This window comes from Anolis sagrei, chromosome X (assembly GCF_037176765.1).
Source record: "Anolis sagrei isolate rAnoSag1 chromosome X, rAnoSag1.mat, whole genome shotgun sequence".
Classification (NCBI taxonomy): Eukaryota; Metazoa; Chordata; class Lepidosauria; order Squamata; family Dactyloidae; genus Anolis; species Anolis sagrei.
In genome coordinates this window covers 52,224,718-52,368,896 of record NC_090034.1, presented here as the reverse complement: position 1 = coordinate 52,368,896, position 144,179 = coordinate 52,224,718, and the positions used below count along the sequence as shown (strand labels likewise).

The 144,179-nt window shown below is 43.7% G+C and overlaps 7 protein-coding genes across 13 annotated transcripts in view; 2 read left to right on the top strand and 5 right to left on the bottom strand.

The window, feature by feature from the left end:
* BSG (basigin (Ok blood group)) overlaps positions 1–4,113 on the bottom strand; it is a 25,058-nt gene extending 20,945 nt beyond the window's left edge. Inside the window, exon 1 of one of the 2 annotated variants that reach the window (XM_060785074.2) lies at positions 3,967–4,113. In XM_060785074.2, the coding sequence (XP_060641057.2) occupies positions 3,967–4,045 (79 nt within the window). In that variant the 5' untranslated portion in view covers positions 4,046–4,113. The remainder of the gene's footprint in view (positions 1–3,966) is intronic. The other variant, XM_060785072.2, reaches the window with a different exon arrangement.
* Positions 4,114–6,858: 2,745 nt separating this feature from the next.
* On the bottom strand, positions 6,859–17,991 carry CDC34 (cell division cycle 34, ubiqiutin conjugating enzyme). Its single transcript, XM_060785075.2, has 5 exons — positions 17,602–17,991; positions 14,330–14,416; positions 13,886–13,983; positions 11,599–11,733; positions 6,859–7,989 (listed from the first exon to the last, which is right to left on the bottom strand). Exons 1-5 carry the CDS (start codon positions 17,776–17,778, stop codon positions 7,779–7,781), a joined length of 708 nt encoding a protein of 235 aa, XP_060641058.1. The 5' UTR covers positions 17,779–17,991; the 3' UTR covers positions 6,859–7,778.
* Positions 17,992–22,962: 4,971 nt separating this feature from the next.
* TPGS1 (tubulin polyglutamylase complex subunit 1) lies at positions 22,963–32,111 on the bottom strand. Its single transcript, XM_060785076.2, has 2 exons — positions 31,714–32,111; positions 22,963–24,422 (listed from the first exon to the last, which is right to left on the bottom strand). The coding sequence occupies exons 1-2, from the start codon at positions 32,094–32,096 to the stop codon at positions 23,891–23,893; spliced, it is 915 nt and encodes a 304-aa protein (XP_060641059.2). The 5' UTR covers positions 32,097–32,111; the 3' UTR covers positions 22,963–23,890.
* Positions 32,112–40,799: 8,688 nt separating this feature from the next.
* On the bottom strand, positions 40,800–60,899 carry SLC25A42 (solute carrier family 25 member 42). 4 transcript variants are annotated; one of them, XM_060785077.2, is made up of 8 exons: positions 60,765–60,899; positions 53,344–53,463; positions 50,060–50,171; positions 47,235–47,260; positions 45,214–45,380; positions 44,737–44,853; positions 43,618–43,769; positions 40,800–43,519 (listed from the first exon to the last, which is right to left on the bottom strand). In XM_060785077.2, exons 2-8 carry the CDS (start codon positions 53,422–53,424, stop codon positions 43,194–43,196), a joined length of 981 nt encoding a protein of 326 aa, XP_060641060.1. In that variant the 5' UTR covers positions 53,425–53,463; positions 60,765–60,899; the 3' UTR covers positions 40,800–43,193. The 4 variants fall into 4 exon arrangements, with proteins under 4 accessions (XP_060641060.1, XP_060641061.1, XP_067329507.1 ...); XM_060785078.2 differs by having other exon boundaries at positions 60,831–60,891; XM_067473406.1 differs by lacking the exon at positions 60,765–60,899 and adding an exon at positions 55,721–55,890.
* A 10,462-nt stretch (positions 60,900–71,361) lies between these two features.
* ARMC6 (armadillo repeat containing 6) lies at positions 71,362–84,206 on the bottom strand. Of its 2 annotated transcripts, none has more exons than XM_060785082.2 (8): positions 84,050–84,206; positions 79,734–79,872; positions 79,518–79,600; positions 77,918–78,491; positions 75,358–75,503; positions 74,027–74,158; positions 73,809–73,946; positions 71,362–72,469 (listed from the first exon to the last, which is right to left on the bottom strand). In XM_060785082.2, exons 1-8 carry the CDS (start codon positions 84,059–84,061, stop codon positions 72,257–72,259), a joined length of 1,437 nt encoding a protein of 478 aa, XP_060641065.2. In that variant the 5' UTR covers positions 84,062–84,206; the 3' UTR covers positions 71,362–72,256. The 2 variants fall into 2 exon arrangements, with proteins under 2 accessions (XP_060641065.2, XP_060641064.2); XM_060785081.2 differs by having other exon boundaries at positions 84,066–84,206.
* A 50-nt stretch (positions 84,207–84,256) lies between these two features.
* On the top strand, positions 84,257–121,757 carry SUGP2 (SURP and G-patch domain containing 2). Its single transcript, XM_067473405.1, has 11 exons — positions 84,257–84,359; positions 91,131–91,258; positions 96,830–98,284; positions 100,993–101,110; positions 105,348–105,787; positions 106,542–106,653; positions 109,418–109,707; positions 113,626–113,690; positions 115,930–116,069; positions 120,505–120,619; positions 121,422–121,757. Exons 2-10 carry the CDS (start codon positions 91,144–91,146, stop codon positions 120,617–120,619), a joined length of 2,850 nt encoding a protein of 949 aa, XP_067329506.1. The 5' UTR covers positions 84,257–84,359; positions 91,131–91,143; the 3' UTR covers positions 121,422–121,757.
* A 22,021-nt stretch (positions 121,758–143,778) lies between these two features.
* Positions 143,779–144,179, top strand: part of HOMER3 (homer scaffold protein 3) — a 25,929-nt gene continuing 25,528 nt past the window's right edge. For both annotated transcript variants that reach the window (XM_060785084.2, XM_060785083.2), the window contains exons 1-2: positions 143,779–143,963; positions 144,146–144,179. The exon at positions 144,146–144,179 is cut by the window's right edge and continues 133 nt beyond it. The gene's annotated coding sequence lies outside the window, so the exon portion shown is untranslated. The remainder of the gene's footprint in view (positions 143,964–144,145) is intronic.

The following is a 144,179-nucleotide window of genomic DNA, read 5'->3' as shown; positions in this document are numbered from 1 at the left end:
CAGAACTAGGATCCCCAAAGGAAGAGCCCAGGCGAATCTGAGTGCCCACTGTCCCCTCATGGCCTCCCTATCGGAGCAAGCCTTGCCTTTCTTTCAAATCACCAAACTGCTATTCATTAGTACACAAAGCAGAGTGCAAGCCAGGAGAGGCTTGCAGCAATCAGAGCCAATCTAGCACGTCCCCCTCTCCCTCTCAGGGTGGCCCACTCACAACAAGGATTACATAAAGGGCATGTGCGTAATGCATCTGTTTCTACACATGCCAAAGTGATGTGCTGCTGCCTCCACCCCCCTCCCCCGCAGCCCACCTATGAAGAGATTTCTGCAACACAAGAATCCTCTGTTTACCACACTGATTATAATAGAGATGATACTGAGGGCTTATCTTCCATTATTAATATTACAAATGCTTTACATGTATTTGTATTTCCATCTCCAAAGGATTGATATTTAGACTGTAGATTCTTCAAAGCAAAGAATACTTCGGGTATCTGCCTGATCCTTATTATCACAATCCAGGCAGTATGAGCATGCTTAGCTATATGGAGCAAAAAAGGCTGAGAGAAGACATGAGAGCCATGTTTAAATATTTGAAAGGATATTACATTAAGGATGGAGTAGGCTTGTTCTTCTGCTGGATACAATGGAGAAATGGCTTCAAACTATAGGAAAAGAGATTCCATCTCAACATTAGGAAGAACATCCTGACAGTAAGAACCGTTTGTGGAATATGCTGCCTGGAAATCCAGTGGAGTCTCCTTCTCTCGAGGTTTTGAAGCAGAGGCTGGATGGCCATCGGCTGGGAGTGCTTTGGTTGTGTGTTTCTGAATGGCAGAAGGGCGGTGGACTGGATGTCTTTGGGGGTCTCTTCCAACTCTAGGGTTATATGATTCTATGACTAAGGCTTGTAAAACAGTGACTCCCCTTAGCTGTATGATCAATCCCTGTCCCATAATGCATTGCAGGGCTGTTTTATCCTGTTGTTCTCCCACTCCTCTCATTATGAAACAGCTCTCTCTTCCTACTGCTCTGCTTAGCCCACATCATATTATAGGGCAGCCTTCTCATCCTCACTCCCTTCATTATTCCAGTTACAAGACCCTACTTACTTTGCCCAAAAAGCACAGCACAGGACAGCGGTGCTCTCATTCCCGCTACCTGTTCCCAGTTCCAAGACTGGAATCTCCCCAGGAAGAGGGATTCCACCTCAACATTAGAAAGAACTTCCTGATGGGAAGAACTGTTCGGCAGTGGAATATGCCTTCTTGGTGTCGGTGGAGTCTACTTCTCTGAAGGCTTTTCAGCAGAAGCTGAATGGTCATCTGTCAGGACTGTTTTGATTCGGTCTTCCTGCATGTAAGGATGGAGTTGGGCTGGATGGCCCTTGGGGTTTCTTCCAAAGTCTATGATTGTGTGGTTTTTTTAAGAAAAAATTCTTCAGCAGAATCTGTGGGTGCAAAGTCCATGGCTATGGAGGGCTGGCTGTATTAAGCATTATGCTATACAGGCAGTCCCCAAGTTATGAACAGGATAGGTTCTGTAGGTTTCTTCTTAAATTGAATTTGTATGCAAGTCTGAAAAGGGACATTTTTAACTATATATATATATATATATCCATATATATCCTTTAGCTCTGGATAGCATAGGGAAGGGTTAACACCCTGTGGGGTTATCTTTCTGTCTGTGCCCTTGTTCAGTAATTTCAGCTCACTTCCCGTCCCTGTGATGATTGGATTTTTGGTAATTTGGCTTGACGTGGAAACAAGGATTGGTGCTAAAGATTCAGTGGAGACCCCTTTTCCCCTTGATAATTCTTTCAGAAGTGGATTTCCCTTCCAAGGGGTAGATTTCTCTCACTTCTTGTTGTCTCACTCTTGTTCTTAACTGTAAGTCGAATGTTTGTAATACAGGGAATGCCTGTATATGTATGTGAATATGGAGGCCCCATCTTCCCTGGTAAAATCTGGGGAAAATCCTTTTATTTAAATGTTGCTAAATGGACGCCCTTCTGTGAATCCTTTCTTCGTAATACGAATCCAGCGAGTTTAATATATATATAAAAATCCGTCTTCCGTTTCACTTCCCAATGACATAAAGACCCTGAGGAAATGTCCCCTCCAAACAGTGAATTTCCTGAATTTCCCCTTAGAAATGAAAACTTCAGAGACTGAAGATCCCCCTCAAATTTCAAATTAGCTCTCAGGATTTTGCCTGTGGATAAGAAATTTCCCCTCAGGATATGTAATCTATTATCAGATAATTATATTTTGCCTTCAGGATAAGAAATTTCCACCTCAGAAAATAGAATTTTCCTCTCAGAATTTTAGATTTACCCTCAGAATATGAAATTTCCCACTCAGGATATGAAATCTCTTCTCAAATAATTATATTTTTCCCCTCAGGATATGAAATTTCCCCCCAGATAATTATAGTTCACTTTCAAAATATGACATTTCCCCTCAAAATAAGACATTTCCTCCTGGAATTTTAAATTTACCTACAGAATTTAAAATTAGCCCTCAGTATATAACATTTCCCCTTCAGGATACAAAATTTCTTCTCAGATAATTATATTTCGCTTACAGAATATGAAATCCCCTCCACCCCTCAGAATACAAAAATTCCTCACAGAATTTTAAAATTTCCCCTCATGGTATAAAATCGATTATCAGATAATTATATTTCACCTTCAGAATATGGAATTTTCCTCTCAGGATATTTAATTTTTTCTCAGAGTATTACCTTCCCCACTCAGAATATGAAATTGCCCCTCGGGATATGAAATTTCCATCTCAGGATATATATTTTTTTCTCAGAATAAGAACTTTCCTCTCAGAATATGAAATTTCCCCCTAAAGATATTATTTTTTTCTCAAAATATTTAATTTCCTCTCAGAATATTACATTCCTGCCACAAAATATTAAATTTCCCCCTAAGGATATTAAATTTCCCTCTCAGAATATTGCCTTCCCCCCTCAAAATATGAAATTTCCTTCTCAGAATAGAATTTTCCCCACAGGATATGAAATCCCTTCTCAGGTGGGGTTATCCTTCTGTCTGTGCCCTTGTTCAGTAGATTTCACCCCACTTCCCGTCCCTGTGATGATTGGATTTTTGATAATTTGGCTTGACGTGGAAACAAGGATTGGTGCTAAAGATTCAGTGGAGACCCCTTTTCCCCCTGATAATTCTTTCAGAAGTGGCTTTCCCTTCCAAGGAGTAGATTCTCTCACTTCTTGTCTCACCCTTGTTCTTAACTGTAAGTCGGATGTTTGTAATACAGGGAACGCCTGTATATGTATGTGAATATGGAGGAAATCTGGGGAAAATCCTTTTATTTAAATGTTGCTATCGGAGCAAAGATCCTTTTATTTGAGGATTTTGAAACCCAATTTAAAGAGGCCTTGCCTTCAGAATATGAAATCTCCACCCCCGGATATGAAATTTCCCTCTCAGAATATAAAATTTCCCTTCAGAATATGAAATTTCCCCCTCAGGATATGACATTTCTTCTCAGGTTACTACATTTTCACTTCAGAATATGAAATTCCCCCTCAGAAAATTATATTCCAACTTCTTAATATGAAATGTTCCTCTCAGAATATAATTTTCCCCCCTCAAGATATGAAATTTCTTCTCAGATAATTATATTTCAACTTCAGAAGATGAAATCCCCTCACAGAATACAAATATTCCTCTCAGAATTTTAAATTCTCCCCTCATAGTACGAAATTTCCCCTCAGACAATTATATTTCACCTTCAGAATATGAAATTTCCCCGCAGGATATGAAATTTTCTCTCCGAAAATTACTCCCCCCCCCCCCTCAGAATATGAAATTTCCCCCTCAGAATATTTAATTTCCCCTCAGAATATGAAATGTCCCCTCGAAGCCTTATATTTCCCTTCAGGAATGGAAGCCCTTCCGCCTCGGCGCCTCCTTCCTTCCCTGCCTGGACCTCTTACCCGCGGCCGAGGCGCCGCTCGCACAGCAGAGCCAGGCGCCCAAGGCCAGCACCAGCCTTCTCGCCACCATCGCCCTCATGGCTCCCGCTGCTTCTGCCGCTCCGTCGCTCTGCTCCTCTCCTCAGGAATGGCGGACGCCTGGTAACCCCCCGGAGGCGGAGAAACCGAGGAAGAGCCAATGGCCGACGGGCGCGAGCCCCGAGAGGCGCCGCTATTGGCTCCACCGCCCGAGAAAGCGGGCCAATCCGATTGCACGCGAGGAAGGACGGTTGAGGACGGCAAGAAGGGGGAGAGGGTGACGTCAAAAACCCCAGCCAATCAGATACTTTAGCCTGCCCGGTGGGAGGCGGGGCTTCAAAGGGCCTTTGATCGACAAGCTAGCCACCTATAGGAAAGATTAAAGGAGGCAGGACGGGCCGGAAACCGAAGTCACTCCCGCAAGGCATCTCAGGCTACTACACCAGGTCACGTACACACACACAAGAGGCGGTCGCTGCCATCTACGTCAAGCACGGGCACTGGCCAATCGTGGCGCCGATTCTCACGACTGGCGTTACCCAAAACCAATGAAACGTGCGAGCTAACTACGAGCCCCACCTACTCATGTAAATAGCACTAGAGGACTCAGATTCTTAAAGAGACCGCAGCCACTTTAGAAGAGGAAAGCAGACTATCATATCATCTCATCTGCAAAAGTTTAAACTCATACATATTGTCAGCTTTAGCTTGCAGCTAAATTATATATTTTATATAGCATTATAATAATTATATATATACAATACATATTATTATTATAATATATATGTCTGTATATACATTTAATATAATATATTTTATATTATATAGCATTATAATAATTATATATATATAATACATATTATTAATATAATATATATGTCTGTAAAATATATAATTTAGCTGCAGGCTAAAGCCAACCCTTAATATTTGTACTCTGTATTAATATTTGTTATAAATTATACAAATTATATGTTTATATACTTTTAAATATCTATTTTTCACAATACAAAGCCTGGCCAAGTCTATTTGCTTGCCATTTCCTTGTGACCGTTAGAAGAATGGGATGGCCCTCCATCAGGGTTGGACCAGATACCCTCTGAGGCCCCCACTGGTTTTTAGGAACTCTTTTACACCTTTGACCTTAATCTGGCCCTGAGCAAATTTATCTCTACTCTGGAAAATTATGAAGAGAGGGAATTGTTACAAGTTGGAACGGGATTATACCTTTGTATCGATACGTCTGTATGAACAGTTTACGCCAACCATAAGGCCACACAGGCTGGGGATGATAGGAGCTGTACTTACTTAGGCGATCCTTCGTTGTCTGGGTATGATGGCCTTCCAGGTGGCCTTTGGGTAAGCTGGCAGATGGATAAAAGACAATGACGACCAGAGTAAGAAAGGACAATGACATTGCTAGATGGATTATGGATTTATGAATTGATGAACGTTGACCACAAGATGATTTTATTGCTCTTGTTGTTTTAATTTGACTGTTTTAATTAGTTATAACTGTCATCGTTATATTGTAAATTGTATATTGTATTTTGTGAATTGTTGAGCATCGAATTGTGCCTTTTGTAAGCCGCCCTGAGTCCCCCCCTAGGGGGTTGAGAAGGGCGGGGTAGAAGCACTCCAAATAAATAAATAAAAAGGTAAGTGTAGTTTCTGGGCATTGGATACATTGGTGATTGTCGAGCCCTATTTTTGACCCGCATGTTCTTCCATAATGAGGGCATCGGTTTCCAGGTGGAAGGCAGTCCTGGTCAAGGTTGGCTTGATATGCCTTCTTCCTCTTGGCACATTTCTTCCTTTCACCCTCCATTTGTGTCTTTTCAAATACCACAGCACTGCTGGTCACAGTTGACCTCCAGTCAGAGCGCTCAAGGGCCAGGGCTTCAGTTTTCAGTGTCAATGCCAGTTTTTAAGGTTAGCTTTAATCCCACCTTTCAATCTCTTTTCCTGTCCAACATCATTCTGTTTTCCATTCTTAAGCTGGGAGTATAGTAACCGCTTTGGGAGACGGTGATCGGACATTCGGATGTGACCAGCAGTGGAGTTGATGGCGTAAGAGCATCGCTTCAATGCTGGTGGTCTTTGCTTCTTCCAGCATGCTGACATTTGTCTGCGTGTCTTCCCAAGAGATTTGCAGGATTTTTCGGAGGCAATGCTGAAGGAATTGTTCCAGTTGAGTGTGACATCTGTAGACAGTCCACGTTTCACAGGCATATAGAGTTGGGAGGACAACAAGTTTTATAAGCAAGCACCTTGGTCTCCCTACGGGTGTCCCAATCCTCAAGCACTCTCTGCTTCCTTCGGAAAAATGCTGCAATCGCAGAGCTCAGGCAGTGTTGTATTTCAGTGTCACTGTTGACTTTTGTGGAGAGGTGGCTGCCAAGGTAGCGGAAATGGTCAACATTTTCTAACATTAAACCATTCAGCTGTATTTCTGGCATTGCAGAGGGATTGGCTGGTGACTACTGGAAAAGCACTTTGGTTTTCTTGATGTTCAATGAGAAGCCAAGCTTCTCGTATGCTTCTGCAAAGGTGTTTAGAATGGCTTGTAGGTCTTCTTCTGAATGTGTACAGACTATGCTATCTATCATCAGCATCCTGGAGTTCTATAACAGATGTTACTGTGAACTTGGTTTTGGCTTTCAGTCTGCTGAGGTTAAATAGCTGTAGTACACCATCGGAGATGAAGATCAAGAACATATCAAACACAAAAAGTACGTTCCATGGACCAGGCTGCTCTCCGCAGCCCAATCTATGTTTTGGGACTTCAAAGCCGTTCAGAAAAGTAACTTTCCCACCACTTTTTGAAGTCAGACTTCACAAGCAAGCTGTTTGCGAGGCTGCCACCCCAAAAGGCACTTTCCTTTCAAAGTCCTTTTTATTAAATAGCTTCAAAACCAAGAGGGAGAAACCAATTAAACCCCAAACTCCCCCGAAACACGGAACAAAACCACAAAAGCAAAATAAACCCCCCAAAACGATTGTTACAAAGAAAAGGCACCCCCCCCCATGTTCGCAAAAAAAATATCTCCATTTCTTGTCATTCTGAAGGGGACGCAAACATTCCCAAAGTGAAAAGACAATGCAGTGGAAAGACGGCCAAGCAGTGCCTCCCAGTGGCTGAGTGAGGAACCGGACTCTGTAATTCCCACATTTCTAAAAAAAGGGAAAACACCAATTAATGGAAGGAGGGGTGCTCTGGTTCTCTTAGTGCCTTTCCATCCGCAAGCTCAGATGCCCCTCATTCAGAATTAAAGTCTTATAGTGTAATAAATGTTTTTTAAAAAATAAATGGAAGCAAAAACGTTCAAAACACCCAGTGCTGCGTCTTGGTGCTTCGTCTCAATGCGACCGAGAATGAAACACCTGGGGAATCAACAATCCCTCTCAAAAATCCCTATGATTAACTCCTCCTCCTCTGCACAAAACACAAAACAAACGCTAAACCAAAAGCCAAATGGTCAATCTATCCCCCTAAAAAAGAAAGAATTCCTCCCTCCCCATCCCAGCCACTTCAAGCAGAAACCAAGTCTCCCTTTTTGAGGTAGAGTTCTCTCTCTCTCTCTCTCTCTCTCTCTCTCTCATTCTCTCTCATTTCAATTCGGGGCAAACAGGGGTTCCAAAGCCTCAGCCGGATCCATCCTGGGTTCAAGTAAAAGAGTCAGATAGTTTATTGCTACTATCAGGAGCAGCAGCAGCAGGAGGAGGAGGCAGCGTTGGAAGGGGGCAAAAGGGAATGGGGGGAAGGAGGAAAGGGGCAAGGAAGGGGGTCCTCCTTGTCAAGACTCCTCATTGCCGGAATCATCCTCGTCGCCATAGCAGCTGTCCACCTCGTCGTCCATCTCGTCGTCCTCATAGTAGTCGTCATAGAAGAGGTCCGAGCCCTCGTCTGGCGCCGGGGTCTTGGTCTTGACGCAGTATTCTGCCAGCGTGGTGGGGACCTTGACGCCATCCCGCTCGGCCTCTGCCTTTGTGCCCAGCACTTGCTTCCTGCCAGGAAAGAATAATAGAACACTAGAGTTGGAAGAGAGCACATGGGTCATCTAGTCCAACCCCCTTCCTCTATGCAGGAAAAGCAGAATCAAAGTACTCCTGACAGATGGTACTTTAAAAAGCTTTCAAGGAAGGAGCTTCCACCAGATGCTGAGGCAGAGAGTTCCACTGCTCAATAGCTCTTACAGTCAGGAAGTTCCGCCTCATGTTCAGGTGGAATCACTTTCCTGTCATTTGAACACATGGCTACATTGAGTCCATTGAAAACAAGCCCGCTCCCTCTTCCTTATGCCATCCTTTCACATATTTATGCATGGCGATCATGTCTCCTCTCAACCTTCTCTTCTGCAGGTTAAACATACCCAGTTCCTCATAGGGGTTCATGGTCTCCAGACCTTCATCATTCTAGTTGTCCTCCTCTGAACATCTTTATCTATTTTTAACTATAGTGTCCAGAATTGGAACAGTATTCCGGGAAAATAGGTCTGACCAAAGCCGAATAGAGAGGCACCATGACTTCCCTCAAACTAGACACTATACCCCTTTGCCTTTCTTAGCTGCTGCATCACACTCTTGGCTCATGTTCAACTTCCTGTCAACAAGGACTCTAAGATCTTTCTCACAGGGACTGTTGTTGAGTCAGGAGTCCCCCATTCTGTGCCTTTGCATTTCATTTTTCTGCTTAAGTGTCGTATCTTATGTTTGTCCTTGTTAAAATTCATATTGTTAATTTTGGCCAATCAGGTCTCTAATTTGTTGAGGTCCTTTTGCATCCTGATCTTGTCCTCTGGAGTATTAGTTCTCCCTCCTAATTTGGTGTAATCTGCAAACTTGAGAAGCATGCCCCCTAAACCTTCATCAAAGTCATTAATAAAGATGTTGAACAGAACCGGGGCCAAGACCAAACCCTGCTAATGGCACTCTACTTGTCACTTCTTTCCAGGATGAAGTGGAATCATTAGTGAGCAGCCTTTGGGTTCAGTCACTTAACGAACTATAGAAAGATGGAAGAAAGAAGGGAAATGGCATTGCAATTGGGATTGACTCTCAAGTTCAAATGACTCCGAATCCAATGTTAATACAAGAGAGTTTCGGCATCCTTCTGGCTTCTCGGGGTCAAATGCAGGAGGGCAAGGGTGGTGGTGGTGTACTCAGTTGACCATCTCCTCTCCCGTACAAAACATACCTCTATCGACCCATGAACGTTCTAGCTATGAATAGTTTTTAAATTGATTTTAACTGTCTTATTTTTAATACTGTTCATGCTTAACTCTATTTGACATGTTTGTACACCATAGGTTTTAAACTGTATTGTGTTGGTTTCATTGTGAGCTGCCTTGAGTCGCCTTTTTATAAATTTCAAATCTGTTTTTTTCATGAGTCCACTGACCATATCAACAATGAAAGACAAAAACAAAGGTACACGGACAAATAGACCTTAATTACTATGCTAAAACTTCAGTAATAGTTAACCAAAATAAATTAAAACACAATAATACTTGATTAATCTATACACAAAATAAAAGTGAAAATATGTATCTGTATCTGGCTGGGGTGTCCACTTACACAGACAAGCTCCCACCTCCTCAAACAGCTACTCAGGAGACACTAATGGCCCTCCCTCCAATGACATTGCAAGTTGTAGTGAGTGCCGTGAACATGTCCTAGAGCCCTGCCAATGTCCTCCACAAATGCCATACTGCCCACCACCCAAGTGAAGGTTTTCATACGGGGACAATTTCCACCTAGATTGTATGTGTTTCCTCCACCACAGACATTCCAGTGTTTGTTCCTCTCTCCACTGGTGTGGAATTTGCATGATCCCGCCCGCTGCCTCTCGCATAACCCTTTCCTATTCTTTCCTATGGCGCACAGCAAACAGAGGAATTGATCAGTAACTGAACATACTGGAGGGGGAACTGGCTCAACATGACAGAGGTTGTAGGTCACTCTACATCAAGACACACCACTGTGACCTCCACTGACAATAGACCTGGACCACATTTGGTATACAGAACCCCCATGAGAAATGCAAAATACTGGAGAAGTTTGGGAGGAATTCATCTTTATTTCTAGGAGTTGTAGGTACTGGGATTTATAGTTCACCTGCAATCTAAGAGCACTCTGAACTCCACCAATGATGGACCTGGAACTAACTTAGGACACAGAACCCTCATGACCAACAAAGAGTCTTTGGGTGGATTTATAGGAGTTGTAGTTCACCTACACCCAGAGAGCACTGTGAACCCAAACAATGATGGATCCAGATGAAACTCAGCACACACACCTGATATGCCCAAATTGGAATACCATTTGATTACTGCAGGGGTTTGGGAGAGACTGGCCTTGAGTTTTGGAAGTTGTAATTCACCTACTAACAGAGAAACGGTGACCCCCACCAATGATGGACCTGACTCAAATTTGGCACAAAGGACCCCCACAACCAACTAAACATATTGGAGAGGGTTGAGAGAAACTGACTTTTAAATCTGGGAGTTATAGTTCACCTACATCCAGGGACACTGTGAGCACCACTGACAACAGACCGGGACCAAACTTGGCACACACAACCGCAATGACCCACTGAACCTATTGTAGGGGTTTGAGGGGACTGGCTCACCATGCTGAGAGTTATAGTTTGCCCTACAGCTAGAGAGCACATGGACTCCACCGATAGTGCATCTAGAGCAAACTTTCTCAACATGACAAACTTTGTATTGATGGAGTTTCAGGGGGTTAACCTGGCATGATGTGAGTTGTAGTTCACCCACAACCTTATGCATTTTGTAAAATAAACAAATTGACTTCTTAATTACCTTGGGTACCAGGCAACGCCGGGTACCCAAGTTAATTAAATAATAATTAAATAAAATTAAATAAAATGGGATCAAATTAGAAGATTTTTAAATAGTAAAAACAGGATACTAAGAAGGAGAAGTCCAGAAAGGCCTTGGGGTCAACTATTATTACACTATGTAACACGATTTTTGTTCCTGAGTTACAAACACCATTTCCTAATTGGTTTGATCATAAAAACATGGGAAAAGTGTATTAAACTGCCCAAACTTTGTTTTTGTGGACATCAATGAATATCTCATCAAGTCTCAACCAATTCAACCTAATTTGTGGCAGCTGCAAAAACGAAGATCAACTACTTTAAAAGGTAGGGCCGCACAATTAAACAGGAAATATCTCAAACCAGGAACAGGCCTCTTCAACCTTTGACTCTCCAGGTATTTGGCCCTCCAACTCCCAGAAGCCCTAGCCTAGCATGCCTTAATGCCTTCAAGGAGAAGATTTCAGCTGTTTTTGTATATTTGTCCCTGCCTTTAATTTCACATGTACAAAATCATAGACCTCAATTAAGACCTCAGCTAGGTCCACTGGGTGACTCTGGACAAGCTGCACTCTCTCAATCCCAATGGAAGGCAAAGGTACGGCTCTACTCAGCCAATCCTGCCTCAATACCCCATGCGAGGGAGGTTATACAATAACCTGGAAATACCTCAAAGGCCTCCAACAGCCCTCCTGAAACTGAGGTCCTCCAGCCGTTTGGGCCTCCAACTCCCAGAATCTGTGACCACTGAACAAGCTGGAAATACCGACCTAATGATGTCCGTGTATTCCTGGTCCTTTCCTTTGCTCTCCTTCCACTTGCGGTACATGACAGAAGCGTCAACGTTTGCTGGGGAAAAGGTGTTAGGCTCGTTGAGGAGCGAGATCACGCTGAGGAGGATGGTCCTGAGAACAAAGGGGTCCAAAGGAGTCATCAGCTGGACTGCCACCATAAGCGCTACAAAGGCTTTAAGGCAGAGCAATTCAACCTGCGGCCTTCAACACCCAGAAGTCCTGACCATTGGACAAGGTGGCAATAGGGGTTGCTGGGAGTTGGAGACACACAGGTTGAAGAGGCCTTGATGTCCTCTTCCCATGTATACATGAGCTCATAAAATCTAAGGCTATTTCAGGCCCAGGAGAGGCCTGAAGCCGATGGTTGAGGTTTTGGAGTTAGGTGACATCTCTATGCAGATGACACACAACTCTACCACTCTTTTCCACCTAAATCCAAGTAAGTTCCCCGGATCCTGGACCAGTGCCTGGCAACTGTAATGGACTGGATGAGGGCTAATAAATTGAAGCTTAATCCAGAAAAGACAGAGGCGGCCCTGGTCAGTCTTGAGGTCGATCGGGATATAGGATGGCAAGCTGTGCTTGATGGAGTTACACTCCCCCTGAGGACACAGGTCCGAAGTCTGGGGCTTCTCCTGGACTCAGCGCTGACGCTTGACGCTCAGATGTCATTGGTGGCCAGAAGGGCCTTTGTACAGTTAAAACTTGTGCGCCAGCTGCGACCATACCTTGAAAAGCCTGTCTTGACCATGGTGGTCCATGCCTTAGTTACATCTAGAATGGATTACTAAAATGCACTCTACATGGGGTTGCCTTTGAAGATGGCACGGAATTTGTAATTGGTACAAAGATCGACAGCCAGGTTACTAACTGGAGCTAGCTATAGGGAGCACACCATACCCCTATTGAAGCAGCTCCACAAGCTGCCAATAAGTGTCCAGGCCCAATGCAAAGTGCAGGTTATCATCTATAAAGCCCTACACATTTCTGGTCCAGCCTATCTTTGTGATTGCATCTCCCGCTATGAACCAGCCCAGGTGCAGAGATCTGCCGCAGAAGCCCTTCTCTCAGTCCCGCCTCTGTCTGAAGCGCGGTTGGTGGGGACGAGAGAGATGGTGGCTGCCCAGCTCTGGAATGCCCCCTCCCCAGGAAACTTAGGCAAGCCCCCACACTGAAGCACTTTCGGAAAGAGCTAAAAACTTGGCTCTTTCTGCAGGCTTTTGATAATGTTTAAGATAGTAGCCAGACTACAATCTTTAGTCAGGGAAGGCTAAATTGAGTGTATGGATCTTTTAATGAACAACTATTGCCTTATTTCATTGATTTTATTGCTCGTTGGTTTTATATGTTTGGTTTTAAAAGTGTTGTTGGTTTTAATGTTGTTATATTGTATGTACAGCATCATGTTGTACTTGTAAGCCGCCCCAAGTCCCTTTGGAAGATGATGGCAGGGTATGGCCTCTGGTTTGCTTCTGGGCAAAAACAAAGTGCTGGTCATTATCTTTAAAGCCCTAAAAAGCTCAGGTCCGGGCTATTTGACCCATCGTATCTCTAACAAACTAGCTTGGGCACTGTGGTCAGCGGAGGAGGCCCTGCTCTCGGTCCCACCCCCAAATCAAGTATGGTTGGCGGGAACACGAGAGAAAGGGCCTTCTCTATGATCACCCCCCACCTCTGGAACTCCTTCCCTAAAGAAAAAAAGATGGCCCCCTCCCCCCTCTCCTTCAGAACCAACTGAAGACTCATTAGCTTCAGAGAGGAGGATTAGATAATGAAAAATCATTTCTGGACCTTCGGTCGCAATTGTTGTATTGGGGCTCCATTAGTGCATGTTGGTCCAGCTGTCATCACTGGCCTCACAATCAACCTACATGATTTTGTGAACTTTGGTTGGTTCTTGTAAATCAATGCAGATGTTTTACTGTTTAGGTTTTATGCCATTATATAGTTTTGATTACGTTTTGTTTAATTTATTGATGTCAGGTTCTAATGTTTTCATATGTGGGGATATTTTGGATTACTCATTAGCACTTGTATGTTTTATTGAGGCATTTAATGTTTGCCTTTTTTGTCTGTTGGAATCCGCCTTGAATCACCCTGGGGAAATAGGGCGGAATATAAATAAAGTTATTATTGTTATTATAAATAAAGAGGATGATGATGATGATGATTGCCCCTTACTCAATGAGTATTTTGTGGGCAAACCCCTTCACTCCCTGCCCGTGAGTCCAGGGAGGAAAAGGAAAGGATAAAGAGGCCTTACCGGACATTTTGGGTGGGATTCCACCTTTCTGAAGGCAGTTCTCCGCTCTGTGGGTCATCCACCGGAGGATGCAGGATGGAGATGCAAACATCTCCTGTCTGAAAGACAAAACAGGAGACATTCTGACACATTGAACAACAGCTGGAAGCTGAACAGACATCTGTCAGGAGGGATTTGAGTGTGTGTTCTCAGAGTGGGCACCCTAGGTACCTATGATTCTGTGGATTGGACAACCTTCCTGTAAAAATAGGATTAGGCCAGTGTCTAATATAAAATGTGGGGGGGGGGGGGAGGCTGTAGAAACGATGGCCTGCATTGGTAATGGTGTATGCTCCATTTGTCCATCTCCCTCCTGAATTGTTTTGCATACAAGGTTATTCCAAGTGGGAAGGTCTGACCAAAGCAGAACAGAGCGGGACTAAGGCTCCCCTCCAACCAGCTTACCTCGTATATGTTCGGATGCCACATTTTGGTCAGGAACCTGAAGGCGGGCGGTGAATATGGATAATCAATGGGGAACCTGAGACGAGCCTGTGAGGGAAGAGCAAGAGGAGAAGATGTGGGATCATGGTCAACAGGGAGCCCCGGAGATCTCTTCCGGTTCCCCTGGACATTTCATGTTTTTTTTTAATGGTGCCTTGTTTGTGGATATGACTCAATGCATTGCTCTGCTTTCATCCATTCTTTCTTTCCCTCCCTTCATCCGTTCTTTCTTACTTTCTTCCCTTTCCGTTTCCTTTCTCTGTCCTCCAGCTTTGAGAGAGCCTGCCCTCAATGGCTCTTTGTGGCCCCTTCATTCCTTCCCCCTCATACATACATTAACTTTCTTTCCCAGTGAGATCACAAAGGGCCACTTCACCTAGTGACAGCCAATACAGGGCCACGATAGAGGCCACTTTGCCAAGCAACAGCCTTTGCGGTAGAGACAGACTGACATATATATATGTGTATGAATCTATATGTGTGTGTGTGTATAGAGAGAGACTGTATACATGTGTGTGTGTGTGTGTGTACATACACACACACATATACATACACACACAGGCAGTCCCATAGTTAGACACATTTGACTTAAAAATTACTCCTAGTGAAGAACAGGGCTGAGGCAACAGGAAGTGAGAGAAATCTACTTACCAGAAGGGAAATTTACTCCTGGAAGAGTTATTATCGGGAGGAAAGGGGTCTCCACTGAAGCTTTATCCTCGATCCTTGTTTCCACAACAAGCCAAATTTCCCAAACTCCCATTCTCACAGGGACAGAAAGTGAGGTGAAATCTTCCGAACAGGGGCACAGAAGGTAACACAAACACCACAGGGGTGTTCACCCTCCTCTATGTGATCCTAAGCTAAATATACATATAGATATGCATATACGTGTGCATATATATATAAATTTGGCTGAAGTTACATTTAGAAAATGTACTTGTTTCGACTTACAAACAAATAGACAGTAACACAAACACCACGGGGGGGTTCATCCTCCTCTATGCGATCCTATACACAGACACACACACACACATATAGATTTATTTATTTATTGCTGGAGTTACACTTAGAAAATGTACTCGTTCCAACTTACAAACAAATTCAACTTAAGGACAAACCTACAGAACGTATCCTGTTTGTAACTTGAGGACTACCTGCAGACAGTATTACTTTGGCAGGACCCACTGTGCTTTCATGTTATTATTGCACACTGGGTGGGAAGATATAAATAGATAATGGTAACAACAACCATAACAATAATGTAACAACAACAATGCCATTTCAGGAGCCTTCCTCTAGGTTAGGAGGTCAGGCCAATGTCTGCCCAAGGCGTGCACTCAGGACCCGCCTTGCAAGTTGGGCTACCAAGGTATATAGGGTCAGGTGAGTCACTGGGACCTGTTTTCCTACCTCCAGAAGTGAAGTTGCGACTGAGAACCTCCCCAGCGGCGTTTTTTTTGCCCCGTCATCAGGTCGTCCAGCCGGTCGGACTTCCTGGCCGCTCAGATCAACCCCAGGGCAAATGGCATCAGTTTGGAAGGGACACCCATCCCACTACTGCAGGCACAGTCAAACTTCAGCCCTCCAGCTGTTAGTAATTGTGGGAGTTGAAGTCTAATACACCTGGAGGGCTGAAGTTGGCCCATGCCTGCTCTAGTGGCTCAAAGCATTCTCTAGTTATACAATGAATATATCACTGAGATTCAACCAATTCAACATACGTTGTGGCAGCCACGGAAACAAAGTTTCTGGAGTAGAACAACTCTTTACAAAGTAAGGACCACACAATTAAACAGGAAATCACACATTCAAACCAGAACAGATCCATACCTGCTCCTGCCCCCTCCCCAAATGTTTTGTTATATAGTATAACAACAGCCAATGTAGCATCTGGACAAACGAACTAGGCCAACAAAGGAGAAATACTTGCCTAACGACCAGCAAATTTGGGACTTACTAATTCACTAGTTATGATAATTAGTATTTGTTTATTGCGGGAAATTGTAGAATGTTATTTGAAGCAGATGTGAGATTATACAACCACATTTAAAGGGAATTGATTAAAAGTCAGCAGGCAGTGAGTAAGAGGTCAGGCGAGAGTCTGTTGTTTTGGTGCTTTGTTTTAATGTTTATGTTTGTTACTCATAATAGGCCCATCGCAATAGGATTGATTAGAATTATAAAGACCCAAAACTCATCATTGGTGTAAACATGCTTTTGTCTTGTCTTTATGAAAATGAGATGGGAGGGGTGGGTTAGGAATTAGTACAGTGGTTCTCAATCTGTGGGTCTTTAGATGTTTTGGTCTTCAACTCCCAGAAATCCTATCAGCTGGTAAACTGGCTGAGATTTTTGGGAGTTGTAGGCCAAAACACTTGGGGACCCACTGAATTAGTATAATATGATTCAAAGCAGAAGTGGGGTTATACAATAGCATCTAAAGGGGACTAGACTAAAAAGAGAGATAAAAATAAACAGTGATGGAGAGGTTTGCCTATGGGACTTGAATTCGAACCATCGACTTTTCGGTCAGCAGTCCTGCCGGCACAAGGGTTTAACCCACTGCGCAACCAGGGGATCCTATATATATATATATATATATATATATATATGAATATAATAAGAATATAAATAAATATATTAAATATATTAAATATATATTTAATAATATTTTAGCTTTGAATATAATAAGAATATAAATTAAATAGAAATAAAGCAAGGTGTGTTTAATTTACCTTAGAATAAAATATATATATACATATATATACATATATATATATATAATTATATATATATAAACGAATATAAATATAATAGAAATATATTAAAGAAAGATGTGTAATTTACCTTTGAATAAATATTCCTATGTAATATAACAATAACAAAAATTCCTATGTAATAGAATAATTAATATTCCTATGCAATATAATAATTTGTTACATATAAATAAAGGTGTGTAATTTTATATATATATATTTATATATAATAAAATATATTCCTATGTAATATAATATTCCTTAATAATATTATACTAATATCCCTATGTAATATAATAATAAACGTTCCTATGTAATATAATAACAATAAATATTCCAGTGTAATATAATATTCCTTAATAATAATAATAATAATAATAATAAATATTCTTATGTAATATAATGGTAATAAATAATATTCCCTGATCATCATCATCATCATCCACTCCAGCCCTGGGTGCGAGGCCTGCTTGCCTTGAAGTAGCCTCCCTGGTAGTGGGTGTTGGGGGGTCCGAAGATGGCCACCTCCCAGTTGTAGAGGTCGCCTTCGTCCACCAGGCTGACGCGGAAGCCCTCCACGGGCTCCTCCTGAAGGCCCTTCAGCTCCAGGAGCAGCGCTTTCGCCGAGCTGGGCACCGCCGGACGTGCCATGCTCCAAAGCAGGCCGCGAACGAAGCCGGGGACTCGCGTGACGGGGGCGGCCCGGCTGCGGAGACGAGAGCGCGGCAGTAGGTGCTGGGGAAGGAACAGCACCGCCGGAGGAGGCTGAGGGGAAGAACAAGGCTGAGAGAGAGCGAGCGAGCAACCAGCCAGCCAGCCAACCAGCCGCCGCCGCGAGCGGGGTTGCCTGGGATGCGTAGTCCCGAGGGCGGGGGAAAGGGGAGGAGCCAGCCGAGGCCTCCGCCAATAGGAGGCGGGACCGTAGGAGGGGGCGGGGACTCTAGAAGGAGCCGAAGACTACACCTCCCAGAAAGAAAGCCTGCGGCAGGAAGCCGGAAGTGGAGGAGGAAAAACAAAGAGGCAGAAGGAAACAAACCCACAGAAGAAGTTTCCTAGGCGTGTGTGCCCGCTTCGTAAAATAGACCAAAATTGTGCCTTTCCAGAATTAGGAATCTCCAATACCAAGTCCCAGAAGCACTTTAATAGAACTAAGATTGCTGCACACTGCACTTACCCTATAATCCTACATACCTCCTGTCACATCAGCACTTTTAATCTTTTCCGAGCCCAATTCAAGGTGCAGGTGCTCACCTACAAAGCCCTAAACGGTTTGGGACCACCCTACCTGCGTGACCACATCTCCATCTACGAACCCACACGCTCGCTCCGATCATCTGGGGAGGCCCTGCTCGTGATCCCACCCACGTCGCAAGCGCGCTTGGTGGGGACACGGGACAGGGCCTTCTCTGTGGCGGCCCCCCGACTTTGGAACGCCCTTCCAAAAGATCTCCGACAGGCCCCTACTCTAGCTGTTTTCAGAAGGAATTTAAAAACTTGGCTGTTCCGTTGTGCCTTCTCAGACTAGGAATCCCCACCCCAAGTCCTAGTAGCACCTTAGCATAACTAATCGTCACTGCACACCGCACTTTTAATCCTACGTACCTCCTGCCATTTCAGCACTTTTAACCCTTGTACCCCATTGCGCCGGCCGAACCAGTTTTAATAATGTCTTGATGTACTGCCATTGTCGTTATTTTTGCTTATTGTTTTGATTTGCTTTGTTATTTTTGTGTTATGTTTTCTATTGTATTGTGTTTTGAGGCTTCGGCCTGTGTAAGCCGCATCGAGTCCTTCGGGAGATGCTAGCGGGGTACAAATAAAGTTAATAATAATAATAATAATAATACCCATTACTCTGGCCCGGCCCAGTTTTATAGTGTCTTGATGTATTGTTTATTGCTTGTTGTTAATATTGCTTTAACTGTTTTTAATTTGCTTTAGGTGTTGTATTGTTGTGTTGTGTTTTGAGGCCTTGGCCTATGTAAGCCGCATCGAGTCCTTCGGGAGATGCTAGCAGGGTACAAATAAAGTTAATAATAGGTTCTTGTGGGGTTTTTTGGGATATATGGCCATGTTCTAGAGGCATTTCTCCTGACGTTTCGCCTGCATCTATGGCAAGCATCCTCAGAGGTAGTGAGGTCTGTTGGAAATAGGACAATGGGTTTATATATCTGTGGAACGGCTGGGGTGGGGCAAGGAGCTCTTCCCTGCTAGAGCTAGGTGTGAATGTTTCAGCTGATCACCTTCATTAGCATTTGAAGGCCTGCCTGAGCCTGGGAAAACCTTTTGTTGAGAGGTGTTAAGATGTGCCTGGTTGTTTCCACCCAGAGGAAAAGTGTTCCTGCCATACATCAAGGGAACCACTGACCGCATAGGGAAGCTGATGAGGAAACACAACATACAAACAATCTACAAACCCACCAAGAAAATCCAACAAATGCTACGTTCAGCAAAGGACAAGAGGGATCCTCTCACCTCTGCAGGAGTCTACCGTATACCATGCAGCTGTGGACAAGTCTACATAGGGACCACCAAACGCAGCAGTATTGCCCAAACACGAATCAAGGAACATGAAAGGCACTGCAGACTACTTCAACCAGAGAAGTCAGCCATAGCAGAGCACCTGATGAACCAGCCTGGACACAGCATATTATTTGAGAACACAGAAATGCTGGACCACACCAACAATGTCTCTGTGTCAGACTACACAGAGAAGCCATTGAAATACACAAGAATGTGGACAATTTCAACAGAAAGGAAGAGACCAGGAAAATGAACAAAATCTGGCTACCAGTATTAAAAAACTCTAAAATTACAACAGCAAAACAGCAGAGAGGAAACAACCAGGCACATCTTAACACCTCTCAACAAAAGGTTTTCCCAGGCTCAGGCAGGCCTTCAAATGCTAATGAAGGTGATCAGCTGAAACATTCACACCTAGCTCTAGCAGGGAAGAGCTCCTTGCCCCACCCCAGCCGTTCCACGATATATAAACCCATTGTCCTATTTCCAACAGACCTCACTACCTCTGAGGATGCTTGCCATAGATGCAGGCGAAACGTCAGGAGAGAATGCCTCTAGAACATGGCCATATAGCCCACAAAAACCCACAAGAACCTAGTGATTCCAGCCATGAAAGCCTTCGACAATACAAAGTTAATAATAATAATAATAATAATAATAATAATAATATTACGAGCCATCCCGTGCCACACGTTGCTGTGGCCCAGTCTGGTGATCTGGAAAATAAAGTAATGAGAATGTGTCGGTTTCTAATTTATTATTTATTTATTTATTATTTGAACTTATATGCCGCCACTCCCCTGGGACTCGGAGCGGCTCACAAGAATGGCTAAAATCTAACAAAATTTAAAAGCAATTTAAAAATAGCAATATCAAACATTAAAAGCCTGTCGAAACAGGTATGTCTTATATGCCCTGCGGAAAGCTGGTAAGTCCCGCAAGGCACGGACTTCAGGTGGCAAAGTATTCCAGAGTGATGGTGCCACTGCTGTGAAGGCTCTGCGTCTGGTTGCTATTAGACGAAAGGTCTTGACACTGGGGACTTCCAATAGATCTTGGTCCTCAGAACGGAGGGATCTCTGGGGTTGGTAGGGGGTGAGGCGGTCCCTCAGATACATCGGCCCCAAACCATGCAAGGCCTTAAAGGTGAGTACCATCACTTTGAAAGTGATCCGGTGCTCAATTGGTAACCAATGCAGCTGTAGTAAGATTGGTGTTATGTGGCATCTCATCGGAATTCCCGCAAGAAGCCGAGCAGCTGCATTTTGTACCAACTTGAGCTTCCGGATCACCGACAGAGGAAGGCCAATGTAGAGGGCGTTACAGTAGTCCAGTCTTGAGATGACCGTGGCCTGGATCACCGTAGCTAGGTCGTCCCTGGACAGGTAGGGGGCCAGCCGTCTAGCCTGCCGCAGATGAAAGAAGGCGGTTCTGCTAACGGCGGATACCTGGGCCTCCATCGTCAGCAGAGGGTCCAAAAGGACTCCTAGAGTCTTTACCAATGATGACGGGCGTAGCGCCCTGCCATCCAGGGTAGGCAACTGGATGTCCCCATTGCCCAGTCAACCCAGCCATAGGATCTCCGTCTTTGCTGGATTCACCCCTAATATATATGTAATGTCTTTATGCTTGTGAGTAAACTACTTCTTGTTGTTTTTTTGTCAGTGTTGATGTGGAGATTGCCTGGTTTGCCTACTCTGGAACATGTAACATATCATTGTCCTTCTTTAAGGGTCCCTTTCAAATCTATGGTATTATGTCTGTCATATACATATATGTGTGTGAATCATGTATATCTATATCTATGGCTGTATAGCTCTCTGTCAGGAGGGCTTTGATTATGTTTTCTTGTCCTGGTGAGGGGAGGTGGACTGGATGGCATTAAGGCAGCATTTCACAACCTGGGAGTTAGCACCCCGGGGGGAGGGGGTTGTGAGGAGGTGTCAGAAGTGTTGCCAAAGACCACCAGAAAATACAGTATTTTCTGTTGGTTGTGGGGGTTCTGTATGGGAGGTTTGGCCCAATTCTATCGTTGGTGGGGTTCGGAATGTTCTTTTATTGTAGGTGAACTATAAATCCCAGCAACTAGAACTCTCAAATGTCAAGGTCTATTTCCCCCAAACTCCAAATATTCATATTTGGGCATATGGAATATTCGTGCCAAGTTTGGTCCAAATCTATCATTGTTTGAGTCCACAGTGCTCTCTGGATGTGGGTGAACTACAACTCCCAAATTCAAGGTCAGTGTCCACCAAACCCTTCTAGTGTTTTCTGTTGGTCATGGGAGTCCTGTATGCCACATTTGGTTCAATTCCATCATTGGTGGAGTTCAGAATGCTCTTTGATTGTAGGTGAACTATAAATCCCAGCAACTACAACTCCCAAATGACAAAATCAATTGTTTGAGTGAAAGACATACATTGGGTTGTTAGGTATATGCTGTCCAAATTTAGTGTTAATTTCTTCCAGTGCTTTTTGAGTTCTGTTAATCCCACAAACAAACATTATTATATAGATTGTGTATGTATATATACACACATATACATACGAGCACACATGTATGCTCTCTGGAGGCAGGTGCTTCGCAAAATAGACCATACATTTTAAATATACTGGTGTATCTATATACACACACACATAGTATATATATATATATATAAACACACACACCTCTACATATGAACACACACACACATATATATATATATATGAATATACACAAGGCAATATATATATATACATACATACATATGTGCATCTATATGATTTATTTTTTGTGTCAGGAGCAACTTGAGAAACTGCAAGTCGCTTCTGGCGTGAGAGAATTGGCCATCTGCAAGGACGCTGACCGGGGACACCCGTTTTTTTTTTATGTTTTACCATCCTGTGGGAGAGTTATTTCATGTCCCTGCATGAGTAGCTGGAGCTGGCAGAGGGAGCTCAACCCACACTCCCCGGATTTGAACTGCTGACCTGTCGGTTAGCAATCCTGCCGGCACAAGGGTTTAATCCATTGTGCCACCGGGCGCTCCATCTATATATGATCATATATGAACATACATACATATATATCCTTGTGTGTGTTCATATATATGTTCATATGATTATATATATACATTTATCTTCATATATATATGAGTAGATACATATGTTCATGTATTTATATACACATGTATGTTCATGTGTGCTTGTGTATATATGTATGTTCATGTACACACACATATATATATATTATGCAAGCCCGCGCACACACACACACACATATATATATATGAGGGAGGAAAGTGAAACAAGGAAGTTTACTAGTCAAAGTTTTGTTAATGGAGATATATCTTTATAAATAGTGAAGGCACATATACACCCACGTACATACACAATACAAAGATATCAAATGCACTCTGCCAAACATTTCATGCATCCAATGAGGGTTTGTGTTGAAAACATGATTGGGTATAGAAACTTCCTATCATTTCCGTGTTATTTCTGCTTCTGGTATCAACATGTCTATTTAAGATGCAATGGCAGGAAGCATCTGTTAACCTGCACTTTCAAGAGATTCCACTGTCTGAAATCCTAAATGAGAGCTATTTGCAATATAATGCTTTTCTTCCAGGTCCTACTCAGCACTGGACAAAATGCCTGCATATTCCTATTAGTTTGCTTCTTAAATGTCCTTAAGGATGTGGCCTCAAAGGGCTGTCGTTGCTTCCGGTGATAGAAAAGAAATCTTGGGATGCACCTGTGCTGTAGAATGAATGCCCTTTAACTGCCTTGGCTCGATGCTATGGAATCATGGCGGCTGTCGTTTGACAAGGTTGTGAGCTTCTCTGCAAAAGGATGCTGATGCCTCACCAAACTACAAATCCCAGGATGGCATAGCGTTAGTCATGGCAATTAAATTAGAAATGAGGTCCCTCAAAGAGGAGCTCCAGAATTTCTTGAAGCAGCTTTCCCTTTTGCTTTGGCTCAGCACTAAGATTGCTGAATGATGCAAATCTAATGCGCACCCCAATTTTGGCAAAGAAACCATGCTTAAGACAACACATACACGTTTGCAGTATAAATCATCCTAATTTAAATCTTGCCATCATTTTTCTGCTCAACACACAGTTTGGCCCAAGCAGGCCACTCGACTCAGTCCGGCTGGAAGAGCTTGAGCGAAGGCACACATTATATAAGCCCATTCGCCCATCCAAATCCTTACCCCCCCCCCCCCCAATGAAATGTCCGAACCAAGTGCTCAATTCACGGCTTTCACTTTGGAGAGGAAGACGGATGCAGCCCTGCGAAGGAACTCCTCCTTCTTCATGGCCATTCCGCCACCTTTCCTCTCCGCCAAAGCTATGTCCATGGCAAGTGCCAAGCGGTCCGGGCCCAGTGTGCAGCCTGCCTCCAAGTATCGGACAGGAAGGGCAGCAGTGCTGGGACGCAAGGCCTCCTCCAAGGCGCCGAGGACAGCCGCACAGACCCGTTTGTCTGCACCGCCAGAGCCACCCAGGGCGTCGTATAAGGTGTCCGCTTTGGCCACGAACTCGAGGAGAACAAGACAGGTGAGGGCCCCGTAGCGGAAGAGGTCGAAGGACACAGCCTCGTGCTCCCGGCACAGGAGCTTCCTCAGCAAGGACTGTGCCACCTCCTCTGGGAGGCCCATCTCGCGGCACAAGCGTCGCAGCAGCTCACTGTACACCTTCCCATTCACACCAGGCTTCTTGCGCTTGCCGGCTGTGCCCAGGCAGTCGTAAGCCATGCCCACATTGTTGTCGAAGGCCGTTCTAAAGAAGAGGAAAAACAGTTAGGAGCCAAGGCACAGGAAGAGAGAAGAGGCTGTCGGGGTCACCGAAGAGACTATGCTTAGACAGAAAAAAAGGAAATGCACAGATACAGGATGGGAAATGCCTGGCTCAACAGCAGAGTTACATGGGAAAAAGACCTTGGAATCTTTGTGGACAACAAATTGAACACGATCCAAGAGTGTGATGCAGCAGCTAAAAAAGCCGATGGGGTTTTGGGCTGCATCCAAAGGGGCATAATGTCCTGATCAAGTGACATCATGGTGCCTCTCTATTCAGGTTTGGTTAGACCTCTTTACCTGAAATAAAACTGTGTCCAATTTGGGGCACCACAGTTTAAAAGAGATACTGACTCTTAAGCTGGAAGGTGCCCAGAGAAAGAGGGTTACTAAAATGATCAAAGGCGTGGAGACCATGAATCCCTATAAGGAGCATCTTAAAGAACTTTTATGTATGTTTAGCCTTCAAAAGAGAAGGTTGAGAGGAGACATGAGAGCCATGTATAAATATCTGAAAGGATGTCATAAAAAAGAGGGAGGAGATTTGTTTTCTGCTGCCCTGGAGTCTAGGACTCAGTGGAGCCATGGGTTCAAATAACAGGAAACGAGATTCCACCTGAACATTAGGAAGAACTTCCTGACTGTAAGAGCTGTTCAATGTAATGGAACTCTCTGCCTCGGAATGTAGTGGAAGCTCCTTCCCCGGAAGCTTTTAAATAGAGCCTGGATGGTCATCTGTCAGGGGGGCTTGGATTGTGCTTTTCCTGCATGACAGGAAAGGGTTATACTGAATGGTCCTGGGGTTCTCTTCTACCTCTATTATTCTATGATTGCCAGGGATGGGAGACTTTAGCTGTGTCCCTCCAACTCCCAGAAGCCCTAGCCAGCTTGTCCAATAGTGAGGAATTATGGGAGATATGAGTCCAAAACACCTGTGTCTCAAAACACACCAGAGGACCAAAAGTTCCCACACAACACCATTTTAAAGATATTATTTTACTCTGTCACACTATCATCCAATGAAATTCTGGGAGGTGTAATCTCTCAAAACTTAAAATACTTAATGACCATCTCTGAATCTCCCACACTTAAAATGGATGCGAGGGTGATGGCCACCTTAGAGTCCTATTTATTATTTATTTATTTATTTGCTTCATTTCTATACCGCGTTTCTCAGCCTTATTAGGCGACTCAATGCGGTTTCCTAGACTTGGAAGAGACCCCAAAGGCCATCCAGTTCAACCCAAGAAGTCACCATCCAATCCCTCCTGAGAGATTGCCAGAATGAGGCCGCACAAATGCATAGCAGTCAGGGGCATTAGTCTTTGTAGCCCAGAAGGAGGCAAGCAGCACAAAGCTAATGACAATTATAATATGCTATTTAATTGCATTGCCTTTTCAGTATGAGGCACTTAGGGTCTCGGAGAAAAAAGCAGGATAATAATAATAATATACTATTCAATTGTATTGTTTTTTTCAGTATGAGGGACTTTGAGTCTCTGGAGAAAAAAAACAGAATAATAATAATAAATCATTTGGTTGTATTGTTTTTTTCAGTATGCGGCACTTTGGATTTTGGAGAAAAAAGCAGGATAACAACAACAACAAACTACTTAATTGGGTTGCTGTGAGTTTTCTGAGCTGTCTGGCCATGTTCCAAAAGTATTATCTCCTGACATTTCGCCCACATCTATGGCAGGCATCCTCAGATGCTGTGAAGTCTGTTGGAAACTAGGCAAGTGAGGTTTATATATCTGTGGAATGTCCAGGGTGGGAGAAAGAACTCTTGTCTGTTGGAGGCAAGTGTAAATGTTGCAATTTGCCACCTTGATTAGCATTTAATGGCCTTGTAACTTCAAATTTATTTTTTTATTATTTTTTTATTTTTTTTAAAAATTTTTTATTATTATTATTGTATAACACATAGAAACATACCATCTTTGAAAATAACATTCAAAATACCAGTTTTTTCCCCAATCCCGCCACCAGCACACCCCCCCCCCCCCCCCCGGGAACAAATAAATACTTTAGCTGTGTTTATTACAATTGTTCAATCATGAGAATAGTTTTGTTCAACGCCGTATATTTATCTTTCCCCTTTATTCTATATATGAGACCCTTCCATTTTGCTTTCCATGTCTTTTTGCTTTGACCCGTTATATAGTAACTTTTCCTTTCGCTAATACAGTATAATCTTGAAGAAGGTAATCTGCTAAATATTTGTACCAGGTTTTTGTATCCCATTTCTTGTGGTCTTTCCAGCCCAGGGCCACTGAGGCTTTAATTCCCTCTATCATATGTTTTATTATTTCCTCACTTTCCTTATATTCCTCTTTATTTTCGAATTTCTGAGTGAAAAATTGGGCCTTATTCCATTCTATCTTGATCCCTAATAGCTCCTCCATTTCTTTCCTGATTATTTCTTGGAACTTTTGGATTTTTTCACATTCCCACCACATATGGGCATATGTTCCTATTTTACCACAGTTGTGCCAACATAATTTTGGGCACGTTTTTGTGATATGCGCCAGTTGCACAGGAGTTCTGTACCATTTTGTCAATATTTTTCGTTGCATTTCTTTAATCTTTAGGTGTTTTATTTTATTGATTGAATTAATCCAATTGTTATTTATTATTTATTTACTGTATTTGTATACCGCCTTTATCAACCTTTCGGCGACTCAAGGCAGTTTCCAACAAAACAGTATACATAGTATCATAAAACAATTTAAAACATTACAATTACATAAACCATAACAACAATAAAAACAACATCACTAGCGTCTCCTTATTGTCAAGCATTATCCAATTCCATCGTCCATTGTCAATTTCCTATGTCATTTATCCATATCCGTTACTCTGTGTTTGTGAACGCTTGCTCAAACAACCACGTTTTGACTTGCTTCCGAAACGTTAAGAGGGAGGGAGCAGATCTAATCGCTCTAGGGAGGGCATTCCATAGCTGAGGGGCCACCGCTGAGAAGGCCCTGTCTCTCATCCCCGCCAGGCGTACCTGTGATGGGGGCAGGGCTGAGAGCAGAGCCTCTCCGGACGATCTCAAGGTTCTAGATGGTTCATAAGGGGAGATACGTTCGGAGAGGTAAGTTGGGCCAGAACCGTTTAGGGCTTTATAGGTTAAAACCAACACTTTGAATTGTGCCCGGTAGCAAACTGGCAGCCAGTGGAGTTGGCGCAACAGGGGGGTTGTATGCTCCCTGAGAGCCGCTCCAGTCAGCAATCTGGCTGCTGTCTGTTGGACCAGTTGAAGCTTCCGGACAGTTTTCAGAGGCAACCCCATGTAGAGAGTGTTGCAGTAGTCTATACGGGATGTAACGAGAGCGTGGACTACCGTGGCCAAGTCAGACTTCCCAAGCCTGGCTGCTTCCTGCCTGGGGGAATCCTTTGTTATTAAATGCTAATCAAGGTGGCCAGTTGCAACATTCACGCTTGCTTCCAACAGACAAGAGTTCCTTCTCCCACCATGGACATTCCACAGATAAATAAACCTCACTTGCCTAGTTTCCAACAGACCTCGCAACTTCTGAGGATCCCTGCCATAGATGTGGGTGAAATGTCAGGAGAAAGCCTGGAAAACTCACAGAAACCTAGTGATTCCGGCCATGAAAGCCTTCAACAACACATTACTACACTTAATTATATTGCTGAAAACAGTATAACGCACTTTGGATCTCTAAAAAAAGCAGGATACTAATAATAATAATAATAATAATAATAATAATAATAAATTGTATTGCTTTTTCAGAACGAGGAACTTCAGGTCTCTGAGAAAAAAGCAAAATAATAATAAAAAATAATAACGAGAATAATAAGAATAATAAGAATATACTATTTAATTGGATTGCTTTTCCAGTATGAGGCGCTTTGGGTCTCTGAGAAAAAAGGCAGGATGGCCCCTAAATCCTCGATTTCCTCTTCAATAATAATATTAATATAATAGTATTATATCAATATATTAATATATATTGTATAATTAGTATTATTATCTGTATATAATATTATTCATAACATTACATATTATTAATATATAATATGAATATCATAATATTAATACAATATGTTGTAAGACACGGACCCACAAGGGCCAGAAAAATAGTACAGGTCAATAACTGGCTTAGAAAATGGTGTCAGGAGGAACTCTTTGGCTTCCTCAACCATGGCCTGCTTTTCCAGGAGGATGGCCTACTGGCAAGGGATGGGGTGCATCTCACACAAGTAGGAAAACACCTTTTTGCTCACAGACTCGCAAACCTCATTAGACGCACTTTAAACTAGGTCCACCGGGGGAGGGGGACAACAGCCTTGCAAACACTACTTTACCCATAATGTCTGGGAATCGCCAGAAGGCTAAACGGAAGGCTGCACAAACACAACGAGGACCAAGTACCGAAAGCACAATAATCCCAATTAAACAGCTCAAGGGAAGATCTCAGAGGCTCACATGTCTTTACACTAATGCACAGAGCATGGGAAATAAACAAGACGAACTCCAACTTTTAGCACAACACCACAAATATGATATCATAGGCATCACTGAAACCTGGTGGGATGACTCCTATCGCTGGAATGTAGACATCGAGGGCTATAACCTCTTTCACAGAAACCAAACAAAGGGGAGAGGAGGCGGAGTAGCCTTACATGTCAAAAACTGTTACACTGCAGAAGAGATGCAAGACAGCAATCCGGGAAACCAGCTTGAAAGCATCTGGATAAGAATCAAGGGAACTGAGACTCAAAAAGATGTCGTTGTAGGCATCTACTACAGACCCCCAAGCCAGGAGGAAGAACTTGATGAAGTCTTCTGCCAACAGTTGACCAAACAGGCACAGAGAAGAGATGTAGTAGTCATGGGCGATTTCAACTATCCCGATATTTGCTGGAAAACAAACTCGGCCAAGAGTACAAGGTCTAACAAATTCCTCGCTTGCCTTGCAGACAATTTCATGGTCCAGAAGGTAGAAGAGGCAACAAGGGGATTGGCTACTCTTGATCTCATCCTAACAAATGCGGAGGACCTGATCGATGCGGTCGAAGTGGTAGGATCCTTAGGGGCAAGTGACCATGTGCTCCTGCAATTTGAGGTACAAAGGAAGGCCGAAACTAAGACAAGTCAAACCCGCATTTTGGACTTTAGGAGAGCTGATTTCCAAAAAATGAAGGAAACGCTGAGCAGCATTCCGTGGACACAGATACTAAAAGACAAGGGAGTTACGGATGGATGGGAATTTCGCAAGAGTGAAATACGCAATTGCAAACCGTGCCAACAAAGAGAAAAAATAGGACAAGTGCAAAGAAGCCAGAATGGATGTCCAAAGAACTTCTAACTGTGCTAAGACACAAAAGAGACATGCACAAGAAGTGGAAAAAGGGAGAAATCACCAAAGAAGAATTCAAACAAATAGCCAACACCTGTAGGGAAAAGGTCCACAAGGCTAAAGCAAAAAACGAGCTCAGACTTGCCAGGGACATTAAAAACAATAAAAAGGGCTTCTATTCTTATGTCAGTAGAAAAAGGAAAAACAAGGAGGCGATAGGGCCTCTTCGAGGAGAAGATGGGGCAATGCTGACAGGGGATAGGGAAAAGGCAGAACTACTTAATGCCTTCTTTGCCTCGGTCTTCTCACAAAAAGAGAGTCTTCAACCTCAGCAAGATGGAGTGGACATGGATTTATCAAAAACAAGTCATGCCAGACTAATCTGATCTCTTTTTTCGATAGAGTTACAAGCTGGGTAGATGCGGGAAATGCCGTGGATGTAGCGTAACTGGATTTCAGTAAGGCCTTCGACAAGGTCCCCCATGACCTTCTGGCAAGGAAACTAGTCCAATGTGGGCTAGGCAAAACTACGGTGAGGTGGATCTGTAATTGGTTAAATGGACGAACCCAGAGGGTGCTCACCAATGCTTCCTCTTAATCTTGGAAAGAAGTAACAAGTGGAGTGCCGCAGGGTTCCATCCTGGGCCCGGTCCTGTTCAACATCTTTATTAATTACTTGGATGAAGGGTTAGAAGGCATGATCATCAGGTTTGCAGACGACACCAAATTGGGAGGGATAGCCAATACTCCAGAGGACAGGAGCAGGATTCAAAATGATCTTGACAGATTAGAGAAATGGGCCAAAACTAACAAAATGAAGTTCAACAGTGACAAATGCAAGATACTCCACTTTGGCAGAAAAAATGAAATGCAAAGATACAGAATGGGGGACAATGCCTGGCTCGAGAGCAGTACGTGTGAAAAAGATCTTGGAGTCCTCGTGGACAACAAGTTAAACATGAGCCAACAATGTGATGTGGCGGCAAAAAAAGCCAATGGGATTTTGGCCTGCATCAAGAGGAGCATAGTGTCTGGATCTAGGGAAGTCATGCTACTCCTCTATTCCGCTTTGGTTAGACCACATCTGGAATATTGTGTCCAATTCTGGGCACCACAATTCAAGAGAGATATTGACAAGCTGGAATGTGTCCAGAGAAGAGCGACTAAAATGATAAAAGGTCTGGAGAACAAGCCCTCTGGAGAACAAGCCCGGCTTAAGGAGCTGGGCATGTTTAGCCTGAAGAAGGGAAGGCTGAGAGGAGATATGATAGCAATGTATAAATATGTGAGAGGAAGCCACAGGGAGGAGGGAGCAAGTTTGTTTTCTGCTTCCTTGGAGACTAGGACACGGAACAATGGCTTCAAACTACAAGAAAGGAGATTCCATCTGAACATTAGGAAGAACTTCCTGACTGTGAGAGCCGTTCAGCAGTGGAACTCTCTGCCCCGGAGTGTGGTGGAGGGTCCTTCTTTGGAAGCTTTTAAGCAGAGGCTGGATGGCCATCTGTCAGGGGTGATTTGAACGCAATATTCCTGCTTCTTGGCAGGGGGTTGGACTAGATGGCCCATGAGGTCTCTTCCAACTCTTTGATTCTATGATTCTATAATATAATGGTACTGTTCCAAATAGTATTATTATATATTATAATTAATATTCATATCAGTATATAATATTAACAATATTGTATGGTATTAACATATAATGTTATCATAATGCTAATGCAGTTATAATATAATGGTACTGTTCTAATTATTATTAATAACAGAAGTCTGTTACTGAAACTTCAAATCAAAAGCTAGGCTTTATAGTGGCCTCTGCCTGAAATAAAGAACTCCATGTCCCAAGCGACCCCGCGCTCCTGAGCCTGAGAACGGGCCAGCGCTTGGCCGCGTGGCATGCCGGGAGCTGCAGTCCGCTGTCTCAAGACAGTGGGCTCTTACCTGTGGGAGTGGTGGGCCAGGCCCAAGGCCCAGGTGGCGCGGTCGAGACGAAGCTGGAGCTGTCGGGGAAGGTCTCCGGCGTCGGCCTCGTCCGCCTCGGCGCTGCTCTGGGCCAGCTTCTCGAAGTAGGCCGCGAGGAAAGGCACCGGCTCCTCCGGCCTTGCTTCGAGCACCTTCAAGAAGGCCGCGCGAACCATGTCAGTGACGCCGGCTTCTAGGAGGAAACAGGCCGCGCTGTGCCCGCCGGGGACCCCATTTGCCGCAACCGCCGGCCGGCTTGGGTCGCCTCCCGCCGCAGCCGGAGACGTACGCCGCTTCTCAGTGGCCGCCATTTTTTCTAAGGGCGCGGCCGCCATCTTTAATCCGGGCCCTTCCGCCGCCATATTGGGTGAGGCTCACGTCGGGCAAATACCGAACTCCGGCAGCGCCATCTTGCTTGCGGGCAGCCATTCAGGAGCCCGCTATGGAAACCTGCAGGGGGCGGGGTTTTTTTCCCCCCCCTAAGGTATTTTTTTCTTCCTCTAGAAATTGGAACTTTCACATGATGTTCAAATGCATACACAATATAATCTTCTCTTCTATATAAATAAAAATGTAATGTGGGATTAACAGAACTCAAAAACCACTGGGGGAATTGACACCAAATTTGGACGGCATACACCCTGGGGAAGGCAATGGCAAACCACTCCAGTATCCTTGCCAAGAAAACTAAATGGACCAGTACAACCAGAGATATGTCGGTATGCCATTGGAAGATGGGACTCCCAGGTCGGAAGATGGCCAAAATGCTACTGGGGAGGAGCAGAGGATAAGTTCAACTAGCCCCAGATGTGATGACGCAGCTAGCTCAAAGCCGAAAGGAAGGCTAGCGGCCGACGGTACTGGAGGCAAACGACGAATCCGATGCTCTAAAGATCAACACACCATAGGAACCTGGAATGTAAGATCTATGAGCCAGGGCAAATTGGATGTTGTTATTGGCGAGATGTCAAGACTAAAGATAGACATTCTGGGGGTCAGCGAACTGAAATGGACTGGAATGGGCCACTTCACATCAGATGACCACCAGATCTACTACTGCGGACAAGAGGAACATCGAAGAAATGGAGTAGCCTTCATAATTAATAAGAAATTCGCTAAAGCGGTGCTTGGATACAACCCAAAAAATGACAGAATGATCTCAATTCGAGTGCAAGGAAAGCCTTTCAACATCACAGTGATCCAAATATACGCCCCAACCACAGCTGCTGAAGAAGCAGAAGTAGATCAGTTCTATGAGGATCTGCAGGACCTACTGGATAATACACCAAAAAGAGACATTATTTTCATTACAGGAGACTGGAATGCCAAGGTGGGAAGTCAAATGACAACTGGGATCACAGGCAAGCATGGTCTGGGAGAACAAAATGAAGCGGGACGCAGGCTGATAGAATTCTGCCAGGAAAACTCGCTGTGTATAACAAATACTCTCTTCCAACAACCTAAAAGACGGCTTTACACATGGACCTCACCAGACGGTCAACACCGAAATCAGATTGACTACATCCTTTGCAGCCAAAGGTGGCGGACATCCATCCAGTCCGTGAAAACAAGACCTGGGGCTGACTGTAGCTCAGATCACGAACTTCTTATTGCCCAATTTAGAATAAAACTAAAGAGATCAGGGAAAATACACAGACCAGTTAGATATGATCTCACTAACATTCCTAGCGAATATACAGTGGAAGTGAAGAACAGATTTGAAGGACTAGATTTAGTAAACAGAGTCCCAGAAGAACTATGGACAGAAGTCCGCGACATTGTTCAGGAGGCGGCAACAAAGTACGTTCCAAAGAAAAAGAAAACCAAGAAGGCAAAATGGTTGTCTGCTGAGACACTGGAAGTAGCCCAAGAAAGGAGGAAAGCAAAAGGAAACAGGGATAAGGGGAGATATGCCCAGTTAAATGCGCAATTCCAGAGGTTAGCCAGAAGAGATAAGGAACTATTTTTAAATAAGCAATGCATGGAAGTGGAAGAAGACAACAGAATAGGAAGGACAAGAGACCTCTTCCAGAAAATTAGAAACATTGGAGGTAAATTTCAGGCAAAAATTGGCATGATAAAAAACAAAGATGGCAGGGACCTAACAGAAGCTGAAGAGATCAAGAGAAGGTGGCGAGACTATACAGAAGATCTGTATAGGAAGGATAATAATATTGAGGATAGTTTTGACGGTGTGGTGAATGAATTAGAACCAGACATCCTGAGGAGTGAGGTTGAATGGGCCTTAAAAAGCATTGCTAACAACAAGGCAGCAGGAGACGACGGGATCCCAGCTGAACTGTTTAAAATCTTAAAAGATGATGCTGTCAAGGTGATGCATGCCATCTGCCAGCAAATATGGAAAACACAAGAATGGCCATCAGACTGGAAAAAATCAACTTATATCCCCATACCAAAAAAGGGAAATGCGAAAGACTGCTCAAACTTCCGTACAGTGGCCCTTATTTCTCATGCCAGTAAGGTAATGCTCAAGATCCTGCAAGGAAGACTCCAGCAATACATGGAGCGAGAGTTGCCAGATGTTCAAGCTGGGTTTAGAAAAGGTAGAGGAACGAGAGACCAGATTGCCAATATCCGCTGGATAATGGAGAAAGGCAGGGAGTTTCAGAAAAACATCTACTTCTGCTTCATTGACTATTCTAAAGCCTTTGACTGTGTGGATCATAATAAATTGTGGCAAGTTCTTAGTGGGATGGGCATCCCAAGCCACCTTGTCTCTCTCCTGAGGAATCTGTACAAGGACCAAGTCGCAACAGTCAGAACTGACCACGGAACAACAGACTGGTTCAAGATTGGGAAAGGCGAACGGCAAGGCAGCATACTCTCACCCAACCTTTTTAACTTGTATGCAGAACACATCATGCGATGTGCGGGGCTGGATGAATGCAAAGTTGGGGTGAAAATTGCTGGAAGAAACATTAACAACCTCAGATATGCAGATGACACCACTCTGATGGCCGAAAGCGAGGAGGAGCTGAGGAGCCTTCTAATCAAGGTGAAAGAAGAAAGCGCAAAAGCCGGGTTGCAGCTAAACGTCAAAAAAACCAAGATTATGGCAACAAGAATGATTGACAACTGGAAAATAGAGGGAGAAACCGTGGAGGCCATGACAGATTTTGTATTTCTAGGTGCAAAGATTACTGCAGATGCAGACTGTGGCCAGGAAATCAGAAGACGCTTACTTCTTGGGAGGAGAGCAATGTCCAGTCTCGATAAAATAGTAAAGAGTAGAGACATCAGACTGGCAACAAAGATCCGCCTAGTCAAAGCCATGGTATTCCCTGTAGTCACCTACGGATGTGAGAGCTGGACCTTAGGGAAGGCTGAGCGAAGGAAGATCGATGCTTTTGAGCTGTGGTGTTGGAGGAAAGTTCTGAGAGTGCCTTGGACTGCGAGAAGATCCAACCAGTCCATCCTCCAGGAAATAAAACCCGACAGCTCACTGGAGGGAAAGATACTAGAGACAAAGTTGAAGTACTTTGGCCACATCATGAGGAGACAGGAAAGCCTAGAGAAGACAATTATGCTGGGGAAAGTGGAAGGCAAAAGGAAGAGGGGCCGACCAAGGGCAAGATGGATGGATGGCATCCTTGAAGTGACTGGACTGACCTTGAGGGAGCTGGGGGTGGTAACGGCCGACAGGGAGCTCTGGCGTGGGCTGGTCCATGAGGTCACGAAGAGTCGGAGACGACTGAACGAATGAACAACAACAACACACCTAACAACCCAATATATGTCCTTCACTCAAAAAATTGAGTTTACATTTGGGAGTTGGAGTTGCTGGGATTTATAGTTCACCTACAATCAAAGAGCATTTTGAACTCCACCAATTATGGAATTGAACCAAATGTGGCACACAGGACTCCCTTGACCAACAGAAAACACTAGAAGGCTTTGGTGGGCATTGACCTTGGGTTTTGGAGTTGTAGTTCACCTACATATAGAGAGCACTGTGGACTCAAACAGTGATGGATCTGGACCACACTTGGCCCGAATACTCAAATGCCCAAATATAAACACAGATGGAGTTTGGGGAAAATAGAATATTGACATTTGGGAGTTGTAATTGCTGGGATTTGTAGTTCACCTACAATCACAGAGCATTCTGAACCCGACCAACGATAGAATTGGGCCAAACCTCCCACACAGAACTCCATGACCACCAGAGTGGGCCACAGCAACACGTGGCAGGGGACGGCTTGTAATATAATAAATTATTTGGGCTATACATTATTATATCCCTATATATATTAGTCCAATAATAATAATATTAATAATAAATCCCTATCTCTCAAAGGGAATTACAAATATCAGAGGAGGCTCCATTCCCCTTTGAGGGATAGGGATTTATTATTATCAATGTTATAATTATTGAACTAATATATTTAGGGATGTAATAATACATAAGTAAAGGTAAAGGTTTCCCCTTGACATTAAGTCTAGTTGAATCCTACTCGGTGCGGTGGTGATCATTTCCACTTCTAAGCTGAAGAGCCGGCGTTGTCTGTAGATCCCTCCAAGGTTGTGTGGACAGCATGGCTATATAGAGTGCTATTACCTTCCTGCTGAAGCGGTACCTATTGCATGTTTTCGAATATGAAGCGGTACTCATATTTGCATGTTTTCGAATATAATTGCATCTCAGTAGCAGTCACACCAGTCAGGGTGATATCTAGCTAGAATTTAGAGGCTCCCACCCAGGAGAGAGGAGCCCTTAGACCCACCAATGAGGATCCGGTACTCTGGTGAGCGAAGACAGAGACAGCCAAAGAGTTTTCCCTGATTTTTCCCAAATAAATCTCACCAAAGTTGAAGAAAAGCCACCGAGTTGTATTTATTTCGTCCAGCTGGTACGGATGTAAAATGCATTGCATGTATGTCGTCAGGAGAGACATACATGCAATGCATTTTAGTACATTTTTATAGAAAAACAGAGTTGTCAAAGTTCAAATTTCCCGCCCCCGCCCCTCAGCCGGCATTTCCCTGATTGGCTGTTGTCCTCAGCTGGAGGGGAGGCGCGACCGGCTTAGCTGCGCCTCAGCCAACCAAAAAACCAGCGCCGCTTCGGGCTCTCAGCCAATGGGAGCGGAGGAGGCGGTCCTTGTGAAGAACAATGAAGTGAATGTCCAGATGATTGAATTAAAATGACGATGTGTCCTAATGGCCAGCGTTAAATCAAAGAATAGATTCCTCAAGCCGGTCAGGTCTCTTGAAAGGTTGAGAAATGCAGATATGGCTGGCACAATCGCCAAGCCCTGGTATTTCCTGGTCGCAGATATTGGATCATCTTGTTATCTTATGGTTTTTCTCGGTCCATGGGGAAATGACAAAAGGGGGAAAAGCTGGGACATCCTGACTTCCCTTGAAAGCAGGTAGATGACTAGTTCACCAGGAAGCTCCCCTCAAGCGGTCCTGCTCTGAGACTTGAGGGGGCCGGGTTATTGTCATGCAATCAGTCTTTGTTTAAAACCTTGAATCAATAGGGATATGCCTTGGGAAATGGGCTACCCAAGGCTGATGTCAAGCTGGAGGTCACGAAAAGGTGGCTTCCCATATTTCATATACAGATATATACACAGGGGTCAGGGGAGATACATAAGGAATAATGAAGCATAAGGGAATTTCATATACACCCATCCCACCCACCAGAGTCCAAAAGAATAAGTTCATAAGCATGATATCATATCATCCCTTAACCATGAAAAAGGGGGTTCATAGGGCTTGGGGGAAAGTTCCATAAAGTTCTCAAAAGTTCTTGAAAATTTGGGAAAGCTGTTCGAAGTTACAAAAATCCAGAAAAGGCAAGTGGGAAAAGGTGTCCCAGTATCCACAGAGTCCTTATGGCCATCCACCAACGCTGAAGATCGAGATCCTTGGAGAGAATACAGATCCCTCCACACCAAGGACCAAGGCGGCCCGCCGACATCTTAGGGATCCCATGGGTTGACTGCGCCAGTTTCCCAGGATCAGCAGGCTCCTTGGACATCCACAAAATGGTGGCATCGAGGCAACGTCTTTGGAAAAATAGCTGGACTCCAGGTTGGGGTTTCAGAGGCAAAAAAAGGTTATTCCCGGGGTGGAAGGGGCAGCGGAGTGAAACCATGATAGCCATTAGTCTTAGAATTCTCCCAGGAGTAGATTGACACCATTTTTGAAGCGATCCGTTGACTTGCGGATACAGGGCCCCAAGGGGTTTCCGTATCCGCGGTTTAAGGGAACGCAATTTCGCCCTCCCCGGGATGCGAAAATCGCATCCCAGGAGGGCCGGCAGCCATCTGCAGCTTGGGAGAAGAAAGGTTTATTGAAAGAGAAGTTTGAGGCAGTAAAGAGACAAAGTAACACTATGGAGAGGGAAACGGTTAAAATTAATTGATACTTTTTATTGGGGGGATTAGTTACAATGTTAGGAAGGGGAAAAGGCAAAGAAATGAGAAGGCTTCTGAGTTGCAGCTGCTGCTGTGCCCACGTGCATGCGGTTGGCCCAGGCGGGGCAATGGAGAACTGAGGAACTCCCTGCTGCGGGTCAGATCAACTTGAAGGCAAGGAGTTCTGTGTTCAGCCTCAAGGGGCTGATGAGTTCACTGATGACTTGGAGTGAGAAGGGATTGTGGGTTTTCCTGGGATTCATAGTGATACAGGCCAAGAGAAGGATACAGGCCAGGAAAATGAAACCACTTCAGATAGTCAAGCAGGCCCTGAGAATATAATTGCCTCTGGTTTTATGAGACAGAATTTATTTCCTGTTTGGTTATCATCTGTTGCTGACCCTTTTGGATTATACACCTTATTTCCTTATACCTGACTTTTCCCATATACCTTTTATGTGTTCTTTTTAAAATAAACCGTTCACTTATACTTTGAACTCTTATGCGGTGCTATGGTGATCAGTTGCTTTAGGTCAAGGATGCAACAATAATATATAGGAATACTAGTTCTATTATTAGAATAGGACTAATACATATAGGGATATAGTAATATATATCCCTGTATAAAATGCATATAGGTAGATACAGAGATATATATCTATCAGATTAATATATATAGGTGTATGTATATGTATGTGTGTGTATCCATTCCTATATAATACTGTATATAGGGTTATTAGTCCTATTATTATAATACGACTAATACATACAGGGATATAATAATACATCCTATGTAATATATAGGAATATTAGTCCTTTTATTATATCAGGACCAATACATATAGGGATATAATAATATATATCCCTATATCTTCTATATAAATAAAAATGTAACGTTCGTTTGTGGGATTAACAGAACTCAAAAACCACTGGACGAATTGACACCAAATCTGGCAGCAAAACACATTCTAATCCGATTCATGTCTTTCAAACAAAAAATGAAAAGGAAATAGCTTAAAACTCCCCAAAAAGAAAAATGCCTTACAGAGCATGCGCAAAAGCTCCTCTCCCCATTGCGCGAAAAGAATGAAGCACCAACTGTTGTGAGGGAAGAGAAGCCTCGCCATGGAGTCCCTTTCCATGCAGGAAAGCAGAGTCCTTTTTCTTTGGGGGAGGGGAGGGATTGAGGAAAGGAGAGAGGAAAGGAAGGAGAAAGCCTGGCCCAACGGAGGGGTGGGGACTTGGCAAGGCAAGCCCTGGCAGCAGCTGGAGCCACCGCAGAGACTCCATGAGGCCCACGTGGCTACCAGGCAACTCTTTCCCCAAGACCAGAGGACTGCAAGGCAAGCCTGACTGCAGGAGCGGCTGCACAGCCCCCCCCCCCCCCCCCCCCCCCCGTTGGGTGAAGGGACGATGCGAACCATGGGAAGGCTAGCAACTCTCCCACTTGGGCTCCACAACCCCTCTTTCACCCCCCCCCCCCAAAATCCTTTAAAAACCCTTACAAACTCTCCCGGAGGAAGGAGGGGAGATAAAGGGAAAGGAGAGAAGAAAGGAAGAAAAGGATAGGTGAAGAGAAGTTTATGAATGGAAGGAAAGGTAGAAGGAAAGAAAGAGGAAGGAAGGAAAAGGAGGCAGGGGTGGGAGAGGAAATGAAGGGAAGAGGCAGGGAAGGAACAAAGAAAGAAAGGAGGAAACTGGTGAATGGAAGAGAAGAATCAGAGAGTCCTAGAGTTGGGAGACACATGGTAGGCCATCCCGGCCAACCCCATTCTGTGAAGAAGCAGGAAAATCACATTCAAAGCACCCCCAACAGATGGCCACCTAGCCTCTGTTTCAAAGAGGCTTTTTTGAGTATTTTGGCCAGCATGAATATAACTGAAAAGCCTTGCAGCTTCAATGGCTGCTTCTCATTAATTTATTTTCCATACCACCTTGCACCTTAACAGCCCCCGGTGGCACAGTGGGTTAAACCCCTGTGCCGGCAGGACTGAAGACCGACAGGTCGCAGGTTCAAATCCGGGGAGAGGCGGATGAGCTCCCTCTATCAGCTCCAGCTCCTCATGCGGGGACATGAGAGAAGCCTCCCACAAGGATGATAAAACACCAAATCATCCAGGCGTCCCCTGGGCAACGTCCTTGCAGACAGCCAATTCTCTCACACCAGAAGCGACTTGCAGTTTCTCAGGTCACTCCTGACACAAAAAAAATACCTTAACAGCCTGGAATCTACTAGCCAGCAGGAAACCTTTGGTGGGAGGAGTTCCCTAGCCCAGATTGCGTCATGTCTGCAAATCCTCTGTTTTCTGAGGGCCACAGCAACACGTGGTGGGGTACAGCTAGTAAAATATATAGAAGTATTATTATTATTAGACTAATATATATTTAGGGAAATTATAATAGATATTATATAGGGATATTAGTCCTATTATTATAACAGGACAAATGCATATAGGGATATCTATATCTTATCTATTTATCTATACACACAATAAAAGTGAAAATCTGTATGTGCCTCCACAAACAGCTATAGCTCCCACTACTCAGGAGACACCAATGGCCCTTCCTCCGATGACATTGTAGATTATAGTGAGTGCGATGAACATGTACAAGAGACCTGCCAATATCCTCCGCAAACACCATATTGCCCACGACCCAAGTGAATGCTGAACCCAGGGCTTGGATAAAGCAAATTTCCTTTTATTATTAAATATACCTCCACTCTTGGCACAGATGTTTACAATTATTAGGGTCGCTATAAACATTAATATAAAACAACAACAACAAAAAGAGGACCGTTTGCTGTTATAAACACGCAAAAACCCACCGGGAAGGGAGAAAGAAAAACTCTGGGAAATATAGTTTTCTGGTGGGATCGGCAATGCAGCATTGGATTCTTTAAAGGTCTAGAAAATTGTCCAATAGTTTCATGTCTGGGAGAAACATAAAAATGTGCAAATCTGAGGTCATCGAGACAAGAAAAGAACTCCCATCATCCCCTATATATTTGTTCATTCAAACTCCCATAATCCCTATATTATTTTAACTTCACCCCCATCATCCCCACATGGTTGATACACTTGAACATTCTCCATATTAGTATTTAATTTGAACTCCCAGAGGATTGTATTAGATAGAGTTGGAAGAGACTTCCAGGGGCCATCTAGTCTGACCTCATTCTACTAGGCAGGAAGACATCATCAAAGCCCTTCCGACAGATGGCCATCCAGTCTGACCTCATTCTACCAGGCAGGAAGACATCATCAAAGCCCTTCCGACAGATGGCCATCCAGTCTGACCTCATTCTACTAGGCAGGAAGACATCACCAAAGCCCTTCCGACAGATGGCCGTCCAGTCTGACCTCATTCTACTAGGCAGGAAGTCATCATCAAAGCCCTTCTGACAGATGGCCATCCAGTCTCTGCTTAACCTATCCCAACATCCTCTGCTGCAATTTAATAATAATAATAATAATCATCATCATCATCATCATCATCATCACGCTGTCCGTTCCAAAGTCCGAGATGCCATATTCCCCCAGATTCCAAAACTTCAGGCCTCGATTCCCATTAAGTCCCGATGATTGAGGATGCTAGGTGCTGGAGTCCAGTTGGGGAAACACAGAGGGGTTGGGGTTTCTGTATAAGGAATTCTGATGGGACTTCAGGAAGGGTTTCTGGTTTCCATACAATTATTTTAGGGTGAAATTTCCAGAACGGTTTCCGGACAGAACTTCTGTATCAATTTCCAGACTGGATTTCCATATGGAATTTTTTAGACAGGACTTCTGAAAAGGGTTTTCGGATGGGACTTCCGTATGAGTTTCCAGAGTTTAGAGATGGGACATTGGCATAGGGTTTCCAAAATGGTTTCCATCTGGGTTTTCCGGATGAGACTTCTGGATGGGACTTTTGAATGGAGCCTCCGGATGGGCTTCTGTACAGGGTTCCCATCACAGTTTCCATCACAGACTTCCAGATGGATTTTCATACATGATTTCTGATTGGACTTCCAGACAAGTGTCCATATGGGGTTTCCGGAAGGACCTCTAGACGTGACTTCCGGATGGGTTTCCATACATGATTTCTGATGGGACTTCCAGATAGGTATACTTATGGCGTTTTTGTAGGACCGCCATACAAGGCTTCCAGATATGTATCCATACAGGACTTCCAGATGGTTTCCATACAGGATTTCCGATAAGACTTCCAGGTAGGTGTCCATACAGAATTTTCAACAGGACTTCCGGATGGGTTTCCATACAGATTTTCTGATGTAACTTCCAGATAGGTGTCCTTATGGGGTCTCCAGAAGGACCTACTGACGAGACTTCCAGATAGGTTTCCATACATGATTTCTGGTGGGTCTTGCAGGTAGGTGTCTTTATGGGATTTTCAGAAGAATCTCCCAATGAGACTTCCGGATGGGTTTCCCATACATGATTTCTAATGGGACTTCCAGATAGGTGTCCATATGGCATTTCCAGAAGGATTGCTGAATGAGACTTGCAGATGGTTTTCCATACAGGACTTCTAGATGGGTTTCCATACATGATTTACAATGGGATTTCCAGACAAGTGTTCATTTGAGGTTTCCAGAAGGAACTCTGGACAAGGCTTCCAGATAGATTTCCAGAAGGACCTCTGGACATGACTTCCGGGTGGCTTTTCATACAGGATTTCCGATGGGACTTCCAGACAAATGTCCATATGGGGTTTCCTCCAGACAAGGCTTTCAGATAGGTTTCCTTGCAGGACTTCCAGATGAGACTTCCAGATAGTTTCCACGCATGATTTCCAATCAGACTTCCAGATAGGTATCCTTATAGGTTTTCCAGAAGGACCTCTGGACAAGGCTTCCAGATAAGTTTCCATACAGGACTTCCAGATAGGCTTCCAGAAGGACCCCCCAATGAGACTTCAGGATTGACTTCCATACAATATTTCTGACGGGACCTCCAGATAGGTGTCCATATGGGGTTTCCAGAAGGACCTCCAGACAAGGCTTCCGGGTTGGGATTCCGTGTGGGGTTTCCGGGCAGTCTGCCCATTGGCCCCATTCCCTTCCGCCGCCTACCTCTCCACGTGGACACTCCGCTCCCACCGCCGGAGCAGGATCTGGGTGAGGTCGAAGGTCATGAAGCTGATGCCCACGGCGATAGGGCCCTTGACCCAGTTCATGCTTAGCCCCTTGTAGAGGCCCCGGACCAGGCCCTCCTCCCGGGCAATGTCCACCATGGTACCCAGGATGGAGCTGTAGGAGAAGCCCATCACGCCGGCCGTCTGCATCCGCCGGCGCACCACATCCAGTGGATAGGAGGCCGACTGGCCAATCAGGCCAGCACAGGCACCAAAGGCTAGGCGCTCCAGGGGGTACGGCTGCGAGCGTCCGCTGTGATCTGGGCATGAGAAAGGCAGAGAGGGACATGGTTGCCTGGCTGTCTGCACCACAATAGTGCTCCAAAACGGTCCACCAAAGCCAGAAACCCCTTCTTACCTGCATGAAACTTCTTGAGGGTCTCGTAGGTGAAGAAGCTCAGCCCGGCGTAAGGGATGACCCCCAGGATGGTGGGGGCAAAGCCCCGGTAGAGGGTCTTCAGGCCCTCCTCCCGTGAGATCCGGATGAAGACATGAACAATGTTGCTGTACCTTGGATAAGACAAATGGAAGGAAATTCATTCACATGTATGGCCATGCACTGCAAAGCATCCACTCACATTTATGGTCATGCAATACAATGCAAAATAAAACATTCACTTATATTTATGGCCAACGAATGCAATGCAATGCAAAGCATCTACTCACCTTTATGGCCAACCAATGCAATCCAGTACAAAGTATCCACTCACATTTATGGCCATGCAATGCAGTGCAAAGCATCTATTCACATTTATAGCCACGCAGTGTGATACAATGCAAAGCAAAGCATCCACTCACATTTATGGCCATACAATGCAATGCAAAGCATCTATTCACATTTATAGCCATGCAGTGTGATACAATGCAAAGCAAAGCATCCACTCACATTGATGGCCATGCAATGCAATGCAAAGCATCCACTCACATTTATAGCCATGCAGTGTGATACAATGCAATGCAAAGCAAAGCATCCACTCACATTTATGAAATGAAACACAATGCAAAACATCCACTCACATTTATGGCCATGCAATGCAATGCAAAGAACCCACTCATATTTATGGCCAACCAATGCAATACATCAACTCATATTTATGGTCAACCAATGTAACACAATCCAAAGCACCCACTCACCTTTATAGCCATGCAATGCAATGCAAACTGCCCACTCACATATATGGCAAAGCAATGCGAAGTATCCACTCACCTTTATGGCCATGCAATGCAATGCAAAGCATAGCATCCACTCACATTTATAGCCATACAGTACAATGCAATGCAATACAATACAAAACATCCACAAACATTTATAGCCATGCAATGTGATGCAATGCAAAGCATCCACTCACTTTGATGGCCAACCAATGCAATGCAATGTAAAGCATCCACTCACCTTTATGGCCAGCCAATAAAATGCAGTGTAAAGCACCCACTCACATTTATGGCCTCATAATGCAATACAAAGCAATCCACTCACATTTCCTTAGGGGTCACCGCCATCCGTGCCCGCACCAGGTCCAAGGGATACGTCAACATGGCTGCCGTGGTCCCCGCCAGTGAACCAGCCACAAAGCGCGGCAGCGGGGTCAGAGCCCTGGATAATAACAACAACACAGTAGACTCTCAGCTAACCTAAAACTCTCAAACAACCAGCACTCAAAAGAATTGACAAAATCATGTCTAGTCTTTTCACTGTTATATTTCAATACAAATACTCTAGATAATCCAATTCCAACTTAAAAGGAATGCACCATCCGATCTCTCCAAATAGATGGCCATCCAGCCTCATAGACATTAGAAGAGTTATGGGCTATAGACCATGGAATCCTAGTTGGGAGGGACCCCAAGGAGTCATCCATTCTGTTAAGTAGTTTAGGAAGACACAATCTGATCCCTCCCGACAGATGGCCACCTAGCCTTGGTACGTAAACAAGACACCCGATCTTTGCCTTACTTTCCCTGGAAGCCATAATAGCTCCCCAAGAGCTGCTTGTATTCCTCGTGGGCACAGAACTGGATGGCGGCATAAGGGATGACCCGCACCATGGTGGCTGAGTTGCCGCGCCAAAGGCTGAAGAAGCCCTCATGGAGGTAGGTGCGGTAGACCAGCCGGTAGGCCTCCTGCAAGAAGCGGGGAACACTTATGAATGATAAGAGTTGAAAAAACCACTAAAGGCCATCCAGTCCACCCCCTCCTGCCACAAAGGAAGACACCATCAAAGCCCACCTGAGAGATGCCCATCCAGACTCTGATCAATGATAATATTACTAACTAGATTGGATACCCGGCGTTGCCCTGGTTATTTGAAAAACTCAATTTTTAATTGTACAAAATGCATAAGGTTGTGGGTAAACTACAACTCATATCCTGCCAGGTTAACCCCCTGAAATCCGTTAGGACTTAAAGTTTGTTATGTTGGGTAAGTTTGCTCTAGATGCATCATAGGTGGGGTTCAGTGTGCTCTCTGGCTGCAGGGTAAACTACAACTCCCACTATGGTGAGTCAGACCCCTCAAATCCCTTCAGTAGGTTGAGTTAGTTCTGGGGTTTCTGTGTGCCAAGTTTGGTCCAGGTCCATCATCGGTGGAGGTCAGTTTCTCTGGTTGTGGGTGAACTACAACTCCCAGAAAGGAAGGTCAGTTCCCTCCAAACCCCTCCAATAATCAATTTTCAGCATATGAGGTATGTGTGCCTAGATTGGTCCAGATGAATTACTGTTTGAGTTCACAGTGCTCTCTGGTTGTAAGTGAACTACAACTCCCTCAAATCAAGGTGAATTTCCCCCAAAGACCTCCAGTATTTTTTGCTGGTTGTGAGGGCTGTGTGTGCCAAGTTTGGTCCAATTCCATCGTTGGTGAAGTTCAGAGTGGTCTTTGATTGCAGGTGAACTAAAAATCCCAGTACCTACAACTCCAGAATGTCCAGGCCAATTCCCCTCAAAACCCACCAGTATTCAAATGTGGGCATGCCAAGTTTGGTCCAGATCCATCATTGTTTGGGTTCATAGTGCACTTTGGATGTAGGTGAACTACAACTCCTATAAATCCCTCCAAAGACCTCCAGTATTTTTGTTGGTCATGGGGGTTCTGGGTGCCAAGTTAGTTTCAGGTCCATCATTAGTGGAGTTCAGAGTGCTCTTAGGTGTTTAAGATCAATACTGGAACTATACATCCCAGTACCTACAACTTCTATAAATCATGGTGAATTATCTCTAGTATGTTCAGTTGCTGATCAGTTCCTCTGTTTTTTGTGTGCCATAGAAAAGAATAGGAAAGGGTTAAGGGAGTAGGCGGGGTCTTGCAAATTCCACTACAAATGGAGAGAGAAAGAACACTGGGATGTCTGTGGTGGAGGAAACACAGAAAATCTAGGATGAAATTGTCCTGCTATGAAAGCTTTCACTTGGGTGGTGGGCAGGATGGTGTTTGTGAAGGACATCAGCAGGGGTCTTGTACATGTTCATGGCACTCTCTGTAACCTGCAGTGTCATTGGAGGGAGGGCCTTTGGTGTCTCCTGAGTTGTGGGGACTATAGTTTGTGGAAGCCACTTGTTTATGTAAGTGGACACTCGAAACACACATACATATTTTCACTTTTATTATCTGTATAGAAGATAGATAGATAATAGATAGATAGATAGATAGGTAGATAGGTAGATTACAGACTTCTAGAGTTGGAAGGGCCCCCAAAGGCCATCCAGTCCACCCCCCTTTGAGAAAGGAAGACACCATCAAAGCCCTCCCCACAGATGGCCATCCAGCTTCTGATTCAAAAACCTCAAAGTAGTCAAGATGTCACTAGAGATCAAAGGGACCCCCCCCCCCCAATGCCACCCCATCCAGTTTTTGTTTTTAAATGCCTGAGGCTGGATGGCCATCTGTCGAGAGGAATTGAATGTTGTTTACCTCCCTGGAAAGAATGGGGTTTTGACTGGATGGTCTTCGAGGTTCCCCAGATAAATGGAGGCAGCCTTACCTTTGCAGAAAAACGGTTCGACGACACTGAAAAGGAAAAGAAGTCGCCATTAGGAAGGCACGGTCAAAACGGAAGCTTCTTAAACACACGTGACAAACCCACCCTCCCCTTTTATTATCTTGTATTTCTTTTACATTGCACTCAAATGAATGGGTTTGATGGGCTTTCACAATGTGTATTTTAATAGCCTTGTATTTAAGTGCGATTTCTATGCTTTAGTTTTCAATTTTCATATGGTTCTGCTTTTTGGAGTTCGACACTTTGAGAGAGAGAAGGAGTAAGATATTATTACTATTATTAACGTAACCTTTGATCTTCTCTGAGTCTCCCTTAGAGAGTAAATCAGGATAATAATAATAATAATAATAATAATAATATATTATTGTTATTATTATTATTATTATTATTATTATTATTATTAACATAACCTTTGAACTGTTGTAACTCTCCTTAAGAGTAAAACAGGTTGTTAATAATAATATGATTATAATATTATTATTATTTAACACAACCTTTGAGTAGCTTTGACTCTCCTTAAGAGAGGAGAGCGGAATTATGATGGTGATGATAAAAATAACAGTATTTTATTTAGAGTATTTATATTCCGTTCTTCTCACCCTGAAGGGGACTGAGAATGGATCACAGAACACAAATGCAGCAAACATTCAGTGCTGTTATACACTGACAAGACAAGACAACTATACATAGATTGAGATATATAGGCTTTCCCATCTTCTGCATTTTGGAGGCTGTGCTTGATTCCAGCCACAGGGGGTGCTATTGCTCCGCTTTCCCTGCTGAAGAGCTTTGTTCATAAACTTCCTCCTTGATAGAATTGCTGGCATTTTTCTGGCATTTCCTTAGGGGTGCCTTAAATACCTCCCCGCTTAAGCGGTGCCTATTTATCTGTTCACATTGCTGTTTTCAAAAGTGCTAGGTAGGCAGAAGCTGGGCTAAAGATCAGGAGCTCACCCCAACCCAGACTTCAAAGTGTTAGCCTTTCAGTTGGCAAGGTTTACTGCAGCTGGCGGTTAACCTGCTGTGTGAAAGCCTGGCCCTAATAGTAATAATTAGATTATTATTATTATTATTATTATTATTATTCACACAATTTTTGAGCAGCTTTGAGACTCATTAAGAGAATAAAACAAGATAATAATGACATGATTATATTATTATTTATTCACATAACCTTTGAGCTGCTTCGAGCCTCTTAAGAGAGAATATGATGATAGTAGTAATGATGATATTATTATTCACACAACTTTTGAGAAGCTTTGAATTGCCTTAAGAGAGTAAAATAGGATTATTATGATTATGAATATGATTATTATTTGTAGTGCCATGGCTCAATGTGATAGAATCCTGGGAGTTGTAGCTTCACGAAAGGCACGCCTCAACTCCATTTGTACCGCCATAGCTCCATTTGATAGAATCCTGGGAGTTGTAGTTTCACTAAAGTCATGCCTTCACTCAATTTGGACAACCATGGCTAAATGCGATAGATTCCTGGGAGTTGTAGTTTCACCAAGGGCACACTATTGAGTCCCCTTCGGGGTGAGAAAAGCGGCATACAAATGTTGCAAATAAATAAATAAATAATGCGATGGAATCCTGGGAGTTGTAGTTTCACCGAGGGAACGCTGTCACTCCATGTGTACTGCTATGACTCAATGCGACGGGATCCTGGGAGTTGTAGTTTCACGAAGGGCACGGCGTTACTCCATTTGTACTGTCATGGCTCAATGCGACAGGATCCTGGGAGTTGTAGTTTCACGAAGGGCATGCTGTCACTCCATGTGTTCCGCCATGGCTTAATACTATGGATTCCTGGGATTTGCAGTTTCACTAAGATCACACCTTCACTCCATGTGACTGCCATGGCGAAATGCGATGGAATATTGGGATTAGTAGTTTCACTAAGGGCATGCCATCACTCCATGTGTACTGTCATAGCTCAATGCGATACATATATTATTCACATAACCTTTGAGATACTTTGAGTAGAACAGGATGATGATGATGATGATTATTATTATTATTCACATAACCTTTGAGCTGCTTTGAGTTAAGAGAGAAAAGCTGGATTATGATGATATTAGCATTATTCACACAACCTTTGAGCAGCTTTTAGTTTCCTTAAGAGAGGAAAGAGGGATACAAGTTGTTGTTGTTGTTGGTATTCATCTGCACCCTATTTCGCCCCACAAAAAGTCAATTTCGGAATGGGTTTTGTGTGTCTGCGAGGAAAGGATTATACGTATATATGGGAATCGTCGGATTAACACTGGATTTTCAGCTCTTCCCGGAAAAGGAAGGAAAGCCCACTTTTCAAAACCGAGAGATTAAATCGCCTTGATTTCCTTTGGGGATTAAAGCAGCAGATGAGATGTTGCGGGGAAAGCAATTCTAAGCAGGATCTTAATGTGTATACTGTATATATTCTTTATATGCTTCATTCAACGAATCCCTTCCAATTCTAGGATTCTATTAGGATTTGAATTGTCTTTAAACGGGACTTAAATGGAAGGTCTTCATGTTTGGAGGCCTTTAAAAAGGGACTGGAAGGGCTTCTTTCAACACAGTTCAAGTTGTGCCTTCCTGCAAGGCAATGGGCCAGACTAGATGGCCTTTGGGGTCCCTCCCATCTATAATTTTGTTTAATACACATTGAACCTGGAAGGGGAATTGTGTCTCCATCTCTGGAAAGGCTGGAGGGACCTCTTTCAGGAAGGCTCAAGTTGTGCCTGCCTGCCTGGCCGAATAGGGGTGGACTACATGACCTCTAGCGGTCCCTTTCCCAACCTAGGATTCGGCAGCCTTACCTTGGAAGATGATTTTCGTCCGGTCCAGGGGGGCCACGGCAGTTTTGGCCACGGCTCCGGCAAGCGCTCCAGACATCAAGGAATGGACCACATTCCTCTGCTCTTGGACGCCCTGCGAGGGAGAAACCCTAGAATTGCCCTGATTGTCCATACAATGCCCCTGTTCAGTACAATAAATATGACATGCATAGATTATTATTATTATTATTATTATTATTATTATTATTATTATTATTTGTATATAGATGGGGAACTCTTTGATTGACAATATGAAAGAGGTAATAATATAATATAACCGTTGAGCTGCTGAACTTGCTGACTGAAAGGTCGGCGGTTCAAATCTGGGGAGTGGTGTGAGCTCCCGCTGTTAGGCCCAGCTTCTGCCAACCTAGCAGTTCAAAAACATGCAAATGTGAATAGATCAATAGGTACTCCCTTGGTGGGAAGGTAACGGCACTCCATGCAGTCATGCTGGCCACATGACCTTGGAGGTGTCCACAGGCAACACTGGCTCTTCAGTTTAAGCATGGAGATGAGCAACATCCCGTAGAGTCGGACACGACTACAGTACATGTCAGGGGAGACCTTTACCTTAATAATATAATAATATGCTTTATTCTGCTCTATCTCCCTGAGGGAACTCAGGGCAGATTAAAGTACACATATACAGCAAACAGTCAATGCGGTTATACAATGAACAAAGGCAGACAGTATATAAACAGAGGTAAAGGCTTCCCATCTTTGTCCATCTCCGGCATCTGGAGGCTGTGCCATGAGGATTGCTGTCGTTCCATCTTCCTTGCCGAGCTTTATTGTCTTTAGATGCTCTCCCAATGGAATCCGCATGGGCATCTTTTATTATCTCCCCGCCAAAGCAGTACCTATTTATCTACTCACATTACTGCTAAGTGAGCAGAAGCTGGGCTGACATTTGGGAGCTCACTGCAGCCTGGGCTTGAACTGCCGACTTTCAAGCAGCAAGATTTTCTGTAATTGGCGGTTTAACCCGCTGTGCTAAAGCCTGGTATTATTATTATTATTATTATTTGTATATAGAATTGAGGGCACTTGAATTGACAATCGTTCAGAGATATTATTATTTGTCTGTAACATGGGGGACACTTGGATTGACAATATGAAAGGGATATTATTATTATTATTATTATTATTATTATTTGTATATAGAATTGGGGCACTTGGATTGACAACAGTTCATGTGAAAGAGATATTATTATTATTATTATTATTATTATTATTTGTTTGTTTATAGCAGGGGAGACACTTGGATTGACAATGTGAAAGGGATATTATTATTATTATTATTTGTATATAGGAGGGAAAACACTTGGATTGACAATGTGAAAGGGATATTATTATTATTATTATTATTATTATTATTTCTATATAGAATTGGGGGCACTTGGATTGACAACAGTTCATGTGAAAGAGATATTATTATTATTATTATTATTATTATTATTATTTGTTTGTTTATAGCAGGGGAGACACTTGGATTGACAATGTGAAAGGGATATTATTATTATTATTATTTGTATATAGGAGGGAAAACACTTGGATTGACAATGTGAAAGGGATATTATTATTATTATTATTATTATTATTTCTATATAGAATTGGGGGCACTTGGATTGACAACAGTTCATGTGAAAGAGATATTATTATTATTATTATTATTATTATTTGTTTGTTTATAGCAGGGGAGACACTTGGATTGACAATGTGAAAGGGATATTATTATTATTATTATTTGTATATAGGAGGGAAAACACTTGGATTGACAATGTGAAAGGGATATTATTATTATTATTATTATTATTATTATTTCTATATAGAATTGGGGGCACTTGGATTGACAACAGTTCATGTGAAAGAGATATTATTATTATTATTATTATTATTATTATTTGTTTGTTTATAGCAGGGGAGACACTTGGATTGACAATGTGAAAGGGATATTATTATTATTATTATTTGTATATAGGAGGGAAAACACTTGGATTGACAATGTGAAAGGGATATTATTATTATTATTATTATTATTATTATTTCTATATAGAATTGGGGGCACTTGGATTGACAACAGTTCATGTGAAAGAGATATTATTATTATTATTATTATTATTATTATTTGTTTGTTTATAGCAGGGGAGACACTTGGATTGACAATGTGAAAGGGATATTATTATTATTATTATTTGTATATAGGAGGGAAAACACTTGGATTGACAATGTGAAAGGGATATTATTATTATTATTATTATTATTATTATTATTTCTATATAGAATTGGGGGCACTTGGATTGACAACAGTTCATGTGAAAGAGATATTATTATTATTATTATTATTATTATTATTTCTATATAGCAGGGGAGACACTTGGATTGACAATATGAAAGGGATATTATTATTATTATTATTATTATTTGTATATAGGAGGGAAAACACTTGGATTGACAATGTGAAAGGGATATTATTATTATTATTATTATTATTTGTATATAGAATTGAGGGCACTTGGATTGACAACAGTTCATGTGAAAGAGATATTATTATTATTATTATTATTATTATTTGTATATAGGAGGGAAAACACTTGGATTGACAATGTGAAAGGGATATTATTATTATTATTATTATTATTTGTATATAGAATTGAGGGCACTTGGATTGACAACAGTTCATGTGAAAGAGATATTATTATTATTATTATTATTATTTATTTCTATATAGCAGGGGAGACACTTGGATTGACAATATGAAAGGGATATTATTATTATTATTTGTATATAGGAGGGAAAACACTTGGATTGACAATGTGAAAGGGATATTATTATTATTATTTGTATATAGGAGGGAAAACACTTAGATTGACAGTGTGAAAGGGATATTATTATTATTATTATCATCATCATCATCATCATCATCATTATTATTTGCATATAGGAGGGGGACACTTGGATTGTCAATGTGAAAGGGATATGATGATGATTACTATTTGTATATAGGATGAGCGGCACTTGGATTGACAATAGTTGTTGTGAAAGGTATATTATTATTATTATTATTATTATTATTATTATTATTATTAGCCAAGACTGTGCTGCAGCGGTGAAAAAGGCCAATACGATTCTAGGCTGCTTCAATGGGAAATCTAAATGGAGGGAAGTTGTAGTCTATTTTGGAATGACCCTGTCCTGCACAAAAGCATTTCAAGGAGGAGATGGTCAAGCTGGGAGAGACGGACGTAGCCAGAGGGGCTCACCTCAGGCAAGGCGTGGAACGTGGCCTCTGCATCCGTCCTCTTCAGACCCACTTGCCCTTCGACCACTCGACCATCACCCATGCCAGGCGGACCGGCGGGCGAGAAGGGGAACCAGGGCACCTGGAAGAGAGGAATAATGGGAGTTATCGTTTCACTAAGGGCATGCCTAGAGTGTAGAACGAATGTAGCTTGACTCTGTTTCTACTACCATGGCTTAACAGTATGGACTCCTGGGAGTTGTAGTTTCACTAAGGGCACACTGTCACTCCATGTCTTCCACCATGGCTTAATACTATAGACACCTGGGAGCTGTAGTTTCACCAAGGGCACGCCTTCATCCCATGTGTACTGCCATGGCTCAATGTGATGGAATCCTGTGAGCTGCAGTTTCACTAAAAGCACACCTTCACACTATTTGCACTGCTTAATGCGAAGGAATCCTTGGAGCTGTAGTTTCACTAAGGGCAAGCTGTCACTCCATGTGTATTGCTACGGCTCAATGCGATGGAATCCTGGAAGTTGTAGTTTCACTAAGGGCACATCTTCACTCCATGTGTTCCACCATGGTCTAATACTATAGACACCTGGGAGCTGGAGTTACACTAAGGGCATGTATTCCATTATGGCCTAATACTATAGACTCCTGGGAGTTGTAGTTTCACTACGGGTACACTGTCACTCCATGTGTTCCGACATGGCCTAATACTGTAGACTCCTGGGAGTTGTAGTTTCACTAAGGACACACCATCACTCCATGTGTTCCACCATGGCCTACTACTGTAGATTCCTGGGAGTTGTAGTTTCACTAAGGGCACACCTTTACTCCATTTGTATTGCCGCAGCTCACTGCGACGTAATCATGTGAGTTGCAGTTTCACTAAGGGCACGCTGCCACTCCATGTGTACTGCCATGGCCTAATGTGATCGAATCCTGGGATTTTTAGTTTCACCAAGGGCCCGCCGTCACTCCATGTATCAATGCAACATAATCCTGGGAGTTGTAGTTTCACTAAGGGAATTTCTACACTGTAGAATGTCTGCAGCTTGACCCCATTTGTACTGCCATGATTTAAGGTCCTCTAATCCTGGAAGTTATAGTTTCACTAAGGGCACACCTACACTGTAAAAAGAACGTTATTTTTCTTTTCCGGCCCGGACTTTTTTTTTATAAGAAAGCCATAAAAGAAGGGAAGGGATTAAGGCCAAAGAGGAGGCAGGCATTCGGCGAAACAAAACTCCTTTTCATTGAGAGAAAACAAGAAAGGATATTTTTTTCTTGCCAGGAAAAGAGCCACCAAAAGAATTAAAAACTGCAAATAAACCCTAAAGCTAAGTTATAATTTGTTGTGACATTGCCATCCGCTCACATTTGTTCCCCATTCATCAAACAGAATGGAAAGGGGGGTCCCACAAAGGACATCAAGACCAACCCCAGACAGGAGGGTACCACTAAGGAACACCCTTTATATGGATTTCTCCTTTTGAGGCTGAGAATGGAAGGAAGCAGAAAGTGAAAGGAAAAAGAGAGAAAGCAATGAAGGAGATGAAAGGGAGGACAGAAGAAAGAGGAGACAGAAGAAGAAAAGAAAATGGGGAAGAAAACAGGAAAAATGTAAGAAAATGGGAGGAAGTGGAAGAAATAGGAAAGAGAAAAAGGAAAGGAAGAAAGTGAAAGGAAAGAAAGATGGATGGAAAGAAAGAAGGACGTGAATGGAAAGGAAAGAGAAAAAAGAAGTGGAAGAAAGAAGAAAGAGAAAAAAGAGAGGAAGGAAGGAAGGGAGGGAGGGAGGAAGGAAGGAAGGAAGGAAGGAAGAAAAGAAAGAAGGAAAGGAATGTAAGAAAGAAAAAGGAAGGAAGGAGACAAATAGAAAGGGGAAGAAAGAGATAAAGAGAAAAAAGAATGGAAGAAAGAAAGGAGAAAGGAAAGAAAGAAGGAAAAAGGGGGAAGAAAGATACAAAGAGAAAAAAGAATGGAAGAAAGAAATAAAAAGAAAGGAAAGAAGGAAGGAAGGAAGGAAGGAAGGAAGGAAGGAAGGAGAAAGGGGAAGAAAAATATAAAGAGAAAAAAATAATAGAAGGAAGAAAGAAAGAAGAAAAGAAGGAAGGAAGAAAAATGAAAGGGGAAGAAAGAGATAAAGAGAAAAAATGTAAGAAAGAAGGAAGGCAGGAAAAGAGAAGAAAAGAAAGAAGAACAAAGAGATAAAGAAGAAAAAGACTGGAAGAAAGAAGAAACGAGAGAAGAAAAGAAATAAGAAGACAGACAGACAGACAGACAGAAAGAAAGAAAGGGAAGAAAGAGATAAAGAGGGAAAAAAGAATGGAAGAAAGAAAGAAAGAAAGAAAGAAGCAAGGAAAGAAAGAAAGACAAACAAGCCACCTTACAAATGTTCTAGGTCAGAGGTATGCCTGGCTTCAGGAATTTCCCCTTTGCAATTCTTGTTCCGAAAACAACCACCAGGAAAGTTGCAGTTTCCAAAGTACGGAGTGACTTCTGGCCCAGATAAGGCCGCTGCCTGCTCTTTTCTGCCAGGCCCAGATAATGGGAGAATGGGTTGGAGGCCAAAAAAACCCTTTGGGAGGAAACCCGACACGGTTGTTGCTAAATTTGAACCGCAAAGTCCACGGGGCAAGGCAGCAGGGAGGGAAAGCAAAACAGGACAAGAAAAAGGGGTGATTTTCCACTGGGCTTCTAACTGGGTTAAATCAACAGTGTAGGCACACCCTATTGGGGAATTCAGTTTGCAGAACGCACCAATGCGAATCAAACTCTTATTGGCCTCTGTTAGGAGGACTTTAGCAGTGTCTTTCAGATTGGGGTTGGATTAGATGACCTTTAGGGCTCTCCTTTCAACTCAATGGTCCAAGGGGCTTCTAGGGAGAAATAAAGTCCAAACTCCACAAATCAAGATCGAGACAGAGGATGCAGATATTGATATATAGTCTATTATAATAGACTATACACAATATGTATTATCTTCTTTCTAAGCTATTTTTCCAATGGAGGTATTAGAATATATTATAATAATTATATTATATACATGATATATTATATCGTATATAATATACATTCTATTATACTATAATATATTATATATTATAATATATTATATATAGTGTAATATATATTATACTATATTATACACGATTATATTATATAAATGTTATATATCATGTATATAATATATATTATATTATACTATACTATATAATAAAATATACATTCTATTATACAATAATATTATATAATATATTTATACTATATTATACATAATATATTACATTATGTACTTAATATATTATATATCATATATAAGATAATAAATTCTACTATATAATATACATGATATATTACATTATATACATGATACATATCATGTGTTGTATGTTATACTATATAAATATATAAAATATTTATATTATACATAATATATTACATCATATACATGATATATGTGTTATATATAATTTATCATAAAAGGTAAAGTAGACATTAAATCTACTCGTGTCCGACTCTGGGGGGGGGGGGGTAGTGCTCATCTCCATTTCTAAGCTGAAGAGCCAGCATTGTCCGTAGATGCCTCCTATGCCATGCGGTCGGCATGACTGCACAGACCAATATTACCTATTGATCTACTCACATTTGCATGTTTTCGAACTGCTAGGTTGGCAGAAGCTGGGGCTAACAACGGGAGTTCACCCCACTCCCTGGATTCGAACCGCCGACCTTTCAGTCAGCAAGTTCAGCAGCTCAGTGGTTTAACCTACTGCACCACCGGGGGCTCCTATAATATATCATACTATATAATATATGTGTGTATGTGTGTGTGTGTGTGTATATATATATATATATATATATATATATATATATATACATATACACACACACACACATATATAATATGGAGCCCCCAGTGGCGCAGTGGGTTAAAGCATTGAGCTGCTGAACTTGTTGACCGAAAGGTCACAGATTCAAATCCAGTGAACAGCGTGAGCTCCCACTGTTAGCCCCAGCTTCTGCCAACTTAGCAGTTCAAAGACATGCAAATGTGAGTAGATTAATAGGCACTGCTCTGGCGGGAAGGTAATGGCGCTCCAAGCACTCATGACAGCCACATGACCTTGGTGGTGGCTACGGACAACACCGGCTCTTCGGCTTAGAAATGGAGATGAACACCAACTCCCAGAGTCAGACACGACTGGACTGAATGTCAGGGGAAAACCTTTACCTTTATATTATACTATACATATTATATTATATATGTGTTATATGTGTTATATATAATATATCATACTATATAATATAATAATAATAATATATGCTATAAAATATGTATATCATACAAAATATATTACATATGTGATATGATTATAATATTGTGTGTGTGTGTTATGAGATCTGCAGGTTATGAGCACTCAACTGTGGAAAGCTGCCTTGGGAGGGCCACACACTCTCAGCCTCAAAGACCAACAAATTCAATAAATCATTTTTTTTTTAATTGTTGCTCTACCTCCAAGGTTAGTTTTTCCTATAGTCTCGGAACCCGATTGGCGAGAGAAAATGACATCAAGAAATTAAATTTTAATTGTGTTTTTCCCAGTCTACCTCACAGGGTTGGTTTTTCCCATGGTACATTCGTAGAAGGGAGAGGAGAAAATAAAGCCATATAATAATAACAACAGCAAAACAACAAAAACACCACCACCACCACCATATTATTATTATTATTATTATTATTATTATTATTATTGTACAATATATATTACATATATTTATATATCCATTTGGAGCACACCTTTACCCCACTGGGGATTACAATGGATCTTTCCCTTATCCTTTTATGAGGGGGACCTTTGACCTTTCCCCATCCAAAAAATACTAGAATCCAAGCTGGTTAACCTTTAGCTTTGTAAAGCTCCAGGTTTTTCGAACTTTGGTCTCTGGAAATATACATTTTGGGGCTAAGAATTAACCCTTTCAATTTAGGAGGTTAACCCTTTCCTGGCAGATATGATGATGATGATGATGATCTTCCAGGAAAGACTTTTGTTATTATTATTATTATTATTATTATTATTACCACCACTAATTTTATTATTTTAAATTATTATATATTATTATTGTTGTTGTTGTTATTGTTATTATTTTTGCCAGAAAATGTTTTTCTTGTTATTACTATTATATTATTTTTATTACTATTATTATATATTATTCTTGTTGTTATTGTTATTGATGTTATTATTATTTTATCCCAGGAAGGCTTTCATTATTATTACTATAGTGATTACTATATATTATTATTGTTTTTATTATTATTTTCTCCCAGGAAAGACGTTTGTTATTATTATTATTATAACTATTATTACTTATTATTATTATTATGGGAGCCCCCGGTGGCGCAGTGGGTTAAACTCCTGTGCCGGCAGGACTGAAGACCGACAGGTCGCAGGTTCAAATCCGGGGAGAGGCGGATGAGCTCCCTCTGTCAGCTCCAGCTCCTCATGCGGGGACATGAGAGAAGCCTCCCACAAGGACGATAAAAACATCAAATCATCCGGGCGTCCTCTGGGCAACGTCCTTGCAGACGGCCAATTCTCTTACACCAGAAGCGACTTGCAGTTTCTCAAGTCGCTCCTGACACGACCAAAAAAAATAATATTATTATTACTATTACTATTATTATTATTATTATTCCCCCTCAATGGACTGTCACCTTGTCGTGGTGAGGGGGCTTGCGTGTTCCAATGAACCTGCGGGCACAACGACTGAAGTCGTGCACTCCCAGGAGTGGCTCCGGGGGAGGTTCCAGACCATTATTTATTTATTTACATTATTTCTATCTCGCCCATATCAGCCCGAAGGTGACTCAGGGCGGCATACACAGTCGGCACAATTCGATGCCATAAAAAATACATACATTGATAAAGCAAAACAAGAGAAACATTATAGTACATTTAAACATAAAGACAGTGCATAATAACAATTTAAAAAACGATGTCCTTTCGTTCAAATCCTCATCCGTTCCATCGTCTTGGCCGTTCCTGGGTCATTTTCCGATTCGGGTTTGTCTATTTATCCCGAGGTTCTGAATGCTTGCTCGAAGAGCCAAGTTTTTACTCTTTTTCGAAAGGTCAGGAGGGAGGGGGCTGATCTAATATCCCTAGGCAGGGAGTTCCACAGGCGAGGGGCCACCACAGAGAAGTACCTGTCTCTCGTCCCTGCCAGATGTCATCAGAAGACATTATCTTCTTCCAGGAAAGGCATTTGTTGTTATTACTATAACATTATTATTATTATTATTATTATTATTATTATTATGCCAAAGGTAAAGTTTTCCCCTCGACATAAAGTCCAGTTGTATCCAACTCTGGGGGCTGGTGCTTATTTCCATGTCTAAGCCGAAGAGCCGGCGTTGTCCGTCCAAGGTCCTCTGGCCAGCATGACTGCATGGAGTGCCGTTACCTTCCCACGAAAGCAGTACCTATTTATCTATTATTATTATTTTCTCCCAGGAAAAGCTTTCATTATTATTATTATTACTACTACTACTACTATTATAATATATTATTATTATTACTATTGTTATTACTGTTATTATTTTCTCCCATGAAAGGCTTTTGTTATTATCACTATCACTAACACACACACACACAATTACTATTATTATTACTATTATATATTATTATTATTTGAAACACAACAAGATGAGTCCACAGCAAACAAAGTCACTATGCTGGCTGTTGTATTGGATCACATGTCAGACACTTCTCAAGTGTCTAAGATTTTGTGATGTGTCGGCGAATAATGCATGCAGATCCCAGTAAGGTGGCCTTTTGGAGCTGACAGATGGTAATTTTGTCAGCGCCGATTGTGTTTAAGTGCAGGCCAAGGTCTTTAGGCACTGCACCCAGTGTGCTGATCACTACTGGGGCCACCTTGACTGGCTTGTGCCAGAGTCTTTGCAGTTCGATCTTTAAATCCTCCTATCGTGTCAGCTTTTCCAGTTGTTTATTATATATTATTATTATGAATTATTATTATTATTATTTTCCCCCAGGAAAGTCTTTCATCATCATTATTATTACGGCATCTTAATTAACACCCCTCTCCCAAATATTTCAGAAATTCCAGATTCTAATCAATGCAAAATTTGGATAATATCTATATAACATTTTATGGGGAGCAGTAACAATATATCTTTAATATCCTCCCCCCAAATAATTCAGGACCCCCTTCAAAAAAGCAAACTTTAAAAACCCACTTCCACTTTATCCCCATTTCAGATCCCTTTAAATCCCTTCTCTTCCCATTAATTCTCCATAGCCCCCCTCCTAATAATCCTGCCCCCAACTTTATTGGGAGACCCATTAAGGGTTTGAATCCCGCTTTAAGTCCCCCTCTATACACATCCTTGCAAACTCACCCCCAATTATTAGGATTGTTTTCTTGGGAGTTGAAGGAGCAGCTCCCTTACTGCGCATGCGCGTACCCCATAGCCCAGCCAAATTCCACCACCGTCGCCTTCGCTTCTCCTTCTGGACTCGTCCTCCTAGGCCACGCCCCCCACGCCCCCGTCTCGGCCAATCAGCGCGGACAGATCCGAAAAGGGAGGAGCGACGAGGAAGGGGAGGGGCCAGAAGGAGACGAGGAAGAAATGAGCAGGGGCGGGCCAGAAGGCGGGCTGTTTTGATTCGACTGGCAGGCGCGGCGACCAATAAGTGTGCGACTTCTTGTCTTCAACTGCCAAACTACAACTCCCAGTCAAAGCGTTGCCAAGCTGCATTCATCCCACCCAGATAAGGCCCAGAACCTTGTAAAACGACAGCTTTTAGGATTCCATCAAAGTGGTGTGAAACTGCATTAATTCTCCAATGTAGATGCACCCAAGAAAAGCCAAAGATGCAAAACTAGCTCCCATGCATAGCATTACAGTGGTATGAAACTGGATTAATTCTTTGGTGTAGATGCACCCAAGGAAAGCCAAAGATGCAAAACTAGCTCCCATGAATCCATAGCAACAAAGTGGTATGAAACTGGGTTAATTAGACGATGTAGATGAACCCAAGGAAAGCCAAATATACAAAACTGTAGCTCCCATGAATCCATAGCATTACAGTGGTATGAAACCGGATTAATTCTTTGGTGTAGATGCACCCAAGGAAAGCCAAAGATGCAAAACTTGCTCCCATGCATAGTATTACAGTGGTATGAAACCGGATTAATTCTTTGGTGTAGATGCACCCAAGGAAAGCCAAAGATGCAAAACTAGCTCCCATGAATCCATAGCAATAAAGTGGTATGAAACTGGGTTAATTAGACGATATAGATGAACCCAAGGAAAGCCAAATATACAAAACTGTAGCTCCCACAAATCCGTAGCATTAAAGTGGTATGAAACCGAATTAATATTACAGTGTAGATACACCCAGAGCAGGCCGGAAGCCTTGAGAAGCTACAATTCCTGGGATTCCATAGCATTCATTTTACATTGGAGGGAAGGCCAGGGACATTGGAGAACCACAACTTAGCCTTGGCGTGCTAAGCAAGGCATTCCCTAGGGAAAGTTGGTTTCTCCAAAGCCGAGATCCGGAACCCCAATTGTGATGTCACTGCAGAACGTTGGTCAGGGTTCCTTCAGTTGGCAAGCCAGTGTCCAGAGAGTGGCTGCCCCATGGCTTGGGCCTTGTTCTGACCCTTGGGGACACCCCACCCCGCAAAAGAAAAGGGGACAAAACCCAAAGAGGAAAGGGACCCCAAAGCAAAAGCAGCCGGCCGGTAGCAAGAAGAAGAAAATAATAATAGAAAAGGAAAACGCTATGGCTGGGAAACTGGTAAGGCCGGCAAAAGACCCCAAAGCATCCACAAAGCTGTCTTGATTCGTATTACTTTGAGCCTGCCTTCAATTGCTTACAATCTGAATATTATGTCTGTTGTTAACCTCATTAACCTGCATACCCTGTATATCTATGGTGTAATAAGGGTCTCTGGACCATAATAAAATGTTGTTGTTGAGTATTAGGTCAATACTACCTTTATGGTATGGCTTTGTATTCATGAGGTCTAGTTCTCGTAGACACCTTAAAACAAACAGAAATGACTTTTATCCAGTGGGTGCCATGTGTATATACATACACACACTTATCTATCATTATTGTTATGGAATATATATAATTAGTATATTTGGGTGCCATCTATACACATAATCATCTATCGATTATTGTTATGGTATTTGTGTGTGCGTTTGTGGGTGCCATATATATACATATATATACACACAATTATTATATACATATATACACACACAATTATCTATCATTATTGTTAAGGTATATATAGATTCATTATGTTTGGGTGCCATATATACACACACACACACACACATGCACATACATACACACGCCAATTTCCTATCGTTGTTTGTATGTGCGTATGTATATAATAATTTTATTTAGATGCCATACACACAATTACCTATTTATCATTATAGTTAGGGAATATATTATATATATAGAAGGAAGGAGAGAATGAAAGAAAAAAAGGGAGGGAAGGAAGGAGAGAAAGAAAGGAGGAGAGAAAGAGGGAGGAAAGGTCGCCCACAGCTAGTATATAAAAGTATATTTGGGTGCCACACACACACACACACATACACACACAATTACCTATTATTATTATTAGGGCTTCTTAACTCCAGGGTTTCTTGGATGAAACTGATTATCTTGATCCCTTGCAGTCTGGCTTTAGGCCCGGTCACGGAACGGAGACAGCTTTGTTTGCCTTGGTGGATGACCTCCACAGATAGCTAGACAGGGCGAGTGTGTCCCTGCTGGTTCTCTTGGATCTCTCGGCAGCATTGGATGCCATCAACCATGGTATCCTTCTGGGTCTGCTCTCTCTGAAATGGGTCTTAGGGCACTGCTCTGCAGTGGCTCCGCTCCTTCCTGGAGGACCATTCCCAGATGGTGGTGCTGGGAGAAACCTGCTCAGATCCCTGGCCATTGACCTGTGGGGTCCCACAAGCTCTTTTCACTCTCCCCCATGCTTTTCAATATCTACATGAAACCGCTGGGTGAGGTCATCCAGAGTTTTGGAGAAGGGTGCCATCTCGACTACTCTTTTTCACCTCACTCCAAGGAAGCTGGGCAGATCCTGGACCAGTGCTTGCCAGCAGTGGTGGACTGGATGAGGGCCAACAAACTAAGCCTTAATCCAGACAAGACAGAGGTCCTCCTGGTCAGTCACAAGGTTGATTGGGGTCTAGAGTGGCAACCTGTGGTTGACGGGGTTACACTCCCCCTGAGGACACAGGTCTGCAGTCCGGGGGTCCTCCTGGTCTTGGGCTGATGCTTGAATCTCAGGTGTTGGCAGTGGCTGGGAGGACCTTCACACAGCTGTAACCGTACCTTGGAAAGCCTGACTTGGCCACAGTGGTCCACGGCATAGTTACATCTAGAATGGACTATTGTAATGCACTCTACATGGGAGATGCCTTTGAAGACAACTCAGAAGCTACAGTTAGTCCAAAGTTCGGCAACTAGATTACTAACTGGGGCTGGCTATAGGGAGCACACCACATCCCTATTAAAGCAGTGCCATGGGCTTCCAATAAGTTTCCACCCCCACTCTCCAAGCCTTTAGAGCCAGTTTAAAAACATGGCTTTTTAGACAGGCCTTTGACCCTGTGTAATTTATGGTCAAATGTGAGGACTTAGCAATGGCCACACTCTGGCACTTTGGTTTGTTAATGGTAGACAGCTGATCTTATTTGCAGGTTTTACTGCGTTGGATGGATTTTCTAATTTTATTAGATGGGGTTTCATGCATGTTAGCAGTCTATAGACTTACGTGTTGTTGTGTATGATTATGTATGGTTTGTTTTATACACAGCACCTTGAAGTGTTTCTGTGAACCGCCCCAAGTCCCTTTGGGGAGTTGGTGGCGGGGTAGAAATTATATATATATATATATATATATATATTATATATAATAATATTTGGGTGCCACACACACACACAATTATCTATCATTATTATTATGGAATATATATATATAATCATTATATTTGGATGCCATGCACAGACACACACACACACAATTATCTACCATTATTGTTATATACAGAATCATTATATTTGGGTGCCATACACACACAAATTAACTATCACACAATTATCTATCACCTACCATTATTGTTATGGAAGATACACACACACACACAAAATTATCTACCATTAGATAATTGGAATACACACACACATACATATACACATTCTCTCTCTCCGTCTCTTGGTAGCCTTTGCCAAACTACAACTCCTATGGAGAGTTTAAGGGGGAATGTGCCTCTCTTTCCTTGTATTCCAGTTCCCCGAAACCTACATTGGCGACTCAGAGGATGTGTCTAAAAAGAGTCCCCCCGGGAGGAAACCCTTGGCTCCCCAAAGAGAGATCAAGTCCGCCAGCCCCCCTCCCAGCTTAGAAGAAAAGCCCAATTTGGAGGAAACCAAAGAGGTACTGGGTTTCAACATTTTGGGGTGGGGGTGGGCGGGGGGACAGAGCAGGAAGTATATTCTATCCTCATCTTCTCCCGAGGCTGAGAGAGTGTGACCTGCCCCAAACAAGGGGTTCAAACCCATTACAGGTGGCTTTGTGAGTCTTTTTCTACCCACAGATGCCCTCTGAAGGCCAAGGCACCGCTTTGAAAGATGTAGAGCAGGTTGAGGAAGAGGCAGCGGGACCCGCACCCAGGTCTTGTCCCCAGGAAGAGCCCGAGTCACCCTCGGAAGGTTTGCTAGAGTTGACAAAACCGGTCAATGGGGAGATTGTGGTGAGTCTATACTACAGATTTAACCCATATTGATACCGCTTTAACTGCAAAAAAGTAACTGGAAATAAGTTCTTGGTTAACAGAGAAATATCCGTTATATCTGGAGAAATATCTAAACCCTGATTTAGGCTGGTTCTAAACTGCAGCAGCTTGGATGTGATGGAATCCCGGGAGCTGTAGTTTTGCAAGGTCTTTTGCTTTGGTACTGCAAAAAGTAACTAATCCCAATCTCTTCTCCCTTCCGGGTGCAAGGAAAAGGAAGACAAAAGTAGCCCTCCCCCAGAGACCCCCAGCAAGACCCCCGAGGCTGCAGTAGGGCTTTGTCCTCCTCCGAGAGAGAACACCGAGGAACGCCTGGAGCCCCGAGAGAGCGAGGTACTACCCCGTTAAGTTACGGGACCCTCTGCCTCAGGAGAATGCTGGCACAGCCTCACTCACCCTTTCGGAATGATGCTCAATCCACTGCAATAGAAAGCCCATACTTTATACATGTATAGTGCAGCTCTGTATGTATGTATACTCAAATATATAGAATCCTAGAGTTGGAAGAGACCCCAAAGGCCATCTTGTCCAACCCTTTCAGTTGGATGGATAGATAGACAGATAAATAAATAGACAGATAGATGATCCTACAGTGGGAAGAGACTACAGAGGCTATCTGGTCCAACCCTTTAAGATGGCTGGCTGGCTGGCTAGACAGACAGACAGACAGACAGATAGCTGGATGGGTGGGTGGGTGGATAGATGGGCGGATAGATGAGTGGATGGATTGATGGATGGGTGGGTGAATGGATAGATGGGTGGGTGGGTGGATAGAGAGAGAGATATAGAGAGATACATGAGTGGGTGGGTGGTTAGATATGTAGGTGGATAGATATATAGAGATATAGAGAGATACATGAGTGGGTGGGTGGGTGGATGGATAGAGAGGTAGATGGGTGAATGGATGGATAGATAGGTGGTTGGTTGGATGGATGGATGGATGGATGGACAGGTGAGGTAGAGAGATAGAGTGATACATACATGAGTGGATGGGTGAATGGATGGATGGATGGATAGATGGATGGATGGATGAATATGTGGGTAGATAGGTGGGTGTGTAGGTTGGGTGTATGGATGCATAGATATGTGGGTGGATGGATAAATATGTGGGTGGATGGATTGATGGATAAATGGATGGATAGAGTGGTAGAGAGATAGAGAGATACATACATTAGTGGATGGATGAATAGTGGGGTTGGATAGGTTCGCTCAGATGTGGTGTCATTCGGAAAAAATCGGATATCTTTGCCTTTCAAAGGGACTTCTGCCACGTTTCCGCAAGGCTGTAGTCCCCTATAGTTCTGACTCACCTTGCGCAATTGATTTCAGGGATGCAGAAGTGAATCAGAACTATGATGAAGCATTTTTAATACAATTAAGCATTCTGGGAGGCGAAATCTAAGCTGCTTGCCTCCCTACCAATCAGGGGTTACGTTTTGGGGAGGGGTTTGCAGCATCCGGCAGCCATTGCTGTATAAACCCAAGCACATGGTTGGAAGGCTCATTGGCAACCAAGGAAAGGGGGGGGGGGGGAGAGATTGGACCGTTGTTGATGCTGCTGCTTGTTGCTATTGGGTGTGGGGTGGAATAAGGGTTTGGAGCCAGAGGAAAGGAGTTTTGGGGCCAGAGAAGAGAGAGAAAGAAGGAAAAGTTTGTTTGGGAGGCAGGGAAAGGGTGAAATTGATAAAGTCTTTTCTGGAAACTTCTTTTTTGCTCACCACTAAAGCTTTGCTATTTTTATTGGGGTTTCTTCCTTTTTCTGGGGTCTATATTTTGAACATATCCTAACAGTCCTGTTCCAAAGAAGATGGAAAAATGTGTTTGGGAGGGAGAGGGTGAAATTAATAAAGTCATTTCTGGAAACTTTTTTTTCTCACATGTCCTAACATGTTGAAATTTGGTATGTTAACATACCATATAGTATATCAAGTTTCATTAAGATTGGTGTAAAAATGAGGGAGGGAGAATGCCCTGGAGTTTCCCCAGTGCCAGTGCTGTTTTCCGCATATTGCGCAATTGCGTCCGCCATTAACGAAGCAATTCGGAAGTTTTGGAAAGTTCTGACTTTTTTTGGAAAAATTCGGAAATGACTTTAGAATCAAACCATCAGTGCCCCCTACATCTGAAACTAGTTTTGAACCATTTTTTTAATCAACCAAGCCTGATGGATAGATATGTGGGTAGGTGGTTGGGTGGGTTGAGTGGATGGATGGGTAGATATGTGAGTGGATGGATAGACAGATAGATGATCCTAAAATGGGGACCCCAAAGGTCATTGGGTCCAACCCTTTAAGATAGATAAATGAATGAATAGATAAATGATCCTAGAGTGGGAAGAGACCCCAGAGGCCGTTCAATCCAACTCTTTTATATGCATGGATGGATAGATAGATAGATAGATAGATGGATGGATGGATAGATGATCCTAGAGTGGGAAGAGACTCCAGAGGCCACCCGGTCCAACACTTTAAGACATATATTGATGGATACAGAGATGTTAGGAGGGCCGGGATGGTGCTTTCCTTCCAGTGCTGGGATGCTAAAGCTTGAGCTCTCTCCTTTGATGTCCCCTTCCAGGTTGCACTGATAAATAGCATTGGCTCGGAGGCCAAGCAGCGCCCCAGCCTTCCAGCCAAGGCCCCAGCACACCCTGAGGGCCCCAGGTGCGAGTCCTGCCCCTCTGCGGGCTTCTTCCCTTGCTACCGGACCTACGGCGAGTTGCCCCGCTGCCCTCCAGAGGCCAAAAGCACCCACCGGGATGCCGGGGTCCAGTGCGATGGCTGCCCGGAGGCGGAGAAGCGTGGCCCCGAAGCCAACAATAACTTCAAGGAGGTAAAGGCTTTGTCTCCGAGGGGCCGACCGCACGGAGGGGCTCGTCCCAGTTCAGGGCGCCCAAGGCCACACGGGGTGGGAGGTCAAGACCCAGTGGGGGTCAAGAGTGACGCTGGCCGCTACACGCCTGGGAGCTCCCCGTCAAGGTCAGGTGTCAAGCTCGGGGTCAGTTCCAGTCAGGGATCAAGCCCAGGATCTGCATTGCTGTTGCCGCCGCCACCGCCACCGCAAAGCCGGAAGTCGCTCCAAAAAACAAAGCATCGGATCTCGCCGACGGATCCAAACTCCACAGAGATGAAGCCATTACTCTCGAACCCGAGTCCGGAGGCAAAAGCGAGACCTCTACCTGTGGAGGTGGCAGCGGGAGAGAGTCGGCAGGTGGGTGGAAATGCAGGATATTCTCTTTATAAGTCTCCTTCCATCTCAAACCAAGGCTGCATGGCCATCTGTCGGGGAGGATCTTTCTGTCTGGCAAAATGGGGTTGGACTGGATGGCATTTGGGGGCCTCTTCTAAGTCGAAGATTGTCTAGCCTAGTTTGTCCATGAACTTTGTAATGTTTCTGAGGCTGGACAGCCCTCTACAATGTAGAAGACTCTCAGCTCATGGACAATACAAGGCCTTAAGCATTTTGTAGGTCCTAATAATAATGTAATATGTGTAATATAGTAGAGCTCTCAGTAAGCCCATGCACAACAATATACTTAAAATTGAAAAACTGAGAGCAAAATAGACAAGGAAAAAACATGGATGTGGCTCACAAATGGAACTTTGAAAAAGGATGGAGGGCCTGATTCTTGCAGCCCAAGAACAAATTATTAGAACCAATGCCATCAAACCCAGAATTGAAAAGCTGATGACAGATTCCAAGTGTAGACTCTTGCAAGGAAGCAGGCGAAATGATGACTCACATCCTCAGCTGCTGCAAGAAGATTGCCCAGATGGACTATAAGCAGAGGCATAATACCATTGCTCAGATGATCCACTGGAACTTGTGCCACAAATACCATCTGCCTGTGACAAAGAACTGGTGGGATCACAAGCAGGAAAAAGTTACAGAAAATGTACACATCAAACTACTCTGGGAGTTCCAAATTCAGACTGACAGAGCTTTGGAGCACAATACTCCTGACCTCACAATCATGAAAAAAAGAAAAGAAACAAGTATGGATTGTCGATGTTGCAATCCCACGCGACAGCAGAACTGACGAGAAGCAGACCTCACAACCTCCGAGGATGCCTGCCACAGATGCAGGCGAAACGTCAGGAGAGAATGCTTCTAGAATATGGCCATACAGCCTGAAAAACCTACAACAACCCAGCAACTGGAAAAGCTTACACAATATGAGGATTTAAAGATCGAACTGCAAAGACTCTGGCACAAGCCAATAAAAGTGGTCCCAGTGGTGATCAGCACATCGGGTGAGGTGCCTAAAGACCTTGGCCTGAACTTAAAAAAACAATCAGCGCTGACAAAATTATCATCAGCTGCAGAAGGCCACCCTACTTGGATCTGCACGCATTATTTGCTGATACATCACACTGTCTTAAGACACTTGGAAAATGTCAGAAGTGTGATCCAATATAAAAGCCAGCAAAGTGATCTTGTTTGCTGTGTATCCAATAATAATAAAATAGTAGTATCTAGAATCTAGAAGATTCTCAGTCCATGGACAACATATGGCCTTAGGCATTTTCTAGGTCCTCCCGCATTGTTGTGGTGGTGATAATAACAATATAGTAATATTTATAATATAGTAGACTCTCAGTTAACCCAAGGGGATTGGTAGATGCTGGATAAATGTCATTTCTGTTTGTGTGAGACCAACTATTAAGAACAGGCTTAACTAACACGATACCCCAAACTAAAGCAAGCCCTGATCTCTGGAGGTTTTTAAGCAGAGACTGGATGGCCCTCTGTCGGGAGGAATCAGATGATGTCATGGTAGGATGGGGTTGGACCGGATGGCCTTTGTATGATTCTATAGATTTATTTCTTCAAGGATCTTATGTCTATGAGACTGGAGGGCCATCTGTCGGGAGGGCTTGGATAGTGTTTTCCTGTCTGAATGCTTTCTCTTCCTCTCACAGGCTAGACCCACAAAGCAGCACAACGCAGCTCCATGGCCGCCAATGGCTCCGAGCAGCAGTGGCTCCTCTCCTCAGGAATCCCGCTCAACCCCATCCCGCCTCAGCTTCCACTCCTTGGTGTCCTGGGTGTGGAGAATCTTCCGGAAGCCGGGCTCTCCGCAGCCGGGCCCCAGCCGCCAAGGGGCCACCACTCCAACGAGGATCCCGCTAGGTTGCCGGATCCGGCTCTGGATGGCCCGGCGCAATGTCCGCGTCCATCCGGCGCCATCACCAATGCCTTGACCCCCCGCCCCTCCACACACAAGGCAAAGAAAAGGGCTGAGGAAGGGACACTCGGGGTATTTTTCACAAACCAATCCTTCCCATTAAAAAAACATCCGCTTCCCTCTTCAACGCCTTCTTCCCTGGAGTTTTTGTCATGGCCATCTATCGGGAGGGCTCTGGTTGTGCCTTCACAGAATGGGGTTGGACTGGATGGCCTTTGGGGTTCACTTCCAAGTCTTGAATTATATGATGCTATAGTCTTATTTCTCCATGGACTTTCTAATATCATTGGGGTTGGACTGCCATCTGTCAAGTGCACTCTGGTTGTGCCTTCTCATATTGCAGTATGGGATTGGACTGGATTGCCTTTGGGGTTCCCTTGCAACTCTCAGATTCTATGATGCTATAGCTCTATTTCTCAATGAATCTGATGTCTATGTCGATGGATGGTCATCTATCGGGAGGCCTTTGATTGTGCATTCCCATATCGCAGAATGGGGTCAGTCTGGATGGCCTTTGGAGTTCCCTTCCAACTCTTGGATATTATTATTATTATTATTATTATTATTATTATTATTTGGCAGAGGGTGGATGGCCATCTGTCAGGAGGGCTTCAATAGTGCCGTTCTGTATGTCAAAATGGGGTAGGACTGGATAGCCCTTATAAAGGTCTCTTCCAACCCTAGGATTCTATTATTATTGTTGTTGTTGTTATTATTATTGAGCTGAGGCTGGATGGCCACCTGCCTGGCAGAACAGGGTTGTACTGGATGGCCTTTGAGGTCTCTTTAGGATTCTACGACTGCTATCTTACTCAATTGTTTGATCAGCCGCAACCCTAAACAACCAGAAAATGTAAAGGCATTGACTCGAGCAAATTGGAAGAGACCTCTAAGGGGTATCTAGTCCAACTCCATTCTTTGGCTTCCTCGCTTGGCGATATGTGCAAGAAAAATAACCCAGACATACACTTTGTTTTAAATAACATTGATAGCACAACAGACAGCCAATAAGGTGAAAAAAAGGATCCAAACACTATTAACAATAGTAACGAAAGCCGGAAAGGGCTCCTGTACTTTTAAGGCCGCACACCCCTTTCAAGATCTCACAATTAAAGGCACAGGAGCCCCTTTTTGCATCATCTCTCAAATAAAGGTACAGAAGCCCCCTTTCACAGAATCTCTCAATTTAAGGTATCGCACAATTAAAGGCACAGGAGCTCCCTTTTTTTTCTTTTTGCAAGATCTCACTATTAAAGGTACAGGAGCCCCTGTTTGCAGGATCTCACAATTAAAGATACAGGAGCTCCTTTTTGCTGGATTTCTTAATTAAAGGTACAGGAGCCTCTTTCTGCAGCTTCTCACAATTAAAGGTACAAGGGCTCTTTTTGCAGCATCTCACAATTAATGGTATAGAGGCTCCTTTTTGCAGGACCTCACAATTAAAGGTACAAGGGGGTCTGTTTTGCTGGATATCACCATTAAAGGTACGGGGGCCCTTTTTGCTGTGTCTCTCAATTAAAGGTACAGGACCCCCTTTTCGCATGATCTCACAATTACAGGTATCTCACAAGTAAAGGTACAGGAACCCCTTTTCACTCTTGCTCGTTCTCTGACAACTTTTTCAAAGGCTTTTGGAACAAACCTTATTTGGGAGCCACTACACACAAAAGAGTGGGGGGGGGGGGACAGTGGATAATAACACCCGGAGTCCAAAGCACAGCGTTTTGGGAGGCCGCGGCAAAGAGTGTTGATGGCAAAGAAAGAAATGGCACCAGTCCGAGGCTGTCTCCAAGCACTGGAGGAGAGATTATTGGGATTCATATTCCCCATGTTTTTTGGGGTACCTGGGTGGACTCTTGGGGTCTCAACGGGCCAGGCTACCCTTCTGCCCGGTCCAGAGCTCGCGCAGCTCCACCTTGCAGCCCAGGTCCCGCAATGCTGCCTTGGCTACGTCGTCGCAGTCCCGGTGGGTGGCCCGGGCCTCCGCGATCAGGCTCTCGGCTCCCAGATCCAGAATGGGCTGCGAAAAGTCCTGGCTGTGAGCCACCAAGTTGCGGATGAGCATGCAGGCCTGCTTCTGCAGAGGGAGAGGAAGGAAGGAAAGAAGGAAGGGTTGTGGTAAGAGCAAGGGCTCCTCTAAGCCTTTCCTATATCCTCCAGGATGAAGGGAATAACAGTAATATATCTCTATCTATCTATCTATCTATCTATCTATACACATAATAAAAGTGAAAATATGTATGTGTGTATGTGGTCGGGGTATTCGCTGCCACAGACCGGCTCCCACGTCCACAGATAGCTATAGCTCCCACTACTGAAAATATTTATGTGTGTATGTGGCTGGGGTTTCCACTTTCACAGACAGGCTCCAACTTCCACAGATAGCTATAGCTCCCACTACTCAGGAAACACCAATGGCCCTCCCTCTAATGACATTGCAGGTTACAGAGAGCACCATAAACATGTAGCCCAAGCCCAGCCAATATCCTTCACAAACTGCCCACCACCCAAGTGAAGGCTTTTCATACAGGGACAACTTCATCCTGGATTTTCTGTCTTTCCTCACCACAAACATCCCAGTGTTTCTGACTCTCTCAATTGGTGTGGAATTTGCATAACCCTGCCCACTGCCTCTCTCTTAACCGTTTCCTATTCTTTTCTATTACACACAGCAAACAGGAATGGATCAGCAAATGAACATACTAGAGAGGTTTGGGGAGAATTCACCCTGATTTATAGCAGTTGTAGTTACTGGGATGTATAGGTCACCTGCAATCTAAGAGCACTCTGAACTCCGCCAACGATGGGCCTGGACCAAACTTGGCACACTCAACCCCCATGACTAACTCAACCAACTGGAGGAGTTTGAGGGGATTAACTCAACACAGTGGGAGTTGAAGTTTACCCTACAGTCAGAAAGCCCAAGGAACACCACCAATGATGCATCTAGAGCAAATCTGCCCAGTTGCAGTTCACCCACAACCTTATGCATTTTGTACAATTTAAAAACTGCATTTTTCAAATAACCCGGGCAACGCTGGGTACCCAAGCTAGTCTGTAATATAGTAGACTCTCAGTTTGCCCATGGACAATATATGGCCTTAGGCATTTTCTAGGTCCTCCAGCATAAAAGTAATAATAATAATAATAATAATAATAATAATAATATAAAAATAGATATAATATAGTAAACCCTCAGTTAGTCCATGCTGAATAAATGCCATTTCTGTTTGCATGAGAGCGACTATTAAGAAGAGGCCAAACTAACATGACGCCCCATACTAAAACAGGCCTTGATCTCTGGAGGCCTTTAAGCAGAGGCTGGATGGCCCTCTGTCGGGAGAGATCAAATGGTGTCATGGCAGGATGGGGTTGGACAGATGACCCTTGGGGTTCCCTCCAACTCTAGGCGATACCTGGACGCCGGCCTCCCGGGGGTGGGCCTTCATGGCCTGGAGTGCCGCCAAGGCCCCGCCGCCTTCCATGATGACCCGGCAGTTCTCTGGCTTGCGCAGGGCCAGCATGCACAGTGCCGCACAGCTCTGTTCGCACACCTAGGAGAAGAAAGGGGCCAGGGTAGTTATAGTGATAGTGGTCCTAATCTGCGTCAGTGTAGATGCACCAGAATACATACCTGGGGGCTTCCAAGATGGCGGCTCATGGCCAGCACAATGAGGTCAGTCCCACCGGCATTGACAATGGCGTCCTTCACGTCATCGTTGCCCGCAATGGCCCGGATGGCGCTCAGTACCTGCTTCACCAGATCCTGAAACCCAAGAATGAAAGGACAGTGGTGGAGGTGTCCTTAAACAAATCTTTCGACAATATGGTATGAACCCCATTATCCGCTAGGAATGTGTTCCCAGACTTATGACGGAAAACAGCCAACCCTATTGAAATGAATGGCTTCAGGAGGAAGTCCTACCATTATCGGGCAGATGTAAGTATCCCAATTAATCATTATAAATATCAACAGTTGGAGCATAGCAGGATGTAATTGCTCATGACATCCTGGAGAATTTTAGAAGTAATGTCACCTATCAATAAAGTGACATGTAAGCAACATTATTATTATTATTAATAATAATAATATTATTATTATTGACATCGATCAATAAAATGACATCTAAGCAACAGTATTATTATTACAATGTTATTATTATTATTATTGACATTGACAATTATCAATAAAGTGACTTTAAGCAACATTACTATTATTACATTTTTATTATTGCTATTATAGACATCAATTTAAAAAGTGACATCTAAGCAATATTGTTATTACTATTATTAACATTAGTGATATTAATCAATAAAGTAATATCTAAGCAACATTATTATTATTACTATTATTAACATTATTGACATTGATCAATAAAGTAACTCTAAGCAGCATTACTATTATTACATTATTATTACTATGATTGACATAGATCAATGAAGTGACATCTGAGCAACATATTACATTAGTATTATTATTATTAACATTATTGACATCAATCAACATAGTGATATCGAAGCAATATTATTATTACATTATTATTATTTCTATCATTGATATTATTGACATTGATCAATAAAGTGACATCAAAGCAAAATTATTATTACTATTATTAACATTATTGACATCGATCAATAAAGTGACATAGAAGCAACGTTACAGTGGAGCAATGCTTCTTTGTGAGTAGCAAGGAATAATAATAACAATATTATTATTATTATTAATAATAATAATAATAATAATACAATTTGACTGCATCTCATGGCAGGGTACAACATCATTAAAACAAGAGATGAAACACAATGAAATTGAGTTTCTGGTTGCTTCAGACTGACTATTAAAAATACTATATCCCATGCTGAACCATCCCATAAACTCTATATTAATTTTTGGAATAGGTCTTATTTGCAGGATAGGTTTTATTTTCAGGGACATAAAAAGGGATTGGACAGAAGGGATCGTACCTGGTGGTCTATGCTATCGGCTAGCAGGGCCACGATGAAGTTCAAGCCTCCCAAGTCCACAATGTCCTGGCAAAACTCATTCCGGACAGAAAGCCGGGCCAAAGTGGCACAGATCTCACTCAGGACATCGCAGTTGTCAGTGAAGGCTGTACGGGGAAGGAATACAATGATTTAATGGGGGGCATTGGTCCAGAAAATAGCCCTACAAACCCCCCCCCCAATATATATGTAATATTATGCTATATTATATTATCCTATCATTCTATTATGCTAATATTATATTATATATAATATGTAGATTTATTGATTTAGTCCTCTGACCATATCAACAGTAGAAGTATACAAACACATAACATGAAGATTATATATAATACTATACAAAACATGACATCTATCTTCACAATAAAAGTGAAAATATATATGTATGTGTCTGGCCGGGGTGCCCACTTTCACAGACAGGCTCCCACTTCCACAAACAGCTTTAACCCACGGTGCTGAACAGCCACCAAAAGCCCTCTTTTCAGTGACATTACAGGTTATAGCGAATGCCATGAACATGTAGCCTAAACCCTGCCAAGGTCCTCCCGAAATACTACAACCCACGACCCAAGGAATGCTTTCATTCGGGGACAATTTCATCATAGATTAAATGTGTTTCCTCCACCACAGGCACCCCAGTGTTTCTTACTCTCTCCATTGGTGTTGAATTTGCATGACCTTGCCCACTGCCTCTCCCTTAACCCTTTCCTACACTTTTCAGCTCTGTCTGCACAACAAACAGAGCAGAACTAATCAGCAACTAAACACACTGGAGGAGTTTGTGGGATTGGCTCCACTTGATGGAAGTTATAGTTCACCCTGAATCAAGTCAGAGCACTATGAACCCCACTGACAATGGGCCTGGACCACATTTGGCACATAGAACCCCCATGAACTAAGAAAAATAGTGGAGAGGTTTGTGGGGGAATTCACCTTGATTTATAGCCATTGTAGGTACTGGGATTTATAGTTCACCTGCAGTCAAAGAGCGCTCTGGACCCCCACCGACGACAACCCTGGATCTAACTTGGCACACAGAGCCCCCATGACCAACAAAAAATACAGGAGGGCTTTGGGGAAAATTCACCTTGATTTATAGGAATCATAGTTCACCTACATCCAAAGAATACTGGGAATGCAAACAACGATGGTTCAGCACCGAATTTGATATGCCAACATTTGAATTCTGGTGGATTTTGGGGGGAATTGTCTTTGACATTTGTTAGTTGTAGGTACTGGGATTTATAGTTCACCTGTCATCAAAGAGACTCCGAATCCCACCGATGATGGACCTGGACCTCACTTGGCACACAGAACCCCCATGATCAGCTGAAGGTACTGGAGGGATTTGAGGGGACTGACCCATCATGTTAGGAGTTGTAATTCATCCCGCAGCTAGAGAGCACATTGAATCCCACCGATGTGGCACCTAGAGCAAACTTGCCCAACACGACTATTGACAAGAGTTTCAGGGGGTCAACCTGGCGCGATGTGAGTTGTGAGTTGTAGTTCACCCACAACATTATGCATTTTGTAAAATAAAAAAATGACTTCTTCTAATTGCCCTGGCAATGCAGGGTACCCAAGCTAGTATTATAATATAATAATATAATAAAATAATAACATATCATATAATACTTAAATTATATAAAATAATATATATATACACACATATATATTATATGATATTATATCATGCTATTTTTATATTATATACTATGCTCTTATTATATCATGTAATTTTATGCTCTTACTATATTATAATATGCTTTTATATTATATTATCCTATTTTATTATATATACATATATAATTCTATTTATATTATTATATTACAATCCAAATAATATAATACAATATGCATTTTATGTGTAGATGATATATAATACAACTAATATATGTATGCTTATAATTAGGCTCATTATATTATAATATGCTAGTTTATATTACTTTATATATTTATTATAATTTTATATCATATATATCATACATATAATACTTTTATATATTATACGATATATTATATCATGCAATACAAATAATATCATATAATACAATATGTATTATATGAAGATTACATATAAGACATGTAATATATATATTATGCTTATAATTATGCTCTTATATGCTATTTTATATCATATTATATTATGCTTTTATATATTATGTTCTTATTACATTATAGTATGCTCTTATTAAATTATATTGTATTATATTGTGCTTGTATCATATATATCACATATATATGTAATGCTATTATGTATTATATGTTAAATTGTAATATCATACAATATAATAACCTAATATCACATAATACAATATGTATTATATGTAGATAATATATAACACATATATGACAATTAGGTTGCATTATATTATGCTATTTTTATATCATATTATGTTCTTTCCATATTATGTTATTACATTGTGCTCTTTATATGTTATATTTTGTTATATTATATCATATGCAATGACTCGATCATGCGCTAGGGATGCCATGAGACGCTTCCCTGTCCACTCACCCTTGGCAGCCTCGATGAGCACACCCAAGCCGTTGTGTTCGACCACAATGCTTTTGGCGTGGTCATGTGCATGGCCGAAGGGCACCCGGATATCGTCGTCGAAGGTCATGACCCGCAGGCCCAGACAGGCCTCACGCACCACCTCGGCCCGCTCCCCATGCCGCTGGATGGCGCTGGTCAGCAGGCCTAGTACCCCTGCCTGCACTAGCTCCTGTCGGTTCCGCTCATGCTTCAGGCAGGCGTGGCGCACGCAGCGCACCGCAGCCAGGGTCAGCTCGGCCTCCTCGGGACCACTCTCCCGCAGCGCTTGCAGAACTAGCTCCCTCCCACAGGCCTCCAGTAGGTCCGGCTGGCCGTCCAGCAGCGCTGCCAGTGCCTGCAAGGCCTTGAGCATTGAGCAATGGCCCTCCACGGCCCGGCGGCAGGCAGCCAGCACCGTAGAGTAGGCGCCCTTCTGGCCTGCCAGGTACCGGACGGCCAGCTCCTTCCGGCACTGCTTTGCGAAGCTGACCAGCAGCTCGTCCACTTGATCGGAGTTGGTGTTGAGGAGGGCCTTCTGGAGGCTGTCCAGGGTCTGGGGAGAACAAGGATGAAGAAGCTTAGAGTTAGAAGGGAGCCTCAAAGGGCATCCAGTCCATCTCCTTCTGCCAGGCAGCAAGACACCATCTGATCCCTTCTGACTGATGCCCATGGAGCCTCATAGGCATTAGTAGGCTAATGAAGAAACAGGGCTAAAGAATCATGGAACCCTAGAACTGGAAGGGAACCTCAAAGGGCATTCAGTTCACCCCCCTTCTGCCAGGCAGCAATACACCATCCAAGCTCTCCCAACAGATGGCCATTCAGCGTCATAGGCATCAGAAGGCTCATGGAGAAATAGAGCTATAGAATCATAAAATTCTAGAGTTGGAAGGGAACCTCAAAGAGCGTCCAGTCCAAAACCCCCACCACATCCCATTCTGCCAGACAGGAAGACACCATTGAAGCCCACCTAGCAGATGGCTGGCGGGGACGAGGGACAGGGCCTTCTCTGTGGTGGCCCCTCGGCTGTGGAACGCCCTTCCCATGGACATTAGATCAGCCCCTTCGTTAATGATGTTTCGAAGAAAACTAAAAACCTGGCTATTTGAACAGGCGTTCGGATAAACAGTGTAATGAATACGATGAATATAGGTAAACGGAATTACGGATGACGAATTGGATCACAATTCTAGTTACGAGACGTTAATGTGTTGTTTATTGATGTGTCATTACTTTGTATATTATGCTGTTAATGGTTTTTTAAATATTGTATGTTGTTAGGATTGACTTTTTGCTCTTGTTGTGAACCACGTTGAGTCGCCTACGGGCTGAGAAACTGCGGTATACAAGCAAAGTAAATAATAAATGGTCACCCAGCCTTTGCTTAAAAACCTAACGTAGCAATTATAATAATCTATTTCTTACTGGCTGGCTAGGCCAGAATGGACTGGGACTTCCCTCGACTAAGACATTAAATTCCTATGGATGCAGCTTAGGATCGCATTGGCTTTTTTTGCTGCCGCATCACACTGTTAGCTCATATTCTGGTCTACAAAGATCTCTATATCCCAATTTTCACCTGTAAAATGGCATGTTTCTGTTCTGGTCCATTCTCAGCAGTGGGATTTGGCGCCACCTTCACTATGTTGCTCAAATCCACACCTGGAAAAGACAACAGAGAGGAATACCTTCAGGTATTGACTTGAAAGCTGCATAATAATATATTCATACTTACGCTAATATTATCAAGATGTCTATTTGGGACTACAAACAGATGGGATTCATTAGGTGATACCTTGAGACTCGAATTGTTGGATGGCGTCGGCCAAAGCCTCCTCTGGATCCATGCCGAACTCCACAATATTCTCCTGCACCACATCGTCAAAGGTTTCTTGGGTAATCCTTTTGGCTGCCATTTTGCTTATTTTCCTAACCTGAAAAAAAGTTAAAAGAGGAAGAAAGGTTAGGGACACGGACCACAGGTGTGTCTTAAAAGGCTCAGTCAAACAAATCCTAGAATCTTAGAGATCACAAGAACCATCTAAGTGAAATTCAAGGCAGGAAGACACAATCGAATCACCCTCAAGAGACGGACACCCAACCTCATAGACATTAGAAGGTTCATAGAGATATAGGGCTATAGAATCCTAGAGTTGGAAGAGACCCCCAAAGGCCACCCAGTCCAACCCTGTTCTGCCAGGTAGGAAGACACAATCCGATCCCTTCCAACAGATGGCCATCGAATCTCATAGACAAAAGCAGGTTGGCGATAGAATCAGAGGCTCCTAGAGTTGGAAGCAACCCCCAAAGGCCATACAGTCCAACTGCTTTTGGCCAGGTAGGAAGACACAATCCAGTCCCTCTCGACAGATGGCCATCCAGCCTCTGCTTAAAGACCTCCAGAGAAGGAAGGAGAATCCAGCATACCCTTGGGCAATGTATATTCCACTACAGTCAAAAGGTATCCTCTAAAGGCTATCTAGTCCAACCCCTTTCTACAAGGTAGGAACAATCTGATTCCTCCTGACAGATAGCCATCTGGCCGCATCCAACTTTTATGGCTGTATAGTAGTATTTCTCCATGAACCTAATATCTATGAGGCTGGGTGGCCATCTGTCAGGAGCTTCAACTGTGCCTACCTGCCGGGCAGAATGGGATTGGACTGGATGGCCATTGGGAGCCTCTTCCAACTCCAGGCTTCTAGACTCAGTTGAAGCTAGCTGGACCACATCCTGATTCAGTTTCCTTACTAAAGAGCCCAAAAACAGCACTGCGGACTTTCCTTTGCAAGAGGCTCTTTCTTGCAATTTTTTTTTAAAATAAAACAAATAAATAAATAAAAATAGACATTTATAGCCGGGAAGGACTGAAATGTGCTGAGCCAGACTTTGGTGGTTTTGGCAGGGCTACAGCTGCATCAAGGTGACACTGTGATCTGTGCCATGTTTGGCCAGAATTCTCTATAAGGCAAATGCGACGGCATCCTGAGAGTTATAGTTTTGCAAGGCTTCATTTCCTCACAGGGATCTGGTGAGGATTTCTAAAAAGTTGGAAAGAAATAGCCAGCTGCAGTAATGGAGAGATGGCATTGGATAAAGTGAAGGATGTGCGACACCTACGCAGGACAACTAGGAGTTAAATATTCTCAAAGGCTTGGTGGAAGAGCCATGTCTTCAAATCCCTATGAAAGGAGGACAGTGTGGGGGCCTGACTAATCTCCCTGGGGAGAGTTTCAAAGCCCTGGGGCCATCACCAAGAAAGCCCTCTCTCTAGTCCCCACCAACCATGCTTGTGACAGTGGCGGGCAGAGAGGAGGGCCTCCCTGGCACATCTTAGAGGCCGCGCAGGTTCATGAGGGAGGATGTGGTCACAAAGATAGCCAGGGCTCGAGCTGTTTAGGGCTTTATAGATGATACCTGGCACTTTGAATTGGGATCGGAAACTTTTCGCCAGCCAATGGAGCTGCTTTAGTAGGGGCATCATGTGCTCCCTATAGCTGGCCTGGTTGCTGATCTTTGGACCAATTGCAGTTTCCAAGCCATCTTCAAAGGCAGCCACATGTAGAATACATTGCTGTAATCCAATCTTGATGTAACTAAGGCATGGACCATCATGGCCAAGTCCGTCTTCTTGAGGTATGATCGCAGCTGGCACACAAGCTTTAACTGTGCAAAGGCCCTCCCAGCTACCGCTGACACCTGAGCTTCAAGCATCAGTACTGAGTCCAAGAAGACCTCCAGACTGCGGACCTGTGTCCTCAGGGGAAGTGTAACCCTGTTGAGCAGGAGAACCTCTGTCTTGTCTGGATTAAGCTTCAGCTTGTTGGCCCTCATCCAGTCCATCACAGCTGCCAGGCACTGATCCAAGATTCGGGGGGATTTCATGGATTTCGGCGGAAAGGAGTAATAGATGTGTACAGATGGCACTGAATTCCAACACTGCAGATGACCTCTCCCAGTTGTCATTTGCACAGAGAAAATTACACAGATAAAAGTAGATATATAGAAAGACTTATACAGACTTGAAGAATAGATAATAGCAAAGTATCCTTTATCTAATTCAGAGTTTTTCAACTTGGGGGTCACGAGGGGATGTCAGAGGGATCGCCAAAGACCACCAGGAAACAGTATTTTCTGTTTTTCATGGGGTCCTGCATGGGAAGTTTGGCCCAATTCTATTGGTGGGGTTCAGAATGCTCTTTGATTGTAGGTAAACTATAAATCCCAGCAACTACAACTCCCTAATGTCAAAGTCTATTTCCCCCAAACTCCATCAGTGTTCACATTTGGGCATATTTAGAATTCATGCCAAGTTTGCTCCAGATCCATCACTGTCTGAGTCAACAGTGCTCTCGGGATGTAGGTGAACTACAATTCCAAAACGCAAGGTCAATGCCCACCAAACCCTTCCAGTATTTTCTGTTGGTCATGGGAGTTCTGTGTGCCAAGTTTGGTTCAATTCCATCATTGGTGGAGTCCGGAATGCTCTTTGATTGTAGGTTAATTATAAATCCTAGCAACTACAACTTCCAGATGACAAAATCTACCCCTCCCCCAACCTCACCAGTATTCAAATTGGGGCGTATCGGGTATTTGTGCCAAATCTGATCCAGTGAATGAAAATACATCCTGCCTTTCAGATATTTACATGACGATTCATAACAGTAGCAAAATTACAGTAATGAAATAGCAACGAAAATAATGTTTTGGTTGGGGGTCACCACAACATGAGGAACTGTATTAAGGGGTAGCGGCATTAGGAAGGTTGAGAAACACTGATCTAGTTGATATATCCATATAGATGAGACTGGCTATTTTTTGGTCTTTTTTCGTATGTAGAATTCTTTGATTTTAATAGCATTAATACACATATATGCATATATATTTGTAATATACCTTCTATTTTTTTTAAAAAAAAGAAATAAAACATATCTGATTCGGAAGAGCTCAGATGAGAAAACGAGCACAAGAGAAAGAAAACATATAATATATATATATATATATATATGCTCTGTGCATAATGAGTACCTTAAAAACAAAAGAACCAATGAACGAAATCACACCAAATTTGGCAACAAAATGTCTCACAACACAAGGAGTGACCATCACTCAAAAAATTATGATTTTGTCATTTGGGAGTTGTAATTGCTGGGATGTATAGTTCATTTCCAATCAAAGAGCATTCTGAACTCCACCAATAATAGAATCGAACCAAACTTGGCACACAGAACTCCCATGACCAACAGAAAATACTGGAAAGGTTTGGTGGGCATTGACCTTGAGTTTGGGAGTTGTAGTTCACCTACATCCAGAGAGCACTGTGGACTCAAACAATGATGGATCTGGACCAAACTTGGAACAGATACCCAATATGCCCAAATATAAACACAGATGGAGTTTGGTGGAAATAGACCTTGACATTTGGGAGTTGTAGTTACTGGGATTTATAGTTCCCCTACAACCGAGCATTCTGAACCCCACCAATGATAGAATTGGGGCGAACTTCCCACACAGAACCCTCATGACCAACAGAAACTGCTGTGTTTTCTGGTGGTCTTTGGCGACCCTTCTGACACCTCCCTGGTGACACCCCCCCTTCCCAGGTTGAGAAATGCTGCCTTAAGGCCATCCAGTCCAACTCCCTTCACCAGGGCAAGAAAACATAATCAAAGCCCTCCTGACAAAGGGCCATCCAGCCATTCACACACACACACATATATGTATATGACAGATGCAGTATTATAGATTTGAAAGGGACCCCTAAAGAAGGACAGTGATATGTTGCATGTTCCAGAGTAGGCAAATCAGACAATCTCCACATCAACACTGACAAAGAAACAGCAAGAAATACTGTTTACTCACAAGAAGAAAGAAATTACATATATTAGAAACCAACACTTTCTCATTATTTTATTTTCCAGATTACCAGACTGGGCCACAGCAATGCCTGGCAGGGGACAGCTAGTATAATATAACAATATAATATAATAATATAATATTAATATAATAATATACTAAATATAATAATATAGCTCTATATTTAAGCAAAGCAATACATCTGAGATACCCACTGCTTAGCTTCTATCTGCTAAAAGGGAAACAGCAGCTCACAATTAACACCATGTACCTGGGATGTCCCTCGGCGTGCACCGTAGGGTCTCGGAGGTCGAAACGATGCGCCTTTGCTACATCCCTCTTCGCTTTGGTCTCACGCAGCCGCCGTAGGCCCGACGCCACGTGACGTCAGCGCGGCCGGCTTCTCCAACCGCACCTCCGGCCGAGCGCCACAAAGGGGTCTGAATTGCGCATGCGTGGAGGGAGGAGGCTCGCAAGAGAGAGAGGCCTTGCCTGGGTGCATGCGCGTTGGCGTTTTTTAATGGCGGCGTCCTTTCTGAGGGGGCTCTGAGTGCGAGTTGGCTTGGTAGGTTCTGGCTGTGAAACAAAACCAAGGCTTGTATTTCTTATTCTTTATGTTTAATACATTAGATATAGATATAGATCATTGTGTGCTACACGTATGTGCATTAATAATACTCATACTAATAATTAGATATTATACTCATACTAATGATACATTAGATATTATATGAGATATATGTGTGTAGTATATAATGTGTGACGATCAAATATATATATATATACTCTGAAAAATAGGTTTGTGTATATAATATAGATATGTCTGTATATAGTGCTTATATATACATATAATATATACTGTAATGCATATATATATATGTCTATAGAATATATGCTGTATGCAATATATATATATATATGCAATTTTTTTGTTGTGTCAGGAGCGACTTGAGAAACTGCAAGTCACTTCTGGTGTGAGAGAATTGGCCATCTGCAAGGATATTGCCCAGGGGATGCCCGGATGATTTGATGTTTTTATCATCCTTGTGGGAGGCTTCTCTCATGTACTCGCATGAGGAGCTGGAGCTGATAGAGGGAGCTCATCCGCTTCTCCCCGGATTCGAACCTGCAACCTGTCGGTCTTCAGTCCTGCCGGCACAGGGGTTTAACCCACTGAGCCACCGGACACTCCTTATATGTATATGCATATAATACTTACATATACTTATATATGGGAGCCCCTGGTGGCGCAGTGGGTTAAACTGCTGAGCTGCTAAACTTGTTGACCGAAAGCTCGCAGGTTCGAATTCGGGGAACAGCATAAGCTTCCACTGTCAGCCCCAGCTTCTGCCAACCTAGCAATTCGAAAACATGCAAATGTGAGTAGATCAATAGGTACCATTCCGGCAGGAAGGTAACGGCGCTCCATGCAGTCATGCTGGCCACATGACCTTGGAGGTGTCTACAGACAACGCCGGCTCTTCGGCTTAGAAATGGAGATGAACACCACACCCCAGAGTCAGACATGACTGGACTTAATGTCAGGGGAAAACCTATACCTTTACCTATACTTATATATATTATATATATCTGCATAGAATATATTTACTGTATATGTGTGTGTGTAATATGTACTGTATTATATATATGATTGCGTATCTAATATATACTGTTTCATATATGTGTGTGTGCCTGCATATAGTATTCATATTTATATGGTATTATGTTTACATATGTGTCTATATACATATATCTATGCATATAATACCACATATATTACTGTATATAATATATACCGTATGATATATGTGTCTGGATATAGTACTTATGATATATGTGTATATGTATATAATATATGCTGTATATTTCTGTATATAAATATATATTGTATAATAATAATAATAATAAACTTTATTTATTTTACATAAAGGGAATGGTAGTTTCTAGCCTTATCTGCCAGCCTTCCTTGTGCCTTGCCAGGCTACAAATCCCATCATTCCAAATCTTTAGAGTCATAGAGTTGTAAGAGACCTTGTGGGCCATCTTGTCCAACCCCCTGCCAGGAAGGAAAAGCACAATAAAAGCCCTCCCGACAGATGGCCATCCAGCCTCTGTTTAAAAGCCTCCAAAGAAAGAGTCTCCCCAGGACTCTCCAGGCAGAGAGATGCACTGCTGAACAGCTTTCCTTACAGACAGGAAGTTCTTCCTCATGTTCAGGTGGAATCTCTTTGTCATTTGCACCCATAGTCTCCAAACTAGCCGAAAACAAGACTCCTCACTCTTCCTTAGGACATCCTTAAGACATTCAAAACAGAACCAAACTTTGCAGAGCTTTTGAAATGTTTCACGCTTTTGGGACATGTATCATTTGGCAACACAATCATTCAGTCTTATTAGCAAACTAGAGCTTAAACCAACCCTTTGTAAGAGACACCTACGTAAATGTATGGGACACAAGATAAGCTCATTTTTAAATGTATACAGTTTGTAAGATAACATGCATTTCCAAGCTTTTGATCCTTTAGGAGTAACAAGATGTAGTTAGTTAGTTGATCCCTCATAATCCGAGGATGATGGACCTCCAAGGTCAGTGTTCTGTCAGTGGGTCTGCAGGTGACTGTGGAGCCCTATTCTTGACCTGCATGTCCTCCCGCACTGAGGGCATCGGTTTCCAGGTGGAAGATGGTCCCGGTCGGGGTTAGCTTAATGCGCCTTCCTCTTGGCACGTTTCTCTCTTTCGCCCTCCATTCATGCCTCTTCAAATTCTGCAGCACAGCTAGTCAAGCTGACCTCCAGTTAGAGTGCTCAAGGGCCAGGGCTTCCCAGTTCTCAGTGTCTATGCCAGAGTTTTTAAGGTTGGCTTTGAGCCCATCTTTAAATCTCTTTTCCTGTTCACCAACATTTTCTGTTCTTGAGTTTGGAGTAGAGCAACTGCTTTGGGAGATGGTGGTAGGGCATCCGGACAATGTGGCCAGTCCAGCGGATTGATGACGGAGGACCATCGCTTCAATGCTGTCTTCCCTGTCTTCCCAAGAGATTTGCAGGATTTTTCAGAGGCAGCGCTGATGGAACCGTTCCAGGAGTTGCATGTGACGTCTGTAGACAGTCCACGTCTCGCAAGTGTATAGCAGGGTTGGGAGGACAATAACTTTATAAACAAGCACCTTGGTATCCCTATGGATGCCCCGGTCCTCAAACACTCTCTGCTTCATTCGGAAAAATGCTGCACTCGCAGAGCTCAGGCACTGTTGAATTTCAGTGTCAGTGTTGACTTTTGTGGAGAGGTGGCTGCCAAGGGAGAATAAATGGTCAACATTTTCTAATGTTACACCATTGAGCTGTATTTCTGGCATTGGGGAGGGATTGGCTGGTGACTGCTGGAAGAGCACTTTGGTTTTCTCGATGTTTAATGACAGGCCGAGCTGCTTGTATGCTTCTGTGAAGGTGTTTAGAGTGGCTTGTAGGTCTTTTTCTGAATGCGCACAGGCGATGTTGTCATCAGCATACTGGAGTTCTATAACGGATGTTGTTGTAACCTTGGTTTTGGCTTTCAGTCTGCTGAGGTTAAATAGCTTGCCATCTGTCCAATAGATGATTTCCACTCCGGTGGGAAGCTTCCCATCAACAAGGTGAAGTATCATAGCGATGAAGATGGAAAATAAAGTTGGGGCAATAACACATCCCTGTTTGACACCTGATTCCACCTTAATTGGGTCACTTTGGGAGCCACTGCTGTCCAAGACTGTTGCCATCATGTCATCATAGAGGAGCCGCAGGATGTTCACAAATTTGTTAGGGCACCCGATTTTTTGGAGGATGGTCCAGAGAGCGCTGCAATTCACTGTGTTGAATGCCTTTGCAAGGTCAATGAATGCCATGTACAGAGGTTGATTTTGTTCCCTGCATTTTTCTTGGAGCTGTCGTGCTGTGAAGATCATGTCCACGGTTCCTCTGGAGGGGCGGAAGCCGTTCTGGGATTCTGGGAGGGTGTCTTCTGAGAGGGGCAGAAGGCAGTTTGCAAGGATTCTTGTGAGGATTTTCCCAGCGGAGGTTAGAAGGGAGATACCTCGATAGTTTCTGCAGTCTGTTCTTTCTCCTTTTTTGAAGAGGGTGATGATGGTGGCATCCTTGAAATCTGCTGGGATTTTCTTGGTCACCCACACTTTTTCAATGAGCTGGTGGAGTTGTTGTGTCAGCTCAGGTCCTCCCTCTTTAAAGATTTCAGCAGAGATCCCACCAGGTCCGCTGGCTTTTTTTTTTGTTGTTGTTGTTGGCTGATGGCATTGCTAACTTTTTCCAAACTAGGCAGTGCTGCAAGCTCATCCCTGGTTTGTTGTTGTGTAATTTGTGAGAGAACCTCTTCAGCCACATTGGAGCTGCGATTCAGGAGGCGTTGGTAGTGTTCTTTCCAACATAGTGCAATTGATTTTTTGTCCTTCAGAAGTTTGGTTCCATCTGATGAGCGTAGAGGGCATATGCCATGGTTTCTTGGTCCATAGATGACCTTTGTGGCTTTGAAAAATCCCTGAGCATCATTGGTATCTGCCAGATGTTGGATTTCTTCAGCCTTCTTTGTCCACCAGATGTTCTTGAGTTCTCTTGTCCTTTGGACCTCAGCTTCTGCACTGGCATAGATCTTTTTCTTAGCAGCACAGTTGACGTCTCTCTGTCATGTTTGGAAGGATTTCCTTTTCTTGTCAATTAGCTGTTGGATCTCGTTGTCATTTTCGTCAAACCAATCTTGATGTTTCTTGGTTTGATATCCAATAGCTTTTTCGCAGGCTGTGATGACGGAGGTCTTCAGTTTGTTCCAATGTTCCTCAACATTTTCAGGGTGTTCTGTGGGTAGATGGTCCTTGAGTGCTGTCTGAAGATGGGCTCGTTTGGAGGGCTCCTGAAGGGCTTGGGTGTTCATTTTGTGCCGTGTCTTTCTTCTTTGGAGTCTGCGCTTGGGGGCGATCTTGATAGCCATCATGGATCGGATTAGTCTGTGGTCTGTCCAGCAGTCATCAGCACCTGTCATGGCTCTTGTGAGAAGCACGTCACGGCGGTCTCTGGCACATGTAATTACGTAGTCTAAGAGGTGCCAATGCTTTGACCAGGGGTGCTTCCATGATGTCTTGAACTTGTTTTTCTGGTGGAAGAGCGTATTGGTGATGACAAGGTTGTGTTCTGCACATTTGGTGAGAAGCAGGATGCCATTCGAGTAGCTGTTTCCAACCCCGTCTTTTCCTATGGTCCCTGGCCACAGGTCGAAGTCTCGCCCAACTCTTGCATTAAAGTCCCCCAGGAGAACGATTTTGTCCTCCTTAGGTATCTCCGATAGGACGGTGTCCACCTGACAGTAAAATTTTTCCTTGATGTCTTCATCAGCCTCTAGTGTTTGTGCATAGGCATTTATGATGGTTGCCTGTAGGTTTTTGGCAAGTTCCATTTGGAGGGTTGAGAGTCATTCATTAATGTCAGTGGGTTCTTCGGTCAGATGTTTTACCAGATCATTTCTGATAGCAAAGCCAACTCCGTGCATTCTTTGGTCTTCTTCAGGCAGTCCCTTCCAGAAGAAGGTGTAGCCCCCTTTTTCTTCCTTCAGCTGTCCCTCTCCTGCTCTCCGGGTCTCCTGAAGGGCTGCTATGTCGATGTTAAAGCGTCCCAGCTCCCTTGCAATGATAGCACTTCTGCATTTGGGGCGTTCACTGTCAGTGTTGTCTATCAGTGTCAGTACGTTACATGTTCCGAAGTTCATTTTTCGTTTTTGGCCACAGGGTGGTGACCCCACTCGACATGGCAGTCCAATCAGGGATAAGAGAAGCAGACTATGTTTAGGGCACCTTTTCTAGCCCCTTCCCCGTGTGGGGTGAGCAGAGTGGATCCTCAAAAGGGCTGCTCAGTCATGCATACAGCTGCCAAACTACTCAACTGCCTCAGACCTTGAGGTAGAACGACTGAGTCCGTACCCACCGCCCATGTGCCAGTCTGTGACTAGGGGCTTCCAGATTTCACAGTCCTGCCCCCATCACCACTCGCTGATCGCCATGGGACTTTGGTTGGCTTGTTTTTATTTTCCTTGGAAGACGCCTGTGTGTGAATTTTTGTAATGTGTGGAGGTCAGTGTACAACTGATCAACACACAGTCTTCACAGAGTGAGGTTTCACGGTTGGCATAGTTTAACAAGACGGCCGTGGCTTCTCAATCTGTTGCAGCCTTCTTCCGCTTTCACAGCCATTGTAACATGTACCATGTTATCCTCTGCCTGCTCCACCGTTGAGGTCTTTGGGTCTTCAGACTGTGCTTGGTCTGGAACCTCCCCCGCGGCCACTCCTGGGAGTGCATGACTCCAGTCGTTGTGCCCGCAGGTTCATTGGAACACTCAAACCCCCTCACCACAAGGTGACAGTCCATCAAGGAGGAACAAGATGTAAATATGTCTAAGAATATTTATTAAAGAGTATAAGAATACTTTACCAAGACTTCATTAGCTATATAGAATCTTCCTTAGTTGAATAATAATCATATTATCATGAGTTTTGGATTGCATTCTGTGTGAATCTTCGTACCCTGTGTTTCGTTTTTTTTTTTAAAAGTGTAATTGTGTGTTTTGATATATGTATTTTATGTTGATGTGTTTTGATTTTGTCATACCCTGCCTTGAGCCGTTAGGAAAGAAGGGTAGCAAATAAAATGTATTATTATTATTATATGAAGTTGATTGGATGAACACAGTTTTAGAATACCCTATTTACTCAAATCTAATGCTCACCTTTTTGGACTAAATGGACGCCAAAATTAGGGTGCGTATTAGATTTGCATAATACGATAATCTTCATGCTGAGCCAAAGCAAAAGGGGGAGCTGCTTCAGGAGCTCCTCTTAGAGGGACCTAATCTATAATTTAATTGACATGGTTCAATGCTATAGGATGTTGGGATTTGTAGTTTGGTGAGGCATCAAGAAATGGCTCAAGACTTTGTCAAACCATAGCTCCCTTAACTCTATAGTATTGAATTAAAGCAATGAAAATGGATTCATTCTTTCATTGGTGCATAGATGAAAATAGAGGTGTGCATTAGACAGTGCCTTGGACTCGAGTCAAAACAGTATTTGGTGGGGTTTTAGATAGAAATGCTCGTATTTTGTCATTAGGCATCTTTGAGTGTTCTTGTTTCAGTTGTTTATGTCACATAGACTCAGAGGTTTCTCACTATGTTCACGCGTCGCATCTACATGCTGCGACCGGCCAGCCAATGTGTCGCGACACGCAGTCTGGAAAGCTCTGCGCTAGAAGAGGGCCATGCGGAGACTTTCCTTCCCTTTACTGTTGCCTTTCCTTGCTTCCCAGTTGCAGTGCCACGATGGCGTCTCGGCGGATGACACGGGAGCAGTTCGATGCCCTGGCGCAGACCAAGGCCAAGCCATACCACTTTGATCAGAGCAACCCCATCGATGTGGCGCTCCATCAGCTCAGAGGTAGTTACAGACTGCAGTCTGTGTAGATGGGGCCCGGATGAGGCCTGAGCAGCATACAATGGGGCTATGGTTTCCCTCAACTTGCTTCTGTTAATGCAGGTGAAGATATAGGAGTGCATGTCCCATCAGCCTGAGTTAGTGGTGGTATGATGGGTTTTGCACTTCGACAAATTGTACTCTGGAGGAATATTCTGGACATAAGCCGCTGTCCTGTAGTGCACTGTATTACACTCTTGAATGAATGCAGTTTGACACCACTTTTAATTGCCATGACTCAGTGCATTATGGGACTTTACAAGGTCTTTAGCTGCCTCTGCGAAATGGTATCAGTGTTCAGCAGGATTGTTAATTGCCTTGAGTCCCAACGGAAAAAAAGCTGGGGTATAAATAAATTCAATAATAATAATTCAAAGAATGGTCGACCTTAAAAAATATGAAAATGTTGCCATTTGAGGGATTTGATTTAAGAATGAGATGGCTTTCTTACCTTTGGTACGAGAAAAAGAAGGTGGGAAAGAATTTTGGAAACCACTTTATTAGATTGGCCCTCATTCTTCTTCTTCTTAGGCAATCCTTCGCAACCCGAGGATGATGGTCCTCCGAGTGTAGTGTCTCCGTGGTGGGTCCCTAGGGGGCTGTGGAGCCCTATTCTTGATCCGCATGTTCTCCCACAGTGAGGACATCTGTTTCCAGGTGGAATGTGGTCCCGGCCAGGGTTGGCTTGATGCGCCTTCCTCTTTGCACGTTTCTCTCTTTTGCCTCCATTCATGCCTCTTCGAATTCTGTAGCACTGCTGGTCAAAGATGAACTCCAGTTAGAGTGTTCAGCGGCCAGGGCTTCCCAGTTCTCGGTGTCTATGCCACAGTTTTCAAATTTGGATTTAAGACCATCTTTAAATCTCTTTTCCTGTCCACCAACATTACGTTTCCCATTCTTGAGATTGGAGTATAGTAACTGCTTTGCGAGATGGTCATCAAGCATTCGGACAACATGGCCAGTCCAGTGGTGTTGATGGCGTAGGAGCATCACTTCAATGCTGATGATCTTTGCTTCTTCCAGCACACTGACATTTGTTTGCCTGTCTTCCCAAGAGATTTGCAGGATTTTTTGGAGGCAACGCTGATGGAATCATTCCAGGAATTGAGGGTGACATCTGTAGATAGTCCATGTTTTGCAGGCATATAACAGGATTGGGAGGACAATACCTTTATAAACAAGCATCTTGGTCTCCCTACGGATGTCCCAATCCTCAAACACTCTCAGCTTCATTCGGAAAAATGCTGCACTTGCAGAGCTCAGACAGTGTTGTATTTTAGTGGCCCTCATAAAAATATGGGAAACATACAAAAGCAGGTTATATACAAAGACTCCTTTATGGATTTCTCCCCTAGAAGCAGGACATAGAGGGGAAACGAGACAAGGTAAGTGGCTGGCTTATAGTGATAAACTAAGAAAACTCAGGATTGAAATAGCATTCTAAAAACATAAGAAGTTAATCAAACGGACTAAAACATGTCTTGGTTCCAATATAGACAAGTGAGAGAATATTACAACAGAAATAAGATAATAGGATTTTCAGAGAAAGCTACCTTTTGAGATAGTATAATGAAAACACATAAGAAGTTAATCACAAGAATTTACAAAAAATTACTAGAATGATCAACTGAAACAGAACAAGTTAAAGCTTATATGATTAAATTGGCTGCAAATATAGGGCACATAGTTAAAATGGAAGAATGGGAAACAATATGGAATCAAAAACTAAAATTCACTTACTCCTATGATTTAAAATTGGTATAAAATGATGTACCAGTGGTACATAACACCACAGAAATTAGTGAAATGTTGACCAAATATTCAAAGCAAATGCTGGAAATGCAAAGAACATGAAAGAACCATTTTCCAAATGTGGTGGTCTTGTAGAACATCTAAACATTATTGGAAACAAATTCAAGAAAAAAAATCAGAAGATGCTACATATAAAAATGCAGTTAAAACCCAGAATGCTTCTTACTGGGAATCTTAAGATATAGAAATGGAGAAAAATATAGATAGACTATTTAACTATCTGGTGATGGTGGCCAGAATAACTTAGGCTTGATACTGGAGAACAAAGGAAATTCCTACTAAAGAACAATGGTTATCCAAGATAATTGACATAATGAACATGAACCCATCTGCTAAATAAAAATACAGAGGGATATTAAAAAACAGCGTATTGGACTTCAATAAGAGAATTTATGATACAAGAAAAAACAAAAGTGAAAATGGAACAATTGATGATAATAAGAAAAAATGGTTGCATATTGGTAATAAGCAAAGAGGGGATAGTAATAAAATAAATAAGAAAAGAAAATACAAACCACAGTGGAGAAGATTGGGAGTTTCTTTATTTTTCTTTTTTCTTTCTTTCACCGTTTTTCTTGCTACCCTCCCTATTCTCTCCCCCAGATCCCTAATAACTTAAGGTTTAATTTTTCTTTTTGTTTTGTATCTTTCACTCGCGGTAGTATTCCCACATTCTATTCCCACCTTCCCTGATGTAAATACGCAGTTAATAAAAAAAAATAATTCACCAAATTACAACTCTCAAGATTCTGTATCATTGAGACATGGCACTTGGACCTAATAATAGTAATAATAATAATAATAATAATAATAATAGTTATTTGCATTCCGCTCTATCTCCCGGAAGGGACTTAGGGCGGATTCCTGTCAAAAAAAGGCAAACATTCAATGTCTGAGTACGACGACCAATATACACATAACAAAATAATAACCTAACATATAAAACAAATTATGGCTTAGCATCTAAATTAAAATACAAAACAGAATCTGTCACATAAATTATATCAACATAAAAACAGAAAGTCAAACAGAAGCAGCGATTTCTCCACGCCAAGTGCATTCAATTGGATATGTGGACTGATTATTTCCAGTGATGTTAATTGGACAAGCAGGGAAGAAACAGAGCCCGGATACAAATAACAATTTTTAGTCAGAGGTATAGTGTCAGTATCGTTATCTAGTCTTCCTCCTCTTCTTCATAGGCCAATGAACAGAAGTATGTTTTCAGTTGTTTTTTGAAAGTGGGGAGGGGGGCATCTTTATTTCCTTAGAGGGGGAGTTTCAGAGGAGGGGGGTCACAGAGAAGGCCCTCTTTCTTTTTCCCACCAGCCATACTTGAGATGGGGGTGGGACCAAGAGCAAGGCCTCGTCTGATGACCACAGTGTCCGAGTTGGTCTATAAAGGGAGATGCAGTTAGTCAAATAGCCTGGACCCGAGTCGTTTAGGGCTTCATAGGTAATGACCAACACTTTGTACTGGGTGAGGCAGCATAACTTCCTTTTTAAAAATGCACGCCGTTCAGTCGGTTTGAAGACGTAGCGGAGCGCTAGTGGTCTTGTTCGAGAGGCGGGAGTATAAAGTTTTGTCCTGACACAGTTCACTCGCCATCATTGGAACAGTGAGGAGTGTGCTTTTTCTGTTGAGGCCTACTTTTCGAGTGGATTTGGAGTGGCCAGCCCGCTCTCCAGATTTGGCCCCTTGTGATTTTTTTCTGTGGGGTTTTTTGAAATCCTGTATTTATGTGAACCATCCAAGGACCCTACAAGATTTGAAGACCAACATCCAGGAAGAAATTGCCAACATAACACTTGCTATGCTGGCAAGAGTCATGACAAACGCCAGAAATCAGTTTACTCAGTGTATAGAGAACGGAGAATGGGGGACGTCACCTACCTAATTTGATCTTCAAAACTATGTAAAAGAAAAATTATTTTTCTGATTCATACAATGGGTTTTATTAAGTTTTGAAAAAAGGAAATTATGCAGCCTCACCCTGTATTTAGTTCAGAAGTGGCCTGGCAGCCAGTGGAGCTGCCGTAACATGGGAGGTGTCCCCTCCCTGTTCAACACTCCAGCTAGTAACCTGGCTGCTGACCTTTGGACCAGTTGAAGCTTCTGAGCTATCTTCAAAGGCAGCCCCACATAGAGAGCATTATTTATTTATTTATAACATTTATATTTTGCCCTTCTCACCCCAAAGGGGACTCAAGGCGGAGCACAGCATATATACGGCAAACATTCAATTCTGGGGCAAGAATTCGTTATTGGCATACATAAACATTAAAAACATTTATCTCAGCATACACTGTTTAAAACCATCTTGATCATCCGCATTTCAGTAGTCCAAGCAGGATGTGACTTGGGTGTGGACTACCATGGCCAGATCTGGCATGTCAAGGTATGGGTGCAGCTGGCACAAATTTTAATTGTGTGAAGGCACTCTTAGCCACCGCCGATACCTGGGGTTCCAGGGACACTGATGAGTCCAGAATCACCCCCAGACAGCGGACCTGTGTCTTCAGGGGAAATGTGACCCCGTGCAGCTTAGGCTGTAATCCTGTATTTCTGATCCACCTTCCAACTGACCCGGAGTCCTTCTGTCTTGTCTGGATTTAGTTTCAGCTTCTTAGGCCTCATCCAGTCCATCACTGATGGCAGGCACCGGTTTAGGACCAGGACAGCATCCTTGGGATTTGGTAGAAAGGAGTAATAGATTTGACACCGAACTCCAAAACTCCGGATGATCTCCCCCAGCGGTTTCATGTAAATTTTAAACAGCATAGTGGACAGAATTGAACCCTGAGGGACCCAGCAGGCCACTGGTCAGGGATTTGAACAGGAGTTCCTAAGCTCCACCTTTCGGGTCCGACCCAAGAAGGACCGGAGCCTCTAAAAGAATGCCCCCAAGCACTATCCCAGAGAGACGTCCCAGAATGATACCATGGTTGATGGTATCAAAAGCCGCTGAGAGGTCCAGGAGAACTAGTAGGGACACACTCCCCCATCTAGCTCTCTTTGTAGACCATCCATCAAGGCAACCAATGCTATCTCTGTCCCATAGCCAGGCCTAAAACCAGACTGAGATGGATCCAGATAATCAGTTTCATCAAAGAGCCTTTGGAGTTGTGAGACCACCACCTTCTCTAGAATCTTGCCCAGAAAAGTGAGATTTGATAATGGCCTATAGTTATTAAGTTGAGTGGGATCCAGTGCCAGTTATCCCACTAGAGCCTAAAGAGTAGATAAAGAGTGAAGAAGTCTACGTTTGTAGTTTAGGATGGGGTCTTTAAAATCCTTAGCTAGAGAGGTCCTGGGCCTTCTGGACTACAAACCCCAGAATTTTTCATAACAAAGTGATATGCACACTCTTTATCTACTCTTTACGTATCACTCTTTAAGGTGATAAGGTGCTTTGAAAGTGGTGTCCAACTGCATTAATGCTACTGTTTAGATGTGAGTTAGGATTTGCAGAAGTCTGTAATGAGTTGCTACCTGACCATTGGGGTAGTTCCTCTTGTGTTTGGGGGAGGTCGGGAAGTGGTGGAAAGGAAGCTCTGTATGTTATTGAGAGCTCAGTGGAGGAAAGGCAAGCTATACATGGAACTCATAAATGAAATAAATGTTTACAGGAAACAAGATGCAGAATACTTTTGGGGCAGATGAGGCAGACTGGGCTTTAGACTGAAATTTCCAATTAAATGTTTGTTACCTTTTTTCTGCAGTTCAGTCGCGTCCTGTCCCTCGAACCCAGTACAACGACGAGGAAGGGGATTTCTGTGGCGATGGGAAGTTTGGGTCCAGTGATTGGCGTGAGGAGCTGAGAGATGACTACTCTCTGCCTGCCTACAGATCAGGCAGCCAGGTTGCTGAAGAGGACGACTATTATGACAAAAGTAGCCCCCTACAAGCATCTCGCACCCGAGACTACATCCAGCCACCTTCCCGTGAGCGGGAATATGGTCATTCCTCATCTGCAGAAAGGGATTACACTGGCCTGTCGTCCCGAAACCGGAACTACGGTCTCCTGGCCTCCCACGAACAGGACTACAGCCATGGTGTCTTGGCTAGAGAACCGTCCAAGCGGCAAAATGCCAGCTACAGCTCTGCGGAGCTTTTGGGAGACTTTCGGGGCTCCCTGGGGGCTTTGGAAGAGGCTGCTCATGGATCCGATTACGACCTAGACTATGGCATTGAGAGAGGACTTGGCCTCTCTCTGCCCATTGGGAGGGGAAGGGGAACACAACGGAAGCGTGGCATGGCACCTCGAGCAGAGCTTGGCATACCTGCCCAAAAATGGGGGACTAAAAATGTAGCCCTGATGGACAATCCCCTGGCAGAATCCCTAAAGCGCCCCCTGCAGCAAACTGTGCTTTCCCAGCGTCCACGGCTGTTCTTGACTCCCCTAGAGAAAGAGTTCAGATTGAAGCCTGTGGACCCCACAGATATTTTCTCCACCTTCGGGATCGAAATCATCAAGTGGGCCGGGTTTGACGACGTTCGGCAGGACTCAGAGTATTCGGAGCTCTTCCGAATGCTCTTCACGGTGGAGACAGAGACCTGCGCCAAGATGCTGGCTTCCTTCAAGTGCTCGTTGAAGTCCGAGCACCAGCGCTTCTGCCTCTCCAGTGTGAAGACCCTGCAGCACCTGGCGCTGAGGGCACCCAAAGTGGACAGCCAGTTCTTGAGCCTCCTCCTGGAGAAAAAGGTGATGGTGGAGAAGAACGACTTCTTCGAGGTCATCGGGCCCTTTGACCGCTACGTCATGCGGCTCCAGAACTACCTGCTGAAAAGCGCCACTCCGCTGCTCATGGCCTGCAACTCCTATGAGCTCAGCATGAAGACCAGCAGTGTCAGCAAGCCGGCCCAGATATCAGTTGCTTTGGAGACCACTGTCTCCCTCTGCCGTAAGGCTCTGGCCCTCCTTGGGATGACCTTTGCCCTGGCGACAGCCTTCCGGCAGGAGAAAATCCTAGAGGCTCTCAGCATCCAGGAGGCGGCACCGCCAGCCACCTCGTTCCCTAATTTTGACACCTCTGCTTTGTTTGGGAAAGAGTACATTGAGCACCTGAAGGGCTGGCTGGAGAAGAGCGGCTGCCAGATGCGCTTAAAGCTGCCTGCCACTGATGTGCCACAGGAGAGCGCAGGGAATGTGTCGGAAACCCAGCCCAAGATTAAGAGTAAGGAGGGTGTTTTTCATGTTAGTTCCCATGGACCATGATTCTCCATCACATCCTCTTTCAATTTCATCCTCACAGCAGTCCTATAAGATCAGTTACACCTTATATAATAGTAATAGTAATAGTAATTATTTATTTGTATTCTGCCCTATCTCTCCGGGGGGATTCCAGCACATACAGACACAAAGGCAAACATTCAATGCCTAGAAACAACGACACATAGATACACAGATAAAAGTAAAGGCTCGGGGATGGTGCTCATTTCCATTTGTAAGCCGAAGAGCTGCCGTTGTCTTTAGAAACCTCCAAGGTCATGTGGCCAGCATGACTGCATGGAGCACGTTACCTTCCTGCAGAAGCAGAACCTATTGATCCACACACACTTGCATCTTTTCGCACTGCTAGGTTGGCAGAAGCTGGGCCTAGCAGCGGGAGCCCATCCTGCTCCCTGGATTCGAACTGCCAACCTTTCAGTCAGAAAGTTCAGCAGCTCAGTGGTTTAACCCGCTGCGCCACCAGGGGGCCCTTCTTATATACCTATTTCTGTTTATATCCCACTAGTGTACCTGGCATTGCTCAGGGGTCAGTGAGGCTGCTTCCACCCCTTCTTTCATGCCTTCTTTCTCTTCTCTTCATACCTTTTCTTTCCTTCCTTCCCACCTTTTTCTTTCATGCTTCTAATTTTTTTCCTTTCCTTCCTTTCATCCCCTTATACCTTTTCCCCTTCCTTCCTTTTTTCCTTCCTTCTTCATTTCTCCATCCATTCTTTTCTTCTTTACTTCTTTCTTTACCTCCCTTTTCTTTCTTCCCTCCTCTCTCCATTCCTTCCTTTCTTTTCTCCTTCCTTCCTTCCTTCCTTCCTTCCTTCCTTTTTTCTTCTCTCTTCCTTCCATTCCTCTTTCCCTTCTTTTTCTTTCTTCCCCCCATTCCTTCCTTTCCTTTCTCCCTTTTTTTAAAGTATTTTTTATTGTTTTATCATAGTTATTACATTTGTTATACATTTGTTTATACCAATTACATATTATTCAACACACTCTTTAACATATAGTCTTATTATTCTACTTGAACATTCCCCCCCCCCCCGTTTTTTCCCACCACTGTTCTCCCCTCCCCCCGTCTCAAGCCACAGCTTTTACATATCATCCGTCCAAAATCTCATTTCTTCTTGTGACGGTAATCTTCCTTCTTTGTTTTTTAAACCATGTACAACAAATTTACCCCATACAACATCAAAATCACTTTGTTTCCATATACCTTTTTAACCTTTAATATACATGTAAGTTTATCGTTTATTGCCAGTTTCCATGCTTCCTTGTACCACTCCTCTATTTGTATATTTATTTCTTTTTTCCAGTTCCTTGCTATGAGCAGTCTTGCTATTGTTAATAAGTTTGTTATCGCTTCTTTATCCTCCTTTTTCAATTGTTTATTATTATATAATGATAATAAAGCTATACTAGGACTTTTCTCAATTTTCATATTCATTATAACCTCTATTTCTCTAAATACTTTCTCCCAAAAATTATTTACATATTTACATTGCCACCACATATGTATATATGTTCCTGGTTCTTGACACCCTCTCCAGCAATTTTTTTGAATTATTTTTATTTATATATGCTATTCTTACTGGTATCAGGTACCACTTCCATATTAGCTTATAATAATTTTCTTTAACTCGTATTGATAGGTTTTTTAAATGTCTTTGTCTCCATAATTGTTGCCACTCTGTTTCGTTTATTTTTATCCCTAAATCTTCTTCCCAAACCTCTTTAAGGGTATTATTTTTTGTGTTGCCTTCCTTCATTTCAATTATTATCTTATATATTTTACTAATTGTTCCTCTCAAATTTTCATGCTCTTCTACAGCCCTTCCATTCTGTATTATTTGCTCAAATTGATTAAGTTTGCTTCCATTTTTATTATTTTTTTCCCAATTTTTAAACCATTGTTCTAATTGTATACAATGGAACTATGTCAATTTTATTTCTTTAAACTCTCATAATCATTTCCTTCTTCATTCCCACCTTTATCCAATCCCCTATCTTGTCTATTTTTTTCCCTTAACGTTTTATCCATTACTTTTTTAAGGTTTTTTGGAAACTTCTTTTCCATTACAATTGGGGTTATACTTGACCCCTCCGATATTAACAATCTCCTATATTTGTTCCATACTTCTAATATATTGCTCAACATTGGGTTTCTAATTTCCCTAATTTCTTTTCTCGTGAACTGTTTAAAAAATATATTCCAAATTTCTTCTTCCACTTCTTCCTTTCTTCCTTTCTTCCTTCCTTCCTTCCTTCCTTCCTTCCTTCCTCTCTCCTTTCTCCCATCAACAGCTCTGAGAGGACTTACTTCACTATGTCTCCCTGGCAACAGGACTCTCTTTGTGGTTCTTTTTTCTTCCCTCCCTTCCCCACCTACACAGGTCACATTTCTTTCCCGGTGGCATCAATAAGGCCACTTCACCTAGCAACAGCCAATTCAGTGACATCACAGAGGGCCACTGGATTGTCAACTAGAAACAGTTTTTCTATTACAGGCAGACATTGATTTTTAGAGAGAGAATCCTACGTCTTATTGTTTATCCTTTTATCCTAAAAAGCAGTCAAAGGTGTTGAATTATATTTTAGCCTATGTTAATAAAACCATTGTTTTTGAGGTTTGTACCCATGTTTGACTTCCGCTTTCTCTCCTTTGCCCAGTCCCTCAGCGGGCTGACCAGAAAGTCATCACTACAATCGAAAAACTCGTCGACAACATGGTCTCCGGTTTGCTGTCAGAAAAAGAAAAAACTGAGCTCGGAGACAATCCAGACTATTGGTGAATACCTCTCAGCTTCTTGCGCATAGAGGGAGAAGGGTGACAGAGGGAAGTTGTTTCTTTGGATAGCTTCAGACATTTTGTCTGCGTTGAGGGTGCTTCTCCTCCTTTTCTTTGTGCCAAAATCCATCTCCTTTCTGATTCTCAGGATGCAGGCTCCAACTGCTGGGGCAGGTCAGGGATGGGGCCACAGTCAGGGAAATGACATTGGTCAGAAGGTGGTTTGTTTGAGCTTGCAGATGTTGAGAGATTCCAAAAGAGAAGACCCCTCTTGGAACCTCTTGCTCCTGCAGTGCAGTATTATGGTTTGTTAAATAGCTTGGGTATCCCGTGTTGCTCTAGTTCGCTCTAGATGTATCATTGGTGGGGTTCAGTGTGCTCTCCAGCTGCAGGATGAATTACAACTCCCACCATGGTGAGTCAATCCCATCAAATCCCTACAGTACGTTCAGTTGGTCATGGGGGTTCTGTGTGCCAAGTGAGGTCCAGGTCCATCATCAGTGGGGTGCGGAGTATCCTTGATGGCAGGTGAACTATAAATCCCAGTACCTACAACTAACAAATGTCAAGGCCAATTCTACCCCAAACCCACCAGTATTCATATTTTGGCATATCAGGTATATGTGCCGAATTTGGTGCAGATTCATCATTGTTTTTGTTCACAGTGTTCTCTGGATGTAGGTGAACTATAATTCCTATAAATCAAGGGGAATTTCCCCCAAAGCTCTCCTGTATTTTTTGTTGGTCATGGGGGTTCGGCTTGCCAAGTGAGGTCCAGGGCCATCATTGGTGGAATCCAGAGTGCTCTTTGATTGCAGGTGCACTATAAATCCCGTATCTACGTATCTACAATGGCTATAAATCAAGGTGAATTCCCCCCCCCCCCCAAACCTCTCCAGTATTTTTCTTTGGTAATGGAGGGCGGGGGGAGGAAGTTCTGTGTGCCAAATGTGCTCCAGGTCCATTGTCAGTTTGGGGTTACAGTGCTCTGACTTGATGCAGGGTGAACTACCAAGTTCCAGCATGTGGAGTCAATCCCCCAAACTCCTCCAGTAAGTTTAGTTGCTGATTATTTCTGCTCTGTTTATTGTGCACATAGAGATGAAAAGAGTAGGAAAAGGTTAAGGGAGAGAGTAAGAAACACTGGGATGTCTGTGGAGGAGGAAACACGTAAGATCTAGGATGAATTTGTCCCTGAATGAAAGCCTTCACTTTGGTGGCGGGCAGTATGGTGTTTGTGGAGGACATTGGCAGAGCTCTTGTACATGTTCATGGTGCTCACTATAACTTGCAATGCCATTGGATGGGGGACCTTTGGTGTCTTCTGAGTGGTGGAATTTATAGCTGTTTGTGGAGGCAGGAGCTTATCTGTGTAAGTGGATACCCCTTCCACATACACACATACATATTTTCACTTTTCTTATTATTATTATTATTATTATTATTAACTTTATTTGTACCCCGCTAGCATCTCCCGGAGGACTCGATGCGGCTTACACAGGCCGAAGCCTCAAACACAATACAGTAGAGAGTATAACATCACAACAACAAGGCAAATCAAACAATAAGCAAAATAACATAACACCATAATACTAAGCAAATCAAGCAATACGCAGAATAACAACAAAGACAGTACATCAGGACATTATTAAAAACTGGTTCGGCCGGCGCACTGGGGTACAAGGGTTAAAAGTGCTGAATGGCAGGAGGCACGTAGGGTTAAAAGTGCGATGTGCAGAGACAATTTGTTATGCTAAGGTGCTACTACTTATGTGTATAGATTGAAGAAAAAGAAGGGATGAAAGCAAAGAGACAGTGCCGCCCTGTGCTGGGGCAACACCTAGAATATATGCGAATTGTAAATTTTAAAATATATACATTAGAACCTCTACTTAAGAGCATCCCAACATAAGAGTGTTTTCAGTTAAGAGCTATCATTCGGCCTGAGTTTCACTTTGACATAAGAGCAGCATTTTGAGTTAAGAGTGAGTGCGAAAAGGTGCACTAGTGTGAGAGGACAGGGCTTTAGGGCTTCAAAGGAGCAGCTTCTGTTCCTCATGCCTCGGGCTTTTGTCTGCTTTGGGAGATTGATGTCTGCTTTGCTCTTGTCTGCTTTGAGGAACTTTGATTTAGTTGATTTTGTGTGGGCTTTTCCCCCCTAATATGTTTTTATGGTATAATTGTTTAAATTCTTTATTGTGTTATTATAATAGCTTATGTGCTGATCTGTCTTGAGTTGATTTTGATTGTGTAATTGGTTATGTTATTAATTGGGCTGTTTATTTATTACTAGCTTGGGTATCCAGTGTTGCTTGAGTTATTTGAAAAAGTCATTTTTTTTTATTTTACAAAATGGATAAGGTTGTGCGTGAACTGCAACTCACATCATGCCAGGTTAACCCCCTGAAACTCCATCAATGCTTGTTATGTTGGGCAACTTTGCTCCAGATGCATCATTAGTGGGGTTCAGTGTGATTTCTGACTGCAGGGTATACTACAGCTCCCACCATCGTAGGTCAGTCTGCTTAAACCCCTCCAGTAGGATCAGTGGGTCATGGCGGTGTTCTGTCTGCCAGGTTTGATCGGGATCTGTCAACCAGTGTCTCTGGTTGTGGGTGAACTACAACTCCCAGAAAGAAAAGTCAGTTCCCCCCAAACCCATCCAGTATGTTCAGTTGGTCATGGTGGCCCTGTGTGCCAAGTTTCAGAGGGGTTGCCATAGAACATCAGAAAACACATATTTCTGAGGGACTTAGGAAACCCTTTGGCAGAGAAGGCTGAAGATCTTTCTACCTGTCCTTCTCTTCCTCCCACCAAAAGCCCTCCTCCTGCTGTGAGTGGCCGGCCTCTCACCTGGCCTCTCAGCCAAGGGGAGGGCTGTTTTTGAGACTCCAAGCAGCAAAGGAAAAGCAGGCATGCTCTCCCCTAAATCACTGTCAATTCCTCCCAGATTCCTCCAGTATTTTCTGTTTGTTATGGGGGTTCTGTGTGGGAATTTTGACCCAATTCTATTGTTGGTGGGGTTCGGGATGCTCTTTGATTGTAGGTGAACTATAAATCCCAGAAACTACCATTCACAAATGTCAAGCTCTATTTTCCCCAAACTCCACCAGTGTTCACATTTCGGCATATTGAGTATTCGTGCCAAGTTTGGTCCAGTTCCACCATTGTTTGAGTCCACATTGCTCTCTGTATGTAGATGAACCACAACTCCAAAACTCAAGGTCAATATCCCCCAAACCTGTCCAGTATTTTCTGAGCGGTGTACAAATAAAGTCATGGGAGTTCTTTGTGCCAATTTTGGTTAAATTCCATCGTTGGTGAAGTTCAGAATGCTCTTTGGTTGTAGCTGAACTATAAATTCCAGCAACTACAACTCCTAAATGACAAAATGAATCCACCTCAACCCCACCAGTATTCAGATTTGGGCATATCGGGTATTTGTGCCAAATTTGGTTCAGTGAATGAAAATACGTCCTGCATATCAGATATTTACATTATGATTCACAACAGTAGCAAAATTACAGTTATGAAATGGCAATGAAAATAATTGTATGGTTGGGGGTCCCCACAACATGAGAAACTGTATTAAGGGGTGGCAGCATTAGGAAGGTTGAGAACCACTGATATAGATGTTTATGTCTGTAAGCCACTCAAAGTTCCTTGTTGGTAGATGGAGCGGTGTACAAATAAAGTTTTGTTGTTGTTGTTGTTGTTTTTGTTATTATTATTGTGTTTGGCTTCATGAAGAGATAGAGAGAGCAAGAGAAGGAGAGGGGCTGGGGTGAGAACTGTATGAAGAAAAAGATGCTTCTGCCTCTTTGCATTTTCCTTGAGACAAGTTTGTGATTCTCCCATTGTGCCTCAATTTGGAGCTTCTACCTTTTTAAAGTTGATCTTTTTATTGTTCCATGTGAATGTGCATTTATACATCATTTGCTATTTATAAAGTACATTTGCTTATTTAAAAACATGTAACAAAAATGTTTGGGGTGGTCTTCGAGGTGGCGTGTGATGGGAAATTTGCTTTGAGATACAAGTGATTTCAGTTAAGAACTTGGTCACTGAATGAACCAAACTCAAGGTATTACTGTATAAGCAAAAGTATACTTCTTGCCGTGTTGTGATTCCGTTCTCATTTCTTTCCCTCCCTATTTGGGCCAGGGACTTTGGGGAGAGTTCGGGGTCTTTTTCCTTGTGCTCACTCTACCTCAACTCCTTTCCTCAATCCCAACAGGTTTTTGCAGGAGGAGGAAAGCTTGGAGCACAAGTATTACAAGTTGAAGCTGTCTGAAGCAGAGCAGCTGGCGGCCAAGGCAGACTCACAGAAAGAGGAGGAGGAGAAGGAGAAGGAGAAAGTGGCCGCCGCCAAGATGCGGGAGGAGGACGCCCTGCGGCGGGTCCTGTGCGCCAAGAAAATTGCCAGCCTGAAGAAGAAGCTCTTCCGGGGCAGGCGGTCAGGGATCCTCCAACGGGCCGCCCGTGCCCGGAGAGCCAGAAGGGCAAACGTAGGGACGCAGACGCTGCTCTCAGACAAGATGCTAAAGCTGGATCCTCAGGAGGCCCAAGGCCCGGCAGAAGAGCCTCCGTCCGATGCAGCCGGCAGCTCAGAGTCCACAGCCAGCGAGGCCCCCTTGGATCCTGAAGATACAGCCTTGGCAGGCCAATTTCCAGATGGTGAGTGAAGCCGAGCCGTTGGATGAAAGCTGCCCATCATTCCATCCGATTGTCTAGTCATAGCATCATAGTTGGTCGGGACCCCAAGAGCTATCTAGTCCAACCCCTTCTTCCAGGCAGGATGACACCATTCAATCCCTCCCAGGAGATGGCCATCCAGCCCTTAATAACAACAACAACAGCATGTGATTAGTTAGTGTGATTTGTCAGTGCAAAGGTTTGGGAGTTTGGCAGCTGTCAATCAAGCAAAAATCACTGTTATATGCCTTTTTTATTTTATTGTTATATGTTAGTGTTTAGTTATTATGATTTTTCTTTTTACGTGTATGTCAGCATTGCATTTGCGCAATTGTGCCAGGAGTGAGAAAGGCAATATATAAATATAGTAAATAATAAATAACATCAGAAGGGTCATGGAGAAATAGTATAGAATCCTAGAGTTGGAAGGGACCCCCAGAGGTCATCCAGTCTTTTCCCTTTGTAAAAGAAATAATAAGATCCCAGTCCTCATGGTTCTGAATAAAGAGCCGGTTGACATTGGGACCCTTTGCTCATCGGGCCCAGTCATTCTCGAAGATGCTGCAAGGTTAGCTTGCTGGGTGTTGTAGTTCAAGAACATGCTGCCCCCTAAGGCCTGCCGTTTTCAGACTGCTTCTCTCCAGGGTTAAGCTCTCAGTGCTTTCCCCCTTGTTTTTGATTTCACCTCATGCATCTGGTTTTTTGTTTGTTTTTTGTTTTTTTGTCTCTGTTTCAGTGGACCCCAAAACCATGCTCACAGCTCGGAAGCTGGCAATGTTTGTTGCCGAAGTGGGGCCCGAGATTGAGCAGTTCAGCATTGAAAACAGTGCGGACAATCCAGATCTGTGGTGAGTCCTTCGACATCTTTCCTGTCTTGTTCGGTGTGCTGCAGAAAGTTTCTGATTCACATAAGAAAGGCACAAAAACATCAGGCATCCATTGTGTACCATTATCCCCCCACATCCATTAATTCAGTTTGACACTACTTTAATAATAATAGCAATTATTTTTATTTTTATTACTATTACTAGCTTGGGTACCCGGCATTGCTCGGGTTATTTGGGAAAGTCAATTTTTTAATTGTACAAAAGGCATAAAGTTGTGAGTGAACTACAACTCACATCATGCCAGGTCAACACTGAAAAATTCCATCAATACTTAAAGTTTGTTATGTTGGGCAAGTTTGCTCTGGATGCCTCATCGGTGGGGTTCAGTGTGCTCTCTGTCAATAGAGTAAACTGCAACTCCCATTATGGTGAGTCCATCCCCTGAAACCCCTCCAATAGGTTGAGTTAGTCATGGGGGTTCTGTGTGCCAAATTTGGTCCAGGTTCATCATCGGTGGAGGTCATCGTTTCTCTGATTGTGGGTGAACTACAAATCCCAGAAAGGAAGATCAGTTCCCCGCAAACCCTCCCAGTCATCATATTTCGGCATATTTATTTATTTATTTCGAGCATTTCTACCCCGCCCTTCTCAACCCCTAGGGGGACTCAGGGCGGCTTACAATTGGCAATAATTTAATGCCGCATCATAAAATACAAAATACAGAATAACAAATATAACATTTAACATGAACATTAATCAATAAAGATTAAAACAGTATACTTACACTCTGATTAACTATTGCCCGTCTGGTGGCTGTTTAGCTAGCCATCTACTAATGAATACTCCGCTTAACTTATCCAAATCCTTTTCCATGCCATAGTCAAACATTATCAATTGTTCTTTAACCTGATTGCCCGAAGGCCTGGTCCCATATCAGGTCTGTGTGCCAAGTTTGCTCCATATCCATCGGTGTTTGGGTTCACAGCGCTCTGTGGATGTAGGAGAACTACAACTCCCCCCAAATCAAGATGAATTTTCTCCAAAGACCTCCAGTATTTTTGCTGGTCATGGGGGCTCTTGTGTGCTAAGTTTGGTCCAATACCATCTTTGGTGAAGTTCAGAGTGCTCAATGATTACAGGTGAATTATAAATCCCAATACCTACAATTCCAAAATGTCCAGGCCAATTCCCCTCAAAACCCACCAGTATTCAAATTTGGGCATATCAGGTATGCATGCCAAGTTTGGTCCAGATCCATTGGTGTTGGGGTTCATAGTGCGCCCTGGTTGTAGGTAAACTATAACTCCTATAAATCCTTCCAAAGACCTCCAGTATGTTTTGTTGGTCATGAGGATTCTGTGTGCCAAGTTAGTTCCAAGTCCAACATTGGTGGAGTTCAGAATGCTTTTAGATTGCAGGTGAACTATACATCCCAATACCTACAACTCCTATAAATCCTGGTGAATTATCCCCAAACCTCTCTAGTATGTTCAGTTTCTGATCAATTCCTCTGATTGCTGTGTGCCATAAAAATAATAGGAAAGGGTTAAGAGAGAGGCAGTGGGCGGGGTCATGCAAATTCCACACCAGTGGAGAGAGTAAGAAACACTAAGATATCTGTGGCGACTGAAACACATAAAATCTAGGATGAAATTTTCCCCGTATGAAAGCCTTCACTTGGATGGTGGGCAGTATGGTGTTTGTGGTGGACACTGTCAGGGCTCTTGGACACGGCACTCTCTATAACCTGCAATATCATTGGAGGGAGGGCCTTTGGTTTCTCCTGAGTAGCGGGAGCAATAGATGTTTGTGGAGGCAGGAACTTATCTGTGTAAGTGAACACCCCAGCCAGACACACACAAATATATTTTCAATGCATTGTCGAAGGCTTTCATGGCCGGAATCACTGGGTTGTTGTGAGTTTTCCGGGCTGTATGGCCATGTTCCAGAATCAAACATATTTTCACTATACACTTACGTGTATAGATAGATTATTATTATCTGATTCACCTTGTGACTCGAGGCGGAGCACAACGTAAGAGCACATCATCACAAAGCATTGTATAAAACACACACATTAAAATGTATTTCTATGAAATACATATATTAAAATACGCCAAACAAAGATTACAATACAGCAAGCACGAGATAGAGGTCAAGCTGCATCAGTTGTACAATGTAGATGTATCTGCAGTTGAGGGAAATGAAGGAAGGGCTTTTCCCTGCCAACCAATTCATTTGCCTTTTTTGTCCTTGATTTTTATTTATCGTTTCAGAAGTGAATTGAGGGTACCGTTAGAATATATTTAAAACCACAAACGAAGTTAAAAACTTGGCATGATGCTAAATGTCCTTTGACCAGAAGCTGGCCTCTTGGAGTGCCTGTGTTGTGGCTGTGAGAAGGTCCTCCATTGTGCATGTGGCAGGGCTCAGGTTGCATTGCAGCAGGTGGTCTGTGGTTTGCTCTTATCCTTGATGAGGACTATGAAGTCTGGAAGGATGGCTCCAGGTCTTTTCTCAGCCTTGATTATGCCATAGGACCCTACTTATCAGCCTTTTGTAAATTTCTACCCGTGGAATGGATAACTTGATAACTTCAGAGGAAGTCCATGACATGTGCCATTGCTGAAACCCATTTTGCTCTACTGCTGCTGTGCCGAAGAAGCTTGTGACCTGCTGAAACTGCTTCTGTTTCTAAATGCCTTTCCCTCCAACAGTTTGAAGCAAAAGTGTCGTTCCTTTTGGCTTTGCTGCAGGGACTAAAAATCTCTGCTCTGTTCCCCAGGTTTCTGCAGGACCCCGAGAGCTCGGCCTTCAAGTACTATCGCCTGAAGGTCCAGCAGCTCTGCTCCGTCCCCTCCGAAGAGACAGAGGAAAGTGAAGGAGAGGAGCCAGGCAAAGCGGAGGAGGAAGGACCGGCCACGGAGGAGGAAGGACTGGCCACGGAGCCAGAGCCACCAACGGCCGTCCCTGCAAAGGGTCCCCCCTTTGGGCGCAAGCGGGTGAGCAGCAAGACCTTGAAGGTGGGCCTGATCCCGGCCTCAAAGAGGGTCTGTCTCATCGATGAGCCCAAAGGTGAGTAAGCAGAGGGGACTCTCATGACAGCAGCCCCCCAAAACAGGGCTGTCTAGCAAAAGGGTCAGGAGGGGGCTGCTTCCCTCTTGTTTGCAAACCTGAAGCATGAATTGGTTTAAAAGCAGCTGCAGCAACGAATGCTGTTTTGGCCTGCCTCAGCACAAGCAGAGTTTCTGAGTTGAGGGACCATGAAAACCTTCCCAACACATGGGCATCCAACCTCATCATTGAGAAATAGGATCCTAAATTTGGAAGATACCTCAAGGGTCAACCAGTCCAACTCCCTTCTGCCTTAAAGCATGACACCATCAAAGCCCTCTCAGTAGATGACCATCCATCCTCTTCGGAATTAGCAGGCTCATTGAGAAATAGGGCTATAGAATCATAGAATCCTAGAGTTGGAAGGGATCCCCAAAGGCCATCCAGCCCATCTCCCTTCTGCCCTAAAGGATGACACAATCAAAGCCCTCCTGACAGATGGCCATCCAACCTCATAGACATTAGCAGGCTCATTGAGAAATAGGGCTATAGAATCATAGAATCCTAGAGTTGTAAGGGATCCCCAAAAGCCATCCAGTCCAACTCGCTTCAGCACTAAAGAGCCCCCCGAGAGATGGCCTTCCAACCTCATAGACATTAGCAGGTTTATTGAGAATTCGTTCCGAGGATGGCATATCATTGAGCCATGGCCATTGAATTAAAGATGAGGTCCTTCAAAGAGGAGCTCCTGAAGCAGCTTCTCCTTTTGCTTAGCACAAAGATGACAATTGGGTATTATTATTATTATTATTATTATTATTATTATTATTATTAGCTTGGGGACCCGGCATTGCCCAGGTTATTTGAAAAAGGCTTTTTTTAAAAAAATGTATAAGGTTGTGGGTGAACTACAACTCACATCATGCCAGGTTAACTCCCTGAAACTCGATTAGTACTTTGTTTCTCATGTTGGACAAATTTGCTCTAGTTGCATCATTGGTGGGGTTAAGTCTGCTCTCTGGTTGTAGGATAAACTACAACTCCCACTGTGGTGAGTTAGTCCTCTCAAACCTCTACGGTAGGTTCAATTGGGCATGGGGGTTCTGTGTGCCAAGCTTGGTCCGGGTCTCTTGTTGGTGGGGTTCAGTGTCTCTGGATATTGGTGAATTACATCTCCCAAATGACAAGGTCAATTCTCCCCAAGCCCTGCCAGTATTCAAAATTGGGCATATTGAGTATGCATGCCAAGTTTGGTCCATATCCATCGTTGGTTGGGCTCACAGTGCTCTCTAGATATAGGTGAACTACAACTATAATTCAAGGTCAATTCCCCCAAACCTGGTCGTGGGGGTCTGTGTTTCAAATTTGGTCCAGGTCCATTGTCAATGGGGTCACAGTGCTGTGTCTTGATGCAGGGTGAACTACGATGTGGTTTTAAACAATTGATTTTAAAGTGGAAATAATTGATTTTAGTATTTATGTATATTTATAGTTTATTTTATGATCCGCCACGAATGTTTGCCGTGTATATGTTCTGAGTCCCCTTTGGGATGAGAAGGGCGGAATATAAATATTTTAAATAAATAAGTTATAATAAACTTCCATCATGTTGAGTCTGTCCCCAACCCCCTCCGTTATGTTCAGTTGCTGATCAATTCCTCTATTTGGTGCATACCATAGAAAGAAGTAGGAAAGGGTTATGGGAGAGGCAGTGGGTGGGATCATGCAAATTCCACACCAATGGATAGAATAAGAAACACTGGGATGTCTGTGGTGGAGGAAAAACAGAAAATCTAGGATGAAATTGTCCCTGTATGAAAGTCTTCACTTGGGTGGTGGGCAATATGGTGTTTATGGAGGACACTGGCAGGGCCCTTGGACATGTTTACGGCGCTCTCTATAACCTGCAGTATCATTGGAGGGAGGGTCATTGGTGTCTCCTGAGTGGTAGGAGCTGTAGTTATTTGTGGAGGCAGGAGGTTGTCTGTGTAAGTGGACACCGCAGCGACACACACACACAAACATGTTTTCTCTTTTGTTATGTGTATACATTGGCTGCTCCTGAACTCTGGAACTCCCTACCCATTGAAGCCAGAATGGCCCCCTTCCTGCTATCTTATTTTACCTTTATATTCAGGAAGGCTTTAAAAGAAGGTTTGTAAGATTAAGTCACGGAAAATGCTGTGGTTTTAGCCTTCTTTTGAATATGTTTTTAATCCGCTTTAACTGCTTTATTTTTAATCAGTACCATTAATATTTAATTCTGTTTTCATGTTTTGTATATTTTGGGGTTTTAAATGGTATGGAATTGATTTGACGGCAAGCCGATTTGGGGCTTACAGTCTCTTTTGTGGCAGGTTATAAATAAATAAAAAGAAGTACCTAGCAATGCCCATAAATGCAAACTTGTTTTCACTTTTATATATATACTAGCTTGGGTACCCGGCATTGTCCTGTTTATTTAAAAATGTCAGTTTTTAATTGTACAAAATTAATAATGTTGTGGGTGAGCTACAACTCACATCATGCCAGGTGAACCCTGAGAAACTCCATCAGTACTTTGTTATGTTGGGCAAGTTTGCTCTCCTTGCATCATCGGTGGGGTTGAGTGTGCTCTCTGGCTGTAGGGTAAACTGCAACTCCCACTATGGTGAGTCAGTCCTCTCAAACCCCTCCAGTAGGTTGGGTTTGTCATGGGGGTTCTGTGTGCCAAGTTTGGTCGAGGTCCATTATCGGTGGAGGTCACTGTTTCTCTGGTTGTGGGTGAAATACAACTCCCAGAAAGGAAGGTCAGTTCCAGTCCCTCAACCCTTTCAGTAATCAAGTTTCGGCATATCAGGTATGTGTTCCTAGTTTGGTCCAGATCCATTGGTGTTTCGGTTCACAGTGTTCTCTGGATCTAAGTGAACTACAACCCCCTCCCCCCTCCCCACATCAAGGTGTATTTTCCTCAAAGACCTCCAGTATGTTTTTGCTGGTCCTGGGGGACCTGCGTGTCATGTTTGGTCCAGTTCTGTCTCTGGTGGAGTTCAGAGTGCTCATTGATTGCAGATGAATTATACATCCCAGTACCTACAACTCCAAAATGTCCAGGCCAATTCCCCTCAAAACCCACCAGTACTCAAATTTGGGCATATCAGGTATACATGCCAAGTTTGATCCAGATCCATCATTGTTTGCGTTTGTAGTGTGCTCTGGATGTAGGTGAATTACAGCTCCTACCAATCCCTCCAAAGACCTCCAGTATTTTTTGTTGGTCATGGCGGTTCTGTATGCCAAGTTAGTTCCAGGTCCATCGTTGGTGGGGTTCAGAGTGTTCTTAGATTGTAGGTGAACTATTCATCCCAGGACCTACAACTCTTATAAATCATGGTGAATTTTCCCCAAACCTTTCTAGTATGTTCAGTTGCGGATCAAGTCCTCTGTTTGCTGTGTACCATAGAAACGAAGGGGAAAGGGTTAAGGGAGAGGCAGTGGGTGGGGTCATGCAAATTCCACACCAATGGAGAGAGTCAGATACACTGAGATGTCTGTGATGAAGGAAACACATAAAATCTAGGATGAAATTGTTCCTGTCTGAAAGCCTTCCCTTCAGTGGTGAACTCTGTGGTGTTTGTGGAGGACATTGGCAGGGCTCTTGGACATGTTCATGGCACTCACTATAACCTGCAATGTCATTGGAGCAGGGGGGCATTGGTGTCTCCTGAGTAGTGGAAGCTATAGCTGTTTGTGGAGGCAGAGGCAGAGGTGGACACCCCAGCCACATACACTCATACATATTTCCACTTTTATTATGTGTATAGATAATGAGTATATATATATATATATGGCCACCGCTTTGGAAATTCTAGAAATAAGACACCATGCTTTATTTGTACACTAACAGGGCAGTTCTGGGTAATTTTGTGTTGACTTGGGTTTGCTTTCTTTGTCTTTCAGTTCACGATCCTGTCCGCATTGCTTACGACCGGCCACATAGCTACCAACCGAATCGGAACAAGAAGGTGAGGGGCAAAGGAGGGTAATGTCATGGCATTATCGTTTTGGTAATTCATTACTGAAGAGTTGAGCGATTCTCCCATTCAGTCTCTGCGAATACATTGGACTTCTTTTCATCGTTGTTATTATCATTAGTATTAGTATTATTATTCTGCTTATTTATATCCCGCTTTTTCTCTCCACAAAGGACACTCAAAGTGACTTACATTCAGAGCATTTCAATACAATTTAAAACCCAGAAATCTACAAGCATTCAAATAGAATGATCAATGGTATTAATCAAAAATAATAGTAATACATTATTAATAATTATTATTAATTAAAAGTAATTATTGATTAAAATATTAAATTAAAAATACTACGAATCAAAATACTTAAAATAATAATAATAATTGAACACAAATAATTAAAGATTATTAAATTATTATTATTATTATTATTATTATTAATACCATAGCAGGATGGTGGTGCTGCTGCTGATGGTAATGATGATAATAATAGATGCATCCTCAGTGTCTAATGTTTGCGTAAGGCTTGGATGAATGTGAACAAATCTAAATTTAATTCAGATAGCGATGGAAAGACAAATCAGAAACTTGGGATTCGATATGTTTTGGGATTAGAAAACATTATGAAGATTTGCAGCTTTACAGTCAAATATATCTCTAAAAGCACAACCATAAAATCACCTATTAAAATAAACACATAGCATATTTCCCTGAAAAAAATAAGACATGGTCTTGTATTAGATTTTGCTTCTCAAGGACTTATTTTCAGGGGATGTCTTATATTTTTATGTACAAAAATCTACGTTTATTCAAATACAGTCATGTCATCTTCTGGAACATCGTCATAATATTATGTTAATAATATTTATTATTCTTATTACTAACTTGAGTCCCCGGCATTGGCCGGATTCTTTGAAAAATTCATTTCTGTTATTGTACAAAATACATAAGGTTGTGGGTGAACTACAACTCACATCATGCCAGGTTAACCCAAGAAATTCCATCAGTACTTAAAGTATGGCATGTGGGACAAGTTTGCTCTAGATTCATCATCAGGTGGAGTTCAGTGTGCTCTCTGACTGCGGGTGAACTACAATCCCACTGTGGTGAGTCAGTCCCCTCAAACCCTTCTAGTCGGTTGAGTTAGTCATGGTGGTTCTGTGTGCCAAGTTTGGTCAAGGCCCATAATTAGTGGAGATAACAGTTTCTTTGGTTGTGGGTGAAATACAACTCCCAGAAAGAAAGGTCACTTCCCGTCCCCCAAGCTTTTCAGTAATCAAGTTTCGGCATATCAGGTATGTGTTCCTAGTTTGGTCCAGATCCATTGGTGTTTCGGTTCACAGTGTTCTCTGGATCTAAGTGAATTACACCCCCCCCCCCCCCAAATCAAGGTGTATTTTCCCCAAAGACCTCCAGTATGTTTTTGCTGGTCCTGGGGGACCTGCGTGTCATGTTTGGTCCAGTTCCGTCTCTGGTGGAGTTCAGAGTGCTCATTGATTGCAGGTGAACTATACATCCCAGTACCTACAATTTCAAAATGTCCAGGCCAATTCCCCTCAAAACCCACCAGTACTCAAATTTGGGCATATCAGGTATACATGCCAAGTTTGATCCAGATCCATCATTGTTTGGGTTTGTAGTGTACTCTGGATGTAGGTGAACTACCAGCTCCTACCAATCCCTCCAAAGACCTCCAGTATTTTTTGTTGGTCATGGGGGTTCTGTATGCCAAGTTAGTTCCAGGTCCATCGTTGGTGGGGTTCAGAGTGTTCTTAGATTGCAGGTGAACTATTCATCCCAGGACCTACAACTCTTATAAATCATGGTGAATTCGTCCCAAACCTCTCTAGTATGTTCAGTTTCTGATCAAGTCCTCTGTTTGCTGTGTGCCATAGAAAAGAATAGGAAAGTGGGATATGAATAAGCACAATAATAATAGTAATAGTCCCACACTGTACTGGAATCCCAGCTTTTCCTTTCCATTTACAGAGGGTTGATATGTCATCCCTGAGATGGAAGTTAACTAGCAGAAGAACTTTAAGGTAGAAAATAATATTGTGTAAAGAGGCTCCCTGAAATCCAACAGAAACGGATTTGGGCCACCATATGTTGGGTTGAAACCAAAGAAATGCAAAAAAAGCAATATCGTTTTGGGGGAAAAGAACGTTTTGTGACAATCTGTTGTTTTCTATCCTCCTTGCTGCTACAAAACATCTGTTTTGTTTGTTTTTTCCAGTCAACGCCAAGGGACTTGGAGTTCCGCCACAAGCGGCTGAACCAGAAGAACGTCGGCTTCCAGATGCTCCAGAAGATGGGCTGGAAGGAAGGCCTGGGCCTTGGGGCCGAAGGCAGGGGCATTACAGAGCCCATCAAAGTGTACGTAGCCCTGTTTAGTCAATGAGCCATTGGTCTCCTCCGTCTCCACCCAAGCAGCTTCTTCCATATCCAAAATGCTTGAGACTGGAAGAGAGTCGATTCTTGCAAACTGCAACCCACATCATCCTTTGTCATTGCCCCCCAAAACCCCTCCAGTATTTAAAGTTGGCTATGATGGGTCTGCATGCCAAGTTTGGTCCAGATCCGTTGTTGGTGGGAGTCACTCTGCTCTCTCAATGTGGATATCTTGGAAAATAGATAGATACATAGATAGATGGATCGATGCATATTTTCACGTTTACTAATTAGATCAACAGATCACTTTGTTTCCATACACCTCTTTTAACTTTTAATATACATGTCAGCTTATCTTTTATTGGCACTTTTCATACTTCCTTGTACCACTCCTCTATTTGTATATTTATTTATTTTTTCCAATTCTTTGCTATAAGCAGCCTTGCTATTGTTAATAAGTTTATCACAACTTTATCCTCTTTTTTCAATTGTTTATTATTATATAATGATAATAAAGCTATACTAGGACTTCTTTCTATTTTAGTGTTCATTATATCTTCTATTTCTCTAAATACTTTCCCCCAAAATTTATTTACATATTTACATTGCCACCACATATGTATATATGTTCCTGATTCTTGACATCCTCTCCAACAATTTTTTGAATAGTTTTTATTTATATCTGCTATTCTTACTGGTGTTAGGTACCATTTCCATATCAACTTATAGTAATTTTCTTTAACCCGTATTGATAAATTCTTTAGATGTCTTTGTCTCCATAATTGTTGCCACTCTGTTTCATTTATTTTTATCCCTAAGTCTTCTTCCCAGACCTCCTTAAGGGTGTTGTTTTTTGTTTTTCCTTCCTTTATTTCTATTATTATTTTATATACTTTACTAGTTATTCTTTTCAAATTTTCATGCTCCTCTAACAGCCCTGCCATTTTTTATTATTTGGTCAAATTGGTTAAGCTTACTTCCGTTTTTATTATTTTTTCCCAATTTTTAAACCATTGTTCTAATTGTATACAATGAAACCATGTCAATTTTATTTCTCTAAATTCTTCCATAATCATTTCCTCCTTCATTCCCATTTTAAATGTTGTATTGTTCTTCCTTTCCTTTTTTTGCACTACAAACAAAATATGTACAGCGTACATGGGAATTTTTTAAAGTTTTTCACCCAATTCGTTGATACAAACACTCTGCATCCCTCTGCCACTAGCCTGGCCTATCTGTCAAATTTTGAAACACAATGTGTCAAAAAGTTTGTCCATGCCTGATATACAGATATTATCTATCTATCTATCTATCTATCTATCTACCTACCTATCTACCTATCTATAAATGCTCTGTTCGTTTTGAGTGACATCATAACTCAAAATCCACTGGGCAAATTGCTGCCAAATTTGGCCACAAAACACCTACTAACACAAGGAGTGACCATCACTAAAAAAATGATTTTGTCATTTGGGAGTTGTAGTTGCTGGAATTTATAGTTCATCTACAATCAAAATGCATTCTGAACTCCAACAATGATGGAATTGAACCAAACTTGGCACACGGGACTCCCATGACCAACAGAAAATACTGGCAGCGTTTGGTGGGCATTGACCTTGAGTTTTGGAGTTGTAGTTCACCTACCTCCAGAGAGCACTGCGGACTCAATGATAGATCTGGACCAAACTTGTCACAAATACTCAATATGCCCAAATATGAACACAGATGGAGTTTGGGGGAAATAGACCTTGACATTTGGGATTAGTAATTAGGATGTATAGTCCACCTACAATCAAAGAGCATTCTGAACCCTACCAACCATATAATTGGGACAAACTTCCCACACAGAACCCCCATGGCCAAAAGAAAATACTAAGTTTTCTAGTGGTCTTTGGCCACCCTTCTGACACCCCCTCATGAACCCCTCATGGGTCCTGATCCTCAGATTGAGAAATGCTGCCTTAAGGCCATCCAGTCCAACTCCCTTCACCAGGGCAAGAGCACAATCAGTGCCCTCCTGACAAAGAGCCATCCAGCCATATAGATAAATATATATGATTCACACGCACACATATATATGTATATGACAGATATAGTATCATAGATTTGAAAGGGACTCCTAAAGAAGGACAATTATATGTTGCATGCTCTAGAGTAGGCAAACCAGACAATCTCCACATCAACACTGACAAAAAAAACCAACAAGAAATACTGTTTACCCACAAGCATAAAGAAATTACATATATTAGAAACAAACACTTCCTCATTACTTTATTTTCCAGATCACCAGACTGGGCCACAGTAACTCACGGCAGTGGATGGCTAGTAATAGATAGATAGATAGATAGATAGATAGATAGATAGATAGAATAATGATATATAATAATCTATACACATAATAAAAGCGAAAATTTTTATCTACTAGCTGTACCCACCACGCGTTGCTGTGGCCAACCTTCCCTCCTTCTTTATCTCCTTCCTTCCCTCTTTCCTTCCTTTCCTCTTTTTCTTTCCCTATCTCTCATCTTTCTTCCATCTGTACCTGTTTCTTTCCTCCCTTTCTTTGCTCTTTGGTTATATCCTTTCTTCCTTCCCTATCTTTTGTTCCTTCTCTCCTTCCTTCCTTCTCTTTTTCCTTTCATTTTTTTATTTCCTTCACTCCTTCCTTGCTTCTCTTGTCTTTCTTTCCTTCTTTCCCTCCCTGCTTCTCTCCTTCCTTCCCTTTTTCCCTCCTTCTCTCGTTACTTCTTGACTGTTCCTTCCATTTAATATTGTATTTATATCTTAGAAAGAAGGAAAGGAAGAAGGAAGGAAGGAGGGACAGGAAGGAAGGAAAAGAAAAAAGGAGGGACAGGAAGGGGGGAAGGAGTGAAAGAAAGGAGGGGGATGAAGAAAGAAGGGAGGGAAGGAAATGAAGAGGAAGGAAATGAAGAAAGAGAATGAAGGAGGAAAGGGAGGGAGGATCCCAGATTTTATGTGTTTCCTCCACCACAGGCATCCCAGTGTTTTTGACTCTCTCGATTGGTGTGGAATTTGCATGATCCCGCCCACTGCTTCTCCCATAAGCCTTTTACCTGCAATCAATGAGCACTCTGAACCCCAGCAAAGATGGAATTGGACTACACTTGGCACACAGAGCCCCCATGACCAGCTGGAGGTCTTTGGGGAAAATTCACCTTGATTTGAGGGAGTTGTAGTTCACCTACATGCAGAGAGCACTGTGAACCCAAACACCAATGGATCTGGGCTGAACTTGGCACACATACTGATATACCGAAATTTGATTACTGGCGGGGTTTGGGAGGAACTGGCCTTCCTTTCTGGTAGTTGTATTTTACCCACAACCAGAGAAACTGACCTCCACTGATGATGGACCTGACTAACTCATCCTACTGGAGAGGTTTGAGGGGACTGACTCACCATAGTGGGAGCTGTAGTTTACCCTACAGACAGAGAGCACACGGAACCCCTCAAATGAAGCATCTAGAGCAAAATGCCCAACATAACAAACTTGAAGTACTGATGGAGGTTTTCGGGCATGATGTGAGTTGTAGTGCACCCACAACCTGGTGTATTTTGTACAGTTACAGAAATGACTTTTTCAGATAACTCGGGCAATGCCAGGGACCCAAGCTAATATATAATATAATTTTATATTATATTATATGTATAATATATAATAATATGTTATAATATCATATAATATATAGTATGTAAACATTTCTTGTGGCTCCATGAGAAACTTTTTACTTCAAGAACTCTGCAGCTGAAAACCCTCTAGTCTAGATAGATAGATTGAGACTCTTCCCACCCACTCCTCTTGATCGAGATGGGATATTCTGGATTGGGTTGAGTGGGATTTTTTTTGTCACTTATTTGGTGTTTCTCCTCTTGCTCCCTGCGGTGGTGCAATGGGTTAAACTCTAGTGCTGCTGAACTGCTGACCTGAAAGTTGGCAGTTCAAATCTGCGGGACGGAATGAGCTCCTGCTGTTAGCCCTAGCTCCTGCCAACCTAGCAGATTGAAAGCATGCAAATGTGAGTAGATCAATAGGTACCACTATGGCGGGAAAAGGCAAAAAGACTCTCCAAACAGTCATGCCAGCCACATGACCAGGAGGTGTCTACAGATTCAGGCTCCTCAGCTTGGAAGTGGAAAAGAGCACCTCCCCCAGAGCTAGAGATGAGCCCTGCCTCCAGACCCGGAAATGAAAGGAGAAGCCTTTGCCTTTGTCTGTGTGTTTGTGTCTCATTGTATGTCATTGTAAACAAGGCATTGAAGGCTTGCATACTGTAATCTGCTCTGAGTCCCCTCAGAGAGAAGGGCAGAATATAAATAAAGTGTTATTGTTATTATTATTTTGCTCAGAGACTATAATGGCCCCAAGCCATGCTGACACTTGCTTTTGTGCCTCTCACAGGGGCTCTACTTCGGCTGGACAGGGCCTGGGCATTGGAGACAAGAAAGAAGACACCTTTTCCACCTTCCGCCAGAGAATGATCAAGATGTATTACATGAAAAGAGCCGGGAAGTAGGTAAGGATGCAGAGCAAGGCCGTTGCTTGGGTTCGTCGGAGCTGCTCTTGACAACGGTTTCCATTTGCTTTGAAAAAGCCTTGGAGCCAAACAATGATTGATTATTACAAGATGTAGATCTCAACATCCCCAGAATCCCTTCAAATGAAGAAACAAAAGAGGTCTGTCTCAGCAAGGACTCGTAACATCTCCCTTCTGAGGAAAATACAGAATTTCCCATCCGAAAGATGTCCGACTTCTGCGTCACTTCCTTTTTAGCATCACTTTGCCTTTTGGACTGTAAGCAAAGCATCGCAGGGGCCGGTGATTTGGCCCATTTGAGGAAGAAAACAAGTTGGAACCTAAAAGACATATTTCCATATTTACCGTATATATATACACACACACCAGTCTCAGCTTTTGTTTCAGGGACTCTGTCTCTCAATGGCTCGAGTGAAAAAAATGACACCTGTTTTCCTCTATCAGCTCTAATTTTTGAGATTACAGAACATATATCGACCTGCCACCATCTTGTTTTTCTGGATTCTCGCAAAGATAGATGCCCTCTAAAGGTGTAAACTAATCTGGATTTGTCTCGAAAGCTCCTCCAAATGCAGACTTGAAAGCACATTCTGCAGTGACACGGTTATACTTTAGCTTCACTTTGCTTTGGATCTTTAGTCGTGTTTTTTTCTCCCAACTCAAGATTGAGTTCCGTCCCTCTGTGTGTGTTTGAATGCATTTGTCTGAATGCTTTTGCAAAAAAAACAAAAACCCTTTTCGACATTCGTATCCATTCACTGCTTTTTTCTATTCTTCCTAGCTTTCCAGGCGCTCTTGTCCTGAAGACCACAAGCATCCATTCAAAAACACTGTTCACTATGTCTCCTTTTTTGTTGGGAACATTTTATATATATATATAATATATGTATATCTCCCCTTTCCCAGTAGTGCTTCTCGATGGGGATTGTTTGGTTCTGCTCCCTTTCCTTGTGGCGTTCAATAATATTGTTGGCAGAGGGACTGTTCCGCCAAGGTTGACGTTGCTTCTAAAGATGTTTTGATGGCATGTGACCCTTTTATTTTTCAAAAAAAAAAAGTCCAATAAACAAGGGGGAAAAGGGACCTAACTGTTTTGCCCCTTTGCTTCTTTCCAGTCTTCCGTAGCTGTTTGGTTCATTTATTTGAGGACTTGGGGTACATTAGCATACTTTGTGGGGTCAATGGGACAAGACATCCCAAAAGTCAGAAATAATTATTTGGGGAAGCAAAAACTGGTGGGAAACCATAGAAACGCTATTCATGGTGACCTGTGGATGAATGATTTCTTGCAAAAAAAGCCCAACTCTTTCTTTATCCTATAGTCTCAAGGTTCTTCTATATGGGCCATTATTTATTTATTTATTTACTTACTTACTTACTTCTCAGCCCTTAGGCGACTCAGAGCGATTTACAACAATTTAGGTATACACTATACAAAATCATTAAGCATTTAAAAGCAATAGCATCACAAATCATTAAACATCAATATCAATACATCACTACATCAATATAACAAATCCATCAGGTCTCGTCAATGAAATCAGAATCCAAACTCATTATCCGATATTCCGTGTTCCGATAGTCAGTCAATCAATCACACTGCTTAGTCGAATGCCTGTTCAAACAGCCAGGTCTTTACTTTCCTTCGGAATGCCAGCAAGGAGGGGGTCGATCTAATATCTGCAGGAAGGGCATTCCACAGCTGAGGAGCCACCACTGAGAAGGCCCTGTCTTTCGTCCCCGCCAAGCGTGCTTGTGAAGCCGGCGGGATCGAGAGCAGGGCCTCCCCAGATGATCTTAATGTCCTAACTGGTTCATAGGAGGAGACGCGTTCGGGCAGGTAGGTCGGGCCAGAACCGTTTAGGGCTTTAAAGGCTAAAGCCACCACTTTGAATTGTGCCCGGTAGCAAATTGGCAGCCAGTGCCCGGTAGCAAATTGGCAGCCAGTGGAGCTGGCGCAGCAGTGGAGTGGTATGCTCCCTGAGTGCCGCTCCTGTTAGCATCCTGGCTGTCGATCGTTGGACCATTTGAAGCTTCCGAGCAGTCTTCAGAGGCAACCCCACGTAGAGAGCGTTGCAGTAGTCTAAACGGGACGTGACTAGAGCATGGACTACTGTGGTCAAGTCAGGCTTCCCAAGGTACGGTACAGGCGCAGCTGGTGCACTAGTTTTAACTGCGAATGCTCCCCTGATATTTATGTATCCCCGATATTTATGTATCGTGTCAGAAGTGAATTGACAGTACAGTTATAATGTATTTAAAAACACAAACAAAGTTAAGAACTTGTCATTATGCTAAATGTCCTTTGACTAGAAGCTAGCCACTTGGAGTGCCTCTGGTGTCGCTGTGAGAAGGTCCTCCAATGCACATGTGGCAGGGCTCAGGCTACATTGCAGTAGGTGGTCTGTGGTTTGCCCTCCTCCGCACTTGCATCTCACGAACTCTACTTTGTAGTCCCATTTCTTAAGATTGGCTCTGCATCTTGTACTGCCAGGACACAGTCTATTCAGTGCCTTCCAAGTTGCCCAGTCTTCTGTGTACCCAGGAGGGAGTCTCTCATCCAGTATCCGCCACTGATTAAGGTGCTGGGTTTTTGCCTGCCCCTTCTGGACTCTGGCTTGCTGAGGTGTTCCTGTGAATATCTCTGTATATCTTAGGAAGTTATTTCTTGATTTAAGGCGTTGGCGTGCTGGCTAATATCTGAACTGAGGATGGGCCAAAGATGTCAATGTCTTTGTCCTTTCACTGCCTGCTGCTACTTCCCAATGGATGTCAGGTGGTGCAATACTGGCTAAACAGTATAATTTCTCCAGCGAGGTACTATGTAGACATCCTGTGATAATGCAACATGTCTCATTAAGTGCCATATCCACTGTTTTAACATGGTGAGATGTATTTCACACTGAGCATGCGTACTCAGCAGCAGAGTAGCAAAGTGCAAGGGCAGATGTCTTTACTGTGTCTGGTTGTGATCCCCAGGTTGTGCCAGTCAGCTTTCATATGATATTTCTAGCACCCACTTTTTGCTTGATAGTCAAATAGTGCTTCTTGTAAGTCAGAGCGTGGTCCAGAGTAACTTCCAGGTATTTTGGTGTGCTGCAATGCCATTAAAAATAATGAATATATAATATTAGTGTATATATAATAATACACAGCGTTGCCCAAATGTTGGAGAGGAGGTTGCCCCGCTACTTTATCTCTTCTCTCTCTTTCCTTCCCCTCATACTTTTCCTTCTTTTATTTCTATTCTTTCCTTCCTTCTCCCTTCTTTTTTCCTCTTTTTTTCTTTCCTTTCTCCCTTTCCCAGCTCTGAGAGGACCTACCTCACAATGTCTCCATTGCAAGCTGGCTCTCTTTGTGGCTCCTTCCTTCCTTCCTTCCTTCCTTCCTTCCTTCCTTCCTTCCTTCCTTCCTTCCTTCCCTCCCTCCCTCCCTCCCTCCCTCCCTCCCTCCCTCCCTCCCTCCCTCCCTCCTTCCTTCCTTCCTTCCTTCCTTCCTTCTTTTATTTCCCTTTTTCCTCTTTCTTTCCTTTCTCCCTTCTCCAGATCTGAAGATTATATCAAACACAAGCTTAAGGATTCCTTTCTTCTTTCTCCACCTTTCAAGCTTTTGTGAAATATAAGCTTATGGACTTTTTGTCCCTTATACAGCTCTGAAGGTTGTATAAAACACAAGCTTAGGCCTCCTTTCTACCTTCTCCAGCTCAGAAGCGTTTCTAAAACACTAGCTTATGGCCTCCTTTTTCCAGCTCTGAAGTGTTTGTAAAGCATGAGTTTAAGGACTTCTTTCTCCAGCTTTGAAGCTTTTGTAAAATACCAGCTTAAGGCCTCCTTTCCTCCTTCTCCAGGTCTGAAGCTTTTCTAAAAACTAGCTAAAGTAGTTTGCTTTCAAAATAAGGCAACATGCAGTATAGAAATACTGTAAATAAATGAATAAATAAATAAAAGGGGTGTGTTTTTAAAACCCAGCCAATATTTTAATTTGGATCATGAAAGATTTATGTTCCAAGCTTGGTCCAGATCCATCAAGCCACAGAGGAGCTTTTGGGGTACAAACATACGTACCTGTTTTCTCTGTGATTGATATGTACGAGGGTTGAACAGTGCACCTTTTAAATAGCACACAGATCATTATTCCGCTTGGACGTTTGAGAGTTTTACATTCGAAATTTTTCTCGGTGGGGGAAAAGGAAGACCTAGAGATTCCTAAAAAGTTACCTTTTCTGGAGGACCTCGCAAATTCCTAGGTAAGTGAAACCATGTGGGCCATTTTGGGAAAGCAGAAAGTGATTTCCAGTGTCTCTATACAGCTCTCTTGTTGTTGAGTCGGAGCACTACAGCATGAGGCTCATGAGCCACCGATTGCCGTTTATTTTAAATATATAGCAATTAACAAAAGCGATGGATTGCTTAAACCCCACCCATATTTTAAGTTGACTCGCAAAGCATCTGTGTGCCAAGTTTGGTCCCAAACTACCAAGCTTCGAAGGAGCCTTTGTAGGACAAACATACATTTAGAGAGCCCTAGGATTTGAACTTTAGAGCATTTTGCCAGCTTTTCATTGACAGAAGGGTAATTATTCTATTATTATTATTATTATTATTATTATTATTATTATTATTAAATTTATTTATTTATTTCTTATTTAAAACTTTTATATCCCGGCCTTCTCTACCTCTGGGGACTCAGACCAGCTAACAGCAAAGATTCAATGCTAATACAATCTAAAACATAATACACAACACACCAATTACATTACATACATTACATAAAAGCTGTTTGCCAGGATAAAATCGTGTCCAACTCAGTCTGTATGTCCAGTCCATATATTGTGATCAGTACCATTAGTCGATTGCCGGTCTCAGACATCATTCCTCAAAAGCTTTGTTGCACAGCCAGGTTTTCACTAGCTTCCTAAAGAAGGGAATTCCATAGCCGAGGGGCCACCACAGAAAAGGCCTTGTTTCTCGTCCTCACCAGACGCGCATGCGAAGATGGCGGGACCGAGAGCAGGGCCTCTCCAGACGATCTTAACACTCTTGATGGTTCATAGGGGAGAATACGTTCGGACAGGTAAACTGGGCCGGAACCATATAGGGTTTTATAGGTTAAAATCAGCACTTTGAATTGTGCTCGGAAGCTAATTGGCAGCCAATGGAGCTGACGCAACAAGGGAGTTGTATGCTTCCTGTACCCCGTCCCTGTTAGTAACCTGGCTGCCGAGCTTTGACTAATTGCAGCTTCCGGGCAGTCTTCATAGGCAACTCCACGTAAAGAGAATTGCAGTAGTCTATACGGGATGTAACCAGAGTGTGGACCACCGTGGCCAAGGTACGGGTGCAGCTGGCGCACCAGCTTTAACTGCAAAAGCTCTCCCGGCCACCGCCAAGATCTGGGGTTCCAGGCTTAGCGATTCACCTTTAAATAGAATACACACACACACACACATATATATATACAAGCTTGGGTACCCGACATTGCTCGGGTTATTTGAAAAAGTTTTTTTTTATTTTACAAAATGCATAAGGTTGTAGGTGAACTACAACTCACATCATGCCAGGTTAACCCCTTGAAACTCCAAAATGTTGGGCAAGTTTGCTTTGGATGCATCATTGGTGGAGTTCACTGTGCTCTCTGGCTTCAGGATGAACTACACCTCCTACTATGGTGAGTCAGTCTCCTCAAACCCCTCCAGTAGGTTCAGTTGGTCATGGGGTTTCTGTATGCCAAGTTTGGACCCAGTCTTTTGTCGGTGGTGGTCACAGTCTCTCCAGATGCTGCTGAACTACACTTCCCAGAAATGAAGATCAGTTCTCAAACCTCTCCAGTAGTTTCAGTTGGTCGTGGGTGTTCTGTGCGCCTAGTTTGATTCAGGCCCATTGTTGGTGGAGATCACAGTTTCTCTGGTTGTAGGTGAACTACAACTCCCAAAACTCAAGGTCAATCTCTCCCAAATCCCTTCAGTAATCAAATTTGGGCGTATCAGGTATGTGTGCCAAGTTTGGTCCAGATACATCAGCTTTTGGGTTCGCAGTGCTCTCTGGATGTAGATGAACTACAACTATAAATCCACTCAAAGACTGCCAGTATTTTTTGTCACAAGTGTTCTGTGTGCCAAGTTAGTTGTAGGTCCATCATTGGTTGGGTTCAGAGTGCTCTTAGATTGCAGGTAAACTATAAATCTCAGTACCTACAACTCCTATAAATGATGATAAATTCCTCCCAAACCTCTCCAGTATTTTTGCCTTGGTCATGGGGTTTTCGTGTACCAAATGTGGTCTGGGTCCATTGTCTGTGGGGATCACAGTGCTCTGTTTTGATGTAGAGTGAACTACAACTTCCATCATGTTAAGTCAGGTCCACAAACCCCTCCAGTATGAGTAGTTGCTGATCAATTCCTCTGTGTTTGCTGTGTGCCATAGGAAAGAGTATTTATTATTTATTTATTTATTTTAGTTACTTCTACCCCGCCCTTCTCACCCCCAAGGGGGGACTCAGGACGGCTTACAAAAGAAGGCACAATTCGATGCCTATGTCAAAAATACATACATACATAAAAGCAATTAAACAGTTAACAGGTTAGAAACATCAGTACATAACACAATAGTAAACAATCTCATGCTCAGTGTTCAGAGTTCCATAAATCCATTCCGTTCCGTCAATTCCTGCCCATCATCAAGGTCTTTCCTTTAGCTGCCAGAATGTCCAAAAGCCTGGTCCCACATCCAGGTCTTCAATTTTTTTCTGAATGAAAAAAGGGAAGTCGCTGATCTAATCTCCCCGGGGAGTGAGTTCCACAGGTGAGGGGTCACTACCGAGAAGGCCCTACTCCTCGTCCCCGCCAGCCTCACTTGTGATAGAGGCGGGGTCGAGAGCAGGGCCTCCCAAGAAGATCTTAGACTCCGAGGTGGGACGTAGAGGGAGATCTGTTCGGACAGATACACTGGGCCGGAACTGTATAGGGTTTTGTAGGTCAAAACCAGCACTTTGAATTGTGCTCGGAATTGGATCGGCAGCCAGTGGAGCTGACACAACAGTATGCTCCCTGTATGACACTCTGGTGAGCAATCTGGCTGCCTCCCGCTGGACTAGTTGGAGTTTCCGAGCAGTCTTCAAAGGCAACCCCACGTAGAGTGCATTGCAGTAATCCAATCGGGATGTGACAAGAGCGTGGACCACTGTGGCCAGATCCGACTTCCCAAGGTACGGGTGCAGCTGGCGCACAAGTTTTAATTGTGCAAAAGCTCTCCCGGCCACCGCCAAGACCTGGGGTTCCAGGCTCAGCGATGAGTCCAGGATCACTCCCAAGCTGCGAACCTGCGTCTTCAGGGGGAGTGTAACCCCGTCTAACACAGGCTGTAACCCTATACCCTGTTCGGCCTTACGACTGACCAGTAGGACCTCTGTCTTGTCTGGATTCAATTTCAATTTTTTAGCTCTCATCCAGTCCGACACAGCAGCCAAGTAGGAAAGGGTTATGGGAGAGGCAGTGGGTGGGGTCATGCAAATTCCACACCAATTGAGAGTAAGAAACACTGGGATGCCTGTGGTGGAGGAAACAGAAAATCTAGGATGAAATTGTCCCCGTATGAAAGCCTTCACTTGGGTGGTGGGCAGTATGATGTTAGTGAAGGACATCAGCAGTGCTCTTGTACATGTTCACAGTGCTCACTATAACTTGCAATGTCGTTGGAAGGAGGACCATTGGTGTCTCCTGATTAGTGGAAGTTATACCTGTTTGTGGAGGCAGGAGCTTGTCTGTGTAAGTGGACACCCAGCCATACACACATACATATTTTCGCCTTTATTATGTTTATAGAAGATAGAAGATAATATAAACACATTTACTAATCACTGGAAATAATTGAGACTTTAAGGGAAGTAATGGTGATTCGTGGAGCTGTAGTGAAAAAGCAACTTTTCCACTGTATTTCTATACGTTATTTCCAGTCTTAATTCTCTTTTTCTATATATAGCTATATAATTATATACATAGTTATATATGTTTTGCCGCTAAATGTTAACATCTTTGCCGCAGTCTCCCCGCAGAGGTTTCCATCATTTGTAAACTCATTTTGTGGGATTAACGGCTTCGGGATCAGATAATGAACCCATAAATAAAGCCCTTTAATCCTTTGACGGGCCAATTTTTCACCATTTCCAGTGGGAGCTTTCTTCTTCCTGCTTCACAACAACAGAAAGGATTTAATTGGCTCCCACATTCTTTTATATGTTCCCTGTTCGACCCGAGTGTTACGAAGTCCTCCTCCTGAAGGATGGATCGAGGTGGTTTTTAAAAAAGGGATCTAAGCCTTACAAGAATTCATGTCCCTGTTTTCCATACAAGAGGCATAATCTGTAGCCCCCCCCCCCCTTTAACTTAACTAGGGATTAAAGGTGTTTCGTTTTATGCAGATCGGGGTCCTTTGCATAAAGGGTCAAAGTGGAAAAGATACTACTGTTTTTTTCTGCAGAGTCTGTGCCAACGCTTCAGTCAAGTACCTGAAAGGTAGGATTCTCTCGTGAATATTTGACTTCAGTTAAGTTCAGGAGACAATTATGCTGGGGAAAGTGGAAGGCAAAAGGAAGAGGGGCCGACCAAGGGCAAGATGGATGGATGACATCCTTGAAGTGACTGGACTGACCTTGAGGGAGCTGGGGGTGGTAACGGCCGACAGGGAGCTCTGGCGTGGGCTGGTCCATGAGGTCACGAAGAGTCGGAGACGACTGAACGAATGAACAACACAAAGTTCAGGAGACACCTGGAGATTATGTTGGCTCTCCTATTTGGTCTTGCAGTCTTGGTTGAGTCCGTCATCTAAACTGAGGAATCCATGGCTTTAGTCTTGTGGTCTTCGTTGAATCTGTCATCCTCTAAACACAACAAGCCATGGCTTTGGTCTTAAGGTCTTAGTTAAGTCTGTCATTCGTCAAACTCAAGAAGCCATGGCTTTGGTCTTACGGTGATGATTGGGCCCGTCATCCTCCAAACTCAAGAAGCCATGGCATACCCCTACCCTCTTATGTATCCTGTCCCTGTCATTATTGATTGGTGGAAGGAGCAGGGGAGGAGGAGGGCTGGTGCCGCTGATGAACAATGAGGAGGGGAGGGGGGATAAAGGAGACCAAAACAATTGGCAAGAAAAAACACCAGCAGCTCAAACATTAGTTGGAATAGTGAATAAGATCCTGGTCATAAACTGCGGCATGGAGGAAGGGAGGTGTTCCGCTAGCCGAGGGGCCCCCATAGAGGTCGTGGTGGGAAGGAGGAGATGCGGGAAAAGGAGACCTCAAATTCGGCTTAATTCGGACCGCTTATCCATATTAACAACCCCCAATCGGTCTCCTAAGGTAAATTGGTGTAACCGGGTGAGCGGGCCCTCTGGCTTGAAGGTGGTGTTGTTGAACGCCAGATCTGTCAACGGAAAAACGACCTGGATCCAGGACTTAATCCTGGAAGAGCGGGCAGATCTGGCGTGCATTACGGAGACCTGGTTGGATGAAGCGGGGGGCGTAAACCTCTCCCAGCTCTGTCCTCCAGGTTTCTCCGTGCAACACCAACCAAGAGCCGGAGGACGGGGAGGCGGGGTCGCAGTGGTCTATAGAGATTCCATCCGTCTGACCAGGAGTCCCATCCCGCAGACCACAAATTTTGAATGCGTCCACCTGAGGGTGGGTGACCGGGACAGAACAGGGATTCTTGTAGTGTACCGTCCACCTCGCTGCACTACAGTCTCCCTGCCTGAGCTAGCGGGGGTGGTCTCGAGCCTGGTGGTGGAGTCCCAACGGCTTCTTGTGCTGGGGGACTTCAACATCCATGCCGAGGCGACCCTCACAGGAGCGGCTCAGGACTTCATGTCTGCCATGGCAACCATGGGGCTGTCCCAACAAATAACTGGCCCCACCCACTGTGCTGGACACACATTGGACTTGGTTTTCTGCCAGGGATGGGAGCAGGGTGGCGGTGTGGAGGAGTTGTCTATCTCTCCGTTGCCATGGACCGACCACTTCCTGATCAGATTCAGGCTCACTGCGCCCCCTAACCTCCGCAAGGGTGGAGGACCTATTAAGATGGTCCGCCCCAGGAGGCTTATGGATCCGAACGGATTCCTGACGGCTCTTGGGGATTTTCCCGCCACCTCGGTAGGTGACCATGTCGAGGCCTTGGTCGCTCTCTGGAATGGGGAGATGACCAGGGCAATTGACAGGATCGCTCCGGAACGTCCCCTCTCAAGTAACCGAGCTAAACCAGCTCCTTGGTTTACTGAGGAGCTGGCAGCGATGAAGTGAAGGAAGAGGGAACTAGAGAGCGTGTGGCGCTCGGACCCAAGCGAGCCAAATCGAGCACGGTTTGTGTCCTTTTTAAGGGCATATGCCGCGGCAATAAAAGCCGCAAAGAAAACTTTCTTTGCGGCTACTATTGCGTCTGCAAAAAACCGTCCGGCGGAGTTGTTTCGGATTGTCAGAGGTCTTTTAACTCCCCCTATTTTAGGTGGGAGCCCTGACAACTCGGCAACGCGCTGTGAAGCATTTGCTCGGTTCTTTGCAGACAAAGTCGCTTTGATCCGCTCTGGGCTGGACGCCACATTAAATGCAGTCTCTGTGGATGTGACACAAGCACCTGCTTGTCCTATTTTGATGGATTCTTTTCAGTTTGTGAAACCCGAGGATGTGGACAAGATACTTGGAGGAATGAGGCCTACCACGTCCATCCTAGACCCCTGCCCATCCTGGCTTCTAAAAGAGGCCAGAGGGGGATTGGCTGAGTGGGTAACGGTGGTGGTTAATGCCTCCCTTCGGGAAGGCACGATTCCAGCGAGCCTAAAACAGGCTATTATAAAGCCGCTGTTGAAGAAACCATCACTGGACCCCACTAAATTTGACAACTTTCGGCCTGTTTCCAATCTTCCCTTTTTGGGCAAAGTCATGGAAAGCGTGGTGGCCTCACAACTCCAGGTATTCTTGAGAGACACGGATTATCTGGATCCGGCACAGTCTGGCTTCAGACCGGGACATGGTACCGAGACGGTCTTGGTCGCCTTAGTGGATGATCTCCGCCGGGAGCTAGACAGGGGGAGTGTGTCCCTGTTGGTGCTTCTGGATCTCTCAGCGGCCTTCGATACCGTCGACCACGGTATCCTTCTGGGACGCCTTGCAGAGATGGGCCTTGGGGGCACCGCTTTGCGGTGGCTCCAGTCATTTCTGGAGGGCCGTACCCAGAAGGTGTTATTGGGGGACTCCTGTTCAACACCACAGCCTTTGACCTGTGGTGTTCCTCAGGGCTCCATACTGTCCCCCATGCTGTTTAACATCTACATGAAGCCGCTGGGTGAGATCATCCGGAGTTTCGGGGTGCGGTGTCACCTGTACGCAGATGACGTCCAACTCTGTCACTCCTTTCCACCTGCTACTAAGGAGGCTGTCGAAGTCCTGAACCGGTGCCTGGCCGCTGTGACGGTCTGGATGAGGGCGAACAAACTGAAATTAAATCCAGACAAGACAGAGGTACTCCTGGTCAGTCGCAAGGCCGAACAGGGTATAGGGTTACAGCCTGTGCTGGACGGGGTCGCACTCCCCTTGAAGGCGCAGGTTCGCAGCTTGGGTGTGACCCTGGACTCATCGTTGAGCCTGGATCCCCAGGTTTCAGCGGTGACCAGGGGAGCATTTGCACAGCTGCGCCCGTATCTTGGGAAGTCTGACTTGGCCACGGTGGTACACGCTTTGGTCACATCCCGCCTCGACTACTGCAACGCTCTCTACGTGGGGCTGCCCTTGAAGACGGCCCGGAAGCTCCAGCTAGTCCAGCGCGCGGCAGCCATGTTGTTAACCGGAGCGGGACGCAGGGAGCGCACAACGCCTTTGCTGTCCCAGCTCCACTGGCTGCCGATCAGCTACCGGGCCCAATTCAAGGTGCTGGTGCTAACCTACAAAGCCCTAAACGGTTCCGGCCCAAAATACCTTGAGTACCGCATCTCGGCCTACGAGCCCACGAGGACCTTGAGATCGTCCGGGGAGGCCCTTCTCTCGGTCCCGCCTGCCTCACAGGCACGCCTGGCGGGGACTAGAGAACGGGCCTTCTCGGTGGTGGCCCCCCGGCTGTGGAACTCCCTCCCTGCTGTAATCAGACAGGCGCCTTCCCTCATGGCCTTCCGTAGGGGCCTGAAGACCTGGCTCTTCGAAAAGGCCTTCAATTAAGTGCTTTGTTTTCCTGGAATGACCACCGGAATGGACTATGACTACGAGATCGATTATGATTCAAACATGACGAAGCGGATTTTTAGCTTAATTAGCTGCGTGTTAGTAAGATGTATGTTATAGTCCTAACCTATTGTAATTGTTGTCTTTATGTTCTATGTTCTGTACACCGCCACGAGTCGCCTTCGGGCTGAGAGTGGCGGTCAACAAATGCAAGTAATAAATAAATAATAAATAATTGGTCCTGTGGTCTTCGTTGAGTCCGCCATTCTCCAAACACAAGAAGCCATGGCTTTGGTCTTATGGTGATGGTTGGGCCCATCATCCTCCAAACTCAGGAAGCCATGGCATTGGTCCTATGGTCTTCGTTGAGTCCATCGTTCTCCAAACTCAAGAAGCCATGGCTTTGGTCTTATGGTGATGGTTGGGCCCATCATCCTCCAAATTCAGGAAGCCATGGCATTGATCCTATGGTCTTCATTGAGTCCGCCATTCTCCAAACTCAAGAAGCCATGGCTTTGGTCTTACGGTGATGGTTGGGCCCATCATCCTCCAAACTCAGGAAGCCATGGCATTGGTCCTATGGTCTTCGTTGAGTCCGCCATTCTCCAAACTCAAGAAGCCATGGCTTTGGTCTTACGGTGATGGTTGGGCCCATCATCCTCCAAACTCAGGAAGCCATGGCATTGGTCCTATGGTCTTTGTTGAGTCCGCCATTCTCCAAACTCAAGAAGCCATGGCTTTGGTCTTACGGTCTTTGTTGAGTCCTTCATACTCCAAACTCTATAAACCATGGCTTTGATCTTATGGTCTTCTTTGGGCCCTTCATCCTCCAAACTCAGGAAGCCATTGCTTGGGTCTTAACAGTCTTTGTTGAGTCCATCATCTTCCAAACTCAGGGAGCCATGGCAGTAGTTCTATGGTCTTCATTGAGTCTGCCATCCTCCAAACTCAGGAAGCCATGGTAGTCCTATGGTCTTCATTGGGTCCTTCATCCTCCAAACTCAAGAAGCCATGGCTTTGATTTTACGGTCTTTGTTGGGTCTGTCACCTTCCAAACTCTGAAAGCCATGGCTTTGTTATTACAGTCTTTGTTGGTTCCATTTTCTTCCAAATTCAGGAAGCCATGGCTTTGGTATTATGATCTTTGTTTGGTCAGTCATCTTCCAAACTGAAGAAGCCATGGCTTTGGTTTTACGGTCTTCATTGAGTCCATCACCCTCCAAACTGAGGAAGCCATACTGTTGGCCTTGTGTCTTTGTTGGGTCCCTCAAGCTACTTTCCAAGCACACAAGAACAAGCAGCTTCCTGTACCTCTCTTACATTCCACTAATACTGAATCACAGTCCCTTTTGTCATTGCATCTCTGCTTTCGGTGCCATCGGGCACCACTCTGGTTTGTGTTTCCCAGAAGCACATTGTTCTCATCTTCTTTTTGCCGGTGAAGCAGGTCCTTGCCTGCCGTCACTCTGGCACATTTCAAGGCTGAATGCGGTTGCTTTTAGCGTGCTTTTGTGTTCCTCCGCCTGCGTTTGAATGCCTCCATAAAGTATTCATCTTCACCTCTCTTCCCCTCTTTCTATTTCATCCCCAGGGATCTGATTCAGAAACATCCGAGGCGGAGATGCTTCCAGGTGCCCTGAAGTGGAATAACGGAATGTGAAGTGCCATGATCTAGATACTCAGGAACCAATCTGACCATCGCTTTCTTCACCCCATACATAGTGTTTCCATAGGCACACATGGCTCGGGGTTGGTCTTGCCAGCTTCTCACTCTAAAATAGAGCCTCCAGTGCCTAGGATTTGTTGGCAGTCTCCCATCCAGTTACTAACCAGGCTTGGCCCAGCTTAGCTTCCCAAGTTAGACTGAATCCAATGCCTTTTAGCCTAGTTAGGTCCTACATTCGTCCCTGACTTATGGCAATCCCCTAAAGTTTGTAAGACTTTCATAGGCGAAGAATAGATCAGTTAGTATTAATTGCAGTCTCCCATTCAGTTTCTAACCAGTGTTGATGTGGGACCACCGTCTTTGGTTTCATTTATCCACATTTGACGAAATATGCCTTCTCGAGGCATTTTGAGGTCCGTCAATGCTATGGTGTTCTTGCTGCTGGGTGGTATTAAAAATAGTGAGCGCAACCTATTAAAAATAGTGTCTGTCTCAACGGATCAACCCAGCGGCGTCCTTCTCCAAGGTTGCTGCATTGGCTTGGACTTATGCTGACCTTATGAATGAAAAGCCTCGCCAATCTGCCTCTTTTCCGGCGTCTCAGGTCTTGCAAAGCCAAGACGCATTCCATCCGCCTCTTTGATTATTGCTTCTTTTTTTGACAAACTTTTAGAATCATGGAAAAGGCAGAAAGACACAATCCGATCCCGCTCGACAGATGGCCTTGCAGCCTCATAGACATTAGAAGCTTCGTGGAGAAATGAAGGCTATAGATAGAATCGTAGAATCCTAGCGTTTGGAAGAGACCCCAAGGGCCTCGGAGATCCCTCGACAACAAAAGGTCACAAACACATGACTTTGCCATCCATCCACCCATCCGCTTTGCAGTTTGCTGACGGAGCCCTGGAGTGCCGTTTCCTCTTTGCCGAATGGCTTTCATCATCTTTTTATGAATCTGGCCCTGGGGCGGTTGAGAGTCTTACGAGAGAAGCTTGATGCTCCTGCTGCTTCTGCTCTTTCTCTCTCTCTCTATATATATATATATATATGTTGAAAAAAAGCAAGATATTGGGTTGGTGGAGTGCTTTGAAGCATGAAACGCTTCCAGCTCAGAGTCTTCGTGGTGTTCCCTTCCGCATCCCTTGCGGTCCAAAGCGGGTTGAACTTCGTAGTAAAAAAACATAGCATTTGATCATGCCATGTTGAGCCTCCTTGAGAAGAAATAAAGCGCAATAATAATAATAATGAGAAGTAGCGTATATACTCCTTTTTCTCTTCCATCTAACCTTTTGCCCTTTCCTTTCTTTCCCTACCCTTCCCTCCTTTTTCTTTCTCTTTCTTCCCTCCCTCCCTTCCATCTCCTTTCCTTTCCCTTCTTTTTCTCTTTCTTTCCTTCCTCCCATCTCCAACTCTGCCTTACCATGTCTGCATGGCAAACACAGCTCTCTGGAGCCCTTTGTTTCCTCCATCCGTTCCTCTTCATACATGTTTTCTTTTGCAGTGAGATTACAGAGGGCCACTTTACCTATCAAGAGACAACACAGAGGGACACTTCACCTAGCAATGGCCAGTCCACTGACATATAGGATCACTTCACTTAGCCAGAGACAATACAGAGGGCCACTTCACCTAGCAAAAGGACAGTCCAGTGACAACACAGAGGGCCACTTCACCTAGAAATAGCCAGTCCAGTGACATCATAGAGGACTGCTTCACCTAGCAAGAGACAACACGGAAAGCCACTTCACCTAGCAATGGCCAGTCCACTGACATATAGGATCACTTCACCTAGCCAGAGACAACACAGAGGGCCACTTCACCTAGCAATGGACAGTCCAGTGACAACACAGAGGGACACTTCACCTAGAAATAGCCAGTCCAGTGACATCATAGAGGACTGCTTCACCTAGCAAGAGACAACACGGAAAGCCACTTCACCTAGCAATGGCCAGTCCACTGACATATAGGATCACTTCACCTAGCCAGAGACAACACAGAGGGCCACTTCACCTAGCAATGGACAGTCCAGTGACAACACAGAGGGACACTTCACCTAGAAATAGCCAGTCCAGTGACATCACAGAGGACTGCTTCACCTAGCAAGAGACAACACGGAAAACCACTTCACCTAGCAATGGCCAGTCCACTGACATCCTAGAGGGCTGCTTCACCTGGCGAGGGACAACACGGAGAGCCACTTTACCTAGCAATGGCCAGTCCAGTGACATCATAGAGGGCTGCTTCACCTGGCGAGGGACAACACGGAGAGCCACTTTACCTAGCAATGGCCAGTCCAGTGACATCATAGAGGGCTGCTTCACCTGGCGAGGGACAACACGGAGAGCCACTTCACCTAGCAATGGCCAGTCCAGTGACATCCTAGAGGGCTGCTTCACCTGGCGAGGGACAACACGGAGAGCCACTTTACCTAGCAATGGCCAGTCCACTGACATCATAGAGGGCTGCTTCACCTGGCGAGGGACAACACGGAGAGCCACTTTACCTAGCAATGGCCAGTCCAGTGACATCCTAGAGGGCTGCTTCACCTGGCGAGGGACAACACGGAGAGCCACTTTACCTAGCAATGGCCAGTCCACTGACATCATAGAGGGCTGCTTCACCTGGCGAGGGACAACACGGAGAGCCACTTTACCTAGCAATGGCCAGTCCAGTGACATCCTAGAGGGCTGCTTCACCTGGCGAGGGACAACACGGAGAGCCACTTTACCTAGCAATGGCCAGTCCACTGACATCATAGAGGGCTGCTTCACCTGGCGAGGGACAACACGGAGAGCCACTTTACCTAGCAATGGCCAGTCCAGTGACATCATAGAGGGCCACTTCACTCAGCAAGAGACAACACGGAGAGCCACTTCACCTAGCAATGGACAGTCCAGTGATGTCACAGAGGTCCACTTCACCTAGCAATTGCCATTCCAGTGACATAATAGAGGGCCACTTCACCTAGCAACAGACTTTGAGGTTGTTGTTCATTCGTTCAGTCGTCTCCGACTCTTCGTGACCTCATGGACTAGCCCACGCCAGAGCTCCCTGTCGGCCGTCACCACCCCCAGCTCCTTCAAGGTCAGTCCAGTCACTTCAAGGATCCCATCCATCCATCTTGCCCTTGGTCGGCCCCTCTTCCTTTTACCTTCCACCTTCCCCAGCATAATTGTCTTCTCTAGGCTTTCCTGTCTCCTCATGATGTGGCCAAAGTACTTCAGCTTTGTCTGTAGTATCCTTTGAGGTACAGACGGAATAATTTCAGACAGGCAGGCAGACAGATAGGAAAAAAGATACTATTGCTGCTGCTGCTATTACTATTACACTATGTAACACGATTCTTGCTCCTGGGTTACAAATGTCATTTCCTAATTGGTTCTACCACAAAAACATGGGAAAAGTTTATTAAACTGCAAAAACTTTGTAGTTTTTTTGGGGTTTTTTTCTTTTTTGCAGGACACCCTGCAGCACATTTTGCTCTAGTTTTCCAATGAATCTCTCATTGAGTAATATTAATGATAGGATACTCCTTCCCCTCTCCAATTATGCCAAAAGCGCCAAACGTTTGTCCCAGGGTCTCAATGGATACCAAAATCTGTGAACACAAAGCCAAGCTTTGGAACATTCTTGGACTCGGCAGTCACTCTTCCCCATCAAAGTGAAGGGGCTGAACCGTGTCACCACCACCTTGGAAAAATAGGACAGGCGACACCTTCTGACTCTCGCCTCCCTTCCCCAGCTCTATTTTAGAAACTAATTAGGTGACGCATGGCGGGCTTTAATTGGGTCGTCGCGACCGGAGGACTGGAGGTGAAGTCGCACAGGGAACCCCCAAAATGGAAACAGGTTGATGAGGGTCTAAAGCAGGCATGGCCCAACTTGGGCCCTCCAGGTGTTTTGGACTACAACTCCCACAATTCCTAACAGCCTAGCAGCTGTTATGAATTGTGGAAGTTGAAGTCCAAAACATCTGGAGGGCCAAAGTTGGCCCATACATGGTCTAAAGGGTTGATGTGATGTAGACACTACAAAGGCCAATTGCGAACTGATCAAATTATTGGGCTGAATTGAGGGGCGTCATACAAAATGCATAAGGTTGTGGGTGAACTACAACTCACATGCCAGGTTAACCCTCTGAAACTCCATCGGTGCTTAAAGTTTATGCGGGCAAGTGGCTCAGTGGGTTAAACCCGGTGGCTCAGTGGGTTAAACCCCTGTGCTGACAGGACTGAAGACCAACAGGTCGCAGGGTCAAATCCGGGGAGAGGCGGATGAGCTCCCTCTATCAGCTCCAGCTCCTCATGCAGGGACATGAGAGAAGCCTCCCACAAGGATGATAAAAACATCAAATCATCCAGGCGTCCCCTGGGCAACGTCCTTGCAGACGGTCAGTTCTCTCACACCAGAAGCAACTTGCAGTTTCTCAGGTCACTTCTGACACGACAAAAAAAATGCCGGCAAGTTTGCTCTAGGTGCATCATTGGTGGGGTTCAGTGTGTTCTCTGGCTGTAGGATAAACCACAACTCCCATTATGGTTAGTCAGTCCCCTCAAACCCCTCCAGTATGTTCAGTTGGTCCTGGGGGTTCTGTATGCCAGATTTGATTCAGGTCCATCATTGGTGGGGGTCATAGTTTCTCTGGTTATAGGTGAACTACAACCCCCAAAACTGAAGGTCAATCTCTCCCAAATCCCTCCAGTAACCAAATTTGCGCATATCAGGTATGCATGCCAAGTTTGGTCCAGATAAATAGGCTTTTGGGTTCACAGTGCTGTCTGGATGGGAGTGAACTACAACTCTTATAAATCCACCTAAAGACAAACAGTATTTTTTTTTGTTTCTGTGTGCCAAGTTAGTTGCATATTCATTGTTTGTGGAGTTCTAAGTGCTCTTTGATTACAGATGAACTATAAATCCCAGTACCTACAACTCTTATAAATCAAGATAAATTATTTCCAAACCTCTCCAGTATTTTTCTTATGTCATGGGGGTTCTGTGTGGCAAATGTGGTCCAGGTCTATTGTCATTGGAGGTCACCGCACTCTGTCTTGATGCAGGGTGAACTTCAACTTCCATAATGTTGGGTCAGGCTCCCAAACCCCTCCAGTATGAGCAATTGCTGATCAATTCCTCTATGTTTGCTGTGTGCCATAGGAAAGAGCAGTAAAGGAGTATGGGAGATGCAGGGGGCAGGGTCATGCAAATTCCACACCAATGGAGAGAGAAAGAAACACTGGGATGCCTGTGGTGGAGGAAACACATAACATTTGGATGACATTGTCCCCTATGAAAGCCTTCACTTAGGTGGTGGGCAGTATTGTTTGTGGGGGACATTTGACATGTTCAATGGTGTTCACTATAACCTGCAATGAACATGAGGGTATTTGGTGTCTCCTGAGCAGTGGGAGCTATAGTTTTTTTGTGGAGGAAGGAGCTTGTCAGTGTTTCTCAACCTTCCAAATGCTGCGATCCGTTAATACAGTTCCTCACGTTGTGGTGACCCCGAACCATAAAAATATTTTCGTTGCTACTTCATAACTGTAATTTTGCTACTGTTATGAATCGTAATGTAAGTATCTGATATGCAGGATGCATTTTCATTCACTGAACCAAATGTAGCAAAAAATACCCTGATACACCCAAATTTGAATACTGGTGAGGTGGAGGGGGAGGGAGGGAGGTTATTGTATTTGTCATTTGGGAGTTGTAGTTGCTGGGATTTGAAGTACACCTACAATCAGAGACTATTCTGAACTCCACCAATGATGAAATTGAACCAAATTTGGCACACAGAACTCCCATGGCCAACAGAAAATACTGGAAGGGTTTGGCGGGCATTGACCTTGAGTTTTAGAGTTGTAGTTCACCTACACCCAGACAACACTGTGGACTCAAATAATGATAGATCTGGACCAAACTTGGCACAAATACTCAAAATACTCAATATGGCCAAATGTGAACACAGGTAGAGTTTGGGGAAAATAGACCTTGACATTTGAGAGTTGTAGTTGCTGGGATTTATAGTTCACCTGCAATCAGAGCATTTTGAACCCCTCCAAGGATAGAATTGGGCCAAACTTCCCCTATGACCAAGAGACAATACTGTGTTTTCTGATGTTCTTGGCAACCCCTCTGACAACCCCTTGTGACCCCCCCCCCCGGGGTCCTGACCCCCACATTGAGAAACGCTGGTGAAAGTGGACAGCCCAGCCATATACACACATACATATTTTCACTTTTATTATCTGTATTGATACTTAGGTGATCCCTCGTTGTCCGAGTAGGAGTCTTCTAAGGTCAGTGTACTGGTGGATTCGTGGGTGACTGTGGAGCCCTATTCTTGACCTGCATCTTCTTCCGCAGTGAGGGCATTGGATTCCAGGTGGAAGGCGGTCTCAGTTGGGATTGGCTTGACGTGCCTTCCTCTTGGCACATTTCTCTCTTTTGCCCTCCATTCGTGCCTCTTCAAATTCTACAGCACTGCTGGTCACAGCTAACCTCCAGCTGGAGCGCTCAAGGGCCAGGGCTTCCCAGTTCTCGGTGTCTATGCCAGAGTTTTTAAGGATGGCTTTGAGCCCGTCTTTCAATCTTTTTTCCTGTCCACCAACATTCTGTTTTCAGTTCTTGAGTTCGGAGTAGAGCAACTGCTTTGGGAGATGGTGGTCAGGCATCTGGACAATGTGGCTGGTCCAGCGGAGTTGATGGCATAGGACCACCGCTTCAATGCTGGTGGTCTTTGCTTCTTCCAGCACGTTGACACTTGTCCGCTTGTCTTCCCAAGAGATTTGCAGGATTTTCTGGAGGCAGTGCTGATGGAATCGTTCCAGGAGTTGCATGTGACGTCTGTAGACAGTCCACGTCTCGCAGGTGCATAGCAGGGTTGGGAGGACAATCTATATAAATAAAAATGTGATGTTCGTTTGTGGGATTAACAGAACTCAAAAAACACTGGAGGAATTGACACCAAATTTGGACACAAGACACCTAACAACCCAATGTATGTCCTTCACTCAAAAATATTGATTTTGTCATTTGGGAGTTGTAGTTGCTGGGATTTATAGTTTACTTACAATCAGAGAGCATTCAGAATGCTGGCATTGAACCAAACTTGGCCCACAGTTCTCCCATGACCAACAGAAAATACTGGAAGTGTTTGTTGGGCAGTGTCCTTTGGTTTTGGAGTTGTAGTTCACCTACATCCAGAGAGCGTTGTGGACTCAAATCAAATCAAATCATTTATTTCGGTCATTGACCAGCACAGGAAATAGTCACATTTTCATACAAACTTGGTATGTTTGGTACATTAAAAATATAAATATAACTACTGAAGCACAATATGGGTGAGGGAGCAGAAGGGAAGGGGAAACAGGGTAAAAACATACAATGCCCATATCCATCACCAAATTGTAGATTCAGAGAAGAAGATTACTGGACACACAGTTAACTTTTGGGGCTAGTCATTCCCTGGCGGATTTGGTATGCTGTTGCACAGAACTTTGCAACATTGTAGGTTGTAGCTGAATTAATATCTGCAAGTAGCATTTGTTTTTCATTCGTTCAGTCATCTCCGACTCTTCGTGACCCCATGGACCAGCCCACGCCAGAGCTCCCTGTCAGCCGTCACCACCCCCAGCTCCTTCAAGGTCAGTCCAGTCACTTCAAGGATGCCATCCATCCATCTTGCCCTTGGTCGACCCCTCTTCCTTTTGCCTTCCATTTTCCCCGACATAATTGTCTTTTCTAAGCTTTGCTGTCTCCTCATGATGTGGCCAAAGTACTTCAACTTTGTCTCTAGTATCCTTCCCTCCAATGAGCAGCCGGGCTTTATTTCCTGGAGGATGGACTGGTTGGATCTTCTCGCAGTCCAAGGCACTCTCAGCACTTTCCTCCAACACCACAGTTCAAAAGCATCGATCTTCCTTCGCTCAGCCTTCCCTAAGGTCCAGCTCTCACATCCGTAGGTGACTACAGGGAATACCATGGCTTTGACTAGGCGGATCTTTGTTGCCAGTGTGATGTCTCTGCTCTTTACTATTTTATCGAGACTGGACATTGCTCTCCTCCCAAGAAGTAAGCGTCTTCTGATTTCCTGGCTACAGTCTGCATCTGCAGTAATCTTTGCGCCTAGAAATACAAAGTCTGTCACGGCCTCCACATTTTCTCCCTCTATTTTCCAGTTGTCAATCATTCTTGTTGCCATAATCTTGGTTTTTTTGATGTTTAGCTGCAACCCGGCTTTTGCGCTTTCTTCTTTCACCTTGATGAGAAGGCTCCTCAGCTCCTCCTCGCTTTCGGCCATCAGAGTGGTGTCATCTGCATATCTGAGGTTGTTAATGTTTCTTCCAGCAATTTTCACCCCAGCTTTGCATTCATCAAGCCCCGCACATCGCATGATGTGTTCTGCATACAAGTTAAAAAGGTTGGGTGAGAGTATGCAGCCTTGCCGTACGCCCTTCCCAATCTTGAACCAGTCTGTTGTTCCGTGGTCAGTTCTTACTGTTGCGACTTGGTCCTTGTACAGATTCCTCAGGAGAGAGACAAGGTGGCTTGGGATGCCTATCCCACTAAGAACTTGCCACAATTTATTATGATCCACACAGTCAAAGGCTTTAGAATAGTCAATGAAGCAGAACATCTACTTCTGCAAGGAGCATGGAGGTATAAAATTGCTGTGGACTCAAACAATGATGGTTTTGGATCAAACTCTACATGAAGACTCAGTATGCCCAAATGTGAACACTGGTGGAGTTTGGGGAACATGGAATCTTGACATTTGGGAGTTGCAATTGCTGGGATTTGTAGTTCACCGACAATCACAGAGCATTCTGAACCCCACCAGTGATAGAATTGGGCCAAAACTCTCACACAGAACCCCCATGTGGGCCACAGCAACGCGTGGCAGGGGACGGCTAGTAGCTTTATAAACAAGCACCTTGGTATCCCTATCTGCTTCATTCGGGGAAAAAGCTGCACTCGCAGAGCTCAGGATAGATATATAATTTCATGAATGAATATGGATATGTGTGTGTGTGTGTGTGTGTGTGTGCTAGTTAATAAATATATAGGAGGAGCTTAGTTGAGGGTTCCTGTATGGGAAAGAGGCTGGACTAGATGGCCTTTGGGGGACCCCTTATAAGATTTCAATCTGTAAGCCTTGCAGAGAACAGCTGGGGCCTCCAGATTGAATGACTCTGGGGTATATATATATACATGTGTGTGTCTCTCCATAAAAGGTGTAGGTCCCATTGCTGACCATTGGGTGGCACCACTGAGCCAACCAAAGAGAAAGGGAAGAAGGGAGGAGAGAGGGGTGGAAACTCGGGAGAAAAGAAATGTGGTCGAGATGAAGCAGAGTTGGCAGAGGAAGCCAGAGGGTTTCTTTCCAAAAGGGATCCTGTCTCTGTATACTATACATAAGGGAAACGTAAGACCTTGAGGATCTCCTTCACAAAGTGGGTAAGCTTTGTTATAATTCCATATCTTTTGAGAGGGATTGTGGTTTGGCTGGAGCAGAGCAAGCGGCAGGAGGCATTGAGAGCCAGATCTGGTGTGCAAGCTAGATTTTCAGATACAGCTGTGTGTGTATGTGTATGCATGCCTATTAACAATCGTTTTGTCTTCCTTTCTGGGCTTGAAAGTGGCCCCATCCCCCTTGGAGAACAAATGGCTTTC

What these genes read in the sequence shown, in the direction of transcription:
- CDC34 (XM_060785075.2), bottom strand. Translation starts at nt 17,778, where the DNA reads ATGGCACGTCCGGCGGTGCCCAGCTCGGCGAAAGCGCTGCTCCTGGAG. An exon ending in AATCCCACCCAAAATGTCCG is followed by an intron (nt 11,734 to 13,885) that starts GTAAGGCCTCTT and finishes CTTTGTTCTCAG; the next exon opens with GACCATCCTCCTCAGCGTGA. An exon ending in GAATACACGGACATCATTAG is followed by an intron (nt 7,990 to 11,598) that starts GTCGGTATTTCC and finishes CTTTCCTGGCAG; the next exon opens with GAAGCAAGTGCTGGGCACAA.
- TPGS1 (XM_060785076.2), bottom strand. Translation starts at nt 32,096, where the DNA reads ATGGCGGCGGAAGGGCCCGGATTAAAGATGGCGGCCGCGCCCTTAGAA. An exon ending in CTGGCCCACCACTCCCACAG is followed by an intron (nt 24,423 to 31,713) that starts GTAAGAGCCCAC and finishes CCTCTTCTTTAG; the next exon opens with AACGGCCTTCGACAACAATG.
- SLC25A42 (XM_060785077.2), bottom strand. Translation starts at nt 53,424, where the DNA reads ATGGGTGATGGTCGAGTGGTCGAAGGGCAAGTGGGTCTGAAGAGGACG. An exon ending in CGAACCGTTTTTCTGCAAAG is followed by an intron (nt 45,381 to 47,234) that starts GTAAGGCTGCCT and finishes CGCTTCTTGCAG; the next exon opens with GAGGCCTACCGGCTGGTCTA. An exon ending in TATTATGGCTTCCAGGGAAA is followed by an intron (nt 44,854 to 45,213) that starts GTAAGGCAAAGA and finishes GTTATTATCCAG; the next exon opens with GGCTCTGACCCCGCTGCCGC.
- ARMC6 (XM_060785082.2), bottom strand. An exon ending in CCGATAGCATAGACCACCAG is followed by an intron (nt 74,159 to 75,357) that starts GTACGATCCCTT and finishes CTTGGGTTTCAG; the next exon opens with GATCTGGTGAAGCAGGTACT. An exon ending in CCCGGGAGGCCGGCGTCCAG is followed by an intron (nt 72,470 to 73,808) that starts GTATCGCCTAGA and finishes CTCCCTCTGCAG; the next exon opens with AAGCAGGCCTGCATGCTCAT.
- SUGP2 (XM_067473405.1), top strand. Translation starts at nt 91,144, where the DNA reads ATGGCGTCTCGGCGGATGACACGGGAGCAGTTCGATGCCCTGGCGCAG. An exon ending in GGCAGGCCAATTTCCAGATG is followed by an intron (nt 105,788 to 106,541) that starts GTGAGTGAAGCC and finishes TCTCTGTTTCAG; the next exon opens with TGGACCCCAAAACCATGCTC. An exon ending in GCGGACAATCCAGATCTGTG is followed by an intron (nt 106,654 to 109,417) that starts GTGAGTCCTTCG and finishes TCTGTTCCCCAG; the next exon opens with GTTTCTGCAGGACCCCGAGA.